Here is a 121896-nt window from a genome sequence, read left to right on the forward strand (position 1 = left end):
GTCTGTAGATGTTTCCTGCGACGTTCACACAGAGGCTTTGCTTCTCTCGTCTTGCTTCGAGTCAGGTCCCACAGTCTTCACTCAGGAGAAGTCCCTTTCCCCCAGCAGTAATGGAAATTTCCCAAACATGGACAAAATTATGGTGCTGCAGTAGAAGACAGTAAGAGAAGAGAGGGGGATGCATTTCCTGAAAGCAAAAAAAAAATAAGCTTTTCAATAAAGGTGAGCTCTGCTGCCAGCCCCAGGACTTCGAACCAGTTCAGAACAAACATCTCCCCATCGGCCTGGAGGAGCAGAATGGGAAGTTTTGGTCTTAGAAAAAAATTCATGAAAAAGTGAAGTTGTGGATGCCCTGTGTCTGTATGTGGGGCTGAAGCTCCTGGGAGCTGCTGAGCTGCCCTGAAAGCAGTGCAGGCAACCAGGGAATCTGACAGCCAGGGAAGAGTCAGTGCTGGGAACACTTGTGATTTTGGCATTGAAAGTGTTACGGAAAACTCGCCATAAAGTTCCTCTGAGGCTTTAATTTCCCTACCCCCAATCTTCCTTTGATTTTGATCCCCTCCTTTCCTCATGGCCTTTGAACTCTTAAAAAGGCACTTTGAAGAGATGTCATAAAGCAGGGGTTTATTCAGGAGCTCCCCTTTGATGCTCCTGCTCCGTGTGTGAAGTGCAGCCCCGCAGGATGCGGAGCCAGAGGAGCCAAAAGCCGAGACAGAAAGGAAAGGGCACAAAAGTGAAAGGGAACAGCTCACGGACACGGGCACAACCCCACCCTGGATTCTGGACCACCTGGTGTGGTCACACCCAACCTGCTCCTGCGAGGGGGAAGCGATGGGGATGAGGGAAAGGGGCAGCGGGCTGGGAGTCCCTCATCCCAAAGGCCATCCCGATCTCCCCACAAGGTTACAGGTGGGTGGCAATCCCCCCGTGCCCGTGTGATGTCCCCAGCTGTGTCAGTGTCACTTGGAATATCTCTGGCACCCAACCCCCAGGGCTCAGCTCAGCCCAGCAGCTCCAGGAGTCGGTGCTGGGATCACCCTGCAGCCCTTCCCATCTCCAACTGTCCCAGCCATGAAAGGTCCTTCTGTCAAACACACAGAACAGTATTAAATAATCAAAAATGTAAATAGTCCTGTGCACACAAACTACCAAGAACAGGCCTGCAGCTTCCAAGACCAGCCCACAGGAAGCTGATGGCACTGCCAAGGCAGAAGGCAGGGTGCAGAGCTCACCACCAGCACCAGCTCTTCAGACCCAGGGCACATGAGCACTCCAAACACCCTTTCCACACTGGACTAGCTCAGAATCACAGGATCACTAAGGCTGGAAAAGCCCTCTAAGACCATCGAGCCCAACCCTGCTGCAGGCCAGGCTTAGGCTGGGTGACTTTCTTCCCATCCTGAGCTTCTTTCTGAATTACAATGGGACATTTCCAGAGTGCAGCTGTTTGTGCAGCACAGGCCCCGTGGCACGAGGCCACCGGTCGGAGCCTCTCAACTTTGTTTAACCTTTGCATAGGGAATTGCATTAACTCGTCCAAGGGAACCTCTCAGCAAGGGAGAAACAGATGTTCAGGCATTAGATAAGCTACAAGCAAGTCCATGGTGTTTATCAGCAGGGACGTGGGGTTGAGTTTGGGTTTGTTATTTTTAATGGGTGACCAGTGGTAGGAATTATTCAGGAATAAGTGAAAACTATCCTGAAAACTGCTTGAAGGGCTTCTGAAAGGATTTTTTCCTCAGTTGCTCCTTCTTACCTGCAATATCAATTTCTATTCTTTTTTTTTTTTAAATTGCAGCCAAGTATCTGCTTCCAGGACTGAATGCAGATGCAGCTGGAACAGGAAATTTTAGCTTGCTTCCAACCTGGGAATTTTGCACTTTAAACTTGAGATAAGGAGGGAACTTGGTTTTAAAGACACACATCCCCTAACAAAAGACAACTGTACTTCCAGAGGGGCCACCCCACAGCCTTCCTGAGAAACCACTACTGCAGAAAATGGCAACATCTAAAGAGCTAAGCATCCCTAGTGTGCATTTATTAAATTATCCCCAATTAATACACTCCTAGAATCACAGAGACACAGAACAGTTTGGCTCAGAGGAGACCTTCAAGATCATCCAGTGCAACCCCTGCCATGGGCAGGGACACTTCCCACTGTCCCAGGCTACTCCAGCCTGGCCTTGGATGCTGCCAGGGATCCAGAGGCAGCCACAGCTGCCCTGGGCACCCTGTGCCAGGGCCTCCCCACCCTCACAGGAATTAATTTCCTCTCAATATCCCATCTAATCCTGCCCTCTGGCAGTGGGAAGCCATTCCCTGTGTCCTGTGACTGCTTGTCCAAAGTCTCCAGCTCTCCTTGAGCCCCTTTAGGCACTGGAAGGCTGCAATATTATATGCCCATATATACACACACACTCAAAGGAGAAGGAGATTTGGGGACTGACAAATTCTCTACACTTAGAATTTTCCTCCTGAAGATTTGGAAGAAGGACCAGCCCCTCTGTGGTGCCATGTGTTATCACCACCCAGGCAAAGCCACAGCTGCACTGGCACTGCCCAGAAGTTCTGACAGAGGACAAGAGAGACAAAGCAACCACAGCTTTTCCTGGTGCAGCCAAGGAGCCTTGGGAAGGACCACGGCAGCCTGGCTCCTCCTGCAGCTGCTCCCTTCACACGACCAGCCCTGAGGAAAGCAAGCAAAGAGAAAAAAATGAGGTAGTGAATGAAAAACGAGTGTTTTGTGACGGGCATTTTGTGTTACCGACCTGTGGCAGATGTTTTTAAAGGCACAATCAAACATCTAAAGCTGCAAATATAAAACCTGGCACTATGGAGAAAGCCAGCACCCAGCTACCCAAACATCACCCAAAACTCAGGGCCTGAGGTTTCCATCCTCCTTAAGCCCTGCTCTCTCACTCGCATGGAGCATCTCCTCAAGGACCTTCCCCAAGAGGAGGGCAGGGAGCAGAGAGCTGCCCTGCCACAGCCAAACCCACTCTGCAGCAAAGTAGGTCAAACTGAAATGCTTTGCTCTCAGCTGAAGGTCACCACTGTCTCCCCAGCCTGCTCTGGGCAAGTTAAGTGTATTTACATTGAGAAGATGTAGAGAGGTTTTGGAGCTGGAAGTGGTTAGAGGAAAAACAGGCCGTTAAAGAGAGCAGGAGCATGAGCCTGCATCCGAAATGGTGAACGCCGAGGGGGGAAAGAATGAAAAATCCCAAATAACAGACATTTCCCTCAAAGGGCAGGAGTGTTAGAGCTGCCTTCCCCACTCGTGGGCAGGCACTGGGAGGTGTTCCTGTACAAAGTACAGCACTGATGAGAGGTCTTGGGTAGCATTTGCAGAGGGCTTTGACATGGAAAGTCCAAATTCCCCTTTACGAAGGCAAAGTCTGACAAAAGCATAATGGAAAGAGGCTTCTGACGGACAAAAATGGCACTCACACAAGCCCACGCAAACTTTCCAGCCTGCCCTCCAAGTGGGAGCACTGGTGTTTCCATTAAGTGCCTGGAAGCTCAGAAAGCTTCCGGAGGAAAAGTAAACTCATGATTAGACTGAGCGCGACTTTTTCCTTGGATTTCTGCAGAATTTTTACAAGGAGTTTTGCAACAGTAGCAGGGATTGCCCTGGTGCACTTGTGGGTGTCTTTTCTGACTGCCCCACAAGAGGAACACAGATGTAGCCATTTTAGAATATTTGTCTGAAATCATTGTTGGGGAGATCTGTCAGATGAGACTTCATGTAGAGGCAGAATCATAGACAAAGTCACAGAACTATTCAGGTTGGAAAAGCCCTCCAAGATCATCGAGTCCAGCCATTCCCCAGCACTGCCAATGCCACCTCTAACCCATGTCCCCAAGTGCCACATTCACACAGCTGTTAAATCCCTCCAGGGATAGGGACTCCACTCTTCTTTCAGGGAAGAAATTTTCCCCAGTATCCAACCTAAACCTCCCCTGGTGCAACTTGAGGCCGTTTCCTTTTGTCCTGTCACCTGTTCTCGGGAGAGGAGACCAACCCCCACCTGGCTACAGCCTCCTGCACAAAACAGGTAGGAAACAGCCCTGCATCTGGAGCCACACTAAACTTTGGGAAAGCCCAAACCTAAAGCAGGCTGCCTCCTCTGCCCCGGTCTCCCCAACACGATCCCACCGCCCAGGGGGACTCCTGGAAGCCTCAGGCAGGGGACACATCTTGACACGGAGGTTGCATCACAGCCATCATTCACACATTGTACAGACCATCTCCTCTGCTCCTGTGAAAGCCACAGCACTGCCTACACAGGAGAGTTATGTTAGAAGACTAATTAATGTATTTTGGCTGTCTCCTAATGAAACTCGGCAGCTGGAAGCAGGCACGGTGCCAGCACCACGTGACTGCTCCGTTCTCCCTTGGACTCGGTTCAGGAATCTCTCTGCTGAAGTATCCAGTTGTCCTGCACGACTCTTTTTCCCCCCAAACTGAACTAATCAATGTCTGGCTGCGAGTTATCATGGAGGGAGGGGGAGAAACATGCCTGGAAAAGCTGTTGTACATCACCCACGGTATTCCAGCCCCGCTGCCATGCAGCCATACACAGGATTCCACTCCTCCATTTATCTTCCCGCGAGCAGAACGGCTGGAAGCGGATGAGTGCCTGCCATGGAGGGCAGTTTTGAGTGAGGTTATTGCATTCTTGACTTAAGCCCATTTTTCTGGTTTCCGTGCAAACGTCAATGAATTTTAAAAGGCGGCATTCAGCCCGGACGTTCCGATTCAGACCAAATACAGCATCTGCTCCTGCCTAGCAGAGGGGAATCCATTGGATTTCTTCTCCTCTCACCGTTACAACCCCTGACTGTCCCACACATCCCAGTTACCTCCATTGGTTGCTGCACCATTCCCATGACTCCAGGCAGGAACAGGCACTCTAAAAGCACAGGAGTATAAATGCTTGCACCTCATACATGAACGCACACACGCGCACAGGTGTGTGCCGGCACCGAGCACGGCAGGAATGTAAATACGTTTTACTCCTAATTATGGAAAGTACTTTGGCAGGAGGCGGCCAGGAACACAAAGAGCTACTATTGAGGTTCCTCAGGCTGTGGCCTCCATTCAGCACACAATTGACAATATTTAGACAGCATGGGCTGGTTCCTTCCTTCGCAAGGTAACTTCCTCGTCTGGCAGCCCCGGGCGGGCTGTAAATGACCTTGTGTTTGAGGACAGTGTCAAATCAAATAAGTGGGCGAAGGCAGCGGCGCCTGCTCGCTGCTGCTGCTCCACCACCGTCCCCTGCTCCCTCCTCTCCACCCGCAGCCCCTCGGGCTGAATGCAGCTGGAAGCTCTGGCAGGAGATGCTCCCCTGCTCCAGCAGGGAGGCAGCAGCCAGGGAGCACCGGGCGATCCCACTGCACAAAGCAGGGACAAAAAATTATGACATGCAAATAAAGACTTACTTATTAATCCCAAAGGAATTTCATCTGGGGGATTGTCTGTCTCATCTCTCCCCTCCCATTTCCAGCCTTCCCCTAGCAAACTCTTGCCTCCAAGATGCTCAAAGATTTGCTGGTCTTTCACTGGGCAGCTTCACTCCCAATCCCCTCCGCCCTGTCCGTGCCCTGTTCCAGTCTGGCTCCCGTAACACAGAGGTCCAGACCACAAGGCACATTGACTTCTGCAAGTCTGGCTCTAAAACCAAATAAAAAGCTTTTCATTGACACTCAAGTGTAGGTGCAGCAAGTCAAAAGCCTTATTTTCATGTTTTACAGAGCTCCCACCTGAATAAATTCATTTTAAGTGCCACTTTTCCATTTGTGGATTATGAAAGGTTGGGAGGTCTGGATGCCATCACCAGGGACCAAAAGGCAATATATCACCCACTGCAGGAGCCTGTCAGTGCTGCTGTACCCCACGGCCACAGGCACTGCAGAGCCTTGCCAAGCACTGCCCCTGGTGACTCCAAGCAGGACCAGAGCCCTGCCTCGGACACACGGATGGACACATGGACAGATGGACAGCAGCAGGTCTGCTGCTCACAGGGTAGGACAGGCACGTGGCCATAAAGCAATGGTGGGACTTGAGTGTGACATGGCTCAGTGGAAGAAAAATCCCTACTATAAAATATTTCCTAATCCACCCACCTTCCTGCTCCCGTTTGGAGCAGAACAGCTCCATTGTGCTCCGGGGTTTGCTCAAGGCAGAGCCTGCACAGGGAAAGGAGGGGCTGCACATCCCTCAGCATGAACACACCCCCCAACCCAACTGGGGCTCTTGCAAACACCCAGTTTGGATCCAGGTGTAGCCCATTTCCAGCTATAATGCACAGCATCACCTTAAATTACAAATCACATGTACCTGTGGGTGTAAGTGCCTGAGGCAGATTTGGCACACCAACAGCTATGGGAGAAATCTGGAGAAATAAAGTGGCATGAGATTGTTGGCTTTGCATATATTTAATTTTCCAGCCATTTTTAATCATATGGAACCACAGCTTAGGGGTGTTGGAGCATCACTGCTGCCAGCCCAGAGGACAGAGTGGCTCTGTGTGTCCAGCCATGAGATTTGAAGCTCTGTCCACAGTGGGAACATGCACCATCCTATCGAACTCACAAAACATCAGCAAGCTCAGCATCTTCCAGGGAGAAGGATCACCAGGTTTAAAATCAGACCAGAAGCAAGAGGTGCTCCCTGTTTTCTCCCACTCAGCACACAGAAGGTTTTCCACAGCCCTTGGTGGGTCTCGAGCAAACCAGGGAAGGTTTGAGTTTATTCCACTCGTGCAAGGAAACTCCTCTGACAAACCAAACAGGGGTTTGGCAGAGGAGCTGCAGCACCATATGGTTCCTCACTCCTCACACACACAACCCTCCACAGTAATGCAGGGACAGAAGCACTAGGTGGCAAAAAAAGCCAACAGGTCCTTATTTGTTACAATCTGGAAATGAGCATTAATGTCTCCATGAAATTCTGGGAGTTTAATAACAACCATGATGGGTCTCAGCCCAGGACCAGTGTGTTTTGCTGTTCCCAGTGAAGGATGGAAGTGAGGGCTCACAATTAGACAAAGAAAAGGGGGAAAAAGGGGTTAAACCCCAAATTGTTACTAAATAAATAGTACCAAAGTAGAAAAAACATCTTGCTGGATTTCTAAGCACCATTTCCTTCCTGGCAATGGCCATGTAATAAAGCATCAAAATAAACAGTAATCAAAAAAATAAATATCTGGAAATGGTCTGTATTCCAGATGAGAAACATCTGCAGGGGTAGATCAGCAAATCTTTTCTCTTTTTCCTGGGCAATTAGTTGGACAATTCTGTACTCTTATAGGTAAAATTATTCTCCCAGCCTCTTCTATCACCTCATAAACTAAATCAGCATTTTTGCAAAAGAAGGTAAAATCAATAAATACCTCTGGATAAATAAGAGCATAAGACTCCCTCAGATGTAGCTGAGCCATTCTCCTTGGGACCATTTCCTGTGCAGCTCTGCTCATTTCCAACTGCGCTTTCTCAAAAGGATGGGGGGAAAACAACAACCCTCAAATGCTTTAAAATTTAAAAGTAAGATTATAATTTTTCCCGTGCCAAAACGAACGTGAGGTAAGGGCTGGATTAGACCAATGTATCGACTGTGTGACTTGTTACAGACCATAAACAAGGACAGTCCCATTAATTTTGGAACCACCACTGCCAATTATGAAAGCATTGTGCTTGCCATACACATCGATTAGAAAAGCTGTTTATTTGAACTAATAAAGCAGTAAATGAGCTGAAATTGTCTTTTCTTTATTTTTAATATGATAAATGGAATAAACTATGAGTACATCTGCTCCAAGCTCCTTCTCCACAACATGTTATGTCTGAAAAGCCTGAAAAATGTTCTTTTCTATTCCAACATTTCAAAGTAATGATTTTCTGCAAAGCATCACCTACAAAACATCCATCAGGCTTACACAGTTTAATCCTCATTCTGCATTTACCTCCCTTTCTGAGCTAAACCACATTACATGGGGAGGAGAAAATGGGCATTAGCCTCCAGATAAATCATGGGCAGCTCTGGCTCAGCACCCCAGGGTGCAGCTCTCTGAGATGCCACAGAATCATGTAATCATTTAGGTTGGAAAAGGCCTCCAAGATCAAGTCCAGCCATTAAGCCACCACTAAATAAAGTCCCTGAGTGCCACATGTACATATTTAAAGTGCCAGGGTGATCTCTTTCAGACAAATCTGTATTACAACAGTTTGAAGGAGCCAGAGGGCCAGACACAAAATTGTCTCTCTTTTAGCCACAAAACTCTTTTCCCTCTCCCATTATCACTATTTTTTTTAAACCTTGCTGCTCTGAGCCTCTCCCAGCAGGATAAACTCCTGGTCACCTTGAGCAGGAAAATGCACACAAACCTCTCAGATTTTAAAAACACTCCCACCAAATAGCAAGGAAAAGTCCCTCCAGCATCTGTGCAGCACTGCAGCAGTCCCTGCTCCCCTGAGACACCACACCATTATTCAATAGAGTAAATGCTGAACCTTTTTTTTGGCCAGGCACTGAGATGACACAGCGCATCAAGGCAAATCCATATTCCAGTTTTGGGATCTCCCAGGATCAGTCCAGCTGGAGCTGGGAATGCAGATCTGCTCCCTGCACTGCCTCAGAATGGGAGCTTAGTAAAACACCAGAGAGAGGAAAAAAGTGTCACCAGATAATGAACACCTTATTTTAGGCTGTGGTTAAGTAATTTGCTTTTCTGAGAAGGGAGGTTTTTTATTGTATTTAGTGGGGTTTTTAGGGCAGCCATGGTGAAGTTTCTACATAAAGGAAAAGCAAACAGCTGAAGAGTCCTCACTGGGCTTTGATCCTCCCTGCAGTGAGCAAACCATGAAGTGATTGTTAAATCCTAATCCGATTTAAAACTGCTTTTGAATGCTTTAGGGGAGGAAGTGCTGGCTCTCACCATCCTGTCCAGCCCAGGGGTTTAAAGCTGTGTCACTGTACCTGTGCAAAGCCAGGATCCCCCTCCCGGGCAGCTGCTGCTTCAGCCCAAAACACCCACCCTGAGATAAAGCACATTAAACTGGTTATGTATTTTCTTCCAGAAATACCATTCAAAAGGAATCAGGATCGAGCAACCTGCAAAAATGTAACACAGCAATTGCCAACCAAACTTCAGCTGCAGCATCTTCCCTGTGAGAGCCTCTCATGACATGGTGGCAGATGAGTTTTATGCCACCTATTGTTTGTGCCACTACCTTGTTATCCTCTGGAGCCCTCTGGTTTGTAGTCAACAAGGAGATTATCTTGAAATGCAGCTGGGCACAGGTACACCTGTAGCCCAATGACCCCATTATTACAGTCAGAGAGGTGTAGGACCCTGCCAGACCAGGGGCTGCACAGCCAGAGTGACAGCCCTGGTTTGAAAGGGTTCATGAAGGAGAAAACCGGGAACACTGAAGATTTAGGATGCTCACATCTGGATTCTGTCACTGTAGCAGAATAAAACAAAGCCATGATCCAACCTTCTTTGGTCAAGTGTGGATCAGAAGATGAGCAAACACATCCCAGCTCAGCAAGTCGTTATTTTCTGTGTGTTCAGTTCACCAAGAGCCTGGTAGGAGCAGAGATTTCAACATGAAAACCAAGGCCCCAGGACACCAGGATTAGAAATGTGCTGGCAACTGGCAAGATATCAGAACACTTTCCTTGGCTAGAGCCAAAAAGCAGCAATTTTGCCTGGAACTGGTTATAAATCCCAGCTCCAGAAAAGCTTAAGAGACTGAGTGTGATCACTGACACAGGAGAACCAGGACACGGGTGTTGGTTCCGGGGACATGGAATAGCATGGATCTTCAGGGGGAAAAAGAGCTTCCATGTGCCAGTGCAGGGTGGCTGCAGCTCTCCTGGTACTGGATCCCAGCTTGAACATGGCCTGAGAGCTGCTTCGGCCCCACAGTGAAAGACTTCATGTTCTCCAGGACGTTTCAAAAGGTAGGAACAAGGAAAGGCAAGAGCAGGACCCTCCCCTCCCTTCCAAAAGCAACTTCTAAAGAGCAAAATGACCTTTACTTCAGGGGAAGGTGCTTATGTAGCAAGACTGTTACATTTTTTGAAATGATCTCCTTTCAAACAATTAAAATCCACGCCCACACCATGTGCAAGGCCGCGAGTCAAATCCCTGCTTTACATCACACACGGCACTTTTAAATGACATCTCCTTTTTCCGGGGTGGAAAATCACAGTCAGCATTTGTATATAAATATTATTACACAGCTTGAATGTGGAAGCCAGGAAACAGAGAGTGCTGCATGACAACGTGCTAAAAATTCCTTGCTGCATTTTTTTTTGCGTGGAGAAGCCAGCACTGTTTGTACAGGGATCCCATTGTCACACACGGCGCTGTGCTCACAGCAGCTCGCCCAGGACCAACACGTCCTCCTGCAACCAGAGCGAGCAGCATGCAGGAAATTGTCTCCTGGGCTCCTGATACTCATTCACCGCTCTCCCAAAAATTACAGATTCATGTAACCTGTGCATACATTAAATCCCAGGCTGTTGTCATGCTCTGACGACTCACCTGCCTAAGAACAGGAACACAATAATTAGGAGGGTGAGCTTGTCCTCCGAAGAGAAGCAGATGAAGAAACTGCTGGCACACATTCTTTAAAGTAATAATAGCATTACTTATCTTATTAATATTGCTGTATTATAATGAAAGTACATTTTATTAGACAGATTTTCAACCTCAACAGTCCCCTTTCATAGCTCACAAGTGGCTGACAGGGCCAAAGGCTAGGACTGGACTTTGTTTTGGGCTAAGATTAAGCTTAGGGTCAGCTTGCCATGCAGTAGCTTGAGCCTGTCTGAGTGGCACCAGATCCTAATTTCTCCTGGGACACTTTAACTTGTTATTCCAGGACTAGAGAGACAGCAGTTAAATAGCCCAGGGCTTTTCCATCTCTAAGGAACAAATGACAACACCTGAAACTGAAATCTCCAGCCTCCAGATCATCAAACCTTAATCCCTCCATATCAAATGGTCAAGTCCTTGCTGCTAAAAATACCCCAAACTGGCCAACGCCGGCTCTTCAAGCATCCAGAAATAGTGGTTGGTTTTCTGAAAGCCACACACTTCCATGTGTGCACAATGTGCTGCTTGCCTTTGAAAACAAAAACACTTCCACGGGAGATACACACTGTTCCATTAGAGCAGTCGATCCAGCCCTGAGGCACGAAAACCTCAAACAGGGAGAAGCCACGTCTGGCACACGCCGATCACAAACGGCCAACAAAACACGGGGCACTTTGGGGATCCTGAGCACTGACATCCAACTATTCCTGTTGGGAAGCACCAAGATAATGAAACACGAGCCAGGAAAGACACCCAGCACGAACACAGACCCCACAGCCCGGGCAGAGCATGCAGCCCCTCGCCAAGGTTCTCCTTAAATCATCTCATCGCTTTGCTGCTGGACAAAGCAAAACCGACTTGTCAAAGGTGCTGAAGCTACTTCAGGCTTCCTAAGAGAGCCTGGGACAGAAAAGGGACACCTGACACTCCCTGGAGAATATTTTAAAGAAAAAAATGTGGTTTGAACTGTAAAGTGCCTGGGATGAGGAATACAGGAAAAGTGGACTAAGGTGGGGGGTTCCATTCAACCTGTTGTTTCACTGCTCTGCAAATCTCCCTAAAATTCCTAAAGACAGAAAAACTTTCCCTTTGGAGCTTCCAACCTCAGAGCCCATCAGAAGAGCCCACAGAGCTGGACCAGGGCCTCTGGCCCAAAATACCCCCAGGGTCAGATCAGTAGGACAAATCCACATAATTTCATTATTCATATCACTGAATTTGTTGAGATAGGACAAAAAATTTTGAGGGTTCCCTGCCTCTTTGGCTGCCAAGTTCCTGTCAGGGATATCAATTCACAGATCAGCTATCAGAATTTAACATTCCTGGCAATTCTGTGGGCCAAGATTTGATTTGATTATGAAAATTCAGGGTCATTTCCAAACTTTATCCATTCTGGTTCTAATTACTTCAATAACTGAGACAAGTTTTGAGGTGAAAACTCAAGTCTCTTTCAACACATGGTTTAATGAAAAGAAATTCACAAAATCAAAGGTCAAACAGGTCAAAATTAGTACAAATAACTTTTCCCTTCTAACATTAACCCTTACAAAGGGTACTGGACATAACTCGATGGATGTGGGAAGTGCTCCCATCCATTAGATGGACAGAGGACTTTGCTTTAGAATGGAAAGAGTGGGGGTTTAGACTGGACTGAACTATAAATCTCAAAATTCCCAACATTTCAGACTAATAAGGCATAAGGCTTCTTTTCACACCAGTTTCTCCTCCCTAGTTCTCTGTTTCCCAAGCAGTGTCCATTTGTCCCCCAGATAAGCAAAGCCCCTGCACTGCTCTGCACCAAACGCCAGCGAAGACGTGCCCAAGGACTCGGGAGTGTTTTCCCTCGGAGGAACTCGGCCGTCACATCCCATTCCATTTGGAACTTGGGCTATTTTTGCCCTGTGCATCATCCAGTGCTTGTCCTCGCTGGCTCTCGCCTGCCAGGACGATGACTAACTTTCTCCCTCCCCTTGTTCCCTCCACCCCTGAGAACGTTCACATCCATCTGGTGTTCCTCACAACAAAATATTTTTCAGAGAGCCAAAACACCGTAAAAGAGGATCAGCCAGCCCCCCACGCCCGGCCCGGCGTCCTCCTGGCTCCTGGCAGAGCTGGTGCCCTTCACCCCGGGCTGGGGAGGCTCCCCCCGACCCCAGCAGGGCTCTGCAGGGTGCCCAGGTGAGGAACCCTCCTGCACTGCACAGGCCTTTCCTTAATCAGTTAGATCCTGTTCATTGTCTATGGTTTAATTTACTTCCCATTTCAAAAGAAATACAACAGAATCCAAGGATAGTTTGGGTTGGAGGGGACTTTAAAACTCATCCATTCCACCCCCTGCCATGGGCAGGGACACCTCCCACTGTCCCAGGCTGCTCCAGCCCCAATGTCCAACCTGGCCTTGGGCACTGCCAGGGATCCAGGGGCAGCCACAGCTGCTCTGGGCACCCTGTGCCAGGGCCTGCCCACCCTCCCAGGGAACAATTCCTTCCCAATATCCCATCTATCCCTGCCCTCTGGCACTGGGAAGCCATTCCCTGTGTCCTGTTATTCCATGCCCACCTTTCCACCTGTTCCAACCACACAGCCTCACTTTCCCTCCCCACCCCACCAGGAAAAGGAGACTCTGGAGATGCTTTAACCAAACTACCTGGATCCTATTTAAAGATCTGAAAGCTAAGGAGAGACAGAAACAAAAGGATGCTATTGAGTGAATTCGAATTAGTCACATTCATTTCAAATACTATCTGCTTTTGTTCTCCAGCAGCCAGGGCTAATCACTGTGCTCAGGAAATGCATCCCCTCACAGGTGCTGAGCTGGTGTCCTTTGTGCTGCAAGTCCCTGACACCGGTGAGTCCCCCACTTGTAGGAAGGAAGAAAACTGAAGGGAACCAGGAACAGCAGAGAGGACGAAGGTGCCTGAAAAAGAGCTCATGAGGAAGAAAGGAAAAAAAAAAGGCAAAGAAGAGAAGCTTCTGAGATCCATTAAAGGCAAATCATTTAACATTTACTTTTCCTTCTGGTGCTGTTCTAAGTTTCCACATTACTGCACCATTAATTAGGCAAAACTACAGGAAATGATGGGTATTTTGACAGAGCATCGACTGCTGGACTCAGCCCAGCAGAGCTGTCATAACATCCTGATATACAGCATGAGGGGCTGTGGGCTGGTGGGGCTTTTAAAGAAAAAACTGAACCACAACAGAACACTAAACCCCAGTAATTCTGTCAAAGGCAACAGGTTAAGGCCACAAAGAAAAGTGGGGTTTAAGTGCAAAAAAAAATTTCCTTTGAAATTGCATATTTTCCAGTCTGTAACTTTTTAATGGATATAATCTGGGTATTTTCAAAGCAGAGACAGGAGGAAATTAGTCAGGAAAATATTTAAGTGTTAGAATATGGTAATTACAGACAATTATGTGACTCTGTAATACCCAGTGATACTTCAAAGAGGGAAGGGTCGGGTAGATTTTGTTCTACTGCTGTACCCTGTGGAGGAGTAAACACATGAGGGACGGAAAACCAGGGGAATCAGAGCTGATCTTGCAGGGAGAGACAGATTCCCCCTCGTCCACGTGGGGCTGGGGTGAGGTGCAAGCCCCCCATAAGCTCCATCAAGGCCCCACAACCACCATCAGCCCCCTGGAACATTCACACCAAGCCTTAATCTGGGACAAACTCACACCAGTTCCTCAAGGAATGGCACTTCCCTAAAGGAACTTTGACTTGGAGGAGTATTTTCGCTTGCAATTTATTTTAGAGTTATAAATCATGAACGAAATGTTACATTCCAGCCTTTTCCGTTGTGATGTGTGTTACAGATCCACCAAAACCCAAACCCAGTTAAAAACGACAGCATGGGGCTGGAGACAGGAGCCCCACAAACCAAATCAGTGTCACAGGGCCCAGAGGAGCTCTGCTTAAAATATGCTGTTAATTAATCCTCACCCATCCTGGGGAGCCAGCGAAGAGCTACAACCCAGAATGACTTTATAGCACAAAAACCCCAACCCAATTGTTTCCCACCAGCACAGCCCCTGCCACCACAGCACACAGACATCATCTCAGTAAAGTCTTTACATTTTAAACCTTAACCTCAGAAAAAACAGAAATTACTCCACAGGAATACCTTTAACTACTGCAGCAGCTACAGTGGGATTAAATATGTGCCTTTTGGTTCCAAGTTTCATAAACTTCAGGCCAGAAATGCAAGAGGAAAAAGACATTGGCGGTGCCTCGGTGATCAAACCACTGTCAGCCCCAGGGATTTATCCACTGGCACTGCAGGACTTCAGCTTTTCTTAAAGAAACAGCCCCAACATCTTTCCCAGCAAATCAAAACTAATTGGACACAAAAAATGTTTGAAGGCTGACAACAGATTATTTACCTGAAGAGACCTCAGAGATCATTTGGACATGGTTTGGTTTTGGGGAAAGCTCAATTCTACAGAAGGAGGAAAAACAAGAATATAACAGTAATTTATTTGAGCTTTTATGCTGATACATTAATTCAGCATGGCTGTTACTCATCAGCATCCCTGTCTATCTCAGGTGGGAGATACAGACCTTATTCCTGCCAAAATAAAGATGGATTTGCTGTCTGCTTTTGATCACTTCAGTATACGTGCAAAAAAAAAGGTTGATATTTAAGTGTTTGCTTTGCTGTTCATTAATTAAAGCATGAAGCCATGCAGTGAAAAGTTATGTGGCTTTTGAGGAAGGAATTAGAGGGTTTTCTGACCAAAATGCAGCTGGGCATCAGCTGGGGGTTTCAGGGATGGATGCAGCATTTCTTCAGGCTGCTGTCAATAATTTGTAGCTCGGTCCATGGACTGGAGAAGCGAGAACAATCCCAATACCCGGATTTTTCAGGCTCAGACTGGCCTGCCACAGCAATACAGACACCAAAAGACCTGTAAAGCTCTGCTGCGTGGTCAGCATGACTTTTAAGGTCAGGACTTTTCCACAACGCTGCTTTGTTTGCCAGGGAACACCATTTCCTCCCTGTGAAATTTCATTTCTTAGTTCCAGGTGAAGTGATGGCTGCTGAGAGCCCCAAGCCTGCAGGTGCTGCCTGCCAGCATCAGTTCTTCCCTGGCATTGGAAAAACAGATATCCACCTCTCTTGGGCCCAGAAATCCACAGGAAAGACAATTCCCAGCTGTGCCAGACCAGCAGAGAGGGGCTGTGCCCTGCCAGGGCACCACCTGGGGCACTGGCCACACCTGGGGACACGGGACAGAGCGTGGGGCCATTCCATTGGCATTATTAAGCTGCAGATAGCCAAAGTCGCTGTGACTGCCCTGGCACACCTGCCAGGGGCCCCAGACAGGGATGCCCCACAGAAGGGACCTCTGCCTGGTCACACCCAGGGCTCCCAGGCACTTGGAGGGAATGTGGATAGCAGCACGTCCCCTGCCCTGAAAATATGTTTGCATTTGTTCACTTAGTTGCTAAAAATGCTCGAGTCACATGGGAACGCCTGGGAATGCAGCCCAGGAATTTCGTTTGTAAGCAGAATTGTGTTTCTGGAGACTATTGACCTGAACCGTAAATAAATATTCAGGAAAAAAAATATGGGCATATTCACAATTTATGGTCCTTGAGATGATCGAGTCGATCAGAAACAGGTGAAATATTTCCCTCCCTCATCTACTATCAAGTGTGCTGAGTCCTGCAGGTTGGAAAACAACCCACAGCCCTTCCAAGAAGATTGAACAGCAGGTCCAGTCTCAGACCTGGAGCCCACGATGGGAAAATCCATATCTCAGACTGAGAGTCTTGGCCTGATAATGAGCGCTGCTGCTCTGCCAGCTGGGCAGCAGGAAGGATCCCAGCAGCCTCAGAACCCTGCTCATCCATCACAACCAGGCTGGACCTGCTCTCTGCCTGAGGAGTTCTACCTGTGCAAAGCACAGTTCTGCAGAGCAGCCAGGCCAAAATCCCCGCCCTGGTCAGGTCCCAGCTTCAGAATTCACATTTATCTCAGTGGAATTTTTTATGCCAGTGAAAGGCAAATTGCTCTGATATACTGAGTTCAGCTTTTGAGATGATGACACAGCCAGCACACAGCAAACATTAATCAGGAAACATCTTCAAAGCAGCAAAACTCCAAAAAGCAAGAGCAAAAGATGGGACATTCAGGTGGAATTAAAGTTGCCAGATGAGTCAGATATATTGCAAAAAATTAACAATTATAATGCCCTAACCCTCAAAAAACCCTTATATAATTTATATGCCCACGGCCAGGCTGGACAGGGCTTGGAGCACCCTGGGACAGTGGGAGGTGTCCCTGCCCATGGCAGGGGTGGAACAAGATGGCTTTAAGGTTCCTCCCAACCCAAACCATTCCAGGATTCTAAGATTTGCCATTTTCTGTCCAAATTTGCTGCACAGACTTTTGTTCAGGTTTGCTTCAGGTTCTTTTATACCACTCACAAGGAATTGGTGCAGAATTCCCCACCACAGGCTGTGGCTGCAGCACTAGTTCAAGACTAAAGAGCATGCCTTCCACCTGACTAAAATCTTCCCACCTTCCCCGAGCTGGTGCTCCCAAATTTCCATCACTTGTGTTAAAACCCAAAATAACCCTGAAGGCTGCACAGCCAGGTAAGGCCACAGAGCAGAACTGCAAGGGAAGGAAGGAAACAAAGCAGTTGGTGTTAATTATGCAAAACAAGATGTGACTCCAAGGATGTGAGTAATGTCTGGATACAACAACAGGTGCCTGATAAGAGAGGAGGAAGCCCAGACCTTTCATGTGCGCCGCAGAAGCGGCGGCTGCGGCTGCGGGAGCTTCCTCGGGAACAGAGATAACGATTCTTAGCCACCCCCAGGGCAGTTTGCAGAGTTTATGAGGTGATTTCATAACAGGAGTGGACGTGCTGACCGTGCCAGGGGCCTGGCTGCCAGGGAGAGGCCCCTGCTGTGTGCCAGGGCACCTCAAGGCAGTAAGATAAAGCTCAGGACCACTTCCATGGAGCAGCCCCACATGGATGAGCCCAGCACTGCCCTCCACCCACACGAGCTACAGCAAGGTGACATCCAGCCATGGCCACCCCTTTCTGGGTTACAGCACTGGGCTTCTCTCTTACTTCCCACAGAGGCTGAGATCCAGAGGGAAGCTCCTGAGAGGTGGTGCTTCCCACAGGCTCCATCAGTTCCCATCCTCCCAGATTCTGCCAATCTCACACACTCAGCCCTGTGAGAGTTGCACCCAGTACCTCCACAGCTCAGCAGGCACTGCTGGTTTCTGTCTGGCACCTCTTTTGTGGCACCTGACTTCTGTTTGGCATCTCAGCACGCTCCCATTTCAGGCTGTGCCCGAGAGCCCACGATCCCACTGTTTTCCCAACACTTTTGTGAATCCACAGCAACCCCCTCTCACTCATCTCCATGACAGAGCAGCACAGTAACTGCTGGTTGCAATGCACAAGGGGAGGAGAATTCCTATAGCAACATCCAAACAGTTTCTCTGACTTATGTATGACAAGTATTTGGCACAATCCCCCAGCACTTATCAGTAAGAATGATCCTTCCTACTCTGCCTATGGCTGGAGGCATCACAAGCCTCAAACGCATCGGGAATATGGGATGCTGCCCCAGATGGGTTTTGCAGCAATGCATTTCCATGCAAGGAGCATATTGTGTCAGTGGATTAAAAGAGAAACATTCAGGTTTCCAGGTTTTACCAATTATTTCTAAGAGGTGATAACACCTGAAATTCTCTTTTTTCATTTTTAATAGGAAAAGTTAATCTACAGTTTCCATCCTTATAGCATGCACAGGAATGGTCAAGTAAATAATGAGAAGGAAAAGGTTCTTCTCCTTCTATCACCCCAGATGGCAAAACCACCCATGTGGGCCTCCTTTGGTTCTGAGAGGCCAGGCCAAGGTTACAAACCACCTCCTCCATAACAACCTGCACCCTCACGTATGCCAGCAAATCAGAAAATTCCACAGGCAGGATCAGCTGGGACAGGGAATCAGCTCCTTCCTCGCGCCGCAGCGCTGCTTCCACGCCGAGCTACCGTGAGGCTCCAACATCAGCCAGAAAGGATTTGGAGGAACACGAAAACCTCAGCAGATAAAGTCTACACATCTGCTCCTGATCCAGCTTAAAGATAGCAGAATGCCAAGCGGCCCAAGATGTAAGACAGAACATGGCTCCACATTCCGAGCGCCTCTGAAGCCCGAGTTACGCGTTCCCCAGGGGGTTGCACTTTCACTTTCCTAAATTGCCTGCATATTTGCTTTTTTCTGATGGCAGATTAGGAACCATGCATTTCCTTAAACCGCCAGCTTTGGGCCAAGACACACACGCCCTGCCTGGAGCTCTGCCAGCCCACACAGCAGAGGCAGAGCTGGAGAACCACGTTCCAGTGCGAGCTGCTCCGAGGGGAGCCCGGCCGCTGGTGACTGCCGGGCACTCACACAGACCCAGCTCTCCCGGGCCAGGCAGGCTGTTCCGAGGATGCACAAGAACTAAATTAAAGAACTTTAGAGGCAATGCAAGTGTGGCAGCGCCACAATTCATCCCAAGGAAGAAATCACTATCAAAAATCTGCAGCCATTTCAGGGTTTAAACGGGCATGAAATGAGCGAGCAATTAATTTCCTGCACGAGGAAGGAGTGCAGAGTTCAGTATCAGCAGCACTGCCAACATGTATAAACTTATTACATGTCCTGGGATAAGTGGTACTTCCCTTAAAGCCTCAGCTTCCAGAATCCCACGGTGATAGCACAGTGCTCCTCCCTGACACTGCAGCAGCCCCAGAGCCCTCTCAAGGAGCCTCCTCCCCACAGGCACGACCTGCTTTTTACAGCGGCATGAGGAGATTTGGGAAGCAGACAGAGCAACAGCAGAGGTGGGGAGACACCATCCCTCATCCCTCCCCTGCTCATCCCAGCACAGCAGGACAGGCATCATCAGCTCCTCCTGTTTGCAGAGGGACTCCACAGGAGCCAGGAAGCTCCAGAGTGCCCAGCATCCACCACCCTCACGCTGGGCTTTTGCCTCAGTGACCCCCAGCTCAGCTTCTGGATCCTGACCCAGAGCCAGAGCAGAGCCCGCTGGTACGGAGGGGAACGGCAGCTTGGAGGAATCCACACACAGTTCCAAATCCACACACAATTCCAAACGCAAAGCCTTGCATGCCTGAGCACAGCAGCCAGGCTAAGATCTAGCAAGAAACACCTTTGTCCATAGGGGAGAATTAGTCAAATAATGTTTACAATACATCTTAAGGAAGAGGAGAATTAGCTTCAAGATTTACAGTCTCGTAATTCTCTGCCTGAAAAGGTTTCATCAATCCACAGCCATACCAGCAATATTCCCAGTTTTCTCTCCCTAGAACCACCCAGCCAGACCCCATTTCCGCCTCGCCCCTTCACACATGGATAATAATTTCTGTTTCCTCTTTTCAGTTTTATTGCTGGGGGGTTTCAGGAGGGCAGGGGCTGGCAGGGCTGAGCCTGGGGCTGCTGTGGGATTACAGCCTCGGCCAGCACAGAGCAGCTCTGCCGTCACCTGCCGGGGGCTCCTGGGGAGATGCTCAGCGCACTGCAACAAAGGACTTCCCCCGGGTATTGTGCCCGTGGCCCTGGAACACAGAACTCGGCATTCAGAGATAAAAGCCTTGAATTCAGAAGCGCTTGACTCTCCCACTGCTGCAACGTTACAGAAACTGGCAGCACTCAAATCAAGGTGCAGAATTTATCCCCTGCCAATGGTGTAAAATGATGGGATCAGAGATTTTTGTGCTCAGGAATTTGAATCTCTCAGCTTCGGGCTGGCTTCCAGCACTAAATACAGCACGATGATCTTTTTTTTTTTCATTTTTTCTTCCATACAAGCTTTTCTAAAATCTCATTTTCTTCCATTATCTCTTTATTTGCCAATTTCCAAAATCACAGACATCAAATTTCTCTGCCTGCCTATCCTTCCAGCAGCATTTCACTGCAAAGAACACAACCACTAACAAAGCAACACTTTCACCGACCACCTTCTCTTTATTTTCAAAAACACCCATCTGATAGCTCTGAAGACCAGCAATATTTTATGCAACCCTCTGGAAAAGCTGTTTTTTAGGGCGTCTCCATCTTCTGTCCCTTCCTTGTTAAATTGCATTTGCCCGTGACCCATAACACGTCTCCCACTCGGAAACGTCTCTATCCTCAGAGACAAACACAAGTAAGTAAATGATCAGCCTCAGTGCACAGCTCTTGGAGGGAGAAATCTTCTCTGGAGAAAGAAATCTCCCTTGTTTTGTATCTGCGGCAACATACGTTGTTTGTATTAGCACTAAATAAATAAATAAGGGGGGATTTTTCAGTGTTGTGCAAGCTTTGAAATATACACGCCATAAATACGGCAGGAAATGAGCAGGGCCTTGGTTTGTACTCTGCAGATGACTCTTCACAGATATTAAAATACATCATTAATGCATTTTCAGGAAAGCAACCTGTCTGGGAGGCTCCTGGGGGACCGCACGCCCCGAGGCTCCACCTGCAGCCGCTTCCGCGCCAGCTGGGAGCGGATTCTGCCTTTGCCGAACGGAACTGAAGCACGGAAGGACATTTCAGAGCTCTCGGCACACGCTTCGGGCAGGGCTCTCAGGGAAGCCCGACACGGAGCAGGAGAACAGCAGCGCTTTGCTAAGGATGGTTGGAAAGTCCGGCCCCGAGGAGCTGCGGAGAGCTGGGAGAGGTTCCCCAGGGCGCCCCAAAAGCTGAACAGGGGCAGAACTGCAGAGCTGAGAGCAGCACATCAATGGCCTCACGTCCATGGAACGGGAGCAGCTGCTGGCGCTCGGTGGGTGCGGGTAACCTGCACAGCTCTGTCCCACCTCCTGTCCTCCTCAGGAGATAAGAGCCATAGAATAAACCCACAGGTTGCACATACAACACGCAGTGGGGTTTGTGCTCGCATTTTCACCCAGATACTGCCACGAGCCTCCAGGCACAGGGGACGGACACGGGTGTGTGACGATGCTGCAGTGAAAGGAGCGAGCCGTAGCTCTCAGCACCGGGAAACGAAGCCGGGCGCTAAAGGAGAACCATCCTTTCGTTCATGCTCACACACCCCAAAACCGGGGATCGCCAGAACCTCCAGCCGAACGTGCCCCTGTCCCCCCGCCCCCACTCCCGGCGAGAAGCGCTCCCCGCGCTGCCGCCCCTGGCCCCGCTCCTGGCGGGATGCGGCCGCCCGGGGGGGCGGCTGGGGATGCCCGAGGGGCCGGGGGCACCCCCCGGCTGCTCCCCGGGATCGGGCCCGCAAAGGAGGGGCTCGGCGGTGCCCCCCCGGCGGTCGGGAGCGCGGTGCCCCCCACCCCCGCCGTTACCTCCAGCCCCGGGCGGGGGGCGCGGTGCATGCGCAGCTGCCGCTGCCCTTCATTCATAAAAAAAAAAAAAAAGGGGGGGGGGGGGGGGGAAACCCCGGGAGCCGCATCCGCGCTCCCCTCCAGCCCCCATTCATAAAAGGCAGCGGAGCATGCGCGGTGCCGCCGCGGTGCCCACCCATTCATAGAGTCGGGCGGCCGCGCATGCGCAGGAGCGGCCGCTGCCCTCCCATTCATAAAATAGCCATTTTCCCAGGCAGGCGGGTGCAGCGCCGCGGCCGCCGCTGACAGCGCCGCGCTCGCAGGTCCCTGCCCGCAGCTCCAGCCGCTCCTGCCAGGATTCTCCCAGGTCCGGCCCCCTCGTCCGCCTCGCATTTGGGATTAACTCGCCTATGGAGAGATGGTCTTAGCTGAATTATTTAAAGTAAGTACGAGATCGGCGCTTGCGAGCAATTGTTAAATGTTTTAAGTAGAAAAAGCCAAGCCTGCTCCCCGAGGGAAAATCCTGCGCTCGTTCTAGATGTGTTCGGCTGCTCCTTACAGATCACTGATCCTGAGCATATTTCTGGCTATGACTTTTCTAACAGTGATTAGCTATAATTATATACAGGGGAGAGCTGCCTGGTGCTTCCCAGCCTGAAGGAGACTTGGCATTCTGGAGAAATATCCTGTTTCTTGCAGAATTTCCATTTGTGTCCCTGCGTCTCTGATTTATACCTCTTTTCTGCGTTCTCCCATCAACATCTGCATTTGCTGTACATATATGGCAGGCAGGTTTCAGCACACTTGGGTCGGGTTTGTTTGCAGGCTTTTACAGCAGAATAAGGCGCTTTTTTCTGCTGATGGGATGTCTTCTCCTTCATCCCTTCTTCCATCCCCAAAAAGGAGCATAAATACATGGTCACCTGGGCTGACAAGTCAGAATTGGGTATTTCTTGCTTGGGAATGGATTATCCTCGTTTCCTCTCTTTTCCAAAGCCCTGTCTTGTGAGTGTCAAGTAGTTTTTAGCTGTCTCCATAATAGGACACTTCAGAAATCAGCCACTCGTGTGTCAGACCCTTCCTGCATGACCCTTGCTCTTCAGCATTTTATTTCATACAAGTCTTTTTTTCATTTTTTTGGCCTCAGTGCCTTATTCCATCAGTGTTCTCTTCTCTGTCTTGCTGTACACTTGTTTTAAATCCGGATGGATGATGTATTTTAAAAGCTAGATGAGTAATAAAAATGTGTACCTGGAATAACTTCATCTGATATATGAAATATTTTATATATGGAGGAAAAACCTGTGCTGGCTGCTCCTCTCTACCAACTGCGTAGCAAAGATAAGCCAGGATTTTATTTTCTGGTACCAGTCCTGGCGTCACAGGAGAAAGACAAGCCTGGAGACGACATGTTCTGAAAATTCATTATCAGGAGGGGAATGGAAAAAGCAGAAAGGGGCACATAAAAGACACAAAGGTCTTAGAGGAAAGCAGGACTGGGAATGCAGAGCTTGGAAATGGCAGTGCAAAGGAATATCACGGGGGGAAAAGGCTTCCCTCTTTTACCTCCAGTTACCAAGGGTCTGATTTCTTCATTTAAGTCTTTTATAGTCCCAAGTTTTTCTTTAAAAAATGAAGGAGAGAAAGAAAGAGAAAAGAAAAAGCACCCCTGCATTATCCAGAGTGGAAAAGGCACGTTCTAGATTCCTTAAAACTTCTCCAGCTGATGCCTTTTCTCCATACCATGCCAAGGGGACAGTATGGCAAGGAATTGCTGTTTAATTGGCTAAAGAGAAGTGCAGCTTTCCCAATATTAAAGCTTCCCCTCTCTGCCTTTATTTTGGGTTAAAGAATAAAGCTCCAATTTGTGCACGGAATCACAATGATCCTGATGACTGGCTTCCCCCTTGTCCATATAAAAATGAATGATAGCAGGAGGAGGGGTTGCTCTCAGTTATTGGAACCCCACTGGGGATGTCTCGTTGATAAATGTGCCCTTTTCCATGGGCTACTGTGTTTTCCCTTGCTGGAAGGGACTCTATATTGGGATTATAAAATTAAAAGGACCATTTCTGAATACTGCAGTCCTTTTGAAATTCTCCATGAGGTATGTGCAGGGGAGAAATTATTTGTTCTCCTGAAACAGCAAAACAAAAGCTGTTTTCTTGGAATCATGACTAATTCCCAAATCATACTGGGAAGTGCAACATCTCAGAAAGCAATTCCTACCCCCCCCTCCAAAAAAAAATTCTGCTATCAGACTTTGGTGAAATAAAATTCACATCCCTTACAACACTACAGCAATAATTAATAACCAGTTCTGACAGTTTTCGTAAAATTAAATGTGAAAGAAAGGAATTCATTCATCATATTGCTATACAACTTTCCAGTTTCAGCCCAGTAGTAAAAACTGTGTTTTTATAGGCAAACAGTTGCACAAGTGCTGTTTTTTATCCTTTTTAAATGCAATACAATAGATTTCCTCAAGAAAAATCTAAAACCCTTCTAAATAGGTTATCATTTAGTACCATTAGCTTAATAGATCATATCTGAGCTTAGTTTTCTTCCCTTAAAATAAATGTTTTTGTCCAGTAAAAGGCTTTGACTGAGAAATTCGAGTCCCCAGAGATCTGAATGCTAGTGGGCCAAAATGTGCTTTATTCACTCGCACCATAGGAACAGACTTTAGCTGGACAGAGACAGCTTCTTAGAAGTCTACAGGTCTCATTTCCCAGCTCCTGAATTTCCACACTCTGGCAAGAATTTAGTGTCTCGTTTTAAAAATGGCAGGTTTCCCTAATAAGCTTTCTAATTTTTTTCCTCCCTTATTACTTGTAGAGAAGATTCTAGCTGCCCTTAGCTAGGTAAGGCTGCTAAGGAGGGGAACAAAAAGCATGAACAATGAATGAATCAATATTTTGTCAATATTAATACACACTTCAGGGGAAAAAAGGCATTTTTTTTCCTTTTTTTGAAGCATTTACAGCTCAACTCAAAATCCAAACAGCCTACCTCAGTCTTAATGAACTCCAACCTTATGAATTATTCTTAATCCCACATTAAAAACATGTGCTTGCTGCAAGGTCTCCTTTAACCACCTCCAAGTGTAGTCTTCCTCATTAAAAGCTTTAATTGAACCCTTTGGCTTGCGCCGGGAGCAGCGTGTCCCTTGTCACTGCTGGCAGGCCTGGACAAGAGGATGTCCTTAATCCCAGACAAAGGCAGGGGCAGAATTTGTTCCCTTATCTCCAGCTCCTCCTCTGCTGGGCTTCAGGGAGCAAATCCTTTATTGATCACTTGGGTGGGAGTGAGCCCTGTCCTGTCCCCTGAGCGTCCCTGCCCTGTCCTGTCCCCTCAGCCCCCTGTCCTGTCCCTCAGCCCCCTGCCCTGCCCAAGGCTCAGGTGCAGCTCTGCCCAACGCTGTTAGAGGAGCTCTTTAACCAAGCCACCAGAGGAGACAGACTGGCCGTGACAGATCGGATTTTGCACTGGTTACCATCGATTCTGAGCTGTCTTGCCTTGCACAGGCCTTGAAATGTATCTGCCCACCCTGGCAGGATACTGCTTCGAAGTGTATTGCTTTCCATTATGATCATTTCTTGTATTAAGACTAAATATTCTAGTGCTTTTCTCGTTTTCTGCTTCCTGCACTGTATTTTCAGAAATTCGTGTGTCCTATACAGCAAAGAAAATAAACCAATTTCTGCAGTGCATTTACTGCAACTATTGCTGCCTCTGTGTCAGTGTTAATGAGTGACTGTCACAACTCTTCAGAGACTAATTCAGCTTTTGCATTGATAATGGACTCATAGAATGGTTTGGGATGGAAGGGACCTTAAAGCCCATCCAGTGCCACCCCTGCCATGGCAGGGACACCTCCCACTGTCCCAGACTGCTCCAGCCCCAATGTCCAGCCTGGCCTTGGGCACTGCCAGGGATCCAGGGGCAGCCCCAGCTGCTCTGGGCACTCTGTGCCAGGGCCTCCCCACCCTCCCAGGGAACAATTCCTTCCTAAAATTTAATCCAGGTCCAATCTCAGTAATAAAGAGAAGGTGTGATCCCTCTGTAGGTGCCAAGATTCAGAGCTGTCTGGTCTGACCCAAAGCAGATCCCCAGAGGAGCAGCTCAGGTCTTACCCCATCCCAGCGCAGGGCTCAGCCTTTCATCAATCCATGGCAATTTCTCCATCCTTTCTTCACAAAAGCTTGTGATGCTTCAGTAGTTGGAAAATTCTTGGAGACCTGTGATTGAAAATTCATGTTGAAATACCAAATTCACTTTATTCTGTTTATGGTTGGACTTGATGATCTTAAAGGTCTTTTCCAACCTTAACAGTTCTGTGCTAAGAAGGTACCTTTTGTGCACCAGTGCTCTCCATGCCCTCAGCACCACTATAATTTATATATAACCTATAACCACTTTAATTTATGAGATATATTATATATATAATGGTCCTAGAGCTGGCCAGCAGCCCCTGGCAAAGGGCAGCACAGTAACACTGGCAGGTCCAGCAGCTCCCTGATGTTACAGGGCCCAGTCCAGGCTGCAGAAAGGAGCCACCAGTGATGTCACAGGACATGGAGAGGACAATCCAGTGCCACCAACCCCAGGAGAAATCTTGGTTTGCTGAGGCAAACAGCTTTTCCTGCCACTGGTGCTGTCAGACACAACAGAAGGGACAGGCTGCTCATGAGGTGTAATTAAGGTGTAATTAATTAGAAAGAGATGAAGTGGCCCCTGATCTGGTGCACGCAGCTGACAAAGCACAGAAGGGTTTGGTGGCTGCATCACCTCCCTGCCCGCCCCAGGGGTCTCTCTCAGCAAACACACCCCAAGGGCACATCTGGGGCTTTTTGGTTTTCTGTGACATTGGAGGTTCCCTTTAAACATTTCCATGGCAGCATCTTGTGTCCACAAAGGGTTGGGCAAAACTGTGGGACCTTGCTCCTGGTGCTGCAGAGGAGGAGCTCGTGGAAGCTTTTCCCATTTTCCTGCTGACTGCACTGGGGATGTGTCAGTCTCAGGTTGCCCAGGATTGCGTCCACATGGGACCCACCTCTGGACTTAAGTCCCTTGTTCACATTATTCTTGTATTACCACAAACATCTTGAATGTTGTTAAACATGTGAGAAAGAACTTATTAAGGTTATTAACCAATGGGTGACTCTGACAGTTATGGATATTATGTATTTCTGCACTCGCTGCCTGTTTAAGTCAGGATCCATTTTGTTTTTCAGTAACTGGAAGATTTTTGTCCAACTGAACTCTGAAAATAAAGATACTGGAACCTTATTATTTCAAAACTTGCTCTGAAGATATTAATGAGAATGAGCTTTCCTGAGGGTTTATGTGACTTTCACATGGAATTGCCTACAAGAATGTAGCTTTCTCTAAAATCATGTAGGCAAGTCCAAAATCCTATTAAAACATAAAGTGCCTTTTGTTTTAATTTCATCTGATTTCAAAATCCTACAAAACTTCTGGGTCAGCAATAATGCCAAAACTCTACAATAACAGTTGGTTTCCTACAACTCTAGGACTTGCAATTACCCAGTACAACAGTAATTTTAAATTGGCCATATCTTGATGAAGAGAAGGAACAAACACTGCAACACGTGTATGAACTTGACTTTTGAGTCCAATTTTACTCCCTTGGAAGGAAGTATATTTTGCCTTGAAAATTGTATGTGGTGAGTGACTGTACAGTCATGGGGGAAGAGAAATTTTTCTCTACATGGGAGTTTGCTGACACGTCTGCCTTGAAAAGAACTTCATTGTTTGCCTCTAAAGAATGAAAAACTCCCTATGTAAGAACATGGTTGTGAATTTTTCTTCCTGTTGTCTACTTTAAGAAAATTATCTGTACAGTTGCAACCAGTGCATTTGTGCCTGTGTTAATGCTGTAATATATCTGTAATTACCTATGATCAAAAATTAATTAATTTTGTGTGCTGTATGTTTTTTTTTCCTCAATTGAAATGCCATTTACAGTCAGGATCAGTGCAGTGGACAACAAAGGTTACATCCCTCAGCTCTCGTCATCTTTCAAGGTCTAAAGTTTTTCCAGGTTACCCCAAACATTCATTTTGATTTGGGATCTGGTTGGGATAAGCTTTATAAATGCAGTTTATAGGATACCAGTGTTGGTGCTCAAGGCAATGTTATCCTTGCCAGCAAGCACCCCACGTGTGTGGTGGGTTTTGGGGGGGAGGTGAAGGAAATGCTGCCCTGCCTCTGGGTACACATCAACCAGCAAAGGTCAGGTTGTCGTGTCTTGGAGGATGACCCAGGGAAGTCACAGGGACCCACCAGGTATCCAGGCAGGCACATCTCAGCCTGTGACACTCCACAGGAGCAGTCTGCCTTCTTGATATCCTTCTGCTCCAGCACAAATCCTTAACCTGAGGACTCGACTGGATTCCTCTTTGCCAGCACAGGTGGGGCACTCTGTGCCCACAGAGCTGCCCAGGGCCCCTCCCTGAAACCTCCCCTGGGATACAGACATGGAGCACAAGCAGCTGAGGGGAAGGTGCTCACAGCACAATGACAAAAACTGGAGCAACTCCACCATGAAATACTGCCATGGTTGTCATCCATGGGGAGAGGAGCCTCCTGGCAGGATGAACAGCACCCAGCTCACTCTGAGTTCAGCACTCGAGGTGTTTGACCTGGATCTGTCACCAGCGATCTCGCTGCACTGCTGGAACTTCTGGTGACAAGGCCAGCAGCAGCAATGTGGTCATGGTCCTTGGAAAATTCCATAAGTATCAGAAATATTTGTCTGTTAAGAGTGGCAAGAAAGGGAAGAGCAGTCAACTGTGGAAACCCTCTGCTCAGGAGAGAGAGGGCAGGGCAGAAGGTGAAGGACCATATGTCCAAGCACCAAAACCTGTCAGGCTGCACATCTTTGGTGGTTTAAAGGTGATCTTCAGCCAGAGAGATATTGTGTCCAGAGCAGGGGTCTGGGAACTGGGAGAGCTGGGTCTTACTTGGCTGTTTTCCCTCCAGAGGTTTTATCCAAGTAGATCCTGTGCCCAGATAGCTGCAGGGTCTGAGTTCACCTTGTCTTGGGAAGCTTCCCTTCCCCTTGTCTTGCAGAAATAATTTGTCTATTAAAAAGACAATTTGAAACTGTATTACAGGGAAAAAAGAGGATGAAAACTTCCATCATTAACTCTCCTGAAGTGTGGTGTTTAGCCCAGGGTCCATCTCCTTTCTGTGGTAATTAACTGAAATCTTGATTAGCATTATCTCAGATAAGCCATCTTTAACACCTGCCTGCATGAGGCCCCGTCTGTGCACGGGGGGTTGGGTGTTTCAGGAGCAGCCTGGCTCTAATCCTTCCCCAAACTGATCTGCTGACACCACTCCCGTGCGATGGCATCACTGGCCCTGCGCCGTGGCAGACTGGGCCACTGCAGAGTTAATCTAAAGCCCAAGTGCCGTCTCCAGAGGCTCTCACACGGTGCCACCAGCGATGCAGAACAGCCTGGATGTGCCATCCTGGGGCAGAGGTGCCGTGCTGGGGACAGGCAGCACCAGGGCACTGCCCAGGCTGAGCAGCTCTGTTCCACAGCCGTGCTGGCACCTTAAAATAAATGGTGCCCCATGGATCCAGTGGAAACCCGGTAAATGAAGCAGATTTCTGAGAGCTGGTAACAAGTGGGAGTGAGCAGAGAGCCCTGGAGAGGCCACGAGGGCAGTGCTGGCAGGGCCGAGGAGGAGCAGCCAGGCTGGTAACACCCTGCAGCGCTGCCACCATTTCCTCCAGCTACCTTCCATCTAAGATCAGCTCTGCTGCACTTACTCTTGGCAACCAAAACAGCTGCATCTCTCTCCTTAAAAAAAAACAACCCCAAAAAAACCCAGTGGAATCAAAGTCTCCTTGCAAGTGTAACACACAGCCGATACAGAACTGATGATTTTGCTAAACTCTGACTTGAAGCAAATACTTTTTATATCATGACACTGGATTCTGATGCACAAAAGAAAATCAAGTTCTTTTCCCTCTGCATGCCCCACAGTTGTCAGAATCATTGCTTCTCTTTGTTTTTTACATACAGTAACTAGGAATAGATGCTTTATAAACTCTCTTGTTCCTCCAGTCAGGATGTCAACGAGCTATGAATAATGAAATAAAAAAAAATTCCAAATGAATGGCTAAGGCCCAGCAGAGAATTTTAGCTGGGGAAGAGAAGCAGCATAAGGGCTGCATGACAATAATCATCATTACTGCTAGTAAAGCATTTCTTCCTGCTGGTGGGGTGCAGGGGACAAAGGGGGCCCGGCAGGCCAGACGTGGTGCTGGACCCGGCATGTGCCATCCTGCCCACACCCTCCCTCCCTCCTCCTGATCCCGGGGGAACTGGCACATTTCCAACCCCAAATGCCAAATGATCCATCAAAGCAACGATTTACAATTATAAGAGTGGACTCTGGTGGCATTTTTCAGGGAGTAAAAATGGGCTTCCCCTTCTCCTTCCAAAAGTGCAGAATCAGTTCATGCTCTGATTTTTGAGGTGCTGTGTTAATTTTAGGGGGAGGTGTGCTCTTGCAGAAGTGCACACACATTTACACACACACTTCTCGTGCATTATTTGGTTGTAGTTGGATGCAGTTTTTTCCTGACTTTTTCCCACTGCTGTGATGTTAAAGTCATAGAATCACAGAATCATTTAGGTTGGAAAAGACCTTTAGGATCATCGAGTCCAGCTGTTAAACCAGCGCTGCCAAGTCCAAATCTTTCACGCCGTTGGAGAAGGTTAATTTGTTTGTTGAACACAAACAACTGGCAATGCCTTAAGCTGTTCACTACTTCCTTTTTCTTGATACCAGCCGCTTTTCCCCTCCTGGACCAAAGCTTTACTCGCCCCTTCTTTCAACTGATCTCCAGCATTATATTATTTATGAATAAAGGTCACCCCGTGAGGAAATGGCACATCTACTAGAAAACAATGTGCACTTTCTAAATTTGAACTGAGTCGTTTCCGTTCTTTGATTTAAGTTTAGTTACTTCCTGTGGTTTCTTGTCCTACGCCACTGCTGAATCTTTGGATTGACTCCAGGATAAATTGCACTCTTTCAATGAAATTAGAAACTGCGGCAATGACGGCTCAGCCAGAGCGGCTGGTAAACAGCACTTCAGCTAAATATTAGTGCACTTAGTGGGCTGCACGAGTGTCTCATTACCTGTGTGAGGTGATGGATCCAGCCTGAGCCACATGGGTGCTCTCCTGGGAGCTGCATCCCTTGGCTCCCACCCTGGTTTGCCACCAGACAAGGTGCTGAGCAAGCACTTCCAGCTCCCACGGGAGGGATAAAGGAGCCTTTGGAACCAGCAGCTCCCCATGGAGAGGGGATGCTTCCACACCAAAATCAAGGCATCCTCCCACAGGCAGATCCTTGGTTAGCAAGGACAGGTGCTCAGCCCCGCACTCAGAAGCACCTTTGTACTGGGCCAGTGCTTCCACAAGCCACAATCCTGCATCAGGCTTTTTAGGAATTGGGATCAATTGGGAAAAGCCTCCAAAGTTTAGATGGGTCATTTCAGGCAGTTTGCTGACAAAACCACATGTGAATATGCACCACAGCCCCAGGATGTACCTTCACTCAGTAAAACCATGAGTGGCTCTTCAGGAGCCTGCAGTGACTGCAGCCCCCCCAGGACTGGAGGAGCTGTAGATGGCCAAGGTCAGGGAGAGGGACACGGTAGCAAAGGAGGAGTGAGGCACTTTGTACCTGAGTGTTCTGCCACCCTTGGACAGAAGTTTATCTTATAAGACCTTCAGCATAATAGCCAGCCTCAGTAAGGAGCCCTGTTGGGCTGGGCTTGCAGGATACCTCAATAACGATGCCCTCTCTCTCTCTCCCCCACCCCTGTTCTTTCTCCTTCCCTTCCCCCAGGACACTTAAGCACAGATTTTGCCCCAGTAGTCAGACTGCTTTCTCAATGGAGCCCCGGATTCCCCACAACATCACCGTTGTCCCCAACTCTGTGATGGTGCAGCCCTTGCTGGACAGTCGGATCCCCTACGGGCGGCTGCAGCACCCGCTCACCATCCTGCCCATCGACCAGATGAAGACCACCCACATCGAGAACGACTACACCGACAACCCCAGCGCCTCCCAGCCACCAGCCCAGAAGCGTCCCCGAGCCCCCCACGAACTGGGCTTGAGCAGCCAGCAGCACCCGCAGCGCTGCGAGCAGGATGTCACCCACCCCTGGATCTCCTTCAGCGGGCGCCCCAGCTCCATCAGCAGCAGCAGCAGCACATCCTCAGACCAAAGGCTCCTGGACCACATGGCCCCGGTGCCCGTGGCAGAGCAATCCTCCCCCCGCGCCGTTCGCATCCAGCCCAAGGTGATCAACTGCAAGCCCCTGGACCTGAAGGGCGCCGTGTCCCAGGAGCTGGACAAGCACTTCCTGCTGTGCGAGGCCTGTGGGAAATGCAAGTGCAAGGAGTGTGCCCTGCCCCGGACTCTGCCGTCGTGCTGGGTGTGCAACCAGGAGTGTCTCTGCTCGGCGCAGAACCTGGTCAACTACTCCACCTGCATGTGCCTGGTCAAGGGCGTCTTCTACCACTGCACCAACGAGGACGATGAGGGCACGTGTGCCGACCACCCCTGCTCCTGCTCCCACTCCAACTGCTGCGCCCGCTGGTCCTTCATGAGCGCCCTGTCTCTGGTGCTGCCCTGCCTGCTCTGCTACCTGCCAGCCACCGGCTGCGTCAAGCTGTCCCAGAGATGTTACGACCAAGTGAGCCGGCCCGGATGCAGATGCAAAAACACAAACAGTGTCATTTGCAAGGCATTGCCCGAGAGCAAAGGGGCAGAAAAGCCCTTCTAATAGTTTGGGAGGATGGAGAGGGAGGATGTTCTGTGGAGCAGGGTGGTGTTGGCTCTTTTTAATAACCTGTGTTCTGAAGAGAGCATTAGCCTCTTGCCTTCGGAGAAAGCAGAAGCAACTATTTCCACAAACTGAAGCACTTTGGGTTATTCAGGGTTTTTGGAACTGGTCACAGTTTAAATAAATGGGGCCAAAGGAGGAATGTTAATAATGCAGAGTGAAGGCTACAAACCCACGTACATTGTGAAGTACAGCTGCTGAAAAACTCCCGGCTTGGACGGACGGCTGCTCACCAGGCCTGCACACCACAGGAACCATTAACTGCTCACTTGGCAGGCACTGCCTCACAACCAATCCCCATTCCCAGTTGCAAAAAGCTGCTCTCAATTCGGATTTGGGGTGGGCTTCTTGTTTCCTCTCTCCTTCCAAACCCCAGCTCGCTCCCAGGCGTTGAAGGGGACGGGGGAACTCCCTCCACCCTCCTTCCCTCCTGCACACCACTCCAAGGGCTGGTTGCACACAAAGTATGTGTTTCTCAAAAGCTTTCTGTGTCACTCAAAGATTTTTGAACCAGAAGTGAAGCTACATTTCATTTGTTGAAGGGTCTTTTGCCTTTTGGGCGTATCCCACCCGGCCCCACTGGTTTGGACTCTCTTTCTAAAGCAAGATGGTAGCAGGGCTGCCGCTCCCTGGAGGAATCGCAGCAGGATGCCTTCAGGCCGTTGTATCAACACCGGGTCCTCCTGCCTGTAAGCTGATCCACAGCATCAGGTTTCACTCAATGGAATATGAGTTTTCCATCACCAGGACAGCCCTGCTCCAGGAGGATGGTGGCCGATCCCATTTCCCCCAGGCCCGCGCCCGCTCCCCCGAGGCTGGAGCAAAGGGGGTTTAACTCACACCACAAAGCGAAGACAGGCGGGGTTTGTTTCCCTAAACCTCTTGAGCTCTGCTAAGAAGTCACACAAACCTAAGTGTACGATGCACATAGGTGTATTTTTCTAGGGATCTCAACCCAGTACCTCCTCTCCTGGAACAAGCTCTTCTTTGCTCATTGAATATTACGATTTGGTTTTGTCTTGGGGGTGAATGGCATTTGCTCGAAGTACAGCCCGTTTCCCCACCCCTATTGCTGCTGTTAGACTTTTGCCTCTTCTGTACAAAAGTGTCTTCTTAAATGTAAAGAATGCTTTTAATGTTTATTTTAGTGTAAACACACACACGGGAAAGCCAGGGGAAGGAAGAGAGTGCAGTTAACGAACGTGCCCGTGGTTTTCAGCACACAAATATTGGCTCTGTCTGTGCACTCATCCTAGGGTTGGTTCTACCTTCCCCAAGGATGCTGTAACCCCTCTCTCTTGACAACTACAAGGTGCTAAACAAGAATCTTGGTCCAAACATGCAACACTCTAATGAGTAGGTAGGTACTTGTTGCATGCAGAAAACTGACCTAGTCTCTCCTGGTGTTTTTAATTAGAGGAGATTTCCTCTGTAAATGCACAGCAGTGACAGTGAAATGTCATCTCTAATTAGATAAGCAATAGGCAGAGCTCGTGTAGCATTTCCAGGAATCCCGTTGGCCTGGTTGCGATGCAGCCATGGGTAGGGATTGGCAGGAGCATCCTGATGGGAACTCTGGTGGCTTTGGGTTTCAGAATTCAGCTCAGCTGGATGACTCGGGGCTTAGCTCAATTGAATTGTAGATATTTATTGAATGGGGGAGTTAAAAAATTAAAACAAAAAAAAAAAGAACTTTTATATTTATAACATTTGCTAGCTTGTACATGCTGAATCATAGAAAAAAGGGTAAAATGTCTGTTACCAGATACCAATTCCTGTAGGGTAGCCTCATGTTAACTGTATGTGGGCACCAGGAAGCAGGTGGGGATCCAGAGCTGTATTTATTACCTTGCACAAATTGGAGGGGAAAAGATAAAAGGAAAACCAACCCCAAACTAGCTGGTTGAATGTATAAGATATTGTATTTAATAAGAAATCATTTTCCTAAGATACAAGCAAGCTAGAAAAGGCAGCAGGAGAGGTATTTACCTGCTGCTCTCCTCTGTTGGGACCACACGTGTCCAAATGGCCTCCCCCCACGGCTGCTTTGCCTTTTTGACCCTCTGTCCTTGGCTGTTCCTGGGGAACCTGTGCTGAAATCCACACTGGCAGAGCCCAAGGCTTGGCTGCATGGTCCTCGCAAGCAAAGACCCCGCTGGAGTGGTCGCCACTGTGCCAATCTACACTCATGTACATACTCCCAGCAATCCCAGACGGATTTCCTCTCATTGTACATAGCTGTAAACTATTTCTCCACTGGTTTGTTTTAATATCTAAGCCCTGTAAGCCGATGATGCTGTGCTGGAGCCTGTCAAGCATTGTGGATGTGTTAGAGCAGTGGTCAGTGTAGCAGAGTGACCCTCCCTCCCCCCCTGGCTCTCGGCACAGCCACTGGACTCTGCTCCAGCAGCTCCCGGCCCTGGCACGGCAGGAAGGTGCTAAGCCCTGTCTGGAGCTGGGAAAGGGCCGGGCTTGGCCCGAGCCAGGGCTCTGCCAGAGGGAACAGCTCCCGTCAGTAACGACGTTATTCCCACTCTTCCCCATCCCAGCAACTCCATCCCCCCCTTCCCTTTCAAGGTACTTGGGTCTCCTGCCACCCCGGAGATGTACCCCGGGCACGGTGCTGTGTCACCACGTCCCAACCCACAGCTCTGCCACCCTCCCGCGGGTCCGGTGCCCCTGCTAACGAAGGGACAGCTGCTAACGAGCACAGACCCCGCTGGCTCTGCGGCCGCGGCGCTGCTGCGGGATGGCCCTGGAGGCAGCAGGGCAGGTACCCCCTGGGACAGGTGCCGTGCTCGGAGGAGGAGGAGGATGGCAGGGCACCTGCACTGCTGATTGCCGCAGCTCTGCTAATTGCTGCCGCAGGTTCACACCGGGGTTTGCCCTCTGCCCCACACGACAGCGCAGACATCGAGAAGAGGACTGAGGGTGCTGGCAATGCCACACCACATTCCCAGCGGGAGCAGAGCAGCCCCAAGAGGCAAACACACGGTCACCACAGCCCTGTGCCAGTGCCCGCCGGGTGCCAGGAGCAGATCCCAGATTTGGTGCTCCCTGGGCACTGGCTTTGTCACACCGATGAGCCCTCGCCCTTCCCAGCACTGGGTATTCCCTTCCCCTCCCATGCTCAGACACCCTGAGAAATATTTGTCCCTTCTCCTCTTACCAGCCCCTCACATGTACACCCTGAAAAGTTACCACAGAAGGTTTTTTCTTTGTATAGAATATTTATTTTGAAGCTCTATTTTAATAGTATTTATTTTAGAAAGTCTACTATTGTAAGAGTTCTTCTGTTTGTGAAGAAAAGCAAGTACTGATGAATGTACTGATCTAGAAATTATATATATATAAAAATATATATTGTTAAATATATAAATGGCTGTTGTGGTTCTTTTAAAAAAAAAAAAAAAAAAAAAAAAAAGGCAAGAATGTTTATAGCAATTATTCTAAAAATACAAGCAAGCAGAGAGGAGCCCAAAATTGGTTATTTGGTGCTCCCCAGCCCTGCCAAGGAGCTCAGGGTGATGCTGGAGTTTCTCTGCCCCATGGCCTGGCACATCAGGGGCTCATCAATTAATTATCCCTCAAATCACCTGCAGTGGGAAGGGGCAGCTCCTCAGTGAGCAGGAATACCCTGCTCTGTGAACTTGTAGGACCAATCCTTCCCTGCACCTCTAAAACATGCCAGCCTGGAAGTCAGGCTGCTCCTTCCACGGGGCTCAGCCCTCAGTGTGACAATGGGATTGACTTTAAAGAGAACCAACCCCACCACACAGAGGGGCTGTGCCCACCCCATCCCACAGAGCCTCCCTCGGCATTTCAGACCCACTTCCAGCTCTCCTGCTTCTCCTGTGCAGGAGCAGAGCAGTGCTGCCCACACCAGAACAGCCCCACCAGCGCCGTGGGTGGGTGCAGAGCATCCCCCAGCCCCAGCCAGACCACCCCAAGGTCCCCTTCCAACATCAGGGCAGCCAGAGCTCTCCCACCTCCTTGGAAAAGGGCAAAAAGCTGTCAAGGACCAACTCCCTGGGTCCTTGCTCACCCTGCCCAGCCCCTGAGCCACATCCTGGGGCTCCCACCCACCACCCTTCCTGCCCCCAGCTCCTCATGTGTCACCAGCATCACACTGGACTGCTAAAAATACAGGATCCGGGTTATTTTTCACCATTCCTGTTATTTATTTGCACACACTGTGGAGCTGTGACTCACTGGAAGCCGTGCCATGTTTTGTGTCATCACAGAGGTAACCTGAGTGTGTTACCTGGCCTGAAATAATATTATTGAAACAATAATGTTGAATTAGTCACTGGATCAGATAAAGAGACAATAACTACTCTGTGCAGATTGCCAAAAAATTTGCAATAAGGAAGAGATACTGAATTTGTTGTGCTGGTGGCAGTTTTTCTTTTTTTTTAAACAAACAGGCTGAGCCAGGATGTATAAATTTAAATCAGAGTTTGGCAACACCAACTGATGTCTTGCACATAAAGCTTTAAAAATACCACCACGACGCTCATGCCTCTCTGCTGGAAGCAAACCAGAGCACTTGGCTTGATTTGAGTAGTAGATATTAAAGCAATATTTTTCAAATTGATCAGAATTATCAGTTTGGTTTTTTTAAATCCTTTTTTACACCATTTTCAATAATTGATCATCAAAGGAAACCAAGTCCAACTCCCCAGGCACAGGTTACAGAATGGCAAAGAGATGCACAGAGCTCAGAGTACAACAGACTTCCCAGGTCCCAAAGCAAGCCCAGCTCTTGGATATCAGACCTGAAAGGGAATTTCTAATGAATCAAAGCACCCCAAAAATACCCTAAATCACTGTATTAATTGTGAGAGAATGGGCTGAAGCTTACAGAAATTACAAACGTACAGATATGAGTGATATGATCAAGCAGGTTGCATCCCTTGGTCCTTTTCAACCCAAATCATTCTGGGATTCTACTAAATGAGATTAAAACCTAATTTTTAATTCCATTTAAAAGTCCTTTTCTAAAATATATACTTAATAAACATGATGAGATTTTCCAAAAGGTGTAGGAAACACCCTGGTCGAGATGTGAGGTTTGTCAGCACTGCCAGCAATGGGAGGAGGGGATGGGGAGAGCAAACAACAGGGCAGAAGCTGCACCCACCCTCGAAAGCAAACACTGATAATACAGCTTCACATGAGAAATGAATTTTAAACCAATTCAAATAAAAAAACCCCTAACTTCTCCTCCCCTGGCAGCCCGAGGTGGGTGTTCTGGCTGGGGAGCAGGACACATTCCTCCCTGGTGAGCCGCCCCTGCCGGAGCCAGGGGAACAACAGACCTGGAGCGATCTGGGGAGCGCAGGACAGCAGCGGTGCCCCGCTCCAGAGCCGGGGTTCTGCCAGCACAGGGAGACTCCAGCACCTCGCCATGGGGGCCAGCAGGGTGGGACCCCCGGGCCACCTGCACAGCCCCCCTGGCTCTCAACCCTGGGGCATGCAGGGTGTCCCCAGCACGCAGCTCAGTGACGCCCAGAACACCAACCTGCCCAAGCTTCTCCAGGAAGGGAATTTTTTTCATTCTTTGCCATTATACACACTTTCCTACCGTGTGCACAGGTGCACAAAGAGAGCCAGAGTGGGATTATTTGGTGTCCCTTAGCAAGCACCTCTGCTGTGTTTACATGGGAACTGGGTAAGGGATTCAAGGGCTCATCTATCTTTAATCAAAACCCAGGGTTATTAAAAGTCATCAAATCATGCTGGCAATCGAGCTTTTCTTTTATCTCTTGGGTTTCCAGGAGTGCTGCAGGGGTGAGCATGGCAAGGGGGCTGCACTACTCCCAGCAGGCACCACCCTCCCACAGTGCCATTCCCAGAAATGGATCATTTCTCTCACTGGGATTAGTGGTGTGTGGACGGGGTGATGGTGGCTGAACCAGGAGGGAGAGCCCCATTCCCCAGCCAGCCAGAGCTGGCTCCTCACAGAGCTCCACACCAGCACATGGCACCCAGGGATGAAGTTTGGTCTCTTTGTGAGTGGCAGACAAATGGCCAGGACAGAGATAAATTGCCTTTGCACTTTGTTTTACTTCCTCCCCATAATAACCTCCCATGGGAGCACTGAATCCCTGGGCTCCCGCTCCGGCCCCTGCTGAGTGCCGTAAAACTTTAGGGATGTCCTCAAGGAGCTGGGAATGGCCCCAGCCCTTCAGAGCTGGCTCCCACACAGGGCAAACTTTCCTTTTCAGGGGGGAGGAGGAAATGGCTACAGAGGTCAAGGCAAAGCCTTTCAGCAGGGTCTCAGCCCCCCTCGTGCACCCACACAGCCTCGACAGGCTTTGGGACAGAGCCACCCCAAACAGACACAGGGTCCAAGCTGGACACCAGGATTTGAGGCACAAAAGGGGCTGAAGGGGCTTCACAGAAGTTTCTGACCGTGCCCAGGCCACCAGTGTCCATCACAGCCCTGGACACCCAACAAGGACACAACAGGGCTTCTGCTGCTGCAGAAAGAAAGAAACAGCCAGCAAGTTGAGAAACAGCAGCCAAAGGTGGGACTGGAGGAGATATTCTTCAAAAGATGTTTAAAAAATAATAAAAAACCAAGCCTCAGACCTCTGGTCTTACACCTCCCTGGTGTAAACATCTGCATTTATTTCATGTGGGCTCAGCAGCCCCCCAGCAGCAGCCTGGGCTGGATGAGGCTCAGGACCCAGAGCTCAACCCCACCACAGCCTGTTAAACCCAGAAAAGAGCCAAGAGCCAGCCAAGGTTCTAAGGTTTCTGATCACTCTGCCAGACTCTTGCCACATCAACCCCACCAGCAGCGAGAGACTGGGCAGGGCAAGCATCGCTCCAGCACCTCCTGCTCCCTTCCAAGGCCAGCTGGGCTCTGCAAACCCAAGCAGGGTTTGTGCTCCCAAGCACAAAGGCACAGGAATTTCTCCATAAAAAGCCTAAAAAGTTTACTCTTCAGTATTCCTGAAGAGAGGGAAGAATGAACCACGGCTTCCCATTAGCACCACACCACTGCAGCTTCCATTGACATTTTCCTGCCCTTACAACAGGGAATAAATAGAAGTTTCTGCATGAAGAAACTCTTATGAATAAATCATTCAGCCCCGTTCTGCTCAGAGCCAGGTAGGTCTGTGATTATGATGTGATGCCATTATGTAACTGGGTGCTCCTAATCACAAACACAATATTCTCGGAGCACGAAACTGGGACGTGCTGCACTGCATCCCTTGGCTCCAGGTACGGCTCTGGAGCCTCCAGCCACACGTGGAACAGCAAAATCCTCCACCCAGAAATGCCCTGCTCTGAGCTGGCAAGGAAATGGTTCACGTCCCTTCAGGGAAGTCAACGTGTCCAAAGAGACACTAAAGAATGAATGAATTAATTAAAACTCCATCCTTGTTGATACAGTATTTAATTGCTTTCCATGTGGAGGGTGAGCCGTTAGCACAGATCCTCCACTTCCAGCCTACAGGGTCTATAGTCTAGCAGGTCTAGAGTCCCACCAAAGCCGGGTTTTCATCATCTTTCGTGTCTGAGGATGAGGAGTTACAGTTCTGTTTTCCTCAGCAGCAGCCTCATCCCGCTGCTGCACCATCACAAATTGCTTCAAGGCTAGCACAAACCCAATCTCCTGATATTCCTGTAAATGGTCCTTAGGAATACAACTAAATTGATCTTTTTCTTTGCAGCAGTCTCTGCATCCCCCACTAAGAAACCTCCAGCTCTGTTGGGGGTTAGAACCAGATAATCTTCGGAGTCCTTTCCAATCCAAACCATTCTGTTTGACTCAGGAATTTCACAGTGACTGAAGCACAGGACTGGTGCAAGGCCAGTGGCATTGGGTTAGTGTGAGTTATGGACAGGACAAATCCCAGCTCCCTGAGGAGCCTCTGCAGCCACGGTGCCCCTGTGCCTGCAGCTCCCCCTCCACAGGGCCAAGGAAGCATCAGGAAGCAGCTCCCACCTGCTTTCTGCAGGAGAGACGTTTGGCCACACAGCTTCGGAGTGAAGGGAAGGTGGGGGTGTAAAATAAGACCAGAGAGGGCTCAATGAAGTGTGGAGTAAAAAGAAATGGCTTGGGAGGACCCCATGCTGGTGGGAAGCAATGGGATTTCCTGCTGGTTCCTAAGAGGGGAGCAGAAAGTGGGGTTTAGGGCTCCAGGGAGGCAGCAATATATCCTAACGATCCCTCCTCCACAGGGTGAGCCTGGCTGAATGCTGCAAAGGAAACCCAGAATGACAAACAATTGTAGGAACCTGAAAACCCCAGTTCCTCTGGATTTCACGGGAAGTGCGATTTTCAATCCTCTGACCTGTCTGTCTGAGGGGAAGTGGGCAATAAATAGCAGCCTGGTTGTTATCAAGAGGATGTGAGCTATTTATAAAAAATTCTTGGGCTTTTTGAACTCTGTTTAAAGAGGCAATATCCTTGGCTTGGGCAATTGGGGGACTAAAATGCTAAAGCAAACACGATTACTCAGTCACCTTGGGAAAGTTTAGTGCTTACTTGTGTTTCTGAATTTTTGAGCATATTTAAACAGCTGCACTGGTATTGTCCCCACATCCAGAGGGGAGCAGGAAGAGGGCTTGTGCACAGCCCAGGGCTGCCCCTGGCTCATTCAACCATCACTGGCTCAGCAATCCCAACAGCTGATGGTTACATGGCTTAACTAAACTGAAAGTCCAGGCTGAACAGGGCTTGGAGCAACCTGGGATAGTGGAAGGTGTCCCTGCCCATGACAGGGGTGTTGGAAATGGATGATCTTGGAGGTCCCTTCCAACCCAAACCATTCCATGATTAATTAAAAGTACCCTACGTGAATGAACTGCCTTGTCTGAAGAGGCCTCTATGTGCCTTACAACATGTTGGCTTCCCAGCAGGATTTAACCATCTCCAGCTCTGAGGCGAGGAGTGGGTGTCAGCTCATGCCCTCTGCAATAGCAGGAGGGAGGTTGTGGTGGGATGGCAAGGGGAAAACAAAGGCAAGATGAACCCAGTGTCCACACAAAGCACTAACACCTCCTTGCTCAAGAAAACTCATCCCAGCCCTCTGACAAAGGATTGGTTTAAACTACATCAGGAAAAACTGCTGGGACAACCACCACACAGAGATGCACCCAGCTTTCAGAGAACCATGGCTGGGAGCACCCAGAGCCAGGATGGGGCACAGCCACCCTCAGAAGGGCAGTTCACTGCCCAGGTCACACTGGCCATGGTGGCCTGACCCTCCCAGTGCCTCATGAGTGGTGGATTTGGGGTCATTGGACTGAGGAGCTTTGAGCACAACCCTCGGAGCTGCTCCCGTGCTGGAGGTCCTGACCCTGTTCCATGCAAAGCACCGACTGACAAGCACCAGGGAAGGGTCCCTCCCACCCAGCCTTGCTGTCCCAGGGTCCACATGCCAGGATGTGGCACCAAACAGAGCCCTCAAGGGTTTCCACTGGCTGCTGTCTTATTTTTGTGAGCCCAGCCATCAGGCAGAAAACATTGCTCCTGTGTGGGAACCACACACAAAGTGTCCTGACAAAATGATGGCATCGTCTAAAATACACAAACACGCTCAAAAGAAGGAAAGCCATGAAATTAAGGATAACAAACAACAAAGAGAAGCTCATACACAGAATCTGTTAGTGTTTATGAGTCACTGAGGCCTTCCTGTCTCCTCTTATAAATTGTGGGAATGCACTGTGGTCCATCCTCTCCTTGAAAACCACCGAGGTGCTATTTTCCTCAGAGCCCAGCGCCAGGGCCGGGGGAAGACACTGCACAAGATTTTTTTTTTTTTTTCCTTCTTATTTTTTTTCTTCAAAGTAGGAAACCAAATCTGAGGAGCAAATGCTGTGGGGTGGGTAAACAGAGGCGGGTGCAGAAGCCTCGGGGATGAGATCATCGAGCGCCTTGGCCCGGCGCTGTTTTCCTACGGTGAGGGGCTTAACAATGGAATGGATGGGAAATGCCAGGAAAAGTTAAAGAGCTTTGGACACCAGGTCTTTGTAAGAGCTCGTTCTTTATTATTAATAAAGAACTTCTCCCCATCTTCCTTCATTGCACCCTTCAGCAAATGAGGATTTTCTCTCTTAAATATAATTCTTCTCCATCTTAGCATTTAAAGCTCTCCCATCATGTCTGTTCTGCTGCACCCAGGCTGCCCCACCATGCCAGGACACTGGGACACCAACCACTGTATCACACCTTCATGGCCACCGCCATCATCCAGTGGAAGGTGCCCCTGCCCATGGCAGAGGGTAGCACTGGATGAGCTTTAAGGTCCCTCCCAACCCCAGCCAGTCTCATTCTGTGATAACCCTGAGCTGTGATCACCTCAGAGCCAAGGTTTCCCTCCAGGCTGCTGGGGCTTTGCAGGAGGGCCAGTCCCACCCTCGGACAGGGCAGGAGCTCAAGCCCCAGGTGCTCCCAGGAGGAAGGGCCATCACCCTTTGTGAGACAGAGCCTGTGCAAACCCTGCTGTGTCCTGAGGGAAGGATGCTCAGCCCATGCATCCCAGCTAAAACTGGAATGCACAGACTGGAACCAGGAACAGCGAGTTTTGAGGGATTTTTATGTGAAAACCTCACACAACAAGATCCCAGACAGCTTCAAGAGAAGCCACCGAGGCTCACTGCACCCAGGGCCAGCCCTGAACAGCTCATCCAAGCTGCAAGTAGAGCACTGGCTACACATGGGTACATTTAGGGACTCTCAGTACCAACTTCACATGTGGAGATAAAAATACAAACAGGATTGCAGGATAATAAATAAAAATCCTTCCCTGTGAGGGTGGGGACACCCTGGCACAGAGTGCCCAGAGAAACTGTGGCTGCCCACAGCAGCTGTGGCTGCCCCTGGATCCCTGGCAGTGCCCAAGGCCAGGCTGGACAGGGCTTGGAGCAGCCTGGGACAGTGGAAGTTGTCCCTGCCTGTGGCAGGGGGTGGAATGGGATGAGCTTTAAGGTCTGTTCAACACAAACCAGTCTGGGATTCTGTGCTCTAAAATGGTGCTTGATACTAAATCCCAACACCCACCCTTGGGAAGGCAGCTCAGAACCCTCGGCATGACAAACACTGCCCAAAGCTCAGGGGAGACAAAATCTTGTCCTTTACTGTCAAAGCTCCTTCCTTGCCCTTTTCCTGAGGGAACACCACCAGCCACTGATGGGTTGTGTGGTTTCTCAAGCATTAATGGAAGGACAGAGTGGAGCAGGAGTTTCCTCAGCCTGGAGCAATTCCATGAGTCGGAAGTGCTCAGCAACACCTCCGCTGCCATTTCTGCTCAGAGCACATGATCCCATCTGTCAGCTCAGAAAACGCTGCTCCTGCTCCCTCTGGATTCCTTGGTTTCTGCACCACAAGCACTGGAAATGAAATTATTATAGTAATGATTATGCTACAACAAAAAGGCTACCCCCAAAATTACATCCTTTAGAAGGAACAAGGGAGTTAAAAACCCTGAAATGCCAGCTGTGAGTGTTATAATTTGATGTTTGCACCAACTGAAGGACACGTCTCAGCAGCCCCTTTCAGCACTAATAACATATCCCTGCCAGAGCAGCCCCAGGCCGGGGGACAGGCAGGGACCCTCCTGCCAACAGGGCTACAAACACCAACAAAAGAAAGGATTCTGAACTACAGAAGAGGGAGAGTGGAAAACAGGGGTTTACAGCTTTTTTTGTAGCACTGCAAGTGGCTGCAGAAGGAGCAGAGCATCTCGTGGGCACCAAGATGCACCCAAAGAGAGGATGGTGCCTCTGTGAGATGGGGGCCTGGAGTCAGATTTTCTGTTCAGATTTAATCAGTCATTACTGACATAAAGGGAACAACTTTCTGAAAGTCTCTTTCACTCCTATCTGCACTGCCAAGCTCCTCAGGGGATACCTGTGACTGCAGAGGCAGCGCCAGCACCCAGACTGGGCAGCGCTGCAGCCACGGACACTCGTCCAGCCAGGAGCCACCGGCCCCTGAGCCTCCGATTTATATAAAACCCAGTGGAAAAACACTGGTGTGGGATGTGCTGGTGTCCCAAAGCCCCTGTCACACACAGCATCTGCTCATCCCCACGGCAGAACCTCCAGCCCATGTGGCGGGGCCAGGAAGGCAGCGCTGACAGAGACCATGAATAAAACAATAGGTACCACTCATCGCCCCGAGGGCTTCCTCATACCGGGACCCGGCTTCCCTGGAAAACAAAGAACAATTCCCTGCATCATGTGTGATGGGTCTTGGGTTTGGTCCCCAGTACAAACACACACACACACACAATTTCTTCTTTTACATTTTTGCCTGATGACTTGCATGACAAGCCTAATAAAAGCCGAGACAAATAACCCAAAACACGCAAAAATGTGATACTGTTTCCTATTAACATCCAAAGCACTTCAGTGACTGTAGAGAGAAACTGCATTAAAACATCAGGGGAAAAAAAAAAAAAAAAAAAAAAAGAAAATCAACCACATATGGAAAAAATATATATGTAGAAGCAGAACATATGCATGTACACAGAGAGGATAGTGGGGCACTGCCCAGGGCTGCTCCATGTGGGCATCCCCATGGGCAGCTGCCAGATGCTGCAGCTTCAGCCCCAACTGCCTCAGCACATCCAGAATCTATCCCTGCCTTTGAAACCACCACAGCAGGACCCTGCAAAGCCACTGGGTCCCCACCACGGGGCTCGGGACATCCCTCCCCATCCCGAGGCGCCCGCAAGGCACTGGGCAGTGAGGGCAGCATGGTGAGATGGGCCCTGGCACCACAGCCCCGCACATCCCACTGCACCCCGTGGCCGGGTCCGTCACCCCCCTCCTGCCCCACAGAGGTCACTTTTTGGGAGCAGTTGGCAGCAGCAAGAGGCACCAGGGAGCTCCCACAGCACCGAGCAGCTGCCCGGTTCTGGGGCAGGAGCCGGCCCCGTGCCCAGCCTGGGGCCAGCCCTCGCTGAAAAATAACCCCAGTGCCGTGAGGGAGAGCGGAGGGAAAACCATCCGGGCTCAGCAGCGCCGGGAGGACGCTCCGGAGAGGTTTTTCTTGGCAGGAGCCGATGGGGCTCTCGCTTCCTGCCCGACGGGGGGACATCCCCCCCAGGGACCGCACAGCCCCTTCGTGTCCTGCCTCCCGGCTGGAGAGCAGGCTCTCCCCTCCAGCTGCACGGCTGTGCCGGCCAAACAAACGAGGAAAACCCAAAAACTACCAAAAACCACCGACAAAACCTCTCTACTGCAACCGGAACACGAGCAGCACACGCTTTAAACCAGGAGTGCTCCTCTCTCCTCTCAATACATTGATGATCTGCCTGTGGGTCTTGAAAGCCTTTTTGTCATCAAATGACCCCAGTCGCTGTGGGAAACAGGCATCAAAACTTAAAAATATGATTTATACATGAACAGCTTGGTACAGAAACGAGAACAGCTCTCGCAGAAGCTGATAGTGGACTGAAAACAATCTTTTCCGACTCCAATTGTGCCAAGCAGCTGCAAGAAAGAAATACCAGCAGGAACGGAAAAATGTTTCCATGTATTTTCCTGGGCTGGCTGCCACGGCAGAGCCCGGGGCGGGGGCACAGGGAGCCCCCCCCAGGTGCCTGCAGTGGCCAGGGGCGAATGTTTAAGGATCATCTTGCTGCAAGGAGCAGCCGCCGGCCGGGCTGGGACAACGGGAGTCGGGCGAGTGGAAACTGGCCCCGCTCCGCGAGGCACAATCCAGGAGCTCAACTTGAAACCACTTCCTCTACCTCCCAACAATGCACAGAGGAATTTCCACAAATCCCAAGGCTGCCCTGACTTCCATTTCTAAACTTGGAAAAAGAAATACCAGGACATTCCTTTGTTGTTCCAGCTCACTCGCTGTTTGATCTGGGGTTTTTGCTCCAGCTGAGCCAATTAAAGAATCCCAATTTCCCCTGAAAAAAAAAAAAAAAAAAAAAAAAAAAAAAAAAAAAAAAAAAGCACAAACCAGTAACAAACAATGTGTTTGCTTCTTTGATTTTTAACTAATTGTTCTCAAGTTGAACTGAAACCTGCCACCTCATTTGGGTCCATGTGGTTTGATGCTTAAATAGCATTTTGGCCAGAAAGAGGAGTGTGATAGAGGCATTTCCAACTGCATTCCTGCCCTCTGGAAGGAAACGCTCCACTGCTGCATTTATTGGATGTGGCTACTTGGGATCACATAAGCAGCTTGAAATACAAGCCCCCCCAGCCCAAGCCCATGGCCAGCCCCCCCCAGAGCCAGCCCAGGCTGACGGTGCCCTGCCAGGGCAGAAACTCCTCAGCACTCACACACTCCTTGCAAACATTTCTGCTCTTATTTCCTATACATTCTATCTACTTTTCTACATTTACAGGAATTTCTATTTCTTTTTAATTTTACTTTCAGTGGATTTGCCCTTTCCATGTGCTGTGCCACACTATCCTGACCCCTGCTGCCTCAGTCCTCCCTTCCTGTCTCCCCCCTTGAGAACCTCAAGGGAGCTTCAGCAGCACTGAGGGTCAGATCCAGGTGCCGAAGCTGAGCAGGGATGAACACCTAAAGTGTCCAAAAAGCCATGTGGATGTGGCACCTGGGGACACAGTCAGTGGTGGCCTTGGCAGTGCTGGGGGAATGGCTGGACTTGATCTCTCAGAGGTTTCCAACCTAAGTGGTTCCATGGCTTTGTTCTGACTCGCAGAGAGTTCAACTGCTAATCCCAAACCCTGCCACCAAAAACCATCCCACAGCCACCAAACCACAAGCAAACTGCAAAGCTGGTGGGTGACTCTGGCCTCAAGAGCAAGGAAGCATCTCTCCTTCTGCCAGGAAGAAGGAGACACAAACCTTGAACCTGAGGAGGAAGGAGCCGGTTCCTGTTGTTCAGCTGGAACAATTAATCACACGAGTAACGAGAGAGATGGGAAACACACACAGGAGCTGGGCATGGAGAGGCAGCACGGAGCCAGTGCCACAGACTGCGGGGACAGAGGCAGGGAGAGGCAGTGCCTCCATCCCCTCACAGAGCTCGGCCATGGCCCAAACCCCTGGGCTGAACCTGCAGGGGTGGATCTAGAGTGGACACAGACCATCGTGTCCCCAGCAGCCCATAAAGGAGATGCTGCAGTGCAGCATCAAAGTGATGCTGGGCATCATTAGGGAAATTTTCTTCTCATGCTACAACAGAAGCAAAGCTCAGACTCCTTTTGCCTTTTTTTTTTTTTTTTTTGTAGTATCTTATCATCCAACAGCTCATTAGCCAGGAATTCCTCATGCTGTTTATTTTCCATTTGTCCATATGTTCCCCACAAGCTCAGCCTCATCTCTGTTTTAAGTTTATACTTAGCAGCAGTAATTGGAAGGGATGAACAAAGGCACGAAGGAAGGCAAGGCACACACAAACAAACTGCCCAGATGTTTTGGATTCCTGCATTTCCCCAAGAAGCAGGATCCTTAATGTTTTGATCATGTCATCACAGCACAGAGCTGCAGTCCAGGGTACCACTGGCTCCTCTCTCTTGACTCTTGGCCTCAGGGACAGGAATTCAAGCCACCACAAACTACCCAAATCTGCTCATCCCACAAGCAAAAGTGAAAACCTGGGATGAGCCTGATCAGCACCAATGCCTGCAGTGGGCTTGTCCCAGGATGGATTCCACTTCAGACTTTGAAAGGACCAAGACAAACTCCTCAATTCACACCACCTGCTCCTAACAAGGATCAAGAACTCACGTGCCTCCCAAAGCATTATTTGAGCTGTTTGTTATTTCAGTGGTCCTTTTTTTAAGTTTTATGCCAGTTAGAAATAAATTTAAACTTAACCAAAAGAAATCGGGTTTTTTAATGACAGGACAAAGGGGAATGGCCTCAAGTGAGAGAAAAGAAGGCAGATTTCACCTAGGTGTTAGGAAGAAATCCTTCCCTGGGAGGGAGGGGAGGCCCTGGCACAGCTGTCCAGAGAAGCTGTGGCTGCCCCTGGATCCCTGGAAGTGTCCAAGGCCAGGTTGGATGAGGCTTGGAGCAGCCTGGGGGAGTGGGAGGTGTCCATGCCCATGGCAGGGGGTCGGAATGGGATGGGCTTTGAGGTCCCTTCCAACCCAAATCAGTCTGGGATTCTACATAATATGAAACATGGCTTTGCACTGGTTAAATTAAAGTGGTCTATGCTTGCTTGCAAATAAGGCCTTGGTTTTCAACACAGCTATTGCAAAACTCTTGGGACAACACCGAGATAGTCCACAGAATGGAAAGAATTAAAATAAGAAGTCCCAGCAGTTGTGCAGGGCCCAAGGAGCCACGGACAGCCTTGATGTTCCCACTCTCCACCTTCCCCCCCATGCAGAACACGGAGTGAGAACAGGACAGAAGATTAATGAGAGGAAAAACTGTGACCACAGAAAATAGAGTGACTCATGCCCGCTTCATGGTCTTCATTTCTAATCTGGAATAGTAATTTACTGCAGGACCAGATTAAATCTATTTCTCCTCCTGCTGAGCCTGTGGCCGTGGGGATGCAGCAGCCCACACCAGGAGCACTGGCCACCGCCTGGTTGAAGCCAGCCTCAAAATTATCCCAGTTCTGCCTCAGCCATGCAACAGGAACACAGGCTGGGGGTGAGGAAAAGCAACACACAGCAAAGAAACCCCTCATGCTCCCTCTGGTTCCAAAAGGCAGCAGAGTCCTCCAAATGCCACCTCTGCAGGCTGGCAGGAATCAGCTGGATCCAGGGAACTAATTAAAGGGAGAGCACTAAAAGCAGACTAAAGACTGGAAATCATGTTCTAAACTCACATTAGGATCGGAAGGGGAACTTCCCAATTTGATGGCAGAAAGCAATTTACTTCAATTAGCAGGGACATAACCGGAGCAGTTGCTTAATAGGAGTATTGCATCTCCAAAAAAAAAAGCAGCTCCCTTAATTGCATCCCTTGGCACTTCAGAGCTCCCACAGCCTGCTTTAGGTGAGGTGGGGTGAAAGAACCCCTCGGTTCTTTCCTTTCAAATCCCCTGCTGGGATTTGAGCCCTGTCCCGGTGCAGAGGGCACACACTGGACCAAAGAGGAGATGGCCGAAGGGGGAAAGCAGCAGGAAGAGCCTTTCCCTGCCTCCTCCTCCCGGCACAGCGCTGCCTGCTCTCTCCTGCTGGCAGCTGGCTCAGGCTCTGCCAACGTATGGATGAGTCATTCCCAGCAGCTTCAGGAAGTTCGGGCCTGTAAAGTGCTTCTTCCTCTGTGTTTCCAGCTGGGAGGTTTGGGGTGGTAGATCCGGGTCTGATCGAAGCCTGCCACAAACCAGCAGTGCTGCAGTGCCAAGGACAAGGGGCTCTGGCATCCCTCACACCTGTCCCAACATCCCAGCCCCAGGTTTATCCCAAGTGTTTTGAGGCCACTTTATGCCCTTTGAGATGCAGATTGAGAGGGCTGTAAAAGTCCACCAAGAATTAGGAGCTTTTTTTCTCCAAAAAAACTAAAACCAGCAAAAGACACTGACATAAACACCCACACAAGGCAGGAATTAAGCACAAGGGACTCATCCAGAAGCCCCAGTACAGAGTTCTGCACCCCATGCCCCAGGAAACCACTTCCTAGGAGACATTTAAAACTGAAACACCTGCCCAAGGCTGAGCAGCTGCCCCTGTGGGGCCAGGTGACCCCCTTTGGGACTGGGTAACCCCTACCCAGCTCTCACTGCCCACCCAGCAAACCACCCTGGCACCCAGAAACAGCACCAGAATCTTTGCTTCCCAACCCCAAATTTATTTAATCATTGCAAGATCCAAACCCTCTCTCCTCAGGGAACTGGAAGAGGATTTTCCCTCCCAGGCTCTGTGGTCCCTCTGTGCCCAGCCCCAGGTCTAATCCTGAGGCCAAGGGTCAGTCTGAGAAGGGACCCGTTCAGCTCCATCAAGAACCCACACCACGTCCCACCCAAAGGGACAGACCCCAGTGCTCCACATCAGCAGAAGGACTTTGTGCTGCTCTCACTTACCTCGCTGAGCTGGGAAATCAAGCAATAACTCAGACAAGTCCCTGCACAAACCAAGAGCCCACTCCATGGCAAAGGATGGTGCTGGCACATGTTTCAGCTTATCTGGGGTCCCAGAGCAGGATTGGGGTGCAGTGGAGATAGGTTTTTCCCCTAGAGAAAGTTCCTACAACCTGCTGCAGGTACAGAAGACCCAGAACAAGTAACACCCACCCAGGGCTGGGGCGTTTGGGCACCACCACCCACTCACAGCTGTGGGAGGGAGTGGGCAGTGATTGCAAACACATCACAGCTGGGAGCACTGAGGGCTCAGGTGGGGTGGTTGCAGTGGCTCCCTTCTCCCCATCCCTGGAAGTGCTCAAGGCCAGGTTGGACGGGGCTTGGAGCACCCTGGGACAGTAGAAGGAGTCCTGTGGCAGGACGTGGAAGGAGATGAGCTTTAAGGTCCCTCCCAATCCAAATCATTCTGGGATTCTGTGATTTTTTGGCTGCTCCATGCTCCTGTTGGAGTGTCAGAGCCAGTGGCAGGAGTCCCATCTGCCGTGGTCCCATCTCGCTCAAAGAGGCAGCAGCAGGGCAGCCTCAGCTCCTTCATCCCGGGACACCCGCAGCAGGATGGGCTGTTCGGGACAGGACGACGCTGCACAGGGGAGCCACATGCCAGCACCTCGCTCCCAGCCCAGAGCTGTGTCTCCATCCCATGCAGGAGAGTTTGGCAAACCTCAGCTGTGGCAACCTCGGGGCAGCCCCGACTTCCCTCCGGCCGCAGCTCGGGGCTGCCTTGGCACGGGAATAAACCCGGGGCACAGTAACACATCCAGATCCCTTTAATCGAGCTGCTACGATGGCGTGCGGGGGCTGGCAGAGAGAGGAGCAGGAGCAAAGATCCCAGAAATATTAAAATGCCTCAATCTGCCGGCGAAAGTTACCGGAGGCGTCGCGGTGGGGACGGGCAGGGAGGGCTGGCCCCGCGCTCCCGCTGCATCCCGGCCCCGCCGCGCTTGGCCTTTGCACATCTGCAACCCCTTTGCTTGCCTTTCTTCTTTTTTTTCCTCCTCCCAGATCACTTTAAAGGTCCAGCTTAGGGCATAATTAGCAAAGCAGTTAAAGTGGCGACCTGGCGAGGGCAGTGACCTTCGGCGGTGGCAGGAAGCGGCAGCCGTGGGTGGGCTGGGGGCTACAACACCCGCCGGGCACCCAGGAATCAGCACTGGGTTGTAAAATCTCCTCCTCCATCCCCCGGCACAGCCTCGGTGCCTTCATCTGCCCGGAGAAAATGGTCACAATTTTGGTGACATTGTGATGCCGAGCTCCCGTCCCGTGGGCTGCACTGGCACCGCTCACTCACGCACACGATGCTCCATCCTTGCCCTGTCCCACAGCACCAGGGACAACCCAACATCCGTGGCCAAGGACTTCCCAGCCCCACTCAGCTGCCAGCACCCACCCACAGCCATGGCACTGCCCCCATTGTGCGGGGACGCTGTGGGGCCACAGGGCCGCGGTTCCACACGGGGCCATCTGAGCTCCCTTGCCACCACCACGACCTTTGCTGGTCACAGATTAGGAGCTGGAGCCGCTTGGATTTGTTTGATTTCTGTTGATGGTTATTAGGCAGAGGAAGTGCCAGAAGGGATTTTGACCTCGAGTTTAAACCTACTCCAATTAGAGCCACTGAGCCTTTAATTACCGCGCTCCGGCCACTTTGGTTAAAGCAACAACAAAAACAAACAGAGAATCTGGTCGAAGATGGGCTTTTCTTCTCATGGTTCCTCTGATCTGCCACTTACTTTGTTCCTGTGCTGTGTGACTGTGGCATGGGGCGTTCTGGGCCAACAAGCCCCTCGTGCTGCCTCCAGACCCAGAGGTGACACTGCTCTGAGGTGACTCCCACAGCCAGGGGACACCCTGCCCTCACCCACTGCCCCTCACGCCACCCATCAGTGCCCCAAGGATGCGCCAGTATTTTCCCTGGGGCTCCCACCAGAGAAGGCAGAAGAGTACAAACAATGGGCAGACCCCACTCCTTTCCTCTGTGGTGCCCCTACCTTCTCCACAGGAAGATTTGATTTCTTCCAGCAAGGGCTGTTCTCCCTTCTGATGAGCCTTCTCCCCTTGGATTGCTTTTCCTTCTTTCACGGAAACTGGAAATCAGATCTCAAGATGCCCTTCCTACTGGCTTGGGTGGGAAGGGACCTTAAAGTCCATCCAGTGCCACCCCTGCCATGGCAGGAACACCTCCCACTGTCCCAGGCTGCTCCAAGCCCCAATGTCCAGCCTGGCCTTGGGCACTGCCAGGGATCCAGGGGCAGCCACAGCTGCTCTGGGCACCCTGTGCCAGGGCCTGCCCACCCTCACAGGGAAGAATTCCTTCCCAATATCCCATCCATCCCTGCCCTCTGGCAGTGGGAAGCCATTCCCCCCATCCCATCACTCCATGCCCTTGTCAGTAGTCCTGGGGACCCCGAGCTCTCTTCCCACCACAGCACAGCAGCTCCGCAGTCGTGTCTGCCCTCCACAGCACCCAAAGCCTCCATCCCCAGCCTGGCTGGCAGAAAAGGCCAGAGGTGTTTACTTGGTCACTGCAGGTGACCACAGCCCTGCCACTTACAAGAAGTGGCTGAGCTGTCACAGACCCAAAACAAGTATTTGAGCCTGGAGTCGCTGTGAGCCCACACCAAACACAGCGTGGGTTCTCCGGACCCCGGCACCCACCGTCCCTCCCCGTGCTCCCGGAGCCTCTGTCTGTGCAGGAGCATGGAGCTGGAGGTGTCTGCAGCTTCAGGCCACCGGAGGAGGAGGAACAGGAATGCCAAATATTCCAGTTCTCTGGATATCCAAGCCCAAATAAGGCCTAGATGCCAGGAGAGCAAACACGAGGCTGATCGACCAAGTTTGGGCAAATGTGATTTAGAGTTCCCCAATGCTCCAGATTTTGCCTTGTAGGATAAAATTCCTAATTCTGTGTTCACTTATTCCTGTTTAAAGAGGAATCTGGGGAACCTCTATCCATCTCTGTCAGCCCCAAGTGCTTGTTTGTGGGGACTGTACATTTGAGAAGTTCAGCTGTGAACCAAAACCAGTTTCATGGGTCAGGTAAGTCATGACTACCAAAAAATAAAAAAAACCCACCCAAAATATAATCAACATTTCCTGACAGGCTGGCATTGCTTGGTTACAAAAATGATGGACACCTTGGAGATTTGTGTTAAGCCTTCCATGGGAAGTGATGAAATTCCCCCAGATAATCTGTGTTTGTCATCGATAACCAGGTGCAATAACACATCAAAACCCAATTAAACACCTACAGCAACAATTGCTACAGAAGTGACATTTATTGACAGTCTGCTGTATTTACAGGTTGAACATAGTAAAACTCCAAAGTGAATGACCACTTGGCAGAAAGCACAGGAGTGCACATTAAATCTACATTTCCAACGCATCAGAGTCTCTGCTAACACAAACTATAAAAGCAAGAGTTACAGATATGTTAGGAATTGTCTCAAAAGTCCCAAGCCAAAGAAAAAAAAAAGGCCTTTGTTTGGCAAGATGACTTTTATACGAAGTTGCAACGTGATCTTTCCGTTTTACACTACGGACTTGTTCCGTGAAAACCCCTGGAGAGCCCAAAACGTTGGTGGTGCGATAAAGGAAAGGATGCTACAACACCGAGAATACAGACTGTTAAAAATTAATACTTGTGCCACCTCTAAGTTCCCAATGACACCTCGGAGTCGGGACTGCAGCGACCCCTTTTCTTCCACAGGCCCCCGGGTGCTGGGGCATCGCTGTCACCTCAGCTCCTGAGTCACCCCTGCGCTGCCGGCGCGCGGCTGGACAGGACACGGGGTACAGGGGGTGGGCAGGACAGGACATGGTGCACACGGGCTGTACAGGACAATGCCCATCTGTACGGGGTGTGGCAGATGTGCACTGCACAGGACATGTTACGTGGGCTGCACAGGGCACAGCGTGACATGGGCTGTACAGGACACGGTGTTACACGGGCTGTGCAGGACACGGCACACGTGGGCTGTACAGGACACAGAACACACACACTGGGCCAGCGTGTCACACAGGCTGTACAGGATGTGGCACACACACTGCACAGCACAGGGTGTCACACAGGCTGTACAGGATGTGGCACACACACTGCACAGCACAGGGTGTCACACACACAGAGCACAGGGTGTCTCACACACTGCACAGCACACGGTGTCACACACAGCACACGGTGTCACACACACTGCACAGGATGTGGCACACACACTGCACTGCACAGGGTGTCACACAGCATAGGGTTTCACACAGAGCACAGGCTGTCACACACAGCACAGGGTGTCACACACAGCACAGGATGTCACACACTGCACACGGTGTCACACACTGCACAGGGTGTCACACACACTGCACAGGGTGTCACACAGCATAGGGTTTCACACAGAGCACAGGCTGTCACACAGAGCACAGGGTGTCACACAGAGCACAGGATGTCACACACAGCACAGGGTGTCACACAGAGCACAGGATGTCACACACTGCACACGGTGTCACACACACTGCACAGGGTGTCACACACTGCACAGGGTGTCACACACACTGCACACACAGGGTGTCACACACAGCACAGGGTGTCACACACACTGCACAGGGTGTCACACACAGCACAGGGTGTCACACAGAGCACACGGTGTCACACACACTGCACAGGGTGTCACACACTGCACAGGGTGTCACACACACACTGCACACACAGGGTGTCACACAGAGCACACGGTGTCACACACACAGGGTGTCACACACACTGCACAGGGTGTCACACAGCACACACAGGGTGTCACACACACAGGGTGTCACACACACACTGCACAGGGTGTCACACACACTGCACAGGGTGTCACACACACACAGCACACACAGGGTGTCACACAGAGCACACACAGGGTGTCACACACACTGCACAGGGTGTCACACACTGCACAGGGTGTCACACACACAGGGTGTCACACACACACTGCACAGGGTGTCACACACAGCACACACAGGGTGTCACACACACAGGGTGTCACACACACACTGCACAGGGTGTCACACTGCACAGGGTGTCACACACACAACTGCACACACAGGGTGTCACACAGAGCACAGGGTGTCACACACACTACACACACAGGGTGTCACACACACACTGCACAGGGTGTCACACACAGCACACACAGGGTGTCACACACACACTGCACAGGGTGTCACACACACTGCACAGGGTGTCACACACACACAGCACACACAGGGTGTCACACACAGCACACACAGGGTGTCACACACACTGCACAGGGTGTCACACACTGCACAGGGTGTCACACACAGCACACACAGGGTGTCACACACACAGTGCACAGGGTGTCACACACAGCACAGGGTGTCACACACTGCACAGGGTGTCACACACAGCACACACAGGGTGTCACACACACAGGGTGTCACACACACACTGCACAGGGTGTCACACACAGCACACACAGGGTGTCACACACACAGGGTGTCACACACACACTGCACAGGGTGTCACACACTGCACAGGGTGTCACACACAGCACACACAGGGTGTCACACACACTGCACAGGGTGTCACACACAGCACACACAGGGTGTCACACACACAGGGTGTCACACACACAGTGCACAGGGTGTCACACACAGCACAGGGTGTCACACACTGCACAGGGTGTCACACACAGCACACACAGGGTGTCACACACACAGGGTGTCACACACACACTGCACAGGGTGTCACACACAGCACACACAGGGTGTCACACACACAGGGTGTCACACACACACTGCACAGGGTGTCACACACTGCACAGGGTGTCACACACAGCACACACAGGGTGTCACACACACTGCACAGGGTGTCACACACAGCACACACAGGGTGTCACACACACAGGGTGTCACACACACACTGCACAGGGTGTCACACACAGCACACACAGGGTGTCACACAGCACACACAGGGTGTCACACACACACTGCACAGGGTGTCACACACAGCACACACAGGGTGTCACACAGCACACACAGGGTGTCACACACACTGCACAGGGTGTCACACACTGCACTGCACAGCCCAGGCAGAGCCGGGCAGCTCCCAAGCTGGAGGAGGAACTAAAGCAAGCCTGGCCCCTGCTGGCCCCGGGATGGCTCCTGCTGCCCGAACACCACAAACTGCGGCTGCACGGCTTCATCAGCACGTCACAGACTCACTGCAAGAGCTGCTTCCAACATTAGCCACTAATGAGTCAACAATTACAGAATTCTGCGTTAATTATTAAAATTTTACACCTAAAAACAAATAGAAAGAAATGCTTCTCCTTTTTTTTTCTTTTTCCAACAGTACTTTTATTTATTTATTTTAAAGCAGGTGATTATTTTTTCTTCTGCTCCAGAGCCTTGATTCACTTCCTGCAGGTGTCCTGCTGCTTCTTGGGGGGGATTTCACTAATGCAGGAAGACATTTGCCAGAAAACATCTGTTGGAGAAGGATATTGAACACCGAGAGTGCAGTCAGAGGGTTATTTTGGATAACAGGAGGATGTCGTTCACACAGCACAGGATGTCTAAGGGCTTATGAAGTGTCTCAGCACACAATGATGTGACTCCAGCAAAATGCTCAGGAATTTGTGCGTATTTTACGGGAAAATGCCAGGATTGTGTCCATTACTGCACACGCAGCTGGAATAGTAAACTCCAGCTTTCCACCACGTTGTATTTTCTGGTTTGCACTCATTATTCCCCTCCTAATTTTCTAAAAATGATCCCTGCTCTAAAAATAAAGTTAATCCCTCACTGTGCCCTTTCCCTCATGCCCTGAAGAGGAAATCTCATCTTCAGGACAATAATACACTAAAAATCCAAGTCTTTTGTGGTTTCTTCACTCAGAATTCAGGATTAAAGGTTTATTTTCAGGGGAAGTGTCTAAGTTGTAATATTTATGAATTATTCTGGACATTTATCTCAGCATATCTAAAAGGGAAAGTGTTTTTCAAAAATGCTGTAAAATGACACATAAGTAAGAATTTAAACACTCTACACCTCCACAAGCAAGGAGTGAAGCCAGGTCTCTAAAACTGTAATTTGAAACTTCAAACATAGGAAAAGTCTATGCAAAAAGAAACCACAGAGTTCCTTTAAGAAATAAAAAATAAAAGTTTTGGTAAGGAAGCAAAATTTAAAAAAACCTGTCCAGTCAGACAAAATACAGAGATAAAGCTGATTTTAAATGCTCACATTACGTGACCATAAACAGGGGGAAATCAACCCTCTGGTGACTCAGCAGGAATCTGGGAGGATATTACAGATCCTGGAGGAGGTCACAAACCAGAACTTTGTTATACAGAACTGAAACACGTAAAGAAATTGGCTGAACTATTTTTACACACTATCATCAGAGGAAAACACTGCACAAAGGCTGTTCTGTGCTGCAGGTTCTCCTCACAGACTGGAAACGAAGCAGAATCGTGGGCAATTTGCAGTTTCTAATAAAAGGGAAGCACATTTGGAAACCCAAGGCTCGGTTTTCAAATCTCAACAATTTAATGACCCCCAATTTAAAGCTGAGGTTGGTCTGGTTTCTTTGACTGTCCCAGCTGCAATTGCCTCTGTCTGGGGAAATGGGGTGTTATTATGATATTTCTAAAGGGAGCATCATGTTGCATTCCCCAGCTGGGAAGCAACCTATTCCAGGATTTCCTTCCCCTCGGGGAGGGACAGTTAATGCCAGGCCATTATCTGCTGTGAGCAGGAAATTACACTACAAGGCTTCAGCTACTTAAGCCTCCTCCTTTAAAGCCCCATTAAGGCAGCCAGGCTGAGGTTCAGCACTACAGCAAAAGACTCCCAGGCACTCAGGTTTTTGCAGGATGCTCAGGCAGGGCAGCTCAGGTGTGTGGGAGAGGTCTGAGGGGAGCAAAGGTGTGCAAAGGTGTCATTTCTTCAGGAACCTGGCAGCAATTTCAAACAGCAGAATTCAGACAAATTGCTCGTTCTGGGACAGAAGCCAAAGGCACTGGCACGTCCTTCTGACAGCATTTTGTGACCTCTCCTCGGGTTTGGGACACACCACGTGTCTCAGGCATGTGATTCATTCTGAAAGACACACTTGCCAAATACACTGCAGTACCCAGGGGCAGAGGTTTTGTTCTCACAGTATCTAGTCATGGAATCAAATGAATATACAATTCCTCACAGCAAAAACTCAGGGAGAAATGTCCAGTGTTCCTCTGCCTCCCACCGGGTCAGGCTGGGCTCTGCAGACTCAGAGCTGGGCAGGGAATACCAAGAAACAACTGCTCCCTGCTGCCTTGAGCTCTAAAAGTATTCAAGCAATGGAAAGTGTAGCCTAAAAAAGTCACTAAATAGAGCTAAAACCAAAGCAGAAAATTTACCTTTAGTAAATAAAGAGAACTCTGGTTCTGGGGAGAGTGGAAAACGTATCTGGCATCTTCCTGACCTTTGCGTAATTAATAAATCCTCTGAGAAACAGCAGAAAACCTGGAGGGAAGAGACACATTTGTCCAGTTAACACAGGTGTTGCTTCTTCAGTGAGAGGGAGCAGCTGAACTCCCTGTCACCACTACAGAGGGACCTCCTCACTGGGATGCACAGCAGCTGATCACACACAGTCACTATTTTTGGTAGCAATAACACCTCATCTTTCCACTTCAGGCAACTTCAAAAACAAACTTTCCTTTGAAAATCACACCACTTTTGACTCTGAACAAGATCCAGTCACTCCCAAAGCAAGAAAAAGAAAATAAAATGAGGAAGACAACAATCCACTCTTCCATTTAAGATGCAAGAGCAGACACAACATCAGTTACAAGCATTCTCTTCTTAACTTCTGGATGATATCAGGATGCTGCCACCAAGAACTGGCAATAGAAGGACAATGTTTACACGTGCCTTTAAAACCTGAATGTCTTCAGTCAGAGGAGTATGAGGGTCACATTTCATTTGTACATCTGCACACACATATTTAACAGCCAGGAATGCTCACAAAATCCTAACTGCACTTTATAGAGTTTTTAAGCATCTTTCCCCCACCAAACACTCACCTAGTACAAGGAAGACCCACCAAAGCCAGTACTGGCCATCAAAGTAACCGGGAAAATAGGTGGAGAACTGAAAAACAGCCAAAAAACAATACAGCTTAGAGCACATGGAAGTTTGTGAAGCCAAGTCTATTCCCACCAATTTCAGCAGTAACCAGATGAAGGCTGCACACAAGAGATCTCATGGAATGCTGCATTTCACCAGCTGCAGGAACAGGTTACCTCCATAAACTGTTATTTATGGGTTTTCTGCACACTTCAGCCCAGCTCTAACAAGGGGAACGGGCCAGATTCAACACCCAACTATGAACTCCAGAAACCAGCGGGGCACAAGGACACTACTGGACAAATATTCCTGGTTTAAATTGTGTCCTGGATGCTTATAAAGCACAGCTGCAGTTTGTGAAAGGGCAGAGCAGGCTTGCAGCAGTGCAGCACATTCATTACACTGTCAGGTTGCATGGTGTAACAGGTGGGAAAGAAATCCCACTTCTGTGGAATCCACTGACAAGATTCCCAATTGAGAAAATTACTGCTATAAAATGAAAGGTACCAATACTATTAGAGCACTGAAGTTCACAGTTCCAGTATAAATACAGTATCATTCCTTTGGGTTTGTTCAAGTTTAAAAACCTACCGAAAGATAAGCTTGCGAAAGTTTAAATCAAATCCACAGTTAATGTCACCTCTTCCTGTCACATCTCCTAATCCAGCTAATAGTTCTTAACACCTCTGTACCAAGATGACCACAAAAACTGTCTACAGGAAAGTGAAGAGATGCTGTATTTACAAATTAGAATTCCCAGCCCCAAAAGACAGGGTAGGAAGTGACAGCTCTGACATTAATGCTCTCTACCTCTGCTTACAGCCAATGAGCTGCTTTGCTTAAAATTCAACTTTCAGCCTGGCATATCTGTGTGCCATCATTTCACGGGCTCCAAATAAAGATTTCCTGAGGGAAATATTTTCTCCCAATCCCTCCAAAAACCGTAAGAGCCAAAAATCCCAGAGCAGGGTGGCAGCCTGCTCCTGGTCGCTGCTCCTGTGCCGCAGGAATGCTGCAGCAGAGGGCACCCACGGCCTTCTCCCACTGCTGCTCCAAACCTCGCTCCTCCCCACGTCCCTATTTCCCTCTCCTCATCAGCTATCCCACATTTTAGAGAATTTGCTTATTTCCAGAGGACAGCCTAAGGCACAGCAGGCTGCAGGGCTGGCTTTGCCTGGGTTAATGTTTTCCCAGGATCCGAGCATTGCTGCTGCTCAGCACAAAGCCACACTCTGATGCAGGACAGTGGCTCTGTCAGACAGAAACACACAGAATGAATCTCAGAATCCCAGAGTGGGCTGGGTTGGAAAGTATCCTACAGCTCCTCTCTTTTGCCACAGACAGGGACACCTTCCAGTATCCCAGGAATCCCTGTCCAGCCTAAACTTGGACACTTCCAGGGATGGAGCATCCTCAACACATACAATCCTTATTTTCTTTTACTACAGTAATAATTCCAGCATATAAACAAGATATAATTATATAAAAAAAAAAAAAAAAGAAAAAGCTCTGTTCTTAGTGAATTAATGGATCAAAAATTATTTCATTATTTATAAACCTCTAAATTTATCACTAATTTCAGTACGAGATAAAAATCTACTGGGGAAAAAGAGTATCAGTGTCTGTGTACGTGGTTTTGCACAACACAACTCACCCTGACAATCAGGATCCACTTAATAAGAGACAGACCAAACCCAGAAATGGCCCCATATCGTCCTGCAGCTGAAGTAGTCAGACAGAAAGACAGGAAAAATCCAATCCAGTTGAAGAGGAATGCCACTGAGAAAGCAAGAGAAAAGCAGCAGGTCAAGACACCTTTATATTCCATGGAAAAAAAAACATAAACCCCTCGCACACAGGTTTTTCCTGGTGCTACAGAAACATAAATGTGACCCAAACTATTTTGGGTCACTGCTTGAAAAAAAGTTCGTTCTATCAGGTACTTACTGAAGAAAGTCAGCATGAAAATGCCATCATTTCCTATCCTCAGCTGGTCAGTGTCATCAAAGTCATCTCGTGTCACAAAGTCATCATCCTGCAAAGCAGAGAGAGGCAGCACATGGGGGAGTTAGGTCAGTCCAGTCCACACAGCAACGCCAGTTCTGGGTGTGACTCTTCAAGAAAGGGCTGGAATCCTAAATCTCAAAAGGCTACAAATGTAAGAATGAAAAAATTCCTGCTTCTCATCCTGAAATGGTGCAGGGCATGAACTGTTATCTATATAATAGGAAATGTATCTTTATTTTTAACATAGTCAAGATCCAGCATGTTCTTGTTCTCACTGTGAAGAATTCTTCTATTCATCAAAAAATTATCATCTCAGCAAGGAATTTGGCTTCTGTGAAGAAGTGTAATGAGCAGTGGACTTCTAATGCTAGCAGGGGTGGAGGGAGTGGCTGAAGAAGAGATAATGTAGGAAAAACAAAAAGAAATTAAGTCTGACAGAATGGTTTTATCGTCCTTGTATCAGCTACACTGACCTCCAGAAAAGTCAACTAAGTAAGCAGCCGGAGTATCAAGGGTAGATATGCCAGACAGCTGAAGAATTAATCCTAAATCTTTTTTAAAAATGAAAAAAACCCAACAAAAACCCCAGTGTCAGTGCACAGGGATACAGTACAGTCCCTCTGTCAGCTTGCCAAACTAATCTGGCTAGCACATGCTGGCATTACTGAGATGTCTGACATCATCACAGTGCTCAGAGGAAAATTAAAAAGAAAAAAAAAAATAGCCACAGGACTCTCGGGAGCATGGAATATCACCACCCCAGAAAGCTTCAGAAACACAAAAAACCCAACATGAATTAAAACAGTCATGGCACATGATGGGCAGGAGTTAAAGCTGCAATTGTACCCAGCAGCACAGGGACAGCCAGGCAGGCAGGGACACTCACCCTGCCAGGAACCAAGGGAATGGTGGCCTCAGCCTTGGTTCTCTCGGCCTCGTCGTAGCTGGGCAGAGTGGTGGCCACGTTGTAGGACGGCGGCTTCGGGAACCCTGACTCATCCTTGTAGTCAAAATAAGCTGCACAGAAACAGTTACACAGGAGGTAACTCAGCACTGCCTCAAGAACACCGCGTTGGGAATGAGCAGTGTTCCGGGTGATTTCCAACGAGCCCCATTCCCAGGCTGTTGGAGCCTGTCCCCTCCCCACCCTTCCATCCATTCCAGCCTCCTGCCATCCCAAAGCAGGAAGTGAAAAGCACAGGAACACCTTCTCTGATAGCCAGTAATCCACAGAACACTCACTGAACATGCCTGGCTGTACTGCTTAAAACAACCCCACATGCTGCGCCTCTGCCGACTTGGACACTCAGGAACAGTCATGTTTCCAGATCCAAGTGGTTATTAAAGTTATTAGTGACAGGACAGGAGGGTGATTCAAAGTCCCATTCTTATGACCAAGTACTTAGTTATTGAAAAGTGCAGGAAAAGTGAATTCTTTAAACCCTTTTAAGTAACAAATCCTTTAGGGAAGGGGCACAGCATCATCCAAATGCCAAATAATGAGAGGGGAACCACAAATCCTTACAGCACTTTGATTTTTAACTGTCTTCAATTTACTGAGAACACTGTGAACTGTAACCTGAACACCCTTTGATAGGATGACATCAGACAAACGCAGCCAAATTGCATCTCCTAAACCACAAGTACCAACAAGCTGTGTGGATCAATCCTGGTCCCTGCAGCTTGGGAAGGTGCTGCAGAGCCAGCCATGGATGAGGAGAGCAGTCAGTGACAGCAGAGCAATCCCAGCCCTCCCCCCAGGTGAGGGTACCTGTGCTCTCCGCAGAAATGCTGCTGTAGGGCGGAGGGGCGTCGTTCACCACCGGCACGGCCTCGCCCGGCTCCTCTTCATTCTGCAGCTGAACAGACCCACGCACCACGGGTTAGGAGGGTTTCTCAGTGCTCTGACACCACCCCTGCAGCTTTAATTGCACACAACAGACTCTTCTGGAAGGAGACTGTTCTGCAGCACCACGGGACATGGAGCAGCTGCTCAGCCTCCCTCCCAAGCATTCCCACTTGAAATGATCCATCTTCCATCTCAGTTTTAATGTTTTTAAATCCTCTCCTCACACACCTGGACTCCAGCAAAGCACAGCACACAGCTTTCCAGTACCTCTCAATTTCCCTGGCACTTCCTCAGCTCACACTGCTTAGGAGCTGCAGTTGCATCTGTTTTAGTCACAGAAATACAGTGAGATGCCCAACAAAAGGCTCCATTGCTGCCTGTGGCTTTGCTAAGGAAGGGATTTTTCCATGGATACATTACATAATGATGCACAGAAGTACGAATGTTGCCATTTCCCTTCAACCTTTCACACTGCATGACTGAAAAGGAACCAGTTTATTTTGTGCACTGTGCTTCCCACAGGCTCTGTATAAATAACCAGGAGCTATCACAGATCCAGCACCACTCGCACGAGGCAGGTGTGCCATGGCAGCTTTGATCAGGGAAGCAGTAGTACCAGGCCAGAAAGGAGGTTACAGCTGCCATCTCATTTTTCCCTTCCTTCCATTTCTCATCATCCCAGAAGCAAAGGCACTGAGGTTTTCTGCAGAACAACTCACCTCAAACAAGCACCTCGGGACTGAAGCACTGGGCTGAGCGGGAGGCACTGCCCTCGTTTGAAATCACCACTAAACAACGTCTCCTCCAGCTCTCCCTGCTGCAATCCCACACATTTGCTCCTGAAGCCATCCAGGATATTTTGCTTTCTTTGGAGAGACATGTTGCTGTTCTCCTTGAGCATTTAACACAGGGAGTGGGGTGTAGGGGGGTGTTCTTATCTTACTTGTACGTCTTATCAGGGGAAAATAAATCAGCTCACACTTCTAAATGCAGATCTCGGATATCCAGCTGTTCTGTGGTTTGGAGTTTTATGCCTTTTGCTGCTTAAGATCAAAGATCACAGAATCACAGAATGGTTTGGGTTGGAAGGGACCTCAAAACCCATCCCATTCCACCCCCTGCCATGAGCAGGGACACTCCCACTGGCCCAGGTTGTTCCGAGCCCCGTCCAACCTGGCCCTGGACACCTCCAGGGATGTGGCAGCCACAGCTTCTCTGTGCCAGTGAAAGACTATAATCTATAGTCTGTTCCAGATCACATTATATCCATATCCTCTGTGAAAGTCTTCACTGGGCTTAGCAGAACACAACATGAGTGGTTCTGCTGGCAGGTCCAAGGGGTCAGCTGAGAGGGGGGAAAGGGAGGAAACGACACTGGGAAGCACCAGGAAAAAATCAGGAGCACTGTCTCCCGTCCAGCTGCAGCAGAACAGCAGAGCACCACAGTCCTGCACTCCAGCTCCCCTTCAGCTGAAGCTCACTCTGCTCCCCAGGAACATTTTCCAAACAGAATAGGTGGTGGGGGACGGGTGAAATGGGTGCTGGTCAGACTCAAGCTTTGTGGATAAGAACTCCTCACATGACAACGCTGAGCCATTTCCTTGAAGAAGGAAAAGTCAGTGATCCGGATGAAAATTTAATCCGTGTTCCGGCAGAAGCAGCTCCCAGCACAGCTGTCAGCAGGACACATCCCCAGCACTGGTCCCTGGCCAGATGTGAAGCAGAGCAAACAATCCCAGGGAGTGAGGCCCTGGGGTGGAGGTGGCAGGACCTGCATCACCTGCAGCTTTACTGAGCCCCAGGCCAATGAGCAGGGACAGGAGGAACAGCTCCCACCACAGCGAGGCACCTTTGTCTTCTCAAAGCCTTTCCAAGAAACAAAAATGCCTCATTTTATAAACCCCATGGAGCTCGGCATTAGAAGTAAATGAAACTGACTTGAGAAGTAATTGCCTATTAAAATATGCTTTAAAAATTAAAAAAAAAGAGACAGCATTACTCCAAAAATCCCAGAAACCCTGCACAGAGCACGAGGGGCAATGAAGGGACAGAGAAACACAGAACCAAACTGCTTGATTCAGTCTCTGCCCAGAGAAGCTGTGGATGCCCCATCCCTGGAAGTGTCCAAGGCCAGGCTGGACGGGGCTTGGAGCAGCCTGGGATGGTGGAAGGTGCCCCTGCACATGGCAGGGGTGAAATGAGATGATCTTTAGGGTCATCCCAAACCATTCTGTGATTCCATAATTCTTCCAGCTCTGTAGTTTTTTAATTCTCAGAAAATGCTCCACCATACCTATTGTCAGTCTATCCATGAAAATTCAATACTTCTTTTCTCCCTCTTCCTGTGCAGGACCTGGTCTATTAAAAGGAGGAAAGGCTCTGTCACACCTAGGACACTCTGGGTTCCACATGCCCTCCAGGTGAGGGGGTGGCAGAAATTCAACCCCTGATCCCTGTAAGAAAGAAGGCAGGTACAGCCTGAGAGCACAGTCACCAGGGAGGGGGGAGGAAAGCACCACATGTGACAACACTGGAAGAGATGAAATAAAAGAGGACACAGATATTGAGTGGAATATTAACTCCTACCACTGGTTCTTTTTTCAATAGTAAAAAGAAATACATGTTCTTCCACCAATGTCATGTGGGAGAAAGCAGCTGAATTCACCGCTGCCTTCAAACATCACAATTCAAGTAATGGATAATGACACAAAAAATGCAGCTACTTTCTAAAGTTGAGCTCGAGGCTGTGGGAGGTTACAGTTATAGAAAACATATTTTTCTTCTAATGGACAAGGTACACAAATGCCTTCCAGCCTTTTTAATGATTCCAGGCATCTAAAATTCAACTAAGTGCCTATTAGCAGAGCAGGGAGGGTTCATGTGACAGGAAGAATGACTCATCGGGCCTCGCACGGCCGCCCTGCTGCCCCGGCCTGGCCCCGGCTCCCACCTGCCCTGCACAGCTCCAGGTACGGACTCGGCTCGCAGAGAAACCCCCGAGCCTCCGGAACCCAGAGAGCCTGGTTAAAGCAGTGTCTTTAACAGAGACACTGTTCTGTTCTGCTGAGGCTGTGGGGTAATTCTTTCCTAGATTCACTGATGGATTTTAGCTTTTCAGGCAAGGTTCTGGTATTCGTGGCATTAAAAAATAAGACAGTCTTTACAGCCATGCCTACAGTTATTAAAACAACAGCTGGGCTGGGATTTTTTCACCAGACTGCTAAACCAACAGAAAGTTGACTGATAAATATCCCACCCAAGGATATTTATTTTCAAAAAAAACCAAAAAAAACCCAACCAACCAACCAACCAAACAAACAAACAAACAAAAACAAAAAAAAAAAACCAAAACAAAACAAAAAAAAAACCAGCATGAGAAGCCTGGCACTGAGCAGAACATCACGTCTGGTTGCCACTTGCCCTGACTGAGACCTGTCCCATGTAAATACACATCACAGTAGCGTGAGAGTTAAAATCTTACAAGCTGTTTGGAAATACTTCCATGTAAACTTTGAAGAAAGCATTTCCAATAAATACATTGGTTAATTCTTCCAAATTTCCTAAACTGGCATATGGGCTGCTAACATAGTTTTGAATCTTTATTTTTTAACTCCCCTTTGCCAAGCTCTGAGGCTGCATGTAAATATTCTTTACACTAAGGCAGCATCATTACACTAAATCAGCATTACTACAAGCTTGGCCTTAGCAATAGATCACATATCATTCCATATCTTCAGCCTTTTGGAAGCAAATTAAAATAACTGCCAATTCTGAAAAGGGGAGTTATTTTCACTGACTTACACTTTGCTTAATTAAACACACCCTGATTTAAAATCCCGACTTTTGCCTGATGTTGTTGCTAATTCCTGTAACTTAATATCATCTTATTAATCAGCAGGAATAATGATAAGCTACCAGCCAAGCCAACCCACACCCTTCAGCCCTCTCCCTGATGAGCAAATAACTGTTTTCTCCCGTAAGCTCTTCCAGCCCATTTCCCCAGAGCAGTGACAGCCCTGAGCATCTGCCCCAGCTCCTGCACCTGGCACAGGTGTGCTGAGAGCCTCTCAGGTGACACATCTGGCACCTGTGCCAAGGCAGCCCTTCCTGGGGAGATGCTGATGCTCCTGCCCGAGCTTCGTGCTGGGGAACCAGCCCTGAGCAGAGCCCATCTCTGGGGAGTGACCTCCCTACAGCGCCAACCCGAGGATTTCCCCATGGAAAGGGTGCTCAGGCCTTGGCAGGGGCTGCCCAGGGAGGTTTGGAGTGCCCATCCCTGGAGGTGCCCAAGGAAGGGCTGGATGTGGCACTCAGGGCTCTGGGCTGGGGCACAGCTTGGACTCAACGGGCTGGGAGGGCTTTTCCAAACTGAGTGGCTCTGAGATTCGGAGACACTCCTCCCTTTTAACAAAGGACTGAAAACTGTGCCTCCACTCCCAAGCTCCACCTGTTTTTCCCCAGCTGGAGCAGCTCCCTGGCACCCAGTGAGCACACACGGAGCAGGAACCAGCAGCAGCATCCAGCTGAGGGGACGATGGCAACGACCCCGTGAGCCACCAAGGCAAAAACACAAATCAAAACCTATTTTATGTCCATAAAATACAACCTGTGCTCATGAGGGTGGTGTTCTCTGACTCACTGCAGCCAAAGGCCTGACAACACAGAAATGCTCCTCAATCCTGGGAAACAAGCTGGTCTAATTCCCTCATTTCTGTTCAAACAGGGAGTAAGACTGGTCTGGACAGACTGGAAACAAGCACTCGGGCCAGCACAAACCTGAGCCCACACACTGGCCTTAGACTTGAGAGATCAAGGTCTTAATATGGAAAAAGTAGATTTTAATCTTGGATAGCTGTAATTAAATTTCCCACACTTAAAGCATAAGGCCTTCTCATAATATTTAGAACCAGATTAATGTTTTTCTGGACATTAGGGCATCACAGAAAGAATTTTAAACGTTTTAAAATATCACATTTTTTGAATTGTCATATGAAGAAGGTTAAGTTTATCTTCAGTGGAAAAAATCCCACTGTGCCACCATATATCAAATTTGGATATTTCACAACAGGCAGGAACAGAATGATTGGATACCCCTTACTACTGGGTTTTTCTCACTCATCCCAATTACAAAGGATCAGAATTCACACACACACAACTTTTGCTCCTTGCTTTCTGTATGGTTATTTCTAAGTCACGATGCCAAACCCACAGAAAAAGGTTCCTCATCTCCTGGGAGCACTTAACAACCCAAAAGACCTCAGGGATTGTTCAGGGATTTCTGATCGCCACTGAATTTTAGTGATGAGAGAAAAGTTACCAAAAAAGCCCAACTCAGAGTCCAACACCATCCTGATGCCTGAGATAATTTAAAAGTTTGCATGCAAATCTATTTTCTCCTGCTACACAAGCTGTGAGATGACCCTGGCCTACTCCTGTTTCCCTGCCTTTCCCACACCCTTTGAGTTTTAGGGACGGAATGTTTTTAAATTCTGTAATTACTTTTTCACACAGAATCACTAAACCCTTGCAAACTCACCTGACAGGTACTGTTGCCTACAGAGATGGGTGTTTCAGAGGAAAATAAGCAGATTTTAGTCACCTGAGCACAACCCAGGCTGGACACAGGGCAGCTTCAGCACATCCTCAGAGCAGAGGCTGCACAAACAATTTTACTCTGCAATTTTTCTAATCTTTACTGCATTCATGTCAATGGCATCTCCTATTTTACTTATAAATAAAACATATAAATAAATATGCAAACAACCTACCCTGCAACTTTTCTTACCATTCTTATCTGTAGTCAGCACATCTTGCACACTGCAAGGACCTCACTGAGGAAACAGTCACTGGCATTTCTGATTCTAACTGCTGACATGGAAAGATTTGGGATGTTCTCATTTTTTAGTTTCAAAATGTGTGCCCATTTCAGCTGCAAAATTAAATACAAGCTTAAGGTACACACAAGGCAACAACTGATATCTGCCTCCCTGTTCCACTCCAGCCTCCCCAGATATTAAAGAAGCATTGAGGTCCTTCATGGATTTAAACTCTATTCCCATTCTATCTCCAGCAATGTATTTCTTCTACAGTTTTCACAGAATGAAAAACAAACAAATGGAAAAATCTTTCTTCCTTATTTTTCCCATCGACACCTCCCTTTAAGGAATGATTCATGATCCATGTAAACCTTCAACAAGTGCAACAGGAAGAAACAGCACTTAAAAAGGAATAGATCTTCATTATTTAACACTCCCACCATTTCCTAGGTGGGTTTACATTACTCATACACCTCACATATATTTTCGAATGCTCCAAGTGCAAAGCATGCCTGGAAAACACAGAGTGTAAATAAACCTGTTAAAGCTGGGCTATTTTTTCCAGAATGAAGGGTAATTTCTATTCCAAGGATGAAATACAGTTCTGCCAACTGAACTTTCAATCCAGGGTTATGCTAGAAAGGCTTTAAGCCCCCTAATCCCAACAACATCCCCGTATAACTTTCCCAAAGGCAGACTGAAATGACAACAGTGTCCCTTTTGGGGACATTGCCTGAGTAACAGTACCAGGGTGGGCTGCAGCTCTCCTTCTTCCCAAACCTCTCCATTCCCACCTCCAAAAGCACAGCCCCAGCACCTGGCCTGCAGAGGAAGATCCAAATCCAGCAGTCTGACCCTGTCCCAGTCCTGCTCTCCATGGAAGAGACTGGGAAAGCTGAAATCCGTTCTCTGGAGTTTTATTTTACATGGAGCTGCACTTCCTCAGCATGTGAGCTCAGACTCCCATCGCCCAAAGGCATCGCTGCAGGCTGGTTTTTATCAGACTATCTAATGCCTGAACAAAGCCATGGGCTAGGAAGTTGGCTTTGGAAAATAAATCAGTGCACGCCCCTTGCACACTGCCCGTGTTGGGCGTTGGTGAACAGACACAGGCTGGGAGTTTGCAGGGAAGAAAGAGGCGGCTGAGGGAGCACAGCCCACATTCCCACATCCCGAAGGGCTGAGGAAGGGGTGGGAGAGGAAACACACAGGTTTCAAACTCAGGTATCCAGCTCTGTTGTGCTCAGGTCATGGTCATTAACTCCCACCTTTTTTTCCTGAAAATACAGGCACTCAAGGAATCCTACAAATATTGTACAGGTTCTGTAGTGCCCACACCTCACCAGTGCTGCTCCCACATACACACGGATACATCAGGAACCCTTCCCAAAGTGAGGGTTACACATCCCTGGCATGCTTGGACAGTCAGTCACATTTACCAGTACAGGAACACCTACCTGCATAACCAACTGCATTAATGCACTACCCCATCACCCCAAAAAATCAAGCTTTAAAAATTCCTCCACTGCATCCAACAATTTAAAGGATTAAAGGAGCTTGTCGAGAATTTCTCCAGGCTACCTCCACTGACTGGGTCCTCTATTCTCCTCTAGCCCTTGCAGTTACCACTTCGCTATCAGTCTCTCTTCCTTGGCACATGGTACATTCATTATTGTACATTCACACATACAGAAAGTTTCAAAATATGGGAAAAAAATTGACACATCCAATGCTACAGGGACTCTCCCACTCTCTCATCCTCTCTTTATCTAAATCCCAACTCCATCTCCACAGCTTGCAGGGTTTTTGAAGCAACACAAGCATTACAAACCAGGTCAGTGACAACACACTTCACAACAGGAATACCTGGGTTCTGGCAGAGGGTGAGGAAAGAGAAGCAATTTCTAAACAGCTGCACAAAAGTAAATACATTTACATGTGAGAATCTGCCTCTCACTCCAGTTACACCAGTGGCTCCACAGACATCCACTATGTGCTTGTCTTTAGCAGAGCAAATCCTCTGGCACAGCCTGGCTCCCTAATCTCCACAGGGCTCTGCAGATGAGTCTGCCCTGGCTCTGCCCGAGGTGTGAGCAGACACAACACTGAGCTGGCAAACAACAGCTTTACACACCCCTCTCTGAGGAAACCAGGAGTGCGTGCTTCAGCCAGGTAACCCCACGGCAACGGGGTCCTCCGGCGATTCTGTCACCCATCCCCATGGCTCCGGGCAACAGGACACGCTGCAGATCCCTTGGGAAAAGGCATTTGTGGAGACACTTGTAGGGGTCAACACCACCAGCAGGACTCTGCCAGGAAAGGCGATTAGTGCAGAGACCTGGTTATCTGTCCCTAGCAGTTCCCAGAACACAAAGAGATTTGCCATTGTAAGCGAGCACATCTGTTTTGCACTGGAGAAAAAAAAAACCAAAACCAACCCTAAGTTTTACTTAACTTCCACATTTCCAGTATGTAAAAACACGGAGACCTGCAGCTGTCAGATGAGACAGGTATTCCATCCCATGGGAGGGTGTATCTCGAACTCTGCCGAGCGCGAGCCTACCCACGTTGGGAATGCTACCCAGGAAGAGTCACAACACAGCGACTTCTTGGGAGAACCTCGGTTCAGCAGGAGCGAGCTGTCTGCTGTTTTAAGGGATTTCTCCATTACTTTAAGTAAAGAATTCTACATGTCTGATGTCAGAAAAGCGCCTGCCAGACAGAACTGGGTCACACCGGGGGCCCCAGCCGACACCCGGCCCTTCCGTGGGGCCGGTACTGCAGACAAACGGGAAGCTGGAAGAGCAGAACGACCCGAATTCCCGACGGAGCTCTTTAACGCCAGCCTCTGGCCTAGGGGGGTTTCAGAGGAGTCCACACGTAAAAGATGGAATAAAACTAACGGTGACCTCGGGACGATGCGGAACGAGACTGTTCCCTGGGGTGGGGGGATTGCTGGCCGTGGTGAGGAAACGACCGGCGGGGTCAGCGCCCTGCGCCAAGGTCGCCCCGGGACTGGGCAAACAGCGGCCCCGGACACACCCGGCCGCGAGACTGGGCAAACACCCGGCCCCAGGACAGAGCAAACACCAGCCACGGGACTGGGCAAACACCGGCCCCGGGCACACCCGGCCCCGAGCCGGCGGGGAGCGGCTCCGCGGCCGATCCCGGCCCGACCCCCCGGGGACCCGCGGCCTCCGCCCCGGGCGCTGCCGCCAGCACAGGCCCCGCTCCCGGCCCCGCCGCCCCGGGAGCCGCCCGGCCCCGGCGCCCCTCACCTGCTGGTAGCGGCCGGTGCTGGGCTCGGCGGCCGCGGCCGCCATGGCGCTGCGGGGTCGGTGCGGGCGCTGCGCAGGCGGAGGCGGCGGCGGCCCGGTCGCTGCTCGCTGCGGGCTCCGCTCGCTCCCGCCCTCCCCGTCACGCTCGGCCGCGCCGCCTTCCGCCCCGCCCGCCGCCGGAGCCGCCCCGGGCCGCGGGCAGCGTTCCTGGAGGGGGCACGGAATCACAGAACCGCCGAGGCTTGGAGAGACCTCCAACGCCATCGAGTCCCAGCTGTGCCCCATCCCCACCTTGTCCCCAGCCCGGAGCACTGAGTGCCACCTCCAGCCCTTCCTTGGACACCTCCAGGGATGGGCACTCCAAACCTCCCTGGGCAGCCCCTGCCAAGGCCTGAGCACCCTTTCCATGGGGAAATTCCTGCTGCTGTCCACCCTGAGCCTCCCCTGGCCCAGCCTGAGGCCGTTCCCTCTCCTCCTGTCCCTGTTCCCTGGGAGCAGAGCCCGACCCCCCCGGCTGCCCCCTCCTGTCAGGGACTTGTGCAGAGCCACAAGGTCCCCCCTGAACCTCCTTTGCTCCAGGCTCAGCCCCTTTCCAGCTCCCTCAGCCCCTCCTGGGGCTCCAGCCCCTTCCCAGCTCTGTTCCCTTCCCTGGACACGCTCCAGCCCCTCCAGGTCTCTCTCACCATGAGAGGCCAGAACTGGGCACAGCACTCGAGGTGGTTCACCAGTGCCAGCACAGAGGACAGGCACTGCCCTGGTCCTGTTGGGCACGCTGTTACTGATAACAGGCCAGGTGCCATTGGCTTCTTGCCCTCCCAGGCACACACTGGCTCATGTTCAGCTACTCTCGACCAGCACCCCCAGGTCCTTCTCTGCTGGGCTGCTTTCCAACCAGGGCAGCTCCACTGGGGCAGGAGGGTGACCAGAACCAGCCCGAAGCCAGCCCAGCTCTACAGGGAGACCCAGTGTGCCACTGGCTGTGGGAATGCTGAGAGCACTGCTGGAGCTGCAGCAGTGATCCCACAAGCTCCATGCACTGTATATAATGTACATTGTGGAACTCAAGTATAATTTTCAGAGTGGAAGCTGCCATAGGATGTGTTAGTGAAAACCCAGGGAGTCAGGAAATTGATGTAAAGCCATGCTGACAAACAATGCTGCCTCAGCAGGGACACACCAGGGCCAGCACTGAGAAACCAGCCCCGTCTGAGCCACGCTGACCAAGCCTGAGTCACACATGACCCCTCCCATCCCGGTCCCACCACACGGGCAGGGAACAGGCCAGCGACTGCTGCACCAAACACGAGGTATCGACCAGCTCCTCTGACAGCGCCGTCAGCTCTTCCATATCCACAGGGAGCAGATGGTGTTGAGCTCCTTCCTTCCAAAAGGAGCACGTGTAGGAAACCACGCAGCAAGAGAAGTTGGTTTATTCTGAGTTCTTCAGTGCTACATTGGCCAAAAGACTTCTCAGCTTGTGTAACATTTGTTTTCTACATGCGCGGTTCAGCTCTAGTCAGGCTTGCACAAAATTACCCACATCAATCCCTAAGGTGGATGAGATTTAAATTTATCAGCTTTAGGATGAGGAAGGCTGAATCAGCCCTGCTGGGATTCCGAACTGCAAATTCAGAGAGATACAAGCATTGAAGCCCGAGGACATGGTTTTGAACTGCACACTCAATACAGGCCTCAATGCTCATTATTCCGTACCATAATCAGCCTGGATTCTTTTCTTCCTGTATTTTGCCTTTGAGGGGTAGGGAATTCATCGATGTCTTAGTGAGATGAATGAACATCCCAGTTCTCATGCTGAAGGAGAGGCAGGAACCGTGAAGGATTTTAGCCATGAATAACCTCAAAGAGTGACTCCTGAGAAATGCTGGAGACACAAGGACAAGGCAGGGTTCTTGCAACACAGGTGCCTTTGAAGGAGCTGGAACAAGAGCTGCAGGCACTGACAGACTCTGGTTTCACCTTTCCACAAGATTCACAATTTGCACTGAGAATTTCCCTGCAGTGAGGAGCTGTCCTGATGACATACATGGATTTACTCACTGTTGAGGTGGCGTTACATCCCTAAGTAAGGCTGTAGCAGCAGTGCTAATTAGCTGCACAGTGATTGACTTGGACAACAGAGATTAAAATAAGATGCAACCTGTGCATGTCCTCAGAGAAGATGCTGGAATGTATCCTGGAGAAATGGTGAAACTATTTCTTTCAAAGCCATTTTGGGGCCAGTGGAGGCAAATCATGGCCTAATTAGTCCATCTAGTCTGAGCATGACTGATTCCGGAGGGGTAATGGCAATTTCTTCCAGCTGCTCTCCCTGTATTTATTTTATTTCCTTAGGTGGGGAAGCTCAGTAAAAAGATGATGCTGTGGTTACAGCACATGACTGGTTCTGCTTTCATTTCCCAAGTGGTTTGAGGCAAATCACTTCATGCCTCTGTGTTTTCTGACTTTTTCTCCAGTACAAAATGTCTTTTCTCCCAAGAGACACTTGAAGCTTGAAGTCATTGATTTTAGTGACTTCCGTACGGGATGTGCTGTGAAAGTATTTGAAAGCAATTGAAAGTATGACAGAAGTGCAGTGGAGTGAGTCCTCTGAAATCTTGGAGCTGTACATGTGTTCCTCTAATTATTGTGTACAACTGAGCAATAAAGGGAACACTTTTAATATGCACTTTGTAATAAATATTGAACACTAAAAGCTAAATAATAAACCTCAAAAGCAGGGCGTGTAAGCCAAACTAGTAAGAACTGAGCAGGACATTAAAAGTAGATCTTTCTTCTAACCTTTTAGTGCTAAATTACCCAATTAAAAAAAAAAACAAAAAACAAAATCAAAATGTTCACATAACAAAAACTTTGTTATCATCAACTCAGAAATACTCCTGTGTTCCTGGAGGCAGAGACACTCCATGTGCAAGAATTGGATTCACAGGGTTTGAATATACATAGATGTCATTTCCCACTGAGAAATAACATCCTGAATTAGAGTTGTATAATTAAGCTGAGAGATTTGTTAAGGATTAATAAGTGCTAATAGATGCTCCTCCCCAAAACATCACTTGGCCACGAAGACTTTTTGTGCTTGGGACCATCTTGTATTTGAACCATCTTTGAGCTTTTTGCCCAAAAAAGCCAAACTGGCTGGCCCATCCATGGAAGTGTCCAAGGCCAGGTTGGACAGGGCTTGGAGCCACCTGGGATGGTGGAAGGTGTCCCTGCTCATGGCGGGGGTAGGACTGGATGATCTTAAGGTCTCTTCCAACCCAAACCATCCTGTGACTCTGTGACAGCCCCTGCCCAAGGCAACCGCCCCACTGCCTCAGAAGCAGCAGGTTCTGCAGCTGTGGGCTCCGTGCGCAGCTTTGGACACACAGGCAGCTGCAGTTTCTGTGTTTGTTGCAACAACAAAAGCCACTCGGTCACGTCGGGTCTGCTGGAACGAGGAGAGCCCCAGCAAGCACAGCCACACGTCCCACAGCCCGCGCAGAGCGGGGTGGAAGCCGCGCCTCATTCACTGGTGCGGAAAATTATGCCCCAATAAGCCACGAGTGTTGGGAGGAGGAGGAATGAAAACAACAGTAGCATTGAGTTGGGAGATTTTCCCAGCAGGACTTCTCTTCTCCTGAAACCCAGCAGCAGAACCGAGGGGCAGATAAGGAGTGATGCAGTGAGTTGTGCTGGATGGTGCAGGGCAGGGCAGAGCTGAGCTGCAAATTGCCTCCACATAGCACAGCCAGCTCGGTCCAGTCTGACTTTGGGGGCCCCAACTCACTGATCTCACCAATGTCCTTTGTTGCTCTGTTATTTCTTCAGCCTACTGGAGAAATCACAATTAACCAATGGTTAATTTACCCTTGCTATCCAGATTAAATCACTTACTGCTTAGGCTGGCAGTTTTGAACCTGGTGAGGAGTGAAGTCCTGACAGCTTTGCCATGGGAACCTCGCCTGAAAAACGGGAAGGGACTGGCACGGGTGCTCTCCAGAGCTCCCTGTTCATGCACTATTCTACACATCGGCTTGTTGGGACCCCAAAAAAATCCTAACTGCGATTTGGGTGCTGCCAGGAGAGCTAAGATGTGAGTGGGGCTTGCAGGAAAGAGCAGCTCCCCTCCAGATCTATTATTTCTCCTTTTCTTATAAATTGGGGTCAGAAGGTAAATGGAACATGCTGGAGCAGGAAGAGGTGACTGATGGTAGATATTAAAAAGACTCTTTAATTACAGGATTTGGAGAGGGGGTACTTCATGGAGATAGTTTTTTAATTGTTACTTTTTCAGGAAAAGAATTCCAGTGCTCCCAAGCAGTTCCCAACAGCAAAAGCCCTGGTCTTTGAGCACTGCTGACTCTGATCCCTTCAACATGGGGCAAAAGAAAACGCTGTGCTTGTTAGAGCTCCCCCATTAAACTTCAAGTTCTCCTGCAGAGAAGTGTTTGTTTCCTTCCATCTGCTGCTTTTGCAAGGAAGGAAAATGAGCCTGTTCAGACACCAGGAAGTTCTTCAGCATGGGAACAGCTCGCTGTAAATGCAGGAACAATAACGGGCAGAAATTATCATACCTAAAAATACCCTGCATGCGAGTCACACGTATAACCCAGACCTGGAGCAGCTCAGAGGGGTGGATGGAGCATGTGGATCCACGGGATGTGCTGGGTGTGGGCAGCGCGGGGGCACCTGCCTGGCTCTGCTGCAGTTTTTGCTCTCACCAAATCATGTTTTGCTTTTACAGGGAGCTGCCGGCTCCTCCTGCATCTTTGTGCCCTGCAGCTGCCCAAGCCAGTCGCAGGGGAGACGAAAGCCAGAGGCAGACCCTGTGCAGTCCGAGCCCTCCAACACTTGGATTTCACCGAACCCATCCCCACAGCGGGACTATGTGAGCAGCTGGGGTCTGCCAGGCCGATGTCAAAGGCGGCAGCAGCTCTCCACACCTCCCCGGAGACCCAGGGCAGGTGAGGTGGGAGGCAGAGGATGAGCTGACACTGTCCACAGGCCGCTCTGAGGGCAAAGCCCACGACCCTTAATCACCCCGGTTGTTGCCCTAGACCTCACCGCCGAGGGAAGTCCATGGTGTCTCTTGCAATCAATTCCTATGCGGGCTGTGCCTCCAGTATTTGCTTTCCCGAAACCTGCGAGCGCTGGCCGCGTTTCCACGGCAACGCCGAGCGATCCGATGAGGGCTCTTTGCAGAGCGCCGGTGCCGGTGCTCCCTCCCTGCCGAGGCTGCAGCAGTTCTGGCTTTGCACACCAGAAGCTGCAGTTGTGCCACAAGAGGGGTGATGTGGGAGCTCCCAGGGGTGTGTGCAGGTCAGGTGTGCGCTCAGCAGGTGCCCTTTGTGCCGGCAGCACCTGGAGAAAGGACTGAAGCAGCACCAGGATGGGAAGGGTCCAGACCTCAGCCAGTCTCTATCCCCTCCATCCCAGCGGGGCACAGCCCCCGGTCCTGAGCCTCTGAGCCCTCCGATGCCGTGATTGCTGCCCGTGCCCGTGGAACCCATGGGTCTGTCACACCGAGATGGCCCCGATGGAACAAGAGCTGTGTCCCACAGAGCCAGAGCCCAGGCTGCCCTGCCCTGCGGGAAAGCCGGGAATGCCGCTGCTGTCAGCTCCTCACTCGACACCAGCTACCCAGAGGCCTGCCCGTGGGCCGACACTGCTCGTGGAGACACATGGCCATGGAATTTATTTAGTCTCTGTGGCCTAAAACTCTTCCCGTGTCTGCCCACAGCCGTCCGGCTACAGCCCGCCACACCCGTCATTCCCGTCCCAAACCAAGGGCTCTCCGGGATGAAACAATACCGGGAGCACTGGTTCCAGCCAGGTCATTTAAATTATTAAAATGAGACGGAACTGCATGGGCTGGATCCCAGCAAAGCAATTTGTAGCTCATTCTTCCTTCTGATGAAATTGAAAATCGGTCTAACTTGGAAGTAAGAGCTTTGCATCCCAACAGTGAACCAAGCCTGTGCAAGGAGAGGTCGGGCACGTTTCCATGAGAGCTTTAAGGCAGCTGGAGCAACAGCAGGAAGGTGTTTTGGGAATACCACTGTGCCAGGAGCAGCAAGGACAGACAGAGATCATGGTCTCTTCATCCCCCAAAACGACCCCAGCATGCCCCAAACTGGGTCCCTACAGAACAGTTCAAGTGTGAGAGCAGCTCGTTCTGGGGGGGACAAGACTGGGAGCTTCGCTTTAGGGCTGAAAAGCTGAAGGACGGAGTCGGGTGGATCCCTGCTGTGACGGTGGCACTCCAACAGAACCGAGATATTTATAGCCTTTTTAATGTATTTGGAGGAAACTCTGCTTTCCACAGCTTTGCCTGGACAACAGGCGCGCTTGCAGTGCGGTGACTGCTTGACGCGAGCGGCCGCTCGGCAGCCGCAGCGCATCGCTCCGGGCGATCCAGCCCTGCCACCCCGCCGTGCCACCCCGCCGTGCCACCCGGCCGTGCCACCCCGCCGTGCCACCCGGCCGTGCCACCCAGCCGTGCCATCCGGCCGTGCCACCCGGCTGTGCCACCCAGCCGTGCCATCCAGCCGTGCCACCCCGCCGTGCCACCCGGCCGTGCCACCCAGCCGTGCCATCCGGCCGTGCCACCCGGCTGTGCCATCCAGCCGTGCCATCCAGCCGTGCCACCCAGCCGTGCCACCCCGCCCTGCCACCCAGCCCTGCCACCCAGCCGTGCCACCCGGCTGTGCCATCCAGCCCTGCCACCCAGCCGTGCCACCCGGCCGTGCCACCCGGCCGTGCCATCCAGCCGTGCCACCCAGCCCTGCCACCCGGCCGTGCCACCCGGCCGTGCCACCCGGCCGTGCCACCCAGCCCTGCCACCCGGCCGTGCCACCCGGCCGTGCCATCCGGCCGTGCCATCCGGCCGTGCCACCCGGCCGTGCCACCCAGCCCTGCCACCCGGCCGTGCCACCCGGCCGTGCCATCCAGCCGTGCCACCCCGCCGTGCCACCCGGCCGTGCCACCCAGCCGTGCCACCCAGCCGTGCCACCCAGCCGTGCCATCCGGCCCTGCCACCCGGCCGTGCCATCCAGCCCTGCCACCCCGCCGTGCCACCCGGCCGTGCCGCGGAACCCCGGCCCGCCCTCAGCGCTGCCGGGCCCCGCCGCGCTCTCCGCCCACCCGCGGGGGCGGCCCGGGCGGCGCTTCCCGGCCCGCGGAAGTGATCCCGGGCAGGGCGAGCCGGGAGGAAGCGCAGATTTCGGACGGACGCGGTCCCCGGAGGAGGCGGCGATCCGGGGCAGAGGCGATCCGGGAGGAAGCGGCGATCCCCGGCGAAGGCGATCCCGGGAGGCAGCAGCGGTGCCCGGCGGCCCCACCATGAAGCTCATCATCCTGGAGAATTACTCTCAGGCCAGCGAGTGGGCGGCCAAGTATATCCGCAACCGCATCGTGCAGTTCGGGCCCGGCCCCGGGCGCTTCTTCACGCTGGGGCTGCCCACAGGTGGGTGCCGGGGGGCGGGCGCGGGGCCGGGGCCGAGCGCGGGCCCTGCCCCGGCTGAGGCGGCCGCTCCCCGCAGGCAGCACCCCCCTGGGCTGCTACAGCAAACTGGTGGAGTATTACCGGAATGGGGACCTCTCCTTCAAGTACGTGAAGACCTTCAACATGGACGAGTACGTGGGTGAGTGCCGCAGGCACCTGTCCTGTCGCCTTTGTCCCTGCCCGGGAGCTGCTGGGCCCTTACCCCGGCAGAGCCTGGCGGTGCCCGAAATCCACCTGTCCAGGTAAGATGGACAACATTGCACAGAGTCACAGCATCGGTTAGGACGGAAAAGACCTCTGAGATCATCGGGTCCAACCTGTGACCCCACACCACCGTGTCAGCTAAACCGTGGCACTGAGTGCCATGTCCAGTCTTTCCTTAAACACCTCCAGGGAATTAACAAAGGGAATGATGGGGACAATTTGAAAAGCTATGGAAAAAATTTGAAAATGTTGCACAGGTTTGAAAACGTATGGACAAAACTGGATACTGGGTGTTGCCCAGTACTGCACACACTGTTACAGACACTGCTGTATTTTAGCTGCACTCAGGTACTGACCAGGTAAGGAGCAGCTTATCACTGCAGGCTCAGTGTGCAGCATTAACTTCCACCTTTGCTCTGGGATTATAAAGGTCCCTTACAAGGTCCAGCGTGTTCCCTGAGTGCCCTCTGGTATCTCCTGCTGAGATAGCAGGGGACTGATTCCTTTCTGAAGCCATGGTGAAACAGTCTCCTCAGAAGAAAAAAAGATCCAAAGGTGAAAAACCTACAGGCTAAATATTTGCTAATGCTAATTTTACCCTGGTCAAGAGGGTTTTTTTTTCTGTGAATAATCCCAATCAAGCAGCATTAGGAAATAAGCAATCCAGTGTGGTTTTATAGCATTCAATGGGGGAAAATATGCAATAATTGTATAATAATTAATATTTTCCAGGCTTCTACACAGTTTTTTAATCATTCACATTAATATATACTGGGAGGAAGGCTGAAAAGGTGCTGACAGATGAGACAGCACACACCTGCTTTTTGAACATCTGTCATATGGAATATGGGCACATATCTTACAGGAGCTGATTTTATTTCTGGTATTTAGTGAAATGAAAACAACTCTGAAAGCTGAGGGCATGACAAAGGACACAGAGAGCAGTGCTCTGTCACCAAAGCCACTGCAAGGGTATGGAAGTGCTTTATGTTACAGGTGATACTGTTCCAGTTGGCCTCAGTCTGCGTGTTCTGTTACCAGGTCTCCCGAGGGATCACCCAGAAAGTTACCATTCCTTCATGTGGAATAACTTCTTCAAGCACATTGACATCTCACCAGAAAACGTCCACATCTTGGATGGAAATGCCCCTGATCTCCAGGCAGAGTGTGATGCATTTGAGGAGAAAATCAAAGCAGCAGGAGGCATTGAGCTCTTTGTTGGAGGTGAGAACCTGAGAACAGCAGCCTCTAAACCCTGTCCCAAAGCTGTGCCTGTCCTCCCCAGCTCTCATTTATTGTCAGGATTGTTCATTTTCAGTGGATTTGCAGTGAAAGCCACCCCACAGTCCATGGCCCTGGGCACTGTGTCCTGGCAGCCTTGTCTCCCAATGTACCATTCCCAGCTTTAGGTCTTTCAGTGCAGTCAATGAATTGTTCAGGAAATGTTAGCAGGAGAACTGGGAAGGGCTGGGACTGTACAAATATGAAGTGTTATCAATTGTCAGTGCCAATAGGAAACTGCTGGGAGTAGCTTTTCCCACACAAGCTCTTCCCATCAGTTTGCCATAAGGTTCTGCCACCTACTTTGCTTTATTGTTGTCCCAGCACAATCAGGGAATTGTCTGGTGCCTTCTGAGGGGGCTCTTGCTGCCGTTCCTACCAGACACAAACCTGAGCTGGAGCAGAGGAATTGCAGGGGTTTTTCTCAGCTCTGTGTTCCCAGGAGCACTGCCTGTCCTTCTCCTGGGAGAGCTGCTGGCTCTGCTCCCTCAGCTGACCCTCTGCTCACTCTGTCCCTTCCCAGGTATTGGCCCCGACGGTCACATCGCCTTCAACGAGCCGGGATCCAGTTTGGTGTCCAGGACACGAGTGAAGACCTTGGCCATGGACACCATACTGGCCAATGCCAGGTTCTTTGATGGTGACCTCTCCAAAGTGCCCACCATGGCTTTGACAGTCGGAGTAGGCACTGTCATGGATGCCAGAGAGGTGAGGAAAAAAGCAGTGGCTTCCTGCAGTCCCTCTGGAGCAGCCAAAGGTGATCCTGTTACGGAGCAGCCACGTCTTCTAGTGTAGGGTATCCCTGCCACAGAATGCCTGATCCTCCTGTCCTCTTGCGTCCTGCAACACCATGGAAAGGCTCTTGTTCCGTCTCTGCTGGCACTTGTGTTTGTGTAACCCTGCAGCAGGTGTTCCCCACAGGGAGCCAGGAAGGTTTGGGAGGGTGTCTTTGGTTAGGAATCTCCCCTGGAGAGTAACTGCAGGAATCAGGCTGAGTTGATGTCACACCAGCCGGTCATGAAAACTGTGTGGGACCACTTCTACTGGAGTCTTCCTTGGTCTACACTTGTTAAATCTCAGTGTAGAGGTGCCCAAAGGATCATTCCAGCGACCCACCAGGCTGTGATTTCATTGAGAGCCGAAGCAGCCAGAGCAGCAGCACACAGAAGTGGCTGTGGGGAGGGTGACAGGGGTGTCCCCATTCTCAGCTCGGCAGGGTTGGGCTCTCCCTGAGCCCCTGTGCCTGGCCCTGACTGCCCCTCTCTGTGTCTGGGGGTGCAGGTGATGATCCTGATCACGGGAGCCCACAAAGCCTTTGCTCTGTACAAAGCCATCGAGGACGGTGTCAACCACATGTGGACGGTGTCGGCCTTCCAGCAGCACCCCAACACCGTGTTCGTGTGCGACGAGGATGCCACGCTGGAGCTCAAAGTCAAAACAGTGAAATACTTCAAAGGTGAATGTTTGACCAGGCCAGGCAGCTGGTTTGTTAGATTTTTAGGAGCCACGAGCTCCCAAAGGAGTTTGTTCCTTAAATACACCACACTGGTACGAGTGTGAAGGTAAATGCTTAATGCTTGGTCTGGGAGCAGAGGCACAAGGACACCAGTAATGTCTCATTCTATTAGCATCCAATGAATGAGCATTTTCCTTCATTATGTCTACTTGAATTGTCTTTTGACTCTCTCCATCAGGCTTAATGCTGGTTCACAACAAGCTCGTGGAGCCCTTGTACAGCATGAAGGAGATGGGAGCAGAGAGGAGCCAGTCCAAGAAGCCATACAGTGATTAATGTGCCGAGGCAGTGCTGAACCAGCTGCTGAAAACAGCTGGGAGAAAAGGGAATTACTGCAGAAACTGATCTCGTATTTGTTCTTAAATTAGCAGAATGATCGTATGGTTCCTTCTCTCCATTAAAGAGACAGATGCCAAACACCTGCCTTAATTAACCAAAGGAGGATGGGATCCAGTGTTCTGTGTTCCACAAACTTCTGCCACCAACTCATTCTCTGAAGGAAATGAAGAATGGAGTTGTTTGATCTGTGAGCTGACTGTAATAATGGACTGAAGGCTGCAGAACTGAAATGTGAGGATAAATGGAAGCACAATGTTGCAGAAACAAGTGGGTGATCACTGGGGGGTGTATTCCTTGCAATTAGGACAAGTACCTGGTGTTACTCCTTCTCCATGAAACACATTAGAATCCTGGAAAATAGGATTGTCCAGCTGGAGAAGGGAAAGCTCAGAGCAGCACCCACAGCACAAGAGGTCAGCGAGAAGATGGAACCAGGGGAAGGGATAGTGGGGCCTGAGTGGAGACACGATGCTCACCTGGAGAGGATAAAACCCCACTGTGGGAACAGCCAAGCAGTGGGACAGGATCCCCAGGGCTGTGCAGGCTCTGTCCTTAGGAGGTTGCCAAGACCTGACTGGATAAAGCCCTGGCTGAGCCCTCCTTTGAGCCACATGTTGGACCTGAGACCCCTCAGCAGCACAGGCTCCAGCAGCATCCCCCACACGGGGTCCATGGTGCAGCTCAGGCACCTGAGGATGTCACTGCTGTCACACACAAAGCCCTTGTTCATGTTCAGGCCCAGGCATGACTTGCTCTGCCTGGTGCTCTCCCCACTGAAAAATTTTCCATTTCTCTGAGGAAATGCCAAACCAGCCCCAAAGGAAACACTCTGTTCCTACTGGCTTCAGCTTCTGTTTAATTACAGACACTCCACACAGGTGGACAACAGCCATGACCCCACCAATTCTGAAATGGGATTCCTGGGATTTCTATCCAATGAGGATATGAGGGGCAAGAAAACTGGGCAACATTTCTTCATACAGAAATTTTGTAAACAGTTGATCTGTAATGTAACTTTCTACACTAAATGTCTTTACGTTTTTTAAACGGTGACATTGACTCTTGTCTGGTGCTCGGTCTCACTGTGCTCATGGTACCAAAGCTGTCCTGGAGGCAGTTTGGTGGGAGGAGCTCCTGCTGCTCCCCCCTTCTTTGCCCAGTGTTTGCTGGCAGGTTTTTCTCTGAGGGAAAAGCAGGGCCCTCGGGGTGGGAGGGCACTTGGCATCCATGGAAATCCCAGGAGCAGAACACATCCCGTGCCAGCTCCAGGTGGGAGCTCTGGGCTGTCCCATTCCCAGGAGCACCTGGACACCAAATCCGTGCCAGAAGGAAGACAAACAGGGACACAGCTGTGTTTACCATCTTAAAGTGAATTTAGTGCATGTGAAAGGTGCAGGAAATACAACTCAAACCATACACAATGTACATTTTTCCTACACACTGATCTAGAGCTTAAACTGAGGTGAGATTTGCTCTTCCTTTCATCTTTTTAATCTCTGCCAGTTCCAACAGGGCAGACTCCCCCTCTGTAGAAGGAGCTGAAGCACCACTCGTTTTGGCCACGTATCCCAGGATAAATTTATTAACTGTCAGTCAGAACTGAGTGAGCTGTGATCACCCTGAGTTCCTGAGGAGTCTCAGCTCCAGAGCTTTCCATCCAGGCCCTTCTGCTTTTGAACACAGCACATGCAGCTTTAGTTTCCAAATAAACTTTTAGACTGTTCTGCAAATGGAAGAACTTGTAAAAAATTAGTGGTTCCTTCCAGTAATCGCCTTCATACTCACAAAACCACTTGCTGAGATTTTAGGGGAAACAATTTGGTTTCTGGAATAACTTGAAGTGCAAAACCAGTGGAAATAAAGGATCTAGTCCAGAAGCAAAAGTATCAACACTCAAATTTTGTATATGAAGAGTTAGTAAAAAATAAATTACTTCATCATCTGAGAACACAAGGTAATTGTCAGTATCTTGAAGAATTCAAGTTCATCTCTTCTTGATACTTTTTACCCTCTCACTGGTCACATATTGAGCTCACTGCCTTGGCACTCATCCCTGCCAAAACAAGGACAGGCAACGTGAGGGAATCCAACAGCAACACTGGGAGTCACCAACCTCACAGAAATCCCTGGAAATGGCTGTTGGTCATTTTCTGCCCAAGCTCTCAGGGATGCAAAGGCTCAGGCACAGCAGCCACCAAGAAGGGTTGGGGATAATCAGCTTTAATGTCATTACAAAGTACCAGTGACAGAGCCAGGAGCTGCTTTTCAGAGATGCACATCAGGAAATTCAGAAAAGCAACAAACTTTGTTGCTGAACACAAAGAAATTTTCTGTATTGCATCAGAAAACTCCCCCCGTCCAAGCAGCTCCAGAGGGAGCACTACAGCTCCACCAAACCACCCCAAACCCCACAAGATCCATGATGCAAGGGGATCCAAGGCTCTCCAAGGGTCAGTCTCCCTAAAGGAAACCCCCAAATACTTCCAGGATTTGAGGCTTCAGTTTTGTCTGTTGGCTTTTAAAAAAGTGTATATTTTTCCAATGGTTTTCCAATTTCTGACTTCTTCACTAATGAACATGTTTGTTTGGGTATTCCATGATGCTCCTGATCCCAGGATAGGGAAAAAAGTCTCCTTTGGTTTTGGCAACAGGCTCTGAGGTGTGAGTGTCCTGCAGTGCAGGGCAGTTATCACTCTTGTATCACACAATGGAAGTGAAAAGCAAACAAAGGACACAAAAAGCATCTGTCTCTGGTTTGTTCACCTTTTGCTGCTGGAGGAAGCTACTGATCATCATCTTCCACTTCCCAGAACTCCCCATCGTCGATGTGCATGGCTTGAAACAATCTGCAAGACAGAAAATCAGTGACACCAGGGCATAAAAAAGTCCAACATGTTAAAAAAGTATCACTCTAAATGCAACAACAGCACAAAAGCAGCAAGTTCCCCTGGTTTTTCCAGGATCACAAACCAATCCGTGCCCTGTGGAATACACAAGGCTGAGAGGCTGCCATTGCCACCCTCCTGTGACCTGCCTGTCACCCGTCTCACAGCAGCACCTCTGTCCCTTGGCTCTTCTCCAAGGGAATGTGAGGCAAATCTGCAGCTCCTTAAAGCAGCTCTTCCCCAAACCCTCGAGCTGTACCTGAGTATTGGCAGGGAAACATTTCCCTGCAGGCTGTGGCAGCACAGGAAGGGTGGGGTCATGACCTGACCAAAAAAATCAGGAATAGGCTCAGAAGACTCCTCCAGAATTTTAAAACCAAAGTTCTTAAAAAGGAAAACCATATCCTGAATCATACCCAATTTTTACTCTTTAGTGCAAATGTTTGAGAGGAGAAACCGTTTTAAACTGTAGCTACAAATTTCAGATAAGAATCTGGGGGAGACTGTAAGGAAAAGTAGGAAATAGGTGTCCCAGCAGTGGAGGAGGTCCCTGAAGCACCGACCTGTTGAAGCAGGGGGAGGAGGGGTCGTTGAAGTGCCTGTAGGGGTTGGCCCGGGACAGGGAGCCCATGCAGAGCCAGCAGAAGTACTGCATGCACCCTGTGCAGGTCATCTTGTTACAGCCGTCCAGTTTCTGGGGGAAAAACCAAGAAATGGTGAGAACAGAACCCTGCTGTGGCAGGCTTCAGCCCCTCTCTGCCAACAGCCCTCAGAACCACAGCAGTCAGTGAACACATCCCCCCCAGCTCCATCACACTGATCCCAGCACTGGAAATTGGTTAGAATACTAAAAGTACTGGAAATTAGGATTTTTCAAAGCTGGATTTATTTCCTGGCTCTAATGGGAACCAGCAGTAGCCTGAAACACCTGGAAAACAAAAGGATTTCTAGAGATCCACAGTCAGCCTGGATCTGTTTAGTGTGGGAGCCTGACCACCAGTCACTGTTTATACTCCAGTCCCTGGGATCCACAAACATCACCTCCTTTTCCATGTCCCACAGACAGAAATGGAAAGTTCTTTTAGTATTTCCTAGAGATTTCCCCTCCCTGGTGAACCTGGAGGCTCCAACACACCCAGAACTGCCTCCATGGGGGATATTTTCTGTTCCACCATTCCCCAGCCTTTCCCTCCACACTCACCTCGATGTGGGTCCCACAGCAAGGACAAGACTTGGAGTTCTTTTCCAGCCATTCCTTACTCTCCATCTCCTCCAGGGCTTTCTGAATCACTCTCTTGCCATAGCGTTGTTCCAAAAACCTTTTAGTTGTCTCATCTGCTTCTAAATACTCATTTCTCAAATCCATTAGTTTCTCTGGGGGGCAAAATCCAACCAAACCAGACAACTTTGGTAAGATATTAGATATAGAAGTCCAGCTAATTGCAGCATAAAGACTCTCAAAGAAAACTAACATTAATTAAAAAGCAAGAAAACTATTAAAATCATTAAAATGATAATATTAAAACCACTCTTCCCCAAAATTCAGCAGTTTTACACTGCTTTGTTATAAAAAAGATCTGTTGATGGAATTGGATCAATGTAAAATAAACTAAAAATGGGAATAATTTTTCTGACTGTATATTTAATGAAATTCTGTCACAAGATTTTGAGGCCAGATAGAGAGAAGCCTCCACCTGATTCCAGTATCAACTGACAATCCAGAGTGAAAATATAAAGTAATTCTCCCCCTGCTACAGCCTCTCAGCATTTGACAATCAGCACTTTAGGCAGCTCCTGAGCTGAGGAGTGTCACCAAAGGAATATTTAGTTGCCAGAAACGGCCCTCCTCCAAATGAATGTTCCTTTCAGAAAGCTCAGGGTGAGGAGCTCCCTTGCTCCACCCTGGGCTTTGCCACCCAAGACTGAGCTGTGCCAGGGTGTGACGGTGGAGCCCAGGGGGAGGGGACTCACCTGCAGTGACCTTGCAGGGGGACACCCCGTGATAAGTCATCTTGCAGAGGGTGCAGAAGGCGTAGTTGCAGCAGGAGCAGATGCCCATGGTGCAGCCGGGCTCCTGCATCACGGGGGTCTGGCAGCCGGGCCGGGGGCAATAAACCACGTCAGCCATCAGGTCCAGGCTGGACTGCAGCAGCAGGCGGTCATAGCGGGCAAACAGCTCCTCCCCAACCAGCTCCTTCACCTGCAAACACAGCCACGTGCAGGGAAGAAATCCTTTACCCAGAGGTGCTGAGGCCCTGGCACAGGGTGCCCAGAGCAGCTGAGGCTGCCCCTGGATCCCTGGCAGTGTCCAAGGCCAGGTTGGATGGGGCTTGGAGCTGCCTGGGACAGTGGAAGGTGTCCCTGCCCATGGCAGGGGGTGGAATAGATGAGCTTTAAGGTCCCTTCCAGCCCAAAGCAGTCTGGGATTCTCTGATTCCTTGTATCTGTAATTCTGAGCCTGCTGCAGCAAAAACCAGCAAGTCAGTGAAAAGGTACCCACAGCTGGGATGAATCCACTTCAGATTCTCCAACAGCTCACAAGGGGTCAGGATCTGCTCCCTGGGGACACGACAGGAGGAAACGGCCTCAAGCTGTGCCAGGGGAGGCTCAGGCTGGACACCAGCAGGAATTTCTCCATGGAAAGGGTGCTCAGGCCTTGGCAGGGGCTGCCCAGGGAGGTTTGCAGGGCCCATCCCTGGAGGTGCCCAAGGATGTGGCACTTCACGACATGGTTTACTGGCATGGTGGGACTGGGTCAGAGGCTGGACTTGGTGATCTTGGAGATCTTTTCCAACCTAAATGACTCTGTGACAGCCAGTGCCCACCCTGCAGAGCCACAGGCTGGCCCTGGAATCGGGGTAGGTTACAGAGCTCCACAGCCCCTGTGCATGGGAATTACCTGGCCTGGAGTGGCGACAGAAGAACACTTGGGCTCGGGGCAGTTGAGGCAGTGCACCTGGCCATCCCTGATCTGGATTTCAAAGTAGTCCTTCAGGCAGGCTTTGCAGTACACGTGGCTGCACTCGGTGAAGTGCATGCACTCACTGCCCAGCTTCTCACAGAAGCAGATACTGCACGAGTACATCTTACTGTTAAAGCACTTTCTCCTCTGGGCCTGGTCGAAGTCCAAGATTTCCCTGATCAGACTGGACAAGGACTCCACATCCTGCACAGCCCTGGCATCCATGATTTCCTCCTCAGCTGTGGCAGAGCCTGTGGCACCCCCACAGTCCTTCCCGGCCTCGAGGGGCCCCACTGGTGTCCGGCTCTGCCCCTTCCCCTGAGGGAACATTTTCAGCTCATATGGCGATGAAATATTCAGGTAATTCAGTGTTTCTTCCTTCAGAAACTGCATCCAGGCAAACAGGACCACACAGCCTCGGTTCTCTTCCCACACATTGTCCAAGTGTTTGCAAAGAGCACTGAGCTGGGAAAGAAGAAAGAATTCCCAATTTTGGTAAGTTTGGGTAACTCCTAACTGGGCTCCTCCCCTCCCACAATCCTTAGTGCAAACTTTGATTTCAAATTCAGCAGTTTTTATCCATAAAATGCACATAAAGTAGTTCTCACAGATGCAAGTTTTCCTTCCTCAGAATAGTGACCAAGAGGCAAACGAAGAACCAACCGAGGAGCAACCTCGTTGGTTTTTTTTAATTTGCTCAACTGTTAATTATTAATTTACTCAGCTGTCAAAACGTTAAAAATCTTCTGCAAACCTGGGCCTGGGAGAGCCATTTCCCACTGAGGGTGAAGACAGGTGGGGAGGTCGATGGGTAGTCAGGTGGGAGCTCGAAATTCAGCACGAGGGGAGGCAGGAAGCAGACGGAATACTCGAACCCGCTGCTCTGGAGGCTCTCTGTGGAACTGCCTGAGCCAGGGCCCACCGAGGCAGTTGGAGAAATAACAGGAAAATGAAAACTAACAAACAGCTGCTGTTTCTGACAGCACCCAATGTCTGTTAACTTGATACATTTCTGGGGTTAAAATTATTTGTTCAACCCTAAATAACAAAACTCTCAGCGCAGTAAAATGTCACGGGGTTGGAGCTCTGTGATTAAAGCAGTTAAACAGCAGCACTGTGAAATGTCAGATCCTGCACAAACCAGAAGCCTGGAAACACATATCCTCAGGGGAATAAAAACCCAATAAATGAACTTAATTGTTCTGAAGGAGTGCTGTTACTCATCTGTGATTTTGAAGTTTACTAAGGAAGTTCTGTGTATGAGGATTAATCTGCTCAAACACAATCCCCAACAAGCACAGCACAGGGTGAGCCACGGCTTTGTCCAGTCACTGCTCCCTCAGGTCACACCTGAGCTTGGTAAAGCCTCCCTTGGGACAACACAAAACATTTCAACTCACCCCTCACAAAAATTTTGAAGTCTTGAGGCAACTCCAGACAAATTCTTGTTTCTCCTCCTTGGGCAGACTCTGCTCTCTTAAACTCATCCTCATCATAGATGCTGGCCAGAGCCAGCAGCTCGTCCTCCTGAGCCTCCTTGTCCTCTGAAGACATTTAACTTTTCTGTGGAGTTACCACCACTCTGCAACATCAACCAAATTAATGCATCCCATTCAAATTATCAATTTGAGGCACCTATTTCATAGCATAGTAAGCTTTAGAAAAACCCAAGTAATCAATCTAAAACAATGAGAAATATAATTAAGGTCTTTTACAGGTTGAAAAAAATATTGGTAGCTTTATTAAATTAAAAAAAAAGAAACCAACAGAATAAAGAAAGCAAACGATGTGTTAGTAGGTAAAGACAGCCCTAAGGGGGGAAATAATGAAATATGGAGATGACACAAGTCACACAGGGACATTTCATTGATGTTTGAAAGAAAACAGCCCCCCAAAATATGTGAGAAATGAATTAGTAACAGTAGCTCTTGTCCAGTGTTCCAATGCAAACAGGGAAACAGCCCCATTTGTGATTGAAAATATCAGAAAAAGATTCAAATCCTGCACAGGCATCTTGTAGATGCGCTCGTGGGGCATCTCAGCTCTACATTTGGGGAAATAAATCCAGTCTGATGAGTTACCTTTCGAGTCAGAGCAGCGCAGAGGCAGAGCCGAGGAGCCGCTCTCTGACCATCCCTCCAGGGCCGCAGTCTTCTCCTCCCTCAAGGCACGGACACGGCGCTGCCGAGGGGAAACAGCCGCGGCGCTGGCACCGGCCTGGGGCTGCTGCGGACAAACGCCGCCACCACCACCACAGGCTCGCGGTTAAAGGCCCCTCGGCGCTCCGTGCCCGGACAGCTCGCTCACGGCTTGGGGCTCGTTCCCAGCCGCAGGAGCAGGGACCGAGCTGCGGGGCCGGGCTGGGCCGGGGCCCCCGGGCGGGCCGGGCCCGACCCTGCGGCGATGGGTCCGGAACGAGCCCCGGGCTCCAGGCCCAGCCCCGCCGTTGTTATGGCGGCTCCGGGCGCTGCCACCGCTGTGCCCCGGCCCGGCGGCCCCGGGGAGAGAGCCCGGCCCGGCCTCACCCGCTCCTCACCCGCTCCTCACCGGGGCAGCCGCGGCCGGGCCGAGCGCGCCGGGGACAGCGAGGGGGGGCCGGCCCTGCCCCTCGCAGAGCGGCGGCGGGGAGGGACGGGAAGGGACTGGGAGGGACGGGAAGGGACGGGAAGGGACGGGAAGGGAAGCGCTGGCGGGCGGAGGAGGCGCCGGCCCGGCCCCGCAGCTCCCCCGGCGGCCGGGAGGGCCGGGCCGGGCCAGCCCGGGGTGCGCAGGGCCCGCCTCCAGCAGCGGTGCTCGGGCACCGAACGAGGGGCACGGAGGGAGTGCTGGGGTGGCTGTGCAGGGGCAGGAGTTGGACTCACGGATCCCTGTGGGATGCGCTTCTAACTCGGGGCATTCCATGGTTGTGATTCACTACAGCGGAGCTTGAACTCACACCCCCGCGCCCACCCCACACCCCGTGCGCACGGAAGCCGCAAAGCCCCGGAGCAGCCCGGCAGAGCTCCCCGCACACCCCAAGAACCGGGACACAGCCCTTCCCTCCACCGCTCCCTCTGCGTTGGAATCAACAGCTGCAGCAGGTGATCCAGTAGAATCCAGTGCATTTATTTCTTGCAATATCTGAATGGGTGTTTTTCAGCTTTGGATTTTAACACATACAAATTAATTTTTGCAAGTTTAATGACAACCAGTACTAGAAGCAAATCATTGTATAAAGCTCATAGAAAAAAAAAAAAACAAACAAACAACAAAACAAACCAACATCTCCGTCAGTTCTTGGTTTTCCTGGAAAAAAAGAAACCAAAACAAAAAACCAAGCATTCCAAATGAAGGCCTCATGGAAGCAAGCATACCCCTGCCAGAAAAAGTTAGGAACAAGTCAGAATCAACTATCAGCATAGGCAGCTGAAATACAAGTATTCACTCTTTCTACAAGCAGCTAATTTAACTAGAGACAAGGAGTTTACAGGGCCTAAAGCTGGAGAGTTTGTGAGAAACCCACTCCCCTGTCCAGGAGCACATTCGGAGTCTGATCTACAGTCTGGGCTAAGGAATAAAGGTGCTGATGAACCACCCCCTGCTCTGCAAACCTCCTGTAACCATCAACTGTTCCAGTGCAAATCAGAGTGAGTCCAGAGCAGGCATTAACACTAAACCAAGGGCAATGGAAGACTCTGCCTTGGCTCTCCCCTGCCCTCCCTGCAGTGCCAGTGCTGCAATCCGCAGGGAAAGGGAAGAGCAGGGTGCACATCAGACTTCAGATGCTGCTGTCTCCCTCCTTCAAGGGAGGATTGACTCAGCCTGGACATTAACAATGGAGAAGCAGCTTATGGCTGTTCCTAGAGGTCTAGAGACTACCAAAACTTCTAAATACAATCAATAAAGGCAAACACTGCTGAGCTGAGCGAGTCCTTCCCCACCTCCGTGTTCTGACCTGCTGCCCTGCCCAAACCTCTCCAAGAGTTACCAAGAGCGCTGTGGGATTCGCTTGCTTCAGTTTGTATTCAGAACGTACAAAGTCGACAACTTAAAGCTTTATTGTAGTTTGCAATAATATAAACAAGTGCTGATATTCAGTCAATGTCCATTTCTGGAAGCTTCTTGTCGGTGGCTGTGGGGGCAGAGCCCTGCTCGGGAGGCTGGGTCCCGCTCCCGGCGTCTCCCTGCCCGTCCAATGGTCCGTTGGGTTCCGTCGGCTTCTGCTCCTCCTTCGGCAGCTCCACCTTGGGTTTGGGTTTGTTCACTATGGGATTACAAATACTTGCCAATTCCTACAACACACAGAAATAACACATCCTTAGAAATGGTCTCGTCTTCCACAGCTGAACTTTAACCTTTGAAACCACTGCTGGGAATGCTCCAGTTGAGGGCTGATGTTCCCTGGTACTTTTGAGATTTTTCACCTCAGAATTTTCTGATAGAGCAATAAACACAAAAATTCATGGAAATACAGTGAGTTATGCAAAAAAACTTACTTTAGCTTTAGCCTGTATGTCTTTTGCTTTTATAACTGGGTCCAAAGTAAGACTCCTCTTGTTCTGAAGGTTGAGGTTGTTGTTCATCCACTCCATGGCTTCATTGGCGCTCTTCTCCACCTTTGCCACGTCTGCTTCATCGAGGTGCTCATACAGTTCATCCTGCAACACCCAAACAGGAGCAGCTGTGTCAGTGGTTGAGCAGAAACTGCATCCTGATCTCCTCAAAACTTAACTTCAAAACACTAAAGGCCATTTAGCCAAGAGCTGTTGTGGTTAACAGATCAACCAAGCTGATCACCCACAGCTCGGTAACCAGGGACCTGAAGTTCTCCTGCTGTTGGCATTTTGCCTCCATGAGGAAATAAACACCTGATTAAAAAGAGACTGAGGTGTGCAAGGCCTAAAATCCACTTCTGAAAATCTGTTACTGGGAGGTTGCACCAGATTTTTGTCTGAAGCAGGTTACCTAAAATTCAGAAAATATTTGTACCGTTTCCTTACGTTTTCCAGAAATTAAGTATGGAAATACCTTTGCTTTGAATGCATGAACAGCTTTCATGTACTGCTGGATTTGCTTTCCCAAGTCCTCAAATGCTTTTGGTCTTTCCTCTGATTCTTGGAATCTTGCCTGAATAGGCTGACCCAGAGTCTGAAACAAAGCACAATAGATATCAAAACTCATGGAGCATCACTGAGGGATCCTCAAGGTCTGACAGGACACATCAACCTTCCCGAACTCTCGGAACTCCCTCTGCTTACAGGAAAGCCTGAGCCTCCCTCAGCCAAGTTGTTACAGGTCTGTTGGAGATCTGCTCCTCACACACAATCCAAAGCAGGCAGTTTGTTACCTCAGAACCAGCAGATTCTCAGACCCCAGACAGCTCCTCACTGGAACAGTTTCCCAGCTTCAGTAAATTCCCTTGGGAATGTAAGAACCACTGACCTTCAGTTCTGTCAATTTATCAATGTATATTTGTTTGGGCTGGTCTTCACCATCTTCATAAAGCCAAATTTCTGTATCTTCCAGCTTCAGTGTGAAGCTATTCCGATCCTGCAGCAATCACACAAAACAGGCAGGTGACATCACTTATTAGGTGACAGATGGTATTAAATGGTACCTGGACCTTTCTGCAAGGGTTGTATTTTTAGAACATGAAGAACTCTGTCTGGAACTCTTTATCCTATTTTAGTAAAAAATAAGAAATAAAATATTCTTCTATACAGCTTTGTGGCAGATTGCAGGCCCAAGGAAGAACCTCTGTGACAGCCACAGTTCAGATCAATACTGTCACATAAAAGGCTTTTTTGTCCTCTGCACGTTTTCATTGTCACTACATGAGCAAGCCTGAGAACAGAGGGAAACTTTTCTTTAGCAAAGGTGCCATAAACGCCACCTGGCATGTCCCAGTTTGGGCTCTGCAGACACCTGGCTGGCAAAGCTCCATTAAAAGCAAGGTGGATGCAGTCAGGAGCTGAGAGATTCATCCCTGAAGCAGAGTTAAATTCATTACACACCCAGCTCCTTCAGTACAACAGGGAAAGCCGATTAATAATAATGCCAGGAGATTTTTAGGCAACCAGTTCAGATACAAGTGCCTACTTTTAGTAGATTATCATCAGAGCCAGAAAGGTTACAATTATTTCTTCAAATTTGAAGTCTGAATATGTAATTTATGTAAACATAGTATGAGATACAGGTCAAGAGTTACTGAATCCAACTGTTGATTGTACCAGGACAATCAAGCAGGAATACTCACATCCTCACTGACGAACTTCTCGTAAACACCACAGAGCTTGTCTCTCATTTCATACACGTATTCCTCCACTGCATTCTTGGCATCATTCCTCTCCTTCTCCAGCTTATCCTGCATTATCATCTTACCCTGTCAACAAGGTGTCAAATTAGTTGGCTAAAAAGCTCATAATTTAACATTTATTTCCAGGTCACCTGTTTGCAAACCAGATCAAGATTTTGCAAAACTGTGATTTACAGAATGGTTCTAGCATAGCACATGACTGAAAACTCATTTCAGTTTTGGTGTGATGTCCAATACAGCACAGGACAATCCTTCCCAGCTGAGGAACGTCCACCCTGAAGGTCACCTGCACCTCATGCCTGCAGGTGATTCTGGAGGTTTCCCACAGAACAGCCCTTTGAGAGTTACAGCTCCACTGATCAGCAGCAATGAATGTATTCTGCCTCCACGGGGCACTCTTGTTCACCTCTGACTCCTAACTGCTTGTTTGATTCCTTTTCATCTTTCCTTGACCATCCTTAACCACGTGTAATGAACAACATTTCTGGAGACCAACAAGTGACATTTGTAGCTTGGGCAAGGAGGAGTTTACCTCATTCTCAATGAACAAGTTGAGCATGTCCTTCCCTATCTGCCACACCAGCTGGTTCTCGATGGGAAGGTCCACTGTGGTCGTCTTCACTTTGGCCTTCTTGGCCTGAGGCGGCTGATCCACTTTCTTATCCTTTGAGTCAGCCTGACAAGTCTGCATTAAGGAAATACATAAATATATTCACAGTAAAAACACCATCACCACTCAGCTCAAGGGGAGCAGTCAAGGTTTACACCAGAAGAGCTGAATTAGTGCCTCAACAAGAGAACCAAGCACTCCCTGCCATTCTGGCACCTCAGCTGCTGAAGCCTGAGATAATTAATGCAGGTACTGACCTTTTCTGGGCACTCTGTCTACATTCATGGGGGAGGGTGCTCATGGCAGAACACTGTTCTAGTATTCAAGGTATTGAAAACTAGATGATTATTTCTTCCCTGAACAGGAGAGTTCCCCCATTTTATCAGTACCAGGTCACCTGACAGGTCTGCAGTTATCAGTGCCATTTGTGTCCTTTCTAAAGCTCTAATCACAATAGACCACCAGTGCACTGAAATAAAAGTTTGGCTTCCAGAACTATGACAAAGGCAGCAGATGTGCTCACACTCCTCATATTCTCAGGAATCTCATGAAAATAAAGTCTCAAATGCTCCTGTTACCTCCATTTCTTCAGACTCTGCCTTATTTTCAGGCTGGGTTTGCTGTTGCTCTTCAGCCTTTTGTTGCTCCTCGTCTACTTGCATCTTCTGAAATTCAGAGAGATCCAATTTCACACATTAAACAAATGCAGATCACTGCTTCAGTTCCTAGGCTGATCCCTTAACATCTCTAATGCTCTTTAGACAAAAAAAACCAGACTGAAAACTGAAGGAATAAATTATGAGCTCCCAGTCTTTGTTCCAGCAAGCCACAGCTCCATCATTAAGAATTGATCTATACCTCAATCCTGGTTTCAAGAGTTCTGTCACTGGTGTAACATACCACAACTAGTACTCAATCCCATATTTTAGTTGTGGGCATGTCTAGTAAATCCTTACACAAGCCTGAGACCATGGGGATTCTGAGCAGCTGGCAGCAGTGAGTCTGTTACCTCTTCCTCCTTTGCGTGCTGATCCGTCTCCATTGGCTCCTCGTTCTCGTCAGATTTATGAACCTCCACCAAAGATGCACTTGAAACACTGAAGATGCCATGGATATTTACTCTGACTTTGACTTTCACTTTGGAACTGGATCCATCTGTTTGAGGAGTGACCTTCTGAACCAAGAAGTGAGCTAAACAGAGAAAAAAACCAAACACTTTTGATTAACCCAAGCACTGAATGCAAAGCAAACCCCAACTGCTGCTGACACAGCTCACTGCAATGTGCTCAGGGAATGTTAAAACCTACTCAAGTTGGACAATCCAGTATTTTTACTCAGCAATGCAGGGGCACAGCTATTGGGAATTCTCTATGTAAAACCTGGTGTTACTTTTATCAGAGCAAAAGACTGCACAACTCTCAGTGTGCCCCTACCAGGTCTGCTGCAGTATTAGGATGCTCTTTTTGCCCACAAACTTCACGTTACTCCACCTATTTTACTGAAAATCCATTTGAAACGTCATCCTGAGAGCATTTGCAGTAGGCTGCATGTGCAGACTATGTAATTAGACACAAAAGGCTTGAAACATAGAAAAGACTCTTAGTTAAAGGTACAGAATGGTGCTAACCTATAGCAGGGTCTGGGTAAGGCAGCTCCTTGGGGGAACTGTAGTAGGCCTCCAGAGTGAAGGGCTCCTTCCTGTAGAAAGTGAGGACCTTGGAAAAGGGAGCAGCATGGTTTTTGGGGAAGACCTCACAGTCGCTGCAAGAGAAAACACAGCCTGTGTTCAGTATGACAACACAGCTGGCAAGGTAACAGCACATTTCTAGATACTCCTAATGGAAAAGCTTCCTTAAGAAGTGACAAGACTGTCCTGATTTTTCAGGTTAAATAACACCAACAGCCATGCAGGAAGTGCCAAACAACCACTCCACCTTGGTTTTGTTTTCTACCATCATTAACTTCAGAAGTATCAAACCTGAAGTGCTAAATGGGTATTTAACCCTGGAAATACCCTGTTCTAAGGGTACTTACTCATGTTTGTTATTTACTCTGATTGTCACCAGTAATTTCAAGCTGTCACATGCAAGAAGATTGAACTGTTTTTACCTTAGGCCTTCCTCTGCTGGCGAATTCCATCGCAAAGAGATGGGATATGGTATCAAATCTGTGATAGAAAACTCTCTCACTTTGAAAGCCGGGGACAAAATTGCACACTGCAAGAGCACAAAAGCCACATTACAAACATTCAGACTTTAGGTGAACAAGCATTTCATTCACCACGTAGCTATTGATGATGTTTAATATCCTCACAGCTAAAACAAGCAGCACTTTTTACCTGCAGTGCACAGCCTCGTGCCACAGCCTCATCTGCATTCAGGGTTGTACTGACTTCTTTGCCAAAAAATTTACTGATCTTCTCTTTTACAGCAGGAATTCTTGTGGTACCACCAACTATCTCTACTGCATAAATATCCTCCTTCTTTAACCCTAGAAAGGAGTCAGACAGTAGATGAAATGTTTCTTTTTCACATGAACACACTGACGTCATAAACCAGAAGTTTTAATAGACCAACATTAGGCTTGTTCTCTAAGTTTCTAAGCAGTAAAAATTTCAGATTTCAGCTTGTGTAAGAAAGTTTTTTAATCTTGTAACTACTAAACCAGCAATAGTTTTGGGGTAAATCCCTGTGTCCGACATGCAAAGGAAGCCTGCACTCTGGCTGGCTCCTGTCTGCACGCAGAACAGCCCCACACACACCCCCACTTACTGGCTTGCTCCAGCACGCTGCGAAGGGGTGGCTCCACTCTTGCCAGGAGTCCTTCACACATCTCTAAAAATTTGCTTCTGTTGGGAGAAGCCATAAACAAAACTCTAGCACACCATAAGCAACACTGCAAACACAAAAGGATGCCCAAACTGAAGGAATGCCACCTTCACTGTGTACTGCAGGGTTTTCTCTCCTCCAGCCCTAGCTTTATGCTTTAGTATATTCTCCCAGACAAAACGTGGTTCCAGTAACCCTGGCACCCTTGCAACATTCACAGCCCTCCCTCCTAACTCAAGGCCACTGACCAGGCTCTAAACATTTTCATTTCCAGCAGCATTCCTGCACATGTTGTTTCATTTCTCACCCCCCTGCAGCCCTAAAAGCTGACACTTAGTACCAAGTTTTCAATTGCCTGAAGGGCACTCTGAAGTTTCCCCGTGTAGAGTAGCCAAGGTTACCTGTTCATGGTTCCAGACACATCTATATCATTCATGAAGCACTCTATGTTCATGGGCAGGTCAGAGGCATTGGCACTCATCAGCTTCTTCAGCCTCTCACACTCCTGGTACAGCCTCAGCAGCGCTCGGATCTTGGACTTGATGTCAAGTTTGTATTTCTTCCCAAACTCCTCACAAAAGTATTCCACCAACACCTCATCAAACTTCCTGCCTCCAAGGGTTGTATCGAATGCTGTAGCGAGAACCTTAAAGGAAGGGAACCCTTCAGTAACAGAACAATGTGCCAGTACTCCATGAAAGCAATTAGCAGTTAACATCAAAGCACTGCTTTGTTTCAAATATAGTTCAACCCTAAGTCAAAGAAATTGGCCTTCCTGGAATGAGGTGACAACTGCTTTAAAAGGAATTTAGGGAGATAGGGCAGGACTTAGCAACACAATCTGTTCCATAGCTTGTGCTGGGAGCAGGCCTCTGTTTCCAAATTCTGCTTAGCCACTGTCAGTTTGAGTCATATCCCAGTTTAATATTTGATGCCTCCTAAGGGTGGAATGTGCTTACACCAAGCTAAAAATAAAACAGGAAGAGAATAAATGATAATAACTCTTAAAACAGGTGCTCATTTTTGATGAAGGAGTTATCTGCAAAGAACACCTGTAGCCCACCCACCTCAGCTCATTCTGCTCTGTAAACACACCATGAATTAATTTTTTTAGGAACAGAAGTCAGTGAAGTATCACATTACCCTCAATACCCCTTCACACTGGCTTTGATCTCTACACTGCCCCAACAGCCCTCCACTCTAGACCCCCAAGCATTCCTTCCACACTGCCATGGCTTCCAAGTTAAAAAACAAATCCAAGAGAAACATAAAGGTTACATTTCTTCACTAAACAAAACTATGAGAAAACAAATGTTTTCAGAACATTTCTCAGCATTTAATTACTTAATGCTTTAAGTTTTGCATCTGTTTCTCCAGCCACTCATGAGAAAGTTATTGTAACTGCCAAGGCCAGATTGTAATAATAAACTGTAAAAATAAAAAAGCCACTAAGATGTTAGTATTTGCTGGAAAACAGCAATGCTTTGGCAATGTACACTCAGAAGTACACTGTCATCTGCTGAGCTTCCACTGGCAGCTTAAAGCAATCAGGAATGTTTCTACTCTTGCACATGAGCACCACAGTGAGGGTTCAGAAACAATGTCTGGTGCTTACACCATTGTAGGAATTCCTGGTTTAACACCAGATCTCATGACTGAACTGGAGTATTTTTTTGAAAGCAGCACACAGTCAGATATGATAATTTCTGAATAAACCATTTAATCCAGATTTTTTCTTCTTTGCCAGAGTCTGCTGATTAAGGCATGTTTGCTTCCTCCACACACTGCTCAAAAGCTCTCTAGTTCCCTGCCCTACTTTTTGCTCCAGACAAAGTGCAATTTTAAAAACATGAATTGAGCTGTGTGGACGCCCCTCTGTGAAGCCAGGCAGGCTTGCCTGCCACAGTCCATGGATGTGCTGATGAGTGTTCTACAGATAATTAAAATGGATGTGTAACAGCTTGTTTACTTTCAGTTTGCCTTTGTTGAATGCACAAACAGAAACTTGATATGCAGAATGCCCCATGTCCACAAAAACAACGTTCCGTGGCTTTTCTTCCAAGGCAGGCAGGTCTTGCTTATAGATCCCATATGCAAGGGCAACTACAGAAATAAAAGTATAGTTAAGACATTCAGGTTTATAATTATCAAGAAATAAGCATTTCCTTGTGCTTCTCAAGCTACAGACACTGATCTCTCATTAAACAAAACTCCCAATGCTAAAGAAACGTGGAAGAACATTAAGCAGTACCAGCCCTTCCCTCAGCTGCATTAAAACAGATATTCACAAATATCTTTATGCCTTTGTAAAGCAATGAAACAGACCAGAATTTAGGAAACTTTCTGATCAACTCATCTATTTCAAGTGTACAAAAGCAGCTGTTAATTCCAGAAAGCAAGGCTCACTGGCAGAATAAAAGCCCTTTGACATAGCAAAACTACAACACTGAGTGAGGGACAGGAAGGAATTACCTGCTGTTGTTTCATTGATTAGTCTCAGACAGTTGAGACCAGCAATCTGGGTAGCATCCATCACAGATCTCCTTTCTGCATCTGTGTAGAAACAAGGAACCTGCAAGGAGGTCAGAGAGCCAATATTAACATTTATAGGAGCCACCTTTAGTAAACAGTTACAAGTGTGGACAGTGAGCTCAAGGAGCACAGCTGAGGCCTCCTTCAAATGCAGTGTTCATTTCAGTTGCAATAGAAAAAAAAGAAAAAAAAAAGAAAATTACATGACCACAATGTTACTTTTTCCATTCCCTATCACAAGCCACTCATTTTTGGAGCACATAATCAGAAATAGGTATCAAATATTATTTATGCTGCTAATTAGCAGCAATTTAAGAACATTAATGAAATAAGTCTAGTTTTCGAGAGACGTAAGATTCAGTTTAAACAGGAAAGAAAGATATCTGGATATTCAAGTTTACTGGGCAATTTAATCAGACTTCATTCAATGCTGCAGCCATTTCAGTTCAGACAGTAACGAAGTTTTGTGTGTTCTGTTGGATTCCATACTTACAGAAACAACACAGTCAACCACAGGCTTCTTAAGCGCATTCTCAGCAGTCTCCTTTAATTTGGTAAGAAGCATTCCTGTCACCTGCTCAATTGTAAAGTTTCTTTCTTCTTCCATATACATGGCCTTCAAACAAAAATTGTGCACGCTCATTATACTGCAGTGGAACCCATGCACCATCCCCATCATCTGCCTTTTATTCCCTTCCCTATTAAGGCTTTCCATTCAAAAGAGAACACAAACTACAGCGAGCAGATTCAAAACAGAGAAATAAAAGGAAACTTTATCAGTTTCCTCCTCTGGCTCTTTCTCAGACATGCCACACTTACCTTGATGCCAGTTGAGCCTGTTGGCAGCTGGACAAGTTCATAGGCAAGGCTTGCTTTTTCAGCTTGAACAAAGGGATCTGAGAATGCACGACCATGAAATCTTTTAAAACTTTGTACTGTATTCTTTGCATTTGAAATAACCTAGAGAAAAAGAAATCTTTAATACAACATGGCAGGGGAACATCTGAATTTCAAACAGAAGACAGAGTTTTGTTCTCATGCTTCTCTTGCCAGAATACTTTTATCATTTGTATCTTAACAGTATCTGGGCAGGTGCTGGGAGGCAACTTCCCTCTGGCTGCTCAGGGAACCTACAGGAATTTGAGATGGAAAATAAAATGTACGCTAAAAACTGAGCCAAGTCTATAAAATATTGATTACAACAGCACTCAAATTTCATCGTGTACGTGTAGGACATGCTTTAGAATGGTTAGCAAAACCTCTTTCCCACTTACCTGTTTTCTACCCCCTACCTTTCTACAATCAGTGATTGCCCAAACATAACAAGCACATGGATGTAAATTCCAGCTCAGGTTCATCACATGCACATGACACTCAACACACAGATATTCCCAGAAAACAGCTCAAGGACCTGCTCAAGAAGCTTTAAAAAGTCAGGAGGTCCCCTAAGATGATACTGTCACCTTGATTTAACTGACAAAAGGTAGACTGACTTTCATTAACAGCAGAGATCAGCACAGAGAAGTGAAAGCCCATCCCAGCTTGCTTCACGTAGCACAAGTGAAGGGAATTCTGTCACTGACACCGGAGCGAGGCACGCACTGAAAACCACAGGCACTGAGAGCAGACAGGCACTGTTCCACAGAGCATTACCTGGGATTTGGGCTCAGGCAGGTGTCTGCTTCCTAAGTAACTTGGGCTGGACGTTCTCTAAGTTTAGTCCGTGCAGGACATACTCATCTCTACAGGGCTCTGCACCAATGGATTTCGTTAAGCTAAGCAGACACTCAATTCCAGAAAAAACAGCTGTGTTTGGTTCTAGTACAGTTGTGCTGTTCTTGAATAACATGGCTGTGTCCAGGGATTTTTGTATTTTAGATAATGAATCTTCAACAATTCTAGGCTTTTTAGGCTAAGAAAAAACAACTGTTTGACTAGTCACTTCCTGTAGAAGACTTGAAAAAAATAAATCATCTTTTATAGGGGTTACTTACACAGCAACATTAAATCTGATACAGCAGGACCCAAATACCATGAGTAGGACAAATCAGCTTAACTTCTTCTCAATCCTTAAATCACATTTACCTGCCTACAGCAACAGAAATTCAGACCGTGGGCAAGAACACCCAAGAGAGATATTTAGGCTGTAATTCAGCCACAAAGGGTCAAGAAAGCGCTATCTATTTACACTCAAATACGTCCCCTCTCTGCCAAAATCATGCACTTAATGGAATTCTATAGAACAGTCACATAATTAAAAGCCATCATAAAGCACAGGAAATGGAATAAGCTATGGCAGGGTGAAACACCACTGTTTAGCTTTAGAATTTACGTTTGCGACCTGAAAAACAAAATCAGCAGTTCTCAGAATTTCTTAAGAGGCACAGCTTTATTTTGTACAATTCATTATGTGCAAGGATCAACCCTGAGATTTCTCTGCCAGATGACAAAGCAGCAGTCCATGGTGAACAGCTGAGGGAAGCTCAGCTGTTCATCAGTTATGGAGACACCAGGGCACCAGCTCAGGGACATCTGTTATCTGCAGTGATAAGCCCCACACTGTTGCTCTGAAGTTGTTTTACCCAAACCCCACGCTCACCTGGCTTTTAGCTGCAGCACCAATCGAGCGATTCTTGGGCCCAAAGGATATACAGGCTCTGCAAGGAAAAGAGTGAGTTCAGTCAGTGACTGCAGAGCTGCACTGCACATCTGTTGGGTAAAAAGTATTGCTGCTGTCTAGAAGGTCACTGGTCTAATGAATATGATTTGGTCCATTGAGGAAGTTGGTCACTCGCTGCAATCTACGCATGGAACGTTCTGTGGACTCTGGGAAAAACAAGCGCTGTAATTGCATTTCAAACAGCCACGGTCCTCCCTGCAGAACAGCACCAACCCCAACCTCAGCCACACTCCTTCAAGTTTCCCCTCTAAGCCCTGACAGGGCAGACAGCCTTATCTCAGTAACTGCCCCTGTATCTGATGCACTCAAGGATAAGTTGGTTGCTAATAACACGGGAAACGTTCGACTGTTAGCAGACAAACAGGAGGTGAATCAGATATTAAGGAAATCGTTCCTACACGTCTGTAGCAGATGCTAACTAAGCTTTCCAGTTTTAAGCCAAACCCTTCAAGGGCAGGAAGAAAATACCTGCAGAGAAAGATTGGTCTTTCAGAGCTTCATCTGTACCCACAGAGCACAGAAAGAGAAATTATGTTCCCTCCTCACTGCTCTGTGACAGCCTGCAGTTCTGAATAAAGAAATCCTCCTTTTTGGAGAAATTCCTAGGCCAATTCAGCCTTTTGATTTACATATTTAACGAATTGTAGGAGCCCTAACAAAATGAAATCCAGCCCTCTAATCCAAGTTCCTCATACCACTGAGGTAAACTTGGTGGGGGGAACCCTGGCATAGGGCAAGCAGATCTCTACTGCTCACACAACGTCCCAACAGTCTAATTAAGCTGCTCTCCATGCAGCAGGTTAAGAATCTGCTTTACAGCAGGGTGATGCCATAGGACTGTCACAGGAAACCTTCCAGCTCAGCCTGAGGTTTGGAATTGGGTGTTCCAAGCAGAAACTGTCAAAACCAGACTGGAAGGCTGGGGTGATAGAATTGCATTGGGTTTATATCTTCTTCTATTTTATTAATATCTTCAAAAATGCAACAAGGCCTACCCTAAGCATGTGTTGCAACAGAATTAACATTTCTGAATAAATCTGTAGTTGTTTAAAACAACTACTCAAGAGATTAGTTTAAAAAACTAATCTCAGGCCCACACCAATGAAACAGGGGTAAAAATCTAACAAGCCCAGAGCAGGGAGCTGGGTATTAATTTACTCTGTCTCCTGAAAGGAATTAAGATGTGAATTGTTACCTTTCTCTTGGCCAAAACAAAAATACCCTGCTACTTCACTGTTGAATTCACAAACCAAGATCCCCTCACCAACACAAATGTACTAATTTAGATGAGAGCCTCGGGGAGTCAGGCAGGGACCCAGCACAGAGGTGAGTGAAACTGGGAAGAAGGAGGGAGAGAAGGAAGAATTTTCATCCAGTCTCATTCCCCAAATCAGTTCACAGGAACCAGTAAACTCATGAAAAACAAATTACACTCTTACACAATTTCTGGAAGCTGAATAACTAACCAGTGCATTTAAAGTAGAAACATTCACAGTGAAGGTCATCAGAGGTCTAATGAAACAGCTTTAGAATATTAAAATCTCTGCTTCACATACCTGGAGGCACCACCTCATCCTCCCACCCACTGCCACTTCCTGGGAAGATCCCCTGTCCCCTGAGAGCTCATGTTCTCGGCACTGACCATCAGCACCAGCTCCAGAAGGTCAATCACAATGATTTCATTTAACTGAAGTCCCTTCATTTCTATAGAAATAATGAAACTATCTCATTTTTCCCTCTCAGTTTCCACCACCTTTCTCTCTCTCTACCACTTTTCCATGTCCAAAGACAAACATGGTTTGCACAGCTTTGGGATGTGCAAGTTCAAATTTTACAGGGTTCCAGAAGAATCCAAGTACCAGAGATGAAAGCAGATTCTGTGGGAGTGTCATCTGCCACTGAACTCAATACAATGCACTCAGCTGGGGTTTATTTTAATAATACAAATTATTACAATAACACAGAAACACAGTGTTTAACCCTGACCATGAGCCAGTGCCTGAGGAAACCTGTCACACTGCCTTGCATGGCTTCCCCACTATAACTGCTCAGCACTGACTTTTTGAACCAGGCTTCTGATTCTAAGTCACTTAAACACCATTCGGAATTTCTTTTAATTAGAAGGGTCTGCTTGCAGAATGGTTTCCTGCATTCCCTCAGAACAGTACCTGGAGATTAAGCCCTGTTAAAACCCTCTCATTTTCATTATGCTCATTTCTTCCAATTCCACTTCAGGCTCCCATAACTGAATTATTTCCCAAGAGATGCAATGTGTCAGATATATTATTTAGCTCATCTTCTTCAACAAGGGAGATTTGTGCTCACATCTCAAATACACAGATATATTTATCAGCAGAACTTCAACTCCCTGAGGGCCAAATACCTACAGCTATTAGAGCACAGCTCTGACAGTCTCTACATTCAGTGTTTTCCCAGCACATCTAACCTTTAAACTCCCACATTATTGAGAACACTTAAAAGATCTCCAGATACTTGAGCACATGTGCTGAATTCAAAATTTCCTTCTCCATTTATTCATTGCTTAAAGACAGGGGCAAGCAAACAGTGATGTATTGTCTAGTGAGAAGCAAGGTCACTGGGCTTTCTGGAGTGATACAAGGGATCTAAAAAACCCCAAACATGGAGGATGATCCAACTGTCTCATGGAGACAGCTACTTCAGTATCTGCTTAAATAAAGCCATACTGCAACAGAAGGTAAGCTGCAGGAACACTTTTAGGACAGCTTTCCCCACAGCTCCCCTCCAGGTCTGATGCAAATTCTTTTTCCGCTTTCATTTTGCATTTCATTCACAGAGTTTTACCCCAGTTCTCCCTCTCCTTCTTAGGAAGTTCCTTATTAAAAGGGGCAATGCACACCCCTGTTGAGAATGTGTTGGGAAGGATCATTATATGAGCAGGGCTAGAATATACTGATCATGTTATATCATGGAATCATGGAATGATTTAGGTTGGGAGGGACCTTAAAGCCCACCCAGTGCCACCCCTGCCATGGCAGGGACACCTTCCACTGTCCCAGGCTGCTCCAGCCCCAATGTCCAGCCTGGCCTTGGGCGCTGCCAGGGATCCAGGGGCAGCCACAGCTGCTCTGGGCACCCTGTGCCAGGGCCTCAGCAACCTCACAGGGAAGAATTCCTTCCCAATATCCAATCCAAACCTCCTCTCTGTCAGTTTGAAGCTATTGCCCTTGTCCTGGCACTCCAGGCTGCTGAGCAGCTTTCCCAAACTCTGATCCCAGGACAGGCCGTGGGGGTCACACCGAGCCCGGCACCAGCTGAGCCCTCCCCTCCCCGGTCCTGCTGTGCTGGGACTGCAGGGGAATGAGAGCCATGCTACCAGAACTCGGCGTGTGAACACACGGGGAATTACGGTCTGGCGCTTCCAGCAGCCAGGGATGTTTTTTTCTACACTCACAGCCCCCGTCCTTCTAATCCCAAGAGCACAGCCCCGCCTCGGGGGGGTCAAACCGGCCGTACTGCACCGAAGGGCTGAGAGAGCTGGGGCTGTTCAGCCTGGAAAAGAGAAGGTTCTGCGGTCACCTCAGAGCATCTTCCAGCGTCTGAAGGGGCTACAGGGAAGCTGGAGAAGGACTCTGCATCAGGAACTGGACTGACAGCACAAGGGGGAATGGCTTCGGACTGAAAGAGGGGAAATTTAGGTTAAATATACGGTAGAAATTGCTCCCTGTGAGGGCGATGAGGCACTGGCACATAATTGCCCACAGAAACTGTGGCTGCCCCATCCCTGGAAGTGTTCGAAGCCAGGCTGGATGGGGTTCGGAGCAATCTGGTCTACTGGAAGGTGTCCCTACCCATCGCAGAGGTGTAGAACTGGATGAGCTTTAAGGTCCCTTCCAACCCCTTAACATTCTATGATTCTGTGATTCTACGAACGGCAGCTGAGCGGGTCTCCCGGAGCCCCCTCCGTGTCTGCCCCGCTTTACCGCTTCTCTCTAAGCACTTTATACCTCCGTTCCCCCGGCCCCGCCGCTTCCCTCCCTGCCCGGCCCCGCCACGCCGGGCCCCGCGGGCGCCTTGCCGCCGCCTCAGCGCGGCTCCCGCGTTCACTCACGGCGTGCTGCGGTCGCTGTACTCGTTGGCGACGGTCTCGATGCCGCCGGCGCGGGCCACGGCCACGTAGCAGCTCTGGAAGCCCAGGTCGATGCCCACCACGGACATGGCGGCGGCGCTGAGGGGGGAGCGCGGCACCGGCAATTCTCGAAAGATCCCGTCGGGCCGCGGCCGCGCCGGCGCTGGGGCGGCCGAGATCTCGCGAGAGCGCGGGCCGGGCGGCGGGGCCGGGGGCGGGGGCTCTGAGGGGGCTCTGAGGGGGCTCCGGGTTCGCCGCTTTTTCCCGTCGGCGGAGTCGTTTCCTTGCGTAATCTTCGAGGAATGGGAGAAAAAGGCGGTAAAGTCACAACTTGGCGGCACTGCAAAGGTCGCTGAGTTACTGCCCTCAGTCCGAGGCTTGTCGTGCCCCAGGAAAGCCTTTTAGTGAAACTTTTTCCTGCCCGTGATGTAGCGACCTGAGGGTGACGGATGGGGTGGATGGAAACAGCACACCGTGCGATTTAATGATAATAAAATTACAGTTTATGGAAAGACAGTTTTTGCAGAAAAGGACTTAAACGCCTCTTTACTATTTTTCTTTTGCGGTTCAGCTATCCCTGGAAGTGTCCAAGCCAGGATGGACAGGACTTGGAGCAACCTGGGATAGTGGAAGGTGTCCCTGCCCATGGCAGGGGTGGAATAAGATGATCTTTAAGGTCCTTTTAACCCAAACCATTCAGGAATTCGATGTTCTGATTGTTCTTGAATTGCAGCAGAAAGTCCACGCCTGGTTTGAGATCCTAGGTTGAAAATCCAAGGTGTGAGAATTTGAGATTGTGGTTAAAAGATAATTTGGTACCAACCGTGCTCCCAATAAAATTCAGCATATGATTGCTTTATGTCCGGTAGGATTTACAGTACACTTGGTCTATAATCACCACAGGATATTTTAATGTTTTTATATCTCACTGGGCCCCTCTTGCTGCAGTTTGGATGAGTACAGATGCATTGGGCAGTGTTTGGCCCCCAAGTGATTTGTGAGCATGTGGGAGAAAAGTCTTTTTAGGGATCAGGAATCCCTAAAGAGCTAAACAATTAAAAAAAAAAAAAATCCCTAGAACTTCCAGCACATTCCATGGTGGCAGCAGTGGAGGGGGCAGTGGACAGTGGAGCTGCTCGCCTTGGCAGTGTGAAAGGTTCTGCGGGGGAAGCATTTTGGGATGAAAGCACGAGGGACTGGTGCACTCATCCTAACACAAACCTAATCCTGATCCTTACATCCATGACTTTCGTGGAACGGGATGTTTGGGAATGCTTTCAATTCCGTGACGAAACGCGCCAACGCCGTGCGTCACCGAGCCCCCGGCGCTGCGTTTACATCGCTGCTCCTTGTTTTAGGGACACGGAAAACGCACGGCAGAGGAGCTCACCGGTGCCGGCAGGAAGGATTCCTGCCCCAGAGCCATGGCGGGGCTCGGCCGTCCCGGTGATGCCGCTCTGGCAGTGCCGGTGGGCTGGGAATTGCCGCGGGAATTGCATCACGGTGCTAGTGACAGAATATTAATGAAGCCTTTGACCTCAGACGTCCTTGAGCGTAGCACGAGGTGCCAAGGAACGGCCCCGGCTGCTGCTCTGCGTGGGGAATGTTGCACAACCCACAGCCCTGGGAACGCAGCTTCCTTTTAGGATTTTCATTTTGCTTTTCCAAAGAGAGACAGGGAGCGGAGCCTGGCGTCAGAGGGGGCCGGAGCGCCCCGGAGTGACCCTGGGCTGGGACATGATCCTGGGGCTTTGCCAGGGCTGCTGCCCTGGGCACGGGAGGGAGGGAGGTGGGGAGAGGGGCCCTGCCAGCCCCACAGACAGTTCTGGGCACAGCCTGTGCTCCCCGGAGCCTCCACCCCGTGCTCTGTTCAGAGCTTTAGTCGCTCTGTGCCGTGGTCACTCCTGATCTCAGCCTGCAGCCCCCAGACTCGCCCAAAACCTACTCACACAGAAATCCTTGCCTGGCACACTTGACACCCTCCTTTTCCTGTGATCTGGGTAAGAAACAGATACATGATTTCAGTGGAAATCCAGCAGCATGGTGTGCACCAGTGCTCTCCCAGAAGCTCCCACCTCAGTTTACAGTTCACTGCAATTCCAGTCCAGCCTCGGAATTCATTAAAGCCGGCCAAACACGATCCCGAACGGGGCCTTAAATAATCCCTGGCCGGTATCTGTCACAGGCTCTTCCTCGGGCTGCTGTAAATAGCCCTCACACGTCACCTGGCGTAAGGTTCATCGGGCTATTCTGGGATATTCAAATAGGAAAGGGCTTTGTGATCCCCTCGGCTGAGGGATCTGGGAATCAGGTTGCCCCAAGCTCTGATGTGAATCACACCACAAATAACCCAGTTCTCCGAAATCCCACCTCCCTGTGCTACCAAAGTCACCCAGGAGCCATTTCCACCACTTCCATTACCTCAAGAATTTGCAGGGAAATAAATATTAAAATTATAAATTTCCTTTACTTCTGGTTCCATAGTTTTCCATCGAACCTGAAAGATTATTAGATATCACGTGTTTACAAATTAAACCATCAGAGCTGGATGACTGCCCACCAACCAAACCGCAAAGGGACCGGGACAGGGACCGGGAGAGGGACAGGGACGGGGACAGGGACCGGGACAGGAACCGGGACAGGGATCGGGACCGGGACAGGAACAGGGACAGGGACCGGGACAGGAACCAGGACCGGGACAGGAACCGGGAGAGGGACAGGGACGGGGACAGGGACCAGGACAGGGACAGGAATAGGGAGGGGGACCGGGAGAGGGACAGGGACCGGGACAGGGACGGGGAAGGGGACAGGGACCGGGACCGGGACAGGAACAGGAACAGGGACAGGGACAGGGACAGGAACCGGGACAGGGACAGGGACCGGGACAGGAACAGGGACAGGGACCGGGACAGGAACCAGGACCGGGACAGGAACCGGGAGAGGGACAGGGACGGGGACAGGGACCAGGACAGGGACAGGAATAGGGAGGGGGACCGGGAGAGGGACAGGACCGGGACCGGGAGAGGGACGGGGAAGGGGACAGGGACCGGGACCGGGACAGGAACAGGGACGGGGACAGGGCCCGGGCGCTGCAATGACAAGGCGGGAGCGGCACGGGGTACGATAGAGTGCAGTCACACGGGCGCGGCCGCTCTGGCCGCGGGAGGATTTGTTCTCTATGGTGACGGAGGCCTCGCTCTCTATGGTCTTGGAGGACTCGCTCTCTATGGTCCCACATGAGTCGTTCTCTATGGTCCCGGAGGACTCGCTCTCAATGGCGGCCGCACCCGGCCCACCGGGCGGAGTGTCCCGGCATGTCCCGCGGCCGCCGCACCTCCCGGCGTGCCCCGCCGCACCCTCACTTCCGTCCCGGGCGCTAAGATGGCGACGCCCATGCACCGGCTGATTGCCCGCAGACAGGCGTGAGTGGGACCGGGGGGGCCGTGCAGGGCGGGCACGGGTTGGGGAGCGGCGAGCACGGGCAGGGCCGCGGGGCCCGGCGCTTTCCCGGCGCTTTCAGCCTTCCACGCCGCTGCGTTGCGTCCTGTGGCAGCGCATCTCCGCTGAGGGGAAACCGCCCCAAAACACGGTTGGGGAGAAACGATCGCGGCCTCGGGGTGTCCCGTGCGCGGCCGGGGCTTGGACTCGGGGATGCCGGCGGGTCCTCGGCAGCTCCGGGCGCTCCGCGAGTGCAGCGAGCGCGGGGAGCGGCAGCGCTCGGGCACGGGCGGAGGAAGCGGCCGGCCTCGGGCGCTCGGTGCCGCCGCTGGGCAGCGTCGGGAGCGGCCCCGCGGCGCTCGGGGCGGCGGAGTCGCTGCTCCTCAGCGCAGCCTCAGCGCTGAAACCGGCAAAAATGACCTCCGGGTCACGTTGTTGTGGTTGGCTTCCAGAACTGTCAGGAAGGCAAAGGAAAGCCAAGAGAGCGCCTTTGGCTCCGACGGGGATGTTGCAATTCCCTCCGCACCGAAGGGATCTGATTGCAGAGCCCTGAAACGAGGAAACCGCGGTTTTTGCTTGTTTGTGAAGGGCAGCAAAGGCGTGTTCCACTCCCGGGTAGTGCTGGTGTTGGTTTTCCAATTCTCTGTTGGTTTGGGTGTTGTTTTTTTCCTTAAATTAATTGATTTCTCTTCTTTCAATAGTTTTGACTGTGTTTGGGGGCTTTGCCCAATCACAATCTGCAGGATGTGGACAACTTCTGTATGGGAATAATCGCTTTCCTGTTTTCCAGAGGAAAGCAACTTGGGATTTCAAAGTGTTCTTTTAAGTTGCTGTTTTCTTCGAGTTAAGGACTCCTCTCTTAGCTTGGATGTCTTTGTGCCCGCTGGGTCTGTGCTGAGCTGTCCCTTTGTCAGCCTTTGCTCCCGGCTTGGGGTCACTGATCCCTGCTAAAAGCTTCCTTCGGTTTTGTGCTTTTCCTCAGTGTCAGCTCGTTGGTGCTGGCGTGGTGTTTGCAGACCTGCAGCTGCTGAGCAGGGCTGATGTTCTCCTGCTCATTACCTCGGCTTTGGGGCTTGAGCCTCACCCTTGTAGCTTCCGTGGGAGTGTCTGCTGGTGGGAGCAGCGGTGCAGCCCTGCAAACGCCGAGCTGTGGGGTTGCTGCTTTCAACATCCTCGTTGTTCTTGCAGACACAGCTCAGGGTGGGTCTGAGAGAGACAAACTCTGCTTCTGGGGGTTTGTGTTGACGAGGAGGGGAGGGGAGGTCATTGCTCTGCTTATTGTAACTGCTGTGGCAGAGCCAGGAGCCCAAGGCAGGACAAAGGCAAAGCAAACCTCTCAGAGCTCTTGGGTTCTCTTCATTCCCAGATATTCTGATTCCTGCCCAAGTCCAAGTTCATTGTGCTGTGCAGGATGCAAGTTTAATCAGGTTTTAGTGCTGGTTTAGCTGAGTATTTCTAGGGCTTGAGGATGAAGCCAAATGCTCTGCATTGAAAAAGTGATGGATGTTCAGCACAAGATTCTCTTCAGGAACTGGCACAAAAAGTGGTTGCTGAAGCTGAGGGAGGAGCAATTCACAGCTTGGCTGAAGAGGGAGAAGTGCTCGCTGCTGGTCTGTCACTTCATCCTCATGAATGAGGCTGGGAGCTCCCGAGATCAGCCAGGCTGCAATTTCAGATAGTTTAGATGGGCTGGCCTTGAAAAATTCATATTTTGGTGCTTGGAACAAAAGCTGAAGGTGGCAGCAGTGTCAGGGAACTGAAGTGACACCACCCTGAGCTCATAACTAATTTTGGTTGTGACCTTGAGCAGTCCCTTGTTTATAAAGGAGAGCAGCTGGGAGAGGAGGAAAAAGTTTTGCAGAGCTTCAGAAGAGCAGCTTAAGAACTCCAGCATGAAAATGGGAGCATCTTCCCTTCCCTGATTTCTGAAGATGCCCAGGGGATTCTACCAGAGCGAGAACTGAAGCTGAGTGTGAAATCTCCCTGCTGCTGCAGGTGCCTGGGGACAGGGCAGTCAGGGAGGTCTGGCTCAGAAGGAGCAGGAATCTGATTGTTCTGAAGATAAACCTCCTGCCAGGCTTTACCAGCTCCTGGGTGCAGCTCCTTTGGGTTTATTCTCTTTACTCTGAGAGTCCCAGGCTGTGAGTGAGAATTGGGCAGTTTGGGACTTGGGTGTTAAATTGCAGGATTTGGAGATGAAGCTGCTGCTCTTTGTTGTAAAAGAGAATTTTGGTGATTTCTCTGAAGCCAGAACCACCTGCAGCTGCTGGAGAGCAGCAAATTGAGCAGTGTGATTGTTCCCATGTGGAAGTGTTTTAGTTACTGAAGGTCTGTTTGCCAGAGTGCTGTGTGTACTTGGTGTTACTGCCCATGTCCTGATTGCAGAGCCAAGCTGGAGCAGCTCTGAACATCTGCTTTAATCACAACTTGATTGATAAGCGATTCTTCACTGGGGAGAACAGACTTGGAATGAGTCACTTAAGCAATTCTGCATTTTCCTAGGGAGGCAAACAAGCAGCATGTGAGGTGTCAGAAGTGCTTAGAGTTTGGCCACTGGACGTATGAATGTAAAGGGAAGAGAAAATACCTGCACAGGCCTTCAAGGACAGCTCAGCTGGCCAAAATCCTTAAGGAGAAAGAAAAGCAACTCCAGCTGCAACAGAGGTAAGACTGGCAGGGTGAAATGTCTGGTTTAGCAATGAAATAAAAGAAAAGATGTTGTCCCAGCCCATTTCCCAGTGACCTTTCCCTCCAGACTGTGGGATATGTGTTAATGTTAGAGCTGATTGGTGTGTTAAGTGAAATGTGTGCACTCGGGTCCCAGAGGATTAAAGTTAACACTTTGATTTAATTGAAGCCTTTCATTAACATGTGCTCACCTGAAATCACTTAAAACTGTTTTGGCCTGTCTGAAACAAAAACTGTGCACTCAGCCAAAGTTAAAATAGGTGGAGCTCCACTTTTTGGTAGTGGAGCAGTTGCCTGAATTCCTTGGTTATTTGATTTCATGGTTTTGTGCTGTCCAGGCAGGCGGGTGTGAAAGCTGTACATGTATTTATAGCAAAGCAGCAATTCTGGTCCTGTGTTCAGATTTGCTGTTCAAAGCTGTGGTTAAGCCCTGCTCCTGCTGCTCCCTGGGAGCTGCAGGGGTCAGACAGGTGAAGGAGAGTTGGGTTGTCAGCTTTAACTCAGCACAAAGTAAAAACATCTCACTGAGTTGCACAATGATTTCCTGTGGCAGCCGAGAAAGTGAGAGAAACAGAGAAACCTCAGCAGAACTCTGCATGGGGCACCTGATCTCCTTTCCACTTTGCCCTGGGAATGCATTTTAATGCTTCCTCCCAGGTTAACGATTGTTTCAACAAGCAGATCCAGAGGCAAAAGTAACACAGCACATCAGTTTTCCATGAAATTCCAGTGTGCCGGGGTCACCTCTGCCCTGCTCCGGTTTGGTTTTGGGAGCTGGAGAGGGACAGGGTCACTCCCAGTGCCACTCCTTGCACCTGGAATTCCTGAGGGCTTGGTCACTGCCTCTTCCAGCTCCTGCCACTGCCAGGATGGGAGTATGGAGAGCATTCCCAGCTTGTGCTGCCTCCCGATGGGGCAGGGAAGGGTGGCACCTGTGGCAAGCAGGGCGCTTTGGCCTCCTCAGCTGGCTCCAGCTCAGCAGCAGTTGTGAGTCAGGCCTGAAAGCTTGCCTGGAGTGGAGGCTCATTAGCTTGTGAGTGATGTAAAGTGATTGATTCTGAAATGAATTTTGATCCAGTGAGTAATTGTGAAGTAATTAGAATCACCCAGTATTGTGGACAGATCGGGAGTGCTTGGACTCTGACACTTGGCTCCATTTGGAGGCCGAGTCTCTTCAGAGACTCAAGACTTTTAGGCTAAGCTTGAATTAAAGGCTCACATTATTTCCTTGTTCCTTTTCTGCCCTGTTTCTGGTAAATTCTGCAGCTTACCACTGAAGGATGGTGAATTGAGGGTGCAATTCCTCATTCTGGTCCTTGGCCTTGGGTCTGAGTGTGGGATCACTTAATGTGAGAGTTACAGGCCTGGCCAGTCTGGCACTAAAGGAGGTTTTGGGCTCTCAGTGAGGGACATGTGCTGGGAAAAATCATCTTGTAAAAGGGAGCCTGAGTAACCCCTAGGTGTGAGCAGGGCTTAATCCTGGTGCACCGGGCTGGGTTCTCAGGGCTTGTGTAACCGTGAGCTCCTCAGCTGTGCCAGGAGGGATCCTGTTCCTTGGCTGCCAGTGCTGCACTTCCAAGGATGGAGCTTTTCCTTCATGGAGAAACAACTTCCTGGGTCACACCAGAGCTTTTTGTGTCACCTGCTTTGGGAGGTTCTTCCTTGCCCGTGGAGAAGTTGGATCTCCCCCAGGTCTGCTGTGGAGCACCTGTGCCACCATCTTTAAAGAGCCACGCAGGAATCATTAACCAGAGGGCAAACCCAGCCTGAAAAGGTCAATATTTACCTCTGACAGCCACATGCAGGCTTTTTCAGCATGAGCTCCTTTCCCAGTTGTTCCAGGCTCCCTGTGTTTGCATGGTGTTGGCTCCACGATTCTGCTGGCCGCTCTGGAGGTGTCAGTGAGCCCCTCAGCGCCTGCCCAGCCTAGAGCAGGGCTGGGAGGGCAGGGAGCTCAGGGAGTGCTCATTCCTGGTGGTGTTGGAGCTCTGAGCCCAGCCCTGAGCCGGGTTTGTGGCTCTGAGGGCACGGGGAGTGTCCGGAGCAGGCCTGGCCTGGGCAGAGTAGGAACTCCTGGAGTAACTCCTGAGTAACCCACACCTTCCACACGAGAGGGAGGCACTCCCAGAGTCAGGTGCTGTCTCCTCAGAGGTGCTTTGGGGTTTAATTCTGTTCTCACAGTGACTCCTCTCACCTGGGAACCCCCTGGTTACCTACAGAGGGTCTGAGGCCTTAGGGATGTAAATATGGACAGGAGGGATTGGAGTCTGAATATCAGGGAATCTTCCCCGTGCCCACAGGAGAGTGTGCAGAACTCTTCTGTGTGATGATAATGTTTTCATACTTTAGGTGTGAAAATAAAAAATTGGAGAAATCTCGTTTTTCTGGCAGCACACAAAGAGCTTTCTTCTGTGTCACCGCTAAAACTCTGTGAGGGAATGAACACCTGGGAATCTGAAAGACACATAGCTGGGAAGCATCAATATGAATGGATTTTTCTGCTTCTTTTTGCACTTGAAAGGAAGGTGAAAGTTACAGGCTGAGTCAAGCTTTTAACCTTTATTTCAATCAATTCTGTTATTGCTAAATATGGCTACACACAACTTTTGTACCCTTTTCTCCTGTGCCTTTTGCATCCCAGCTGCTGCTGTCCATACAAAAGGAGGCAAAGGGGAGAGTAGAGCATAAATAGCACAGAAAATGAGAGGTGAATTGCTGGGTTTTCCTCCCCTTTTCTCTGCTTTGCACAGGACTGAGCTGCCCAGTGCCCTTTGAATATTGAACTCGGCCTCACTGTGCTGCTAGTTCTTTCATTTTCCTATTGCATTAATCAGAGCCATTATTTTTCCCCCCTTAATTAGCGCTGGAGAAAGTGCTGCAGAAAAGAAGACCAAGAAAAAAAGGTACGTGGGCACCCGTGGGGAGTGGTCCTGCACCCGTGGGGACTGGTCCTGCACCCGTGGGGACTGGTCCTGCACTGGCTGTTCCAGCAGGACTTTGAGGGGGCGTGGCAAAAGTCAATTTTGCAAATAAGTTTTGGTTTTACTGCTTTGAGCCTGGTAGAGGCTTTTGTCTGACAGACATCTGGAGAATTTCTACTCCTCCCTGTCCAAAAACTCTCAACTTTTTACTCTCTGTTTTTCTCCCTGCTGATTTTCCTCCCCCTGCATGATCTTGCTGTAGTAGTAAAAGTCTTCCTATTTCTGCCTCAGAGTGCATCAGGAGTCTCTGAACAAGACTGGCTCAGGGTTTCTGCTGTCTCAGTGCTCCACCTGCCCATCCTGCTCTGACTTCTGCTGTTTTCATTCCCTTCTCCTGCCAGTTCTCTCTCTCTCAAGCTCTGCGTAGAGAATGCAACAAAACATCGAAAAAACTCCAACCCCATAACCAAACAAAACCCCCTCGATCCCAAACTCAACCAAAATCCAGGAAATAACCCTGCCCCTCTCCAAGTCGTGGTTGGGGCCAAGAACTCTTTGCACATTGTTTGTACTTTATGTTTACTTGGGAATTTGCTTTCTTAGCAAATGGAAAGGAGGAACAACCAGAACTGTGGCTGTAACACTCCTGGGATCGTGTTGGGAGTTTGACTCCGGGGAAAGTCTGTGCAGTAACAGCCCCAGCATCTCTTCCCCTTCATTGTCAGTTCTCTGTCTTCTTGAGTCTGATCTCACCCAGTTTTCAGGAGGTGTTTAAAGGCCAGGCCTTTGCTGTGTGTGGCAGGCAGGAAATAAGGCAGAGCAGATGTCTAAAGAGCTCCTTTATTCCAGGCTGCCCTGTGGAATGTGGTTTGTTGGAATGCTGGGCTGCTGTCTCAGTGTGTTTTAGCCAAGGCTGCTTTCCCAGAAGTGCCAGTTTATTGCTGGAGTTACTCAGGACTGGCGAGATCACGAATTAACTGGTTTTGAGCTGGGCAGCTCAGGCGTCTTCCTGCCTCAGCTTCCTCAGACGCTGCAGCCTGTGCTGGCATAATGATTTACAGAGTACTTGAGCTCCAAACCAGTGCAACAATGAGCAAAACAGAAGGGTTTGTGGAGAAGGGGGTGGTTTGGACACTTTTCCCTTGAAATTTTAAAACTCTTGTAAATTTGAATGATTCTCCAGCTTCTATGCAAGCCCAGAATCCATCAATATAAATTCCTTTCCAGATAGTTTGCTATTTAGATATTTTTTTTAATATGAGAAGAATTAAATGTGGGGAATGCAGAAAATTTATAACTTCCAGATTTAAAATAAAACTCTGTAAAAGCTTGGGTTCTGGCAGAAGGAGCAGGAACTTTTTTCCCCAGAGTGTGTTTGTTTTGATATAAACAGTAATGAGGGAGCCCAGGCCTAAGCAGAAGAACAGGCTGGGGCAGAGCAGCTGCTGCAGAGCCCTGTGAGCCCAGGGGACAGAGCTGCCTCCAGCTGCTCCTTGGCCCCGGTGTCCCACCCGGGATGCTTCAGTTATGCACTGAGAGCCCCCTTGAGACTGGAGCACAGGTAAATCTGCCTGTCTGAAGGGCAGGATTGTGTCCTAAGTCCCTCCTCGTTCCTTCCTTTCCTCAGGCCCCAGCTGTGGCTGGGCCCACCATTGTGGCTTGGGTGGCAGTGGCACGTTGGAAAGCCCTGGGGGTGCCAGCCCAGGCTCCACCAGCACTTGGCCCACACTGGGGCACAGATTGAGAGATGAACTCTTGGAAGCTTGTCCTGAGGAGGATGAATGGTACCTGCTGGCGAAATTCGGTGCTTTCACAGAGCTGGGATAAACCCCAAAGTCTTAGACTGCCAACCTGTGGCCTCTGCACTGTCACATTCCCCAGTTGCATTTTGTATTGGAATTTTACCAGGGCCAGTAAAGCCCCTGCTCAGGGCTGGGATCGAGATCCCGGCCAGCTTCCCCTCTCTGCCCCTCTCTGCAGTCCTGCTGGGCAGTCATGCCCTGGGGCCACTCTGCCATTGCTCAAATGGCCAAAATCCACTCATCCAGGAGTGGAAAAGGCAGGGAGGGCACAGGAATTCAGCTTAGGTGGTGAGGCCTGGAAAGTTTCAAGGCAACTAATTGATGTTTGGATTATTCCAGCAGAGCAGAGAACACGGTGCCATGGGCTCTGGCAGGGCTGTGCTCAGCTCTTTGTTCTCTCCCAGGTCCAAAAGTGTGACCAGTTCCAGCAGCAGCAGCAGCAGTGACAGCTCAGCCAGCGACTCCTCCTCTGACAGCCAGGACTCCTCTACCTCCTCCGAGGACAGTGACAGTGAGGGCAGCTCCTCCTCCTCCTCCTCCTCTTCCTCCCCCTCCTCCTCCAGCAGCTCTTCCTCCTCCTCCTCCGACTTCGACTCAGATTCGAGCTCCTCCAGCAGCAGCAGCAGTGACAGCAGCTCTGAGGATGAGCCCCCAAAGAAGAAGAAGAAGAAATAGCTGGGGAGCTGCAGGACTGGTGTGGAGTGGGGGACAAGCCCCTCCCAGGGGCTGGAGCAAACATTCAATGGTCAACATTTCTACTGCTCACACTTTCCACGTGTTTTGCCTAGTTGTTCCTAGGACATGGAAGGTATTAAATGGCTTCCTGAGACTTACTGAGAGAGTATTTTTGTGCTTTATCCTTTTATGGAAGATTTTACTTTTTTAGTTCCAAGAAAAATTAAAAAAAATCTATCATCAGATTCGTTTCTATGAGCTGAAGTCCAGTAACCTGGATGTTTGTATGCTGGAAAGCAAAAGCTTTTTATTGCAGGTTCTGCTGTGCATCGTGTGCTGTTCCTCTGTTAATGACAGCTTCACCTCCATTGAGAAAATCCTCTCCAACTGGTAAAAGCAGAAGTTTTTCAGCGCTGCTGTGGAGCTGTGGCATTGTTGAAGCTGAATGCACAACGTGTCCCACACAGAGCCTCCCATCTCATCAGCTGGTGCCAAATGGGTTCTGTGCTGCTGAGCTTGTGTTCCAATGGCTTTTCCTGATGCTTCCAGGTCCAGTCCTAAGTGCACCATGCAGTTGAGCTGTGTTGGTTTGTTCCTGATCAACGGAGTGCTTGTCCTGCCCGCAGGCTCTGGGCTTTTCACTGCCCTGTGGCCTTGGCTCGTGTATTGCAAGTGTCTGCTGAGACACAGAGTGTTGGTGTTGGGAAGCAGCAGCTCAGTGACTTGGGGCTGCTGCTGCTTTAGGAGTTTCATCTTTGTGCCTTTTTTTGTCAGTTCGGTGTGCCCCAGTGAGACAAGGGCTGCCGTGGGTGTTCTGCAGAGCTCCAGCACAATATTGCCACGCAGCAAAAGCAGAGAAATAATAACAGCCACAACTGGGCACTGCTCTCACTGGATGCTCAGTAAAAAAGAGACTCCTTGAAATAAAGGGCTCAAAGCAAAGTGTTTCCCTTTGGCTGTGTGAAATGCAGGATTGCCGAGTGACAGTCTGCAGAAATTCAGTCATTCTTTCTTTGTGGGAACTGCCCTGGAGAAGGCAGTGAGTGCAAAAGCCCCACAAGCCCTACAAACGCAGATGCAGCCAGGCTCCAGCGCAGGGATTGCTGGATGCAGAGTGGGAATTCTTTGTTCTTCTGGGGGATTGAAGCAGTTGCCATTAGGATTTGATTTGGTGATGCAGTCTCCTGAATTTCTTCTTGTTGGAGTGCCCTTTGTGGGGAGGGGGCATCACTTGTGGAAGAAGTCTCAAGTATCTTGGTTTAGGTAAAATACAGTGACTAACGTAATTTTTATATTTTTTATGGAAAAAGTAGTGCGTAGACTTCCTTTGGAATAAACTGTACTTACTTAAATGTTTGGAAATCCCTATGTTGTGTGTGTGTGTGTCTGTGAGCACTCCTGTGTTTTACAGAACACGCTGCAGAGTGTAAATAAAACTACCAGAAAGGTGTTTAAGTCTTGTGGACTGAATGTAGCATTTAATGGGAAAGTGAATAAATTATTAACCAGCAGTTGCTAAGTGGATGCTTCCTGCAAATATCCGAAATCGTTGTGGTGTTGTGTGCAGGTTGCAGCTGGAGTTGCCCTGGCCTTGCCTCCCAGCGGGGCAGGATTGCGCCCCAGGAAGTTCTCCAGGCGGAAGTCCCTGGGTCTCCGGATTATTTTTTTAAAAAAGTTTCGTTTGTCTTGGCTTTTTCTTTTTTTTCCTGCCCTTTCTGGTTCCTTTGTCTCTCCATGTTCTT

At 49.5% G+C, this 121896-nt stretch overlaps 6 protein-coding genes and 1 long non-coding RNA gene across 11 annotated transcripts in view; 3 read left to right on the plus strand and 4 right to left on the minus strand.

The window, feature by feature from the left end:
• LOC138117972 (uncharacterized) overlaps nucleotides 1-6233 on the minus strand; it is a 19299-nt gene extending 13066 nt beyond the window's left edge. For all 4 annotated transcript variants that reach the window (XR_011154931.1, XR_011154933.1, XR_011154932.1 and 1 more), the window contains exons 1-2: nucleotides 6130-6233; nucleotides 1-187 (exon numbers count right to left, since the gene is read on the minus strand). The exon at nucleotides 1-187 is cut by the window's left edge and continues 56 nt beyond it. This is a non-coding gene — a long non-coding RNA (uncharacterized lncRNA). The remainder of the gene's footprint in view (nucleotides 188-6129) is intronic.
• A 16034-nt stretch (nucleotides 6234-22267) lies between these two features.
• Nucleotides 22268-35217, plus strand: SPRY4 (sprouty RTK signaling antagonist 4). Its single transcript, XM_069028673.1, has 2 exons — nucleotides 22268-22371; nucleotides 31833-35217. Exon 2 carries the CDS (start codon nucleotides 31879-31881, stop codon nucleotides 32773-32775), a length of 897 nt encoding a protein of 298 aa, XP_068884774.1. The 5' UTR covers nucleotides 22268-22371; nucleotides 31833-31878; the 3' UTR covers nucleotides 32776-35217.
• Nucleotides 35218-57152: 21935 nt separating this feature from the next.
• On the minus strand, nucleotides 57153-73245 carry NDFIP1 (Nedd4 family interacting protein 1). Of its 2 annotated transcripts, XM_069028977.1 has the most exons (9): nucleotides 73178-73245; nucleotides 72887-73093; nucleotides 63715-63802; nucleotides 62830-62960; nucleotides 61884-61971; nucleotides 61591-61715; nucleotides 59894-59960; nucleotides 59225-59330; nucleotides 57153-57309 (listed from the first exon to the last, which is right to left on the minus strand). In XM_069028977.1, exons 2-8 carry the CDS (start codon nucleotides 72929-72931, stop codon nucleotides 59227-59229), a joined length of 648 nt encoding a protein of 215 aa, XP_068885078.1. In that variant the 5' UTR covers nucleotides 72932-73093; nucleotides 73178-73245; the 3' UTR covers nucleotides 57153-57309; nucleotides 59225-59226. The 2 variants fall into 2 exon arrangements, with proteins under 2 accessions (XP_068885078.1, XP_068885077.1); XM_069028976.1 differs by lacking the exon at nucleotides 73178-73245 and having other exon boundaries at nucleotides 72887-73165.
• A 6837-nt stretch (nucleotides 73246-80082) lies between these two features.
• GNPDA1 (glucosamine-6-phosphate deaminase 1) lies at nucleotides 80083-85660 on the plus strand. Its single transcript, XM_069028528.1, has 6 exons — nucleotides 80083-80351; nucleotides 80428-80529; nucleotides 81636-81818; nucleotides 82399-82583; nucleotides 83157-83331; nucleotides 83570-85660. The coding sequence occupies exons 1-6, from the start codon at nucleotides 80228-80230 to the stop codon at nucleotides 83665-83667; spliced, it is 867 nt and encodes a 288-aa protein (XP_068884629.1). The 5' UTR covers nucleotides 80083-80227; the 3' UTR covers nucleotides 83668-85660.
• Nucleotides 85661-85934: 274 nt separating this feature from the next.
• On the minus strand, nucleotides 85935-92228 carry RNF14 (ring finger protein 14). The gene is made up of 8 exons (XM_069028527.1): nucleotides 91659-92228; nucleotides 90978-91159; nucleotides 90332-90483; nucleotides 89515-90042; nucleotides 88587-88815; nucleotides 87817-87989; nucleotides 87179-87309; nucleotides 85935-86576 (listed from the first exon to the last, which is right to left on the minus strand). Exons 2-8 carry the CDS (start codon nucleotides 91129-91131, stop codon nucleotides 86513-86515), a joined length of 1431 nt encoding a protein of 476 aa, XP_068884628.1. The 5' UTR covers nucleotides 91132-91159; nucleotides 91659-92228; the 3' UTR covers nucleotides 85935-86512.
• A 433-nt stretch (nucleotides 92229-92661) lies between these two features.
• On the minus strand, nucleotides 92662-108776 carry HSPA4 (heat shock protein family A (Hsp70) member 4). The gene is made up of 19 exons (XM_069029027.1): nucleotides 108613-108776; nucleotides 104442-104499; nucleotides 102662-102802; nucleotides 102336-102458; nucleotides 101783-101882; nucleotides 101280-101413; nucleotides 99712-99956; nucleotides 99254-99330; nucleotides 98821-98972; nucleotides 98592-98698; nucleotides 98110-98243; nucleotides 97492-97673; nucleotides 97061-97147; nucleotides 96405-96557; nucleotides 95813-95938; nucleotides 94999-95106; nucleotides 94585-94704; nucleotides 94053-94214; nucleotides 92662-93848 (listed from the first exon to the last, which is right to left on the minus strand). The coding sequence occupies exons 1-19, from the start codon at nucleotides 108717-108719 to the stop codon at nucleotides 93651-93653; spliced, it is 2514 nt and encodes an 837-aa protein (XP_068885128.1). The 5' UTR covers nucleotides 108720-108776; the 3' UTR covers nucleotides 92662-93650.
• A 2686-nt stretch (nucleotides 108777-111462) lies between these two features.
• On the plus strand, nucleotides 111463-121609 carry ZCCHC10 (zinc finger CCHC-type containing 10). The gene is made up of 4 exons (XM_069029028.1): nucleotides 111463-112052; nucleotides 114571-114732; nucleotides 117618-117659; nucleotides 119884-121609. The coding sequence occupies exons 1-4, from the start codon at nucleotides 112012-112014 to the stop codon at nucleotides 120152-120154; spliced, it is 516 nt and encodes a 171-aa protein (XP_068885129.1). The 5' UTR covers nucleotides 111463-112011; the 3' UTR covers nucleotides 120155-121609.
• The last annotated feature ends 287 nt before the right edge of the window (nucleotides 121610-121896 follow it).

This window comes from Aphelocoma coerulescens, chromosome 13 (genome assembly GCF_041296385.1).
Source record: "Aphelocoma coerulescens isolate FSJ_1873_10779 chromosome 13, UR_Acoe_1.0, whole genome shotgun sequence".
In the NCBI taxonomy this organism is placed as follows: Eukaryota; Metazoa; Chordata; class Aves; order Passeriformes; family Corvidae; genus Aphelocoma; species Aphelocoma coerulescens.

Excerpts from the sequence above, each read along its gene's own strand:
- RNF14 (XM_069028527.1), bottom strand. The coding sequence starts at position 91,131 with ATGTCTTCAGAGGACAAGGAGGCTCAGGAGGACGAGCTGCTGGCTCTG. Across the intron at positions 88,816-89,514 it reads CTGTCGCCACTCCAGGCCAG|GTGAAGGAGCTGGTTGGGGA; the intron begins GTAATTCCCATG and ends CTGTGTTTGCAG. Across the intron at positions 87,310-87,816 it reads GCTGTGGGACCCACATCGAG|AAACTGGACGGCTGTAACAA; the intron begins GTGAGTGTGGAG and ends TTTTTCCCCCAG.
- GNPDA1 (XM_069028528.1), top strand. The coding sequence starts at position 80,228 with ATGAAGCTCATCATCCTGGAGAATTACTCTCAGGCCAGCGAGTGGGCG. Across the intron at positions 81,819-82,398 it reads CATTGAGCTCTTTGTTGGAG|GTATTGGCCCCGACGGTCAC; the intron begins GTGAGAACCTGA and ends GTCCCTTCCCAG. Across the intron at positions 82,584-83,156 it reads CTGTCATGGATGCCAGAGAG|GTGATGATCCTGATCACGGG; the intron begins GTGAGGAAAAAA and ends CTGGGGGTGCAG.
- ZCCHC10 (XM_069029028.1), top strand. The coding sequence starts at position 112,012 with ATGGCGACGCCCATGCACCGGCTGATTGCCCGCAGACAGGC. Across the intron at positions 112,053-114,570 it reads CTGATTGCCCGCAGACAGGC|GGAGGCAAACAAGCAGCATG; the intron begins GTGAGTGGGACC and ends GCATTTTCCTAG. Across the intron at positions 117,660-119,883 it reads AAGAAGACCAAGAAAAAAAG|GTCCAAAAGTGTGACCAGTT; the intron begins GTACGTGGGCAC and ends GTTCTCTCCCAG.
- NDFIP1 (XM_069028976.1), bottom strand. The coding sequence starts at position 73,150 with ATGGCGTTGGAGGTCTCTCCAAGCCTCGGCGGTTCTGTGATTCCGTGC. Across the intron at positions 63,803-72,886 it reads GCACCGGCCGCTACCAGCAG|CTGCAGAATGAAGAGGAGCC; the intron begins GTGAGGGGCGCC and ends GGGTCTGTTCAG. Across the intron at positions 59,331-59,893 it reads GTGGGTCTTCCTTGTACTAG|GTTTTCTGCTGTTTCTCAGA; the intron begins GTGAGTGTTTGG and ends TCTTCCCTCCAG.
- HSPA4 (XM_069029027.1), bottom strand. The coding sequence starts at position 108,719 with ATGTCCGTGGTGGGCATCGACCTGGGCTTCCAGAGCTGCTACGTGGCC. Across the intron at positions 101,883-102,335 it reads TGGTTGACTGTGTTGTTTCT|GTTCCTTGTTTCTACACAGA; the intron begins GTAAGTATGGAA and ends ACCTCCTTGCAG. Across the intron at positions 98,973-99,253 it reads CAGCGTGCTGGAGCAAGCCA|GGTTAAAGAAGGAGGATATT; the intron begins GTAAGTGGGGGT and ends ACTCCTTTCTAG.
- SPRY4 (XM_069028673.1), top strand. The coding sequence starts at position 31,879 with ATGGAGCCCCGGATTCCCCACAACATCACCGTTGTCCCCAACTCTGTG.